At 39.5% G+C, this 144,179-nt stretch overlaps 2 protein-coding genes across 2 annotated transcripts in view; one reads left to right on the plus strand and one right to left on the minus strand.

The window, feature by feature from the left end:
* Positions 1-254: 254 nt before the first annotated feature.
* COG3 (component of oligomeric golgi complex 3) lies at positions 255-89,138 on the plus strand. Its single transcript, XM_028526402.2, has 23 exons — positions 255-586; positions 9,006-9,152; positions 11,545-11,606; positions 12,670-12,835; positions 13,471-13,545; positions 14,681-14,773; positions 15,608-15,733; positions 25,667-25,747; positions 26,940-26,983; positions 27,664-27,790; positions 28,362-28,453; positions 29,708-29,847; positions 31,483-31,643; positions 39,356-39,461; positions 42,328-42,452; positions 44,971-45,060; positions 56,576-56,696; positions 59,067-59,155; positions 59,261-59,395; positions 69,483-69,558; positions 74,501-74,628; positions 77,149-77,247; positions 87,027-89,138. Exons 1-23 carry the CDS (start codon positions 413-415, stop codon positions 87,054-87,056), a joined length of 2,487 nt encoding a protein of 828 aa, XP_028382203.1. The 5' UTR covers positions 255-412; the 3' UTR covers positions 87,057-89,138.
* A 4,616-nt stretch (positions 89,139-93,754) lies between these two features.
* Positions 93,755-144,179, minus strand: part of ERICH6B (glutamate rich 6B) — a 63,866-nt gene continuing 13,441 nt past the window's right edge. Inside the window, exons 2-12 of the mRNA XM_036011097.1 lie at positions 135,370-135,551; positions 121,811-121,899; positions 119,346-119,482; positions 117,035-117,096; positions 115,259-115,313; positions 114,044-114,050; positions 111,974-112,066; positions 103,076-103,161; positions 102,780-102,932; positions 97,260-97,485; positions 93,755-94,718 (exon numbers count right to left, since the gene is read on the minus strand). Of these exons, the coding sequence (XP_035866990.1) occupies positions 94,464-94,718; positions 97,260-97,485; positions 102,780-102,932; positions 103,076-103,161; positions 111,974-112,066; positions 114,044-114,050; positions 115,259-115,313; positions 117,035-117,096; positions 119,346-119,482; positions 121,811-121,899; positions 135,370-135,551 (1,345 nt within the window). The 3' untranslated portion in view covers positions 93,755-94,463. The remainder of the gene's footprint in view (positions 94,719-97,259; positions 97,486-102,779; positions 102,933-103,075; positions 103,162-111,973; positions 112,067-114,043; positions 114,051-115,258; positions 115,314-117,034; positions 117,097-119,345; positions 119,483-121,810; positions 121,900-135,369; positions 135,552-144,179) is intronic.

The following is a 144,179-nucleotide window of genomic DNA, read 5'->3' on the forward strand; positions in this document are numbered from 1 at the left end:
TAGCCAGCTGTAAATCCTAGGCTGTAAATCCGGAAGCTCAAGAAAACCCCTGCCGGCCGCGTATGTTAGTACAATTGTCGTAAACAGCACGTAACGACAAAGTTATCGATGTTGAGGAAGAGACTTCCGGTAGGGGCATTTCTATTTCCGTCAGGGTCTGCGTAGCCTACCTATACGTCTACGTCTCAACGGGAAGTATTTGTACCCTTTTAACGCCACGTCATTCCTGACTTCAGCCCCGCCCACTCGCTGTGAACGCGTTTCCGTTTCCGGCTATTCCGTCTCCGGTCGTCCAGCCCCGTTGCCGCTGCCGGTGCTTTGCTGGAACCCTTGGCACTCCGGGAAGTGGCCCGGGCCTGTCTTTCGGGGTCGCACCATCCCTTTGCTGTTAAGGGCGGCGAGGGTGGCGACTATGGCGGAGGCGGCGCTGCTGCTGCTGCCCGAAGCAGCGACGGAGCGGGACTCTCGGGAGAGGCTAGCTCTCTGGGATCGGAGACCGGACACCACGGCGCCGCTCACCGACAGGCAGGTGGAGTCTGTGCTGGAACTGAAGGCGGCGGCGGAGAACCTTCCGGTGCCGCTCGAGGTGAGGTGATGCTCGGGAAGTGACTGGGGCGTTCACCTGTGGCGTGCGGGCGACCCTTGGCCTCATAGACTCCTGTTTAGGGATTCTCTTCACCTGTCCTTCATGCAGTGGCTGTTAGGGTAGGAGAGGCCCCATCACTTCACCTTCTCTGGCTGCCAGGCCTCTGCCGGCGACTGCTGACTCTCCCTTCCCGCGCGGGGACGACCTGCTAGGGCGTCCAGTGGCTGGGCTGGTGTCTACTTTGCGGCTTGGGACTGTTGTCCCTGGAGTTTTACCCTGGGCTTATTGCTCCGGGTGTTGCCGATGTCAGCTGAGGCACAGTACTGCTGTTATTCTAAGGCAGCCTCCTGTTGGTATTCGTTTATCACTTTAATGAATAACCCAGCATACTTTTCCCACGGGGGGAAATCAAAACTTGATCCCGAGTGACAGTTTCATCTCACGTTGAACAGGGAGCTCTCCCATCAAATGCAGGTTGTGGGAGATCGACTTATTTGACCGATTGCAAAGCAATGAAAATGAATTGTTTTTGAAAGCTGGGTCAGTACATTATTGGATAAGGCTGGTTTTTGGTTTTAGTGTCAGCGGTTTTAATCCTAATTATCATTGGGACATTATTCATATTACTACTTGTGTGATTGAATTTAACTAGTTATAATAGCAAGAAATACATTTTATGAATTGTCAGCCTTTTTCTAGTTGTGAGACCAGGTTTAGTAGGACTATTTTATTGGGGATGATAGTTATTTTTGATGTTGGAAGCATTTTTTTAAACTTTAAACAAATTGTTATAACATAAACGTTGTCACATAATTGAATATTTCTCTACTCTGTACAGTTATTCTTGCTGTCCTCAGAAAGCTGCTTGTTAACTTTTACTGGGTGATGGCAAGCACTAAAATCCTGATTTTAACAGGATAGTGGTAAAACTGCCTCATGATTTAAGTTGAAAGCACTACATTGGTACATGGCTCTTGCACTTAGTTATCAGGAATGTACAAAAATCTTTTAAAAATGCAAAAGAATTATGTGTAGGCATAGATAATGACAGCAGTAAACTATTATATGTTGTCAATGGAAACCAGTGACTGATGGTTATAGTGTTTTTCTTACATATCAGCCAGCCTTTTCTTCACTCATTTCCTTCAAGTGACTTCTCTGAAGTTATAGGTGAGGAGCACTACATTGAGCATCCTTTCACAGTTATCATTAAAAATGATGAACACTCTTCTAGGATTAGAACATGCCACATCCCTACCAAGGGCTTGTGGTGAGCATCGGCAATTTCAAGAGCAAGTACAATGGACTGAACACTGGCAATTTTATTTTTATTCAGTAGAACATAGGCATCTTGGAATTCATATTTTTGGCCTTGTGCTGTTTTAATAAAATATGGAGAAATGTAACCTCGATCAAACTTCATGCCTTCAATAATTTCTACCGTATTTTGCTGTGTATAATGCTTTTTTGCCCAGATTTTTGAGGCAAAAATAAGGATGCACATTATACATGGGCAGTGCTAAAACATGGGTACACATTATACATGGGAGTGCATTATATATGGCAAAATACAGTAATTATCTTTTAGTATTTTTCCATTCTTTATTGTGATGATCCCCTTTCTTCCAACATTTTCCATTGCACCAGAAATGACGTTGCTAATTTCTTTGTCTCCATATGCAGAAATCATAGCGACCTGAGCAATTTCTTCAGGGGTTGTCACAAGTTCAGGAAGCTTCTTAGGTTCAGCAATTACAGCATCAACAGCTAACATTGCTCCCCTCTCAATTTTCACTAGATTAGCACCTTTGCTAATCTTTTCAGAGCCTTCCTTGACAGTAGAGTGTGCCAATATAGGAGCAGCAGTGGTGCCATCCCCAGCCTCTTTATTTGTATTTTTGGCAACATCTTGAACCAGTTTATTGCTAATGTTTTTTAATTTATCTTTTAAGTCAGTGGACTTTGCAACAGTCACACCATCTTTTGTTACTTTGGGACTTCCCTAACTCTTCACTAATCACTGTTCTTGTCCTGGCCAGTGTGGCTTAGGTGGTTGGAGTGTCATCTCGTAACTGAAAGGTTGTAGGTTCGATTCCTGCTTAGGGCACACACCTAGGTTGTGGGTTTGATACCCAGACTGGGAGTGTAAATCCCAGGTCCAGGAGTGTACAGGAAACAGCCGGTTGGTGCTTCTCTCTGGCATTGATGTTTCTCTTTCCTCTTTCTAAAAAGCAGTAAAAAAGTGTCCTCGAGTTAGGATTAAAAATAAAATCACTCTTTTTTCCCTGTGCCTCCATAGTAATGGCTACAGCATCAGCTAAAAGGTTTACACCTTGAAACATTAAGGCATGAGCATCTGTACCCAGTTTTAGATCTTTGGCATAAGGCAGAGTGTGGTGATAAGCCAGTGCCCAAATCTGGCAAAAGACTTCGGGTAAATGAAGCATTTCTGTAGCACATCAGCAGAGCAGGGCATGTGAGTGGTGAGTCAGGCTGTTTGTGGCAAGTAAGGATTCAGGAATTCTTTTTACATGATTTGGAATTGTGTACAAAGGCAGATTAAATCTAGAGACTTAAACATTTTTTTCCTGCCCTCAAACTTTGGAGGTTAAGAACTTTGATTTGAAAGTTCCTTCACTTTTACTGTTTCTTGCTTTGCCATAAAAGAGAGGTGTTCTTTCTTGGGTTTTAACTCTAGCATGCTCTGCTGTAAGTGGGTTTGGAATAAATGAGGAAGTAAGTGGAAGTTTCTTTGGCTTGGCTATTAAAGTCTTTTGTGCTCTAGATAATAGAAGTTGTTTGCTCTATAAATATTCCAATCTTTTTGTAATTTATTTGGCCTGATACTAAAGCAGGATGCCTGGACATCACAGTGGGAGGTGAAGGGGGCAGAGATATTTCACAAGAAATATAACCCAATTTGTTTTATTGTCATGGGTGATAAACTATTATTTCTTATTCTCAGTGAACTTAAAGGAAAAGGTTTGGAGTGCAGTAAATAGAATCTTCATTTTTACCCTATTCTTTCACATTTATACAATACCTATCATTAGCCTCATGCAGTCATTGAACATACTTAATGTGCCTACTCTGAACTAGGAGTTGAGGATAGAAAGATAAGTAAGTCAAGATCCTTAGCTTCATGGAGCTGATATAATTATGATGACCATGAACATGTAAAAAAAAGAAGGAAGGCAAGTTCAGGTGGTGATCTATGGTATATGGAAAAAAACCCAAAACCCCGCATGGTATGACACAAAGGGATGAGGTGTGCCCTTGGATAAGTAGGGAAGGCCTTTCCAAGAAAGTAATAGTCTGAGGTGAGAACTCATGATAGAAAACAAGAAGACAGCCATGCAAAAACTAGAGAAAAAACATTTAAGCCGGAGGAAAAAGCAGTGCAGTCATGGGTAGGGGATGAGCTTGACAAGTTCAAGCATGCACTGAAGGTCTCTGGAACATGCAGACTTGGTAATAGATTTCTGTGAGAATGAAATAACCTGCTGTTTACCCAACCTGGACTCTTTCAGGGGAAAGTTCTCATTGCTCTTCATCTCTCTGTAGCCTTCATTTCTCTTTACTAAAGCATTTATATGTCTGGTGGGAAGACTTTGAAATTGAATTTTCTCTTTTTCCCGTTACCAGGCTTGTAACAGTGGTGCTGAAAAGAACGCCTCAATTTTTATTTTGTCCAAGCAGTATATCTCTAAAAGATTTTCTGCAGTGTTTCACAATTTTCACAAGTAAATTATATCCCAGACAGCTGAAACTGGGCAAGTTAGTTATATAGCAAGAGTCCAGGTAATGCTTAGCAAATACCATAAAGCCTTTAACTTTTTTAGAAAATAGCTTTCTCTTTTATGAAAGAGAACTAGTGTTATCTTGGGAAGGAGTTATATGTTTTTATTTGGTGTTAGATAAGGGAATTTGCAGTAGAATATTTACAGTAGAATATTAGGTAGGCTGGTTTCTTGTAGTCAGGGAACTTTTTTAGTGGTGAAAGGCCAGACATTTTCTTTCTGCTGGACTTAGTAATTCTTTTTTTTTTTTTTCATTTTTAAAGATTTTATTTATTAAGTTTTTTAGAGAGAGGGAAAGGGAGGGAGAAAGAGAGAAACATCAATGCATGGTTGCCCCTCATGCGCTCCCAACTGGGGACCCGGCCCCCAGCCTAGGCATGTGCCTTGACTGTGAATCGAACCAGTGACCCTTTGGTTCACAGGCCCGTGCTCAATTCACTGAGCTACACCAGCCAGGTGGACTTAGTAATTCTTGATAAAATGCTAAAATAATTTGCTCTGTTACAGTTGTTTTTCTAAAGGGTATGTGACCTTACACATGATGTTTAACTTTTCTGAACCTGTTTTATTCTTTATAAAATGAGAATCATAATAGTTCTTATCTTATGGGGAGCTGTGATAATGAAATGAAATCATGTATGTAAAATGCACATGCCAAGTTACTTGATAGTATTTTTCATGTACCTTTTCCCCTCCAGATGTTTAACATCTTCAATCTATTGAGAATAGATTAGAATCTTACCACACTGAGCTGGTATAGGTGTCACTCAGACCAAAGGTAAGAAGAAGAGGTTAGGTTCCTTGAGGAAGGTTCTAAGACTCAATCTATATCTCTTCATGCTTTGCTACAGAAAAAGTAACATCAGGTTTCATTTAGGGAATAAATTGATTAGATTGTTTATAAAAGTGATTTTCTCCAACCCAGAGCTGTTCAAGAAATAAAGTTTGGGAGAGAAAAGTGTATTGGCTTGTTTTTTCTGTACCTGTTCAGCTGGTCAGGCAAGGCTTGATAGATTATTGTAATTACTATTTTATATGTTAGTGCCCCTATTTGCATAAACTATATAGTAGCATTCTAGGATTGCTGATCAGAAGTCTAGATCTGTGCTTTTCTCTCGATGGTGGTAAATGTCTGTCTACTCCATCTGGAAGCCAGGCCACTGTGAGTCAGATGCATTCAGTCCTTTCCACTTCAGGAGTGAATGAGAGGTCTGAACAGGAAAGTTTGTGACCCCCCCCCCCCACTTCTGATTTGCCATTCTATTCCAGGTGCTTTGAGAGAAGAAGACAGCTTAGTAAAGGTGCCTACATGGGAGATTTTCTCATATGCTTTTATTTCTTAGAAGTGGCTGCAGTGTGGCTTCTCTCTTGCGGGGTTTGAGAGAAAATGTTTTGTGTTAGAACAAGGGAACAGGACGGGAAGCCTCCTCCTGCTTCTGGTATTTGGAAATCCTTCTGACTGAAAAGTGGCTAGTATTTGTGCAAATAGAATGCTTTTTCATACATAGAAAGTATTATATTTACTCACAGCAGCTAGATTACAGATTATATCTTGAGTATTTATAGTACCTTCTCAGGTATCCAGAGTTTTCATATGATCTTACTTTTAAAGTACATTAGAAGGTGAGATTTTTTTGTTTCAAATGACAGACTAAGCACATGTGTATGACATCCCTGGATCCATTTGATATGACAGTAATAAATGTGTTACACACCAAAAACAAAGATAGTTTCAGTGACCCTGCAGTTTTGGTAAATTTATGGAAGTCAGGAATCATGTGCTATTACTTAAAAAAATCAATCTAAAGAGTTGTATTTCTAAACTAGTGATGGTGTATTTTGCATTTAGTTTATTTTTGCTTTAAAGAGAAAATATTGTCTTCCAGTGAGATTTCTGTATCTAGAAAAATAGACAGGAAGGCAGTTTCTTAAGACCTGATCATAAAAGACCTTGGATCAATATTTTAATATTACTGGAACTTAAATAAATGTCATGCCCTCAGGGCTGAAAATGAATTGAACCAAAACAATTAGGCTCTTTTACAACCTCCCAGCATCCACACTCTCTTTCTTTTAAGTCTAAAAATAGCTTGTCTGTTTGACTACTGGTTAAGTTAACCCCTGGAATATCTTTAGGAGCAGTGGAGAACTAGAAAGTATTGTAGATCTGATGGCATCAAAGTCGAGGTCTTGTAGGTGGGGCTCTTCTGAAACTGATGGGAAACTCTGAAATTCTTTCTATTTAATTCTGATTTCAAAATTTGAGCAAGAAGGTGTGGGTGAAGTGTGCTAGCAGTGGAAGTGGTAGAAGGAATTAATGTTTACTGGTACTTCTTGGTTTGATTTGTTTTCTGTTTGTTGGTATTAATAAGGTCAGGCTTTTGTGTTATATAATGGGGAGGGCAAGCTACTTTCAACAACACACAGGTTTTTTCCTTTGTCTTGGTGCTAGTTCACAGGAGGTTCAATTAAGAAAATGTGTATAGATTAGCACAGATTCACCACCAGTGATAGAAAGGTAACTCAAAAGCCATATGTAACTAATACTGGGATATCAGTATCATGTTTACATTTCAAGACTAGCATTTAATATAGAGACGGTCTAGTTATAAATGTTAGTATTGCGTTTATTAACTTCAAACTCTTGAGGACTTCTGGCAAGATGGAGGAATAGGTGGACGCACCGTACCTCCTTGCACAACCAAGAACAGAACCACAATAATTTACAACAATGATTTGCAGTCATAATATCAGAACTGTCAGAGGATTTATCTAAATGGAAGTCAGACAGCCAAGAAGTTGAAGTAGACCCGTACATCCAGACTGGTAGGGGACTACGAGCCGAGCGAGCGGGCGCGGGGCTGGCGCGGGTCGCAGGCGCTCGTAGGTCGGGGGAAATTTGGTGCAAAATCGGCGCGACAGCAATCCGGGACGCAAGAGCGCAGCGGTGTAGCGGTGATACCTGAGTATGCAAGCAGCGATTGGGGACCAGGGCAGAGCTCACGGCCCAGAAGCCCAGGGAAGTGTCTGACTCCAGGAGAACGGAAGGGTCGCCATTGATCCCTCCTGTCCCCGCTCCCGCCCCTGCCCCCACATATAACGTCACAAGCTAGCGACTGGGGCGCCCAGCCCCGGTGAACACCTAAGGCTCCGCCCCCCACCGTAACAGGAGCGACCAGACCGGAGAAAAAATAAATAAATAAGTAAAATAATAGGAGAGACAGGGAAAGACATAAGATATGTTCCCAGCAGAACAGATCAGTCCCCCAGGACTCATCCTTTTGAGTGACCAAGAAATAGCCAATCTATCAGATGCACAGTTCAAAACACTGGTGATCAGGAAGCTCACGGAACTGGTGGATTTTGGATCCAAATTACATGAAAAAATGCAGATTACCATAAAAGGGATGCAGGAAGACACACGGAGGAGAGCCAATTGTGAAAGGAAGGAATCTGAGTCTCAAAACAACACAGTGGACCAGAAGAAAGATAGAATCAACCAAGCAGGAAAGCATGATGATATAAGAATTCAAAAAATCGAAGAAAAGCTTAAGACCATCGAGGACACCTTTAAACGTTCCAACATCCGAATTATAGGGGTACCAGAAGGGGAGGACCAACAAGTGGAAAAGTTATTTGAACAAATAATAAAGGAGAACTTCCCCAAACTGGCAAAGGGAACAGTCTTCCAAGAAATCCAAGGAGCGCAGAGAGCCCCAAAGAAGTTGGACCCAAGAAGAAACACACCAAGGCACATCATAATTACATTAGCCAAGGTAAAAACGAAGGAGAGAATCCTAGAAGCAGCAAGAGATAAGGGGACAGTAACCTACAAAGGAGTTCCCATCACACTGTCAGCTGATTTCTCCAAAGAGACCTTACAGGCAAGAAGGGGCTGGAAAGAAATATTCCAAGTCATGAAAGACAAGGACCTACAACCCAGATTGCTCTATCCAGCAAAGCTCTCATTTAGAATGGAAGAGAAGATAAAGTGCTTTTCAGATAAGGTCAAATTAAAGGAGTTCATCATCACCAAGCCCTTACTTTATGAAATGCTTAAAGGGACTTACCTAAGAAAAGAAGATAAAGAAAAGACATGTATAGTAAAAGGACAGCAAACTCACCATTATTAACAACCACACCTAAAGCAAAACCAAAAGAAACTAAGTAAACAACTAGAATAGGAACAGAACCACAGAAATAGAGGGCACAAGGGGGGGCTAGCAGTAGGGGTGGGAGGAGGAGAGAGGGGGAAAAGGTATAGAGAATAAGTAGCATAGAATGTAGGTTGAAAATAGATAGGGGGAGGGCAAGAATAGTATGGGAAATGTAGAAGCTAAAGAACTCATAAGTATGACATATGGACATGGACTAAAGGGGGGGAAGGTGGGTGGGAGAGGGGCACAGGGTGGAGGGGAGTGAAGGGGGAAATGGGACAACTGTAATAGCATAATCAATAAAATATATTTTAAAAAAACGTCAAACTCTTTAATAGAAAACATTCATTTTTCTCTTTCAAAACAACTGAGATGTAATTTCAGTCTTGAGTTGAGAGTTTTCAAGTTATTTAAATAATAACTTGAAAAGTTATTAACTCTTTGTGGCTGTCTTTTTTCAAGCTCCCAATTGAAGACTTGTGCAGTTTAACATCCCAGCCCCTGCCCATTTCACAGACTTCAATAGTACCTGAATCTACAGAAGATATTCTCTTGAATGGCTTCATTTCATTAGGAATGCAAGAAGGAAAAATTGAAACTGCACAGCAGGTGAGTGGCAATATTGTTTTTAAGGATGTTTGATTATTTTAAATGTCTCTAGACTGAGCTAATAAAAAAGGTCCTAATTAAAAGTCCTGAACATTTGAAACTATACAGTGTGGGGCAAAAATAGGTTTATAGTTTTTCATATGGGAAGTAATACAGTAATTAATAAATAATAATATAAGAATAAACTGTTCTGTGTACTCACAAATGTAAACCTGCTTTTGCCCTACCCTGTAGCTAACATCTAATCTTTTTAGACCATTCTTGATTTTGTATCAGTTGTGGCTATTAAGTATTTTAGATGAACCTATTGCCCAATTATATTTGTAATGGACATAAAAATATGGTATTTCAAGTTTGGATGCTGATAGATTATTATATTTATTAAGGTTACAATATTTTATATTTTTGACTTTCTCCAGTGTATGTCTATGTCTATGTTATGTCCCTGCCAGCGTGCCTGTGTGTGTGCATGTGCATGTACAGAGACATATACACGTACCCCTCTCTGCCTATTGCTAGGTAATTTCTTTTTCAGAAACCTAAATATTCTCTTTAGATAACCTGTGTAGCTATTTTGAAGAAGAACATGTGTAATCTTTTCTTGGCTTTTGCTTATTACTGATTATAAACCTAAATAACAGTAGTTTCTTCTGCCACTTCCTCTGCTCTTCTTTCTGTACTGTGAAGAATCAAAGCTGAGGCATTTACTGAGTAAAGTGTAAAGCAGATGTTCTGACTTGCATATATAGTAAGTTGAGAAGCAGCATGGCAGAGTGATTAAGAGCTCCAGCTGTGGAGTTAGGCCCTGGATCAGAAAGTCACCTATATCACTTAGCCTCTTTGTGAGCTTAGGAAAATTATCTTTTCAGGTCTTTAGTTTTCTTATGAATAAAACAATGATAATTATATAACTATGTCATAGGCTTTTTGTGAGCCTAATTAAATAAGATAATACCTGTAAATGCATTTTGTGGCAGACACACAATCATTGTTTGGCAAATGATAGCTAAGGTACTGTACTTGTTAAACTTAGTATCTTGAGAGAATAAAGTGTACTTTGACTTAAATCCCACTTGAGAGTTATAGGAGACAATCTTGTACCCGGTCTGTGAACTTATTGGGCTATTTAATAAATGTTTTGGATTAAATTTGCACATCTCTCTTTAAAGAGAGTAGAAAATCTCTAATTTAGAAAAATCTAAATATTGAGTTAAATTTCTATATGATAAAATATAATCACTTTAGGTGTACAGTTTGATGAGTTTTGACAAGTGTGTATACCTGTGAAACTACCACTGTGATCAAGATACAAAACATTTCCATTAGTTCAAAAAGTACCTGCATGCTTAAGGTCAGCCTACCCCATGTCTTTTTTTAAAAAACATTAAAAAAACTTTATTTTCTCTTTTATTAATTCCAGAGAAAGGGGAAGGGAAGGAGAAAGAGAGGGAGAGAAACATCGATGTGAGAGAGAAACATTGATTGGTTGCCCCCTGCATGTGCCCTGAATGGGCACTGAGTCTATAACCTGGGCCCTGACTAGGAATTGAACCTGCGACCTTTCTGTTTACAAGATGACATCCAGCCAACTGAGGCACTCCAGCCAGGGCCCTATCTCTTTTTAAGAATAGATATTTTCATAATATAGGGCCAGAATTCAAACTAAGTTTAGCTGATACAGAAGTCCATGTTCTTAAACCAATCTGTTATATTACTTATGAGCTTATATTCTCACAATTCCTGCTAGATCAGTGGTGTCAGACTCATTTTCACCAGGGGCCACATCAGCCTCGACGTTGCCTTTAAAGGGCTGAATGTAATTGCAACTCCTTAACAGTTAAGGAGTAGTTACATTTATACAGTCCTAAAATTATTTCAGCCCTTTGAAGGCAATCACAAGGCTGATGTGGCCCCCAGTGAAAATGAGTTTGACACCCTGTGCTAGATAATATTAATAATTACTCAAAGCCTTAAGTTACCTACTCAGATTTGGCAAACTATCAAATAGGCTCTAGCCTCTCAGGGAGAAACATTTCTTATATATTTAATGCACTTTTTAAATTAACTCTGAAAATGGCCTATTTTTATTTTTTATTTTATTTTTATTTTTGTTAGATTGTATTCAACAACAGGTGTCTCCACTTTTCCCCCGCCACCCTCCCCCACCCCACCCACCCCTACTTTACCCCTCAATCCTACCTATCCTTTACTTTTTCTAGCATGTAGACATTGACCATGCAATTAAATTTTCTCCTGGTTTAAAACTAATTATTATTGTCTGAGCCCCAAACAAGGATTAGTGTTACCCTTTTAACTTGCTGTTTAGCATATAGCAACTTTTCATTTTATCTGTTTTAGTTTTGTTGACAATATAATAATCTTTATTTTCTAGTTTTTCTCATGGTTTGCAAAGCTTCAAACTCAGATGAATCAGGATGAAGAAACTAAATATAGGTATGTGGCTCTTGGATTTGTTGGCTATCCTAATTGTTAGGTCACAGTCACCTGAAGCATTTTGTAATCTGTGTCTCCAAATAAACAAAATTAAGGTATAAAGAAAACCTCAACAGCCATATTTTCTTTAAAATTAGCTAGGGAGAAGATTTGGGTTAACTGGTACTAGAAGTTGTATAATTAAAAAAAGTTATAATTAATAAGTTAGGGGGGCAGACATTGGTTTTTCCATAACTCTAGAAAGGTTTGGGTTCAAGTGGAAATTTTATAGGACCTCTAAGAGGTGTTTGTTGCCTTTCTTTAGGAGAGACCCAAGAGACTTTAGGGATGGCCACCTAGATTATAGGGTGTAACTATGTTGTTCTGTTTGTGTATATTGATACCATGGGAGAAATAATGGTTTACAGTTTCTGGATGATTTGGGGACTATGGCTTGAGCATTTGCATTCATTGAACATTTATTAAATGACTATAATTGCTATGTGTTGTGTTAGGCTGTTTGATGTATGATTCTGTTTAATCTTTATAGTAGCTCTGTGAGGAATGGTAATATTCCCATTTTACAAATGAGCAAACTGAGGCCTAGAACTATTAAGTAGCTTGCCTAGTGTCATGGAGACGGGCAGAGCTGGGATTTAAAGGTAAAATCTTTATACCTTAAGCTTTTCTAATTCCGAGTCCAAAATTATTCCCATGACATCACTATCTCTTCACGGTGAAAGTGACCTGAAGGATTTATCAACTTGATAACGTGGGATGGTCCTGGTTTCCCACTGTTTGAAAGTTGAACTGGTGATTTGTTGTCTTCCATGTAAGAAGCCAGTTTATGACTTCAAGGCTGATTCCTTTTGTTGTTCCTCTTAGTTTCAGTAATTTTCCTTAATTATTGAAATAGTTTGCAACTTAGCTTTTGGTACATATCTGAATGTGATGAACTATGGTGAATAAGTCTGACTTTCCTCCTGAAATTCAAGCATTTGGGGAAAAAATGATACTTTGTTTATTTTCTGTGCTTATTGGGGGAAAATATTATTGCCAATCCCCTTTTGGTTCTGTTTTCTAGACAGATGAGGGATTACTTGTCTGGGTTTCAGGAGCAGTGTGATGCTATTTTGAATGATGTAAACCGTGCTCTTCAGCATCTGGAATCATTGCAGAAACAGTATCTTTTTGTGTCCAATAAGACAGGAACCCTACACCAAGCCTGTGAACAACTCCTAAAAGAACAGGTAATTTGGAGTAACAGAGAGAGGGTCAGTGATTATATTTATTGTTTTATTTTAAAATAGATGAATATAATTCTAGTTTCCTTAATTTCTCTGACTACATATTAAACACTGCTCTATATGAGGCCCTGTGCTGAGCATGCGAAATATTATGCTGACAGCCTGCTTTCATTCTAAATAAGCTTATGTGAAGAGGGGCACGGGTGAGCTTTCCTGTGTTCTGAACTGCCAGGTGTCAGACAATTTCAGAGTGAAGAGGATATAATAGTTCTGTTCATTCTTTATCATTGATACTTTTGAAATAAGCGTAGTGATTTTAGTAATGGTGGAGTTTAAGAAAAGATGAACTGATATAGGTTGTGCTTAAATAATTAAATATAGGATATTTAAGTTACTCCGTTTATTTCAGAGTTTTCGCTATGTGTGTTCTGTTTTGAAAAAGGCAATCATTTACTTTTTTATAATATTATGTATAACTTACTGTAATAACCATTGCTTGTTTTAGCCCATAATTGCAAAAGTCTTTGAACCTTACTCTGAAATCTTACGTCTAATATATAACAATTCAGTGTAATTTTGAGACTGGAGTGTTTTTGTGTTCTTATAGTAACTGATTTTTCTCTTTTAAAAAATGCAAGTCGGAACTTGTTGATCTGGCCGAAAACATTCAACAAAAGCTATCCTATTTTAATGAATTGGAAACTATTAACACAGTAAGCATCTTTCTTACTTTTTTGTAAAGTTAGTTTTTCACTTTGTGAGTGATGTTTTAACTTAACAGTTTGCTTGCTGACTATCCCTATTTGTGACTGATGGACATACCATTACAAGTTCAGATGTTTTCAAATATGATTTAAGTAATAGTTATGTTTAAATTGTATTATTATTAAAAGTCTCTTTGTTGGTTACCTCTTATAGTGTCTTATTTTTAAGCCATGTAAGAAATATTAAATTTTAAATCTTGCTGTGGTTAAACTATAATAATTTAAAAAAATCTTTAAAACTAATCTCATACTTAGTTTGAGAAAAAGTGTAGTTCTATAATGCACACTTGTATTTCAAAGTAATATCAATAAAGACTGCTGTGTAAATGATATTTCTGGTTCATAAATTAATCATAGCTGTATCCTATTGTTATTAAAATAGCTGTATACATGATGTTGTTAAAATACTAAATTAATCACAATTATAATTTACTAAAGAGATAGGAGTAAAACTAGTAGCTAGTTAACAATGGAATACAAAGGAGAATAGTTCATTGCTAAGCTATTTGTATATCAAGATAAGAAATAATTGGCTGTTTTTACTTGGGTTTTATGTATATTATATTTATACTTCATTAAATATTGTATATTATATTACTTTAAGTTTTAGCATATGTTATATTAAATGTTAAATATCACACATATAATACCTATATTTATACTTATTATTACTTCTGTACTTTATTTTACTTTAATAATATGACTGCTAAACATCATATGACACACTAGTTAATTCTTTAACCTTAGGGAAATAGCCAGGGTTTGAAAGAGAAAATGTATGTATGTTGTAAAGTACTAGTAAATGGGAAGTCTGTGGAGTACAATGGAGTAATATAAAATATTTGTCATGTCATCAAGAGCCCCATTAAAACTGATTAGCAGTAAACTGAATTAAATCAGTATTCTTTTTTAGTTGTCATTTATTGTTACACATGGGCTACATTTGAGGATATTTTGGTCACTCAAAATATGAAGACATTAGTATAACTGTTATGTCCTAAAGGGAAATATGCTAATTTGAATACATAATTATCAAGTTTTACTTATATATTTTTTATGAATTAATATTTATTTTCTCTTAAAGAAATTGAATTCTCCTACATTGTCTGTGAATAGTGAAGGATTTATACCTATGCTGGCCAAGTTAGATGATTGTATAACATATATCTCATCTCATGTAAGTCATGATATTTCTGTATGTTTTTAAGAAATCTGAACATCCCTATTAATTTGCTTCTTAGGTTATAAAGTAATTATTCCTTCTGAAGGGAAAAATATATTTTCTAATATACTTGGAAAACTGGCAAATTCTTAGTTATTGTTGATAGTGATGTAAAAGTTACTTTCAGCTGCTGAGGCAGCCCCTGGAGTCAAATGAGGTCCTGACTGACACAGCTCTATCCCTTCTGAAAGGATGAGCAGTTTTCAGTCTGTTGAATTCCTGTTGTCCTAGATATTATTCCCCAAGGACTTATAGCTGTATTTATATCCCCTACTTGTATTGTTTTCCTAGTTGAATCTGATGTGGTAGCCTTGAAGTCTGTGGAGTACTGAATATATAGTTTGCTAAAAACGGCACTATATATATACATATATCTACTCATTTGAGGACGTGCTTATTGATTTTTAGAGAGAGGGGAAGGGAGGGAGATAAAGAGGGAGAGAAACATCGATTGGTTTTCCTCTCGAATGCACCCCAACTGACACTGAACCCACAACTCAGGCATGTGCCATGACTGAGAATTAAACCTGCAGTCTTTTGGCTTACAGGACGACGCCCCAACCAACTGACCACACCAGCCAGGGCAAACTGCAAATATTTATTTAGCCCTGGCTTTATGCCCAGGCACAGGTGATTTGGCTATGATGAAGACAGTCACAGTATTTGTCTTCATGGAACTTTCAATCTATTTTGTATATAACTTTACATAAAGGACATGTTGGTTTTCAATGAAAGTTTGCTTTGTCAATGTTTGTTTCCTCTTTGTAAATCTTTCCCTTTCTTTTATAGCCGAATTTTAAAGATTATTCTGTATATTTACTGAAGTTTAAGCAATGTCTTTCTAAAGCTTTGCACCTCATGAAGATATACACTGTGAACACACTACAGAACCTCACAAATCAGTTATTAAAAAGGGTGAGTTATCTGCTGAGGTTTTTTTTATTCACTTTTCTATTATAATCTTAGTCTGATAGTATTCCTTAGAAACTCCAAAATTTTTTTTACTTCTTATTAAATAAGAATACACCTTGCAGTTTTATTTATAGTAGGAAAAGTGGTTGTATCTGTCCATTTGAATCTTACCTTCAAAGAATATATAACATTGTGGGAAGTATTCAATGCTAATGATAAATAATAAAATAAAATTCAAAGTATTTGTCCCTAAAGACATTTTCTTACCTTTTTCATGAAAAAATTGGAAGGAAATACATGAAAATAATAAAGGTGGTTCTATCTGAATGGTGGGATTACGTATAAGGTCTGTCTGGAAAAAGTCCAGCCATTGTTGATAAAGTGAGGGCAGTTTGTGCAACATTAATGCAACCTGGCAGCCAAAGAGAGTGGACTGGAATGCACATGTGTGAACAATGATGACCTCACTGTACTAGTCAGTGGGTGTGGTAGGTGCCATTGAGTGAGCATGTGTACTGTGTCACTGTGGCATTCAAAATCACTGAGCAAGTAGAGCCACGAATTAGCATCAAATTTTGTGTAAAGCTTGGCCATTCCTCTGCAGAAACTATTTGGATGATTCAGAATGCTTTTGGGATGATGCAAAGAATGCAGCACAAATGAAAGTGTGGCACAAACACTTCAAAGATGGTTGAGAATCTGTTGAAAGTGATTCGTGCTCTAGAAGGCCTGCAACAAGCAGAACACATGAGAATGTTAATTGTGTTCAGGCTGCAATCAACAAAGATCAGGGACTGACAGTGTGGTAACTAGAAGCTGATCTGGGGATTCCAAAAAATACTGTGTTCAAGATTTTGATAGAGGATCTTGGCATGAAGTGTGTCGTGGTAAAGTATATTCTATGGCTTCCACTACCAGAGTAGAGAGAACATGGTGCTGCAATTGCTAATGACTTGATTCAAACCACTACCAGTGAACCAAATTTCCTTGGGAAGTTCATAACTGGAGATGCATTGTGGGCCCTGACCCTGCTATGGACTACAGCTATGACCCTGAAATGAAGACCCAGTTGTTACAATGGAAGTCGCCTGATTTTCCACACCTGAAGAAGGTGTGGCAAAGTTGCAGCAAGATCAAGACCATGTTAACTTATTTTTGATTGGGAAGGTGTTGTCTATCACGAGTACGCCCCTCCAGGCAAATGATTAACAAGTACTATCTGAGTGTTCTTCATTGGTTGAGAGATGCAATATGATGAAAATGGCAGTAATGGGCAACATGATTGGCAGCTTCATCTCAATGTGCCTGCTCATGCATGACATCTCTTTTAGAGGCTTTTGGTGAGAAATTGAATCACTAAAGTGACTCAGCCCTGCTACAGGCCAAAATTGGTGCCCAGCAACTTTTGGCTTTTCCCAAACCTAAAATCACCTTTGAAACGGAACAGATTTCATACTGTCAGTGAGATTCAGGAAAATAGGATGGGCCAGCTGATGGTGATTGGAAGAACTGTGTGAGGTCCCAAGGTGTTGACTTTGAAGGGGACTGAGGTGTCATTATCCTTTGTACAATGTTTCTTGTATCTTCTTCAATAAATGTCTTTTTTTTAATACATGACTAAACACTTTCTGAACAGACCTTATAATGGATAATTTGAAATCTTTTCTTTACATTTGATGGATAATTAAATTTTCTATGTTTAGCAAATTTATTTTTTAAATTTTATTTTAATCATTGTCCAAGTAGTTTTCTGTACTTTACTCCCAGCCCAGCCCACCCACCCATCTCTCCCTCATTTCCATCCCTCCCCCTCCCATTTCCACCACCCCTAGTTTTTGTCCATGTGTCCTTTATATTTGTTCCCGTAAACCCTTCCCCCTTTCCCCTGAAATTCCCTCCCCTCTCCCCTCTGGTCACTGTCAACCTGTTCTCTATTTCAGTATCTTTCGTTATGTTTTGCTTGTTTGTTTGCTTTGTTGTTTAGGTCCCTGTTAAAGGTGAGATCATATGATATTTGTTTTTCACCGCCTGGCTTATTTCACTTAGCATAATGCTTTCCAGTTGCATCCATGCTGTAGCAAAGGGTAGGAACTCCTTCTTTCTTTCTGCTGCACAAAATTCCATTGTGTAAATGTACCATAGTTTTTTGATCCATTCATTTACTGATGGGCACCTAGGTTGCTTCCAGCACTTGGCTATTATAAATTGTGCTGCCATGAACATTGGGGTGCATAGGTTTTTTTGGATTGGTGTTTCAGGGTTCTTAGGATATAGTCCCAGCAGTGGAATTGCTGGGTCAAAAGGCAGATCCATTTTTAATTTTCTGAGAAAATTCCATTCTTTTTTTCTATTCCATTTTCTTTTCTATTTGTACCAGTCTGCAATCTCACCAACAGTGCACTAGGGTCCCCCTTTCTCCACAACCTCTCCAACACTTGTTTGTTACTTTGCTTATGATGGCCATTCTGACTGGTGTGAAGTGGTATCTCATTGTGGTTTTAATTTGTATTTCTCTGATAGCTAGCAATATTGAGCATCTTTTCATGTGTCTCTGGATCCTCTATGTGTCCTTCTTGGAGAAGTTCTGTTCAAGTCCTTTGCCCATTTTTTAATTGGGTTGCTTGTCTTCTTAAAGTGGAGTCCTGTAAGTTCTTTATATATTTTGGAGATGAAACCCTTGTCTGAGGTATCATTGGCAAATATGTTTTCCCATGCAGTTGGTTCTCTTTTTATTTTGATACTGTTTTCTTTAGCCATGCAGAAGCTTTTTATTTTTATGAGGTCCCATTTGTATATTCTTTCCTTTTTGTCTCTTGCTCAAGGGGACATATCAGTAAAAATGTTGCTGAGTGAAATATCTGAGATTTTTCCTGCTTATGTTCTCTTATAAGACTTTAATGGTGTCACGGCTTATATTTAAATCTTTTATCCACCTTGAATTTATTTTTGTATGTGGTGTAAGTTGGTGCTCGACATTTATTTTTTGCATGTAGCTGTCCAGTTCTCCCAGCACCATTTGTTGAAGAGACTACTGTTACTCCATTTTATGTTGCTGTCCCCTTTGTTGAATATTAATTGACCATAGAGACTTGGGTTTATTTCTGGGGTCTCTGTTCTGTTCCATTGGTCCATGTGCCTGTTTTTATGCCAGTACCAGGCTGTTTTGATTATAGTGGACTTGTAATACAGTTGATATCAGGTATTGTGATCCCTGCTACTTGACTCTTCTTTCTCAAAATTGCAGCAGCTATTCAGGGTTGTTTATGGTTCCATGTAAATTTTTGAAGTGTTTGTTGTTTGTCTGTGAAATATGCCATTGGTACTTTAATAGATTTTGCATTGAATCTGTAAATTGCTTTGGGTAGTATAAACATTTTGATGATGTTAGTTCTTCCAATCCATGAAAACGGTGTATGTTTCCATTTGTTTGTGTCTTCCTTGATTTCTTTCTTCAGTGTTGTGTAGTTTTCTGAATACAGGTCTTTTTACCTCTTTGGTTAGGTTTATTCCTAGGTATTTTATTTTTCTTTTTGCTACATCGAATGTGATTTTTTTCTTGATTTCTGCTTCTGCTGTTTCATTGTTGGTGTACAAAAATGCCTTTGATTTCGGAATATTGACTTTATGTCCCGCTGTTTTACCAAATTCATTTATTAGGTCAAGCAGTTTTTTGGTCGATTCTATAGGATTTTCTGTGTACACTATAATGTCATCTGAAAACAGTGACAGTTTTGTTTCCTCCTTTCCGATTTGTATGCTTTTTATTTCCTTTTTTTGTCTGATCATTGTGGCAAAAACTTCCAATACTATATTGAATAAAAGTGGTGGAAGTGGACAGCCTTGTCTTGTTCCTGATCTTAGTGGAAAAGATTTTAGTTTTTGCCCATTGGGTATGATGTTGGCTATTGGTCTCTCATATATGGCTTTTATTATGTTGAAGAATGCTCCCTCTATTCCCACTTTGCTGAGTGTTTTTATCATGAATGGGTGTTGTACCTTATCAAATTCTTTTTCTGCATCTATTGATATGATCATGTGATTTTTGTCTTTGCTGTTGATTATGTGATATATTAGATTTACTGATTTGCAAATACTGTATCATCCTTGCATCCCTGGGATGAATCCCTCTTGGTCTTGGTATATGATCTTTTTAATGTATTGTTGGATGTGGCTTGCCAATATTTTGTTGAGGATTTTAGCATCTATGTTCACCAGCGATATTGGTCTGAAGTTTTCTTTCTTTGTTGTGTCTTGATCTGGTTTGGGGATCAGGATGATGCTGGCTTCATAAAAAGAGTTTGAGCATCTTCCATCGTTTTGGAATTTTTGGAAAAGTCTGTGAAGGATAGGGGTTAACTCTTCCTTAAATGCTTTATAGAATTCTCCTGTGAAACCATCTGGTCCAGGGCTTTTGTGTGTCAGGAGTTTTCTGATTACTGCTTCCATTTTATCTGCTGTTGATGGTCTGTTCAGGCTTTCTGCTTCTTCATTGAGTTTTGGAAGATTATATTTTTCTAGAAATTTGTCCATTTCACCTAGGTTTTCAAATTTCTTGGCATACAGTTCTTCATAGTCATTTCTTACAATTCTTTGTATTTCTGTGGTATCAGTTGTAATCTTTCTTCATTTCTCATTGTGTTTATTTGGGCCCTCTCTTTTTTTCTTTTTTTTTTAAAGTTTAATCATTGTTGAAGTACAGTTTTTGGCCTTTTACTCCCATTCCAGCCCACCCACCCATCTGTCCCCACCTCCCTCCCATTACCCACCCCCCCTCCCCCCAGTTTTTGTCCATGTGTCCTTCATATTTGTTCCTGTAAACCCTTCCCATGCTACTCTGAAATTCCCTCCCCTCTCCCCTCTGGCCACTGTCAGCCTGTCTTCCATTTCAGTGTCATTGACTATATTTTGCTTGTTTCTTTGTATTGTTGTTTGGGTTCTTGTTAAAGGTGAGATCATATGGTATTTGTCTCTTTTTTTCTTGATGAGCCTGCTTAAAGGCTTGTCTATTTTGTTTATCTTTTCAAAGAACCAGCTCCCGTATTCATCGATCTTTAGAATTGTGCTTTTAGTCTCTATGTCATTTAATTCTGCCCTGATCTTGGTTATTTCCTTCCTTCTACTTGCTCTGGGCTATCTTTGTTCTTGTTCCTCGAGTTCTTGTAGGCATAGGGTTAGGTTGTTTGCTTGAAATGTTTCTATCTTTTTTAAGTAGGCCTGTATCGCTATGAACTTCCCTCTCAGGACTGCCTTGGCTGTGTCCTATAAGTTTGGGGTTGTTGTGAGTTCATTTTCATTCGTTTCCAGAAACTTTTTGATTTCTTCCCTAATTTCAGTTTTGACCCATTCATTGTTTAATAGCATGCTATTTAATCTCCATGATTTTGAGTGTTTTGGTTTTTTTCCTTGGGGTTGGTTTCTAGCTTCAGTCTCTTGTGATGAGAAGATGCTTGGTATGATTTCAATTTTCTTGAATTTGTTGAGGCTTGTTTTGTGTCCTATCACGTGGTCTGTCTTTGAAAATGTTCCATGTGATTTGAAAAGAATGTGTATTTAGCTTCTTTGGGATGGAGGGCTGTATATATATCAGTTAAGTCCATTTGGTCTAGGGCATTGTTCAATGCCACAGTATCTTTGTTGAAACTTTGGAAGATCTGTCCATTTCGATGGTGGGGTGTTAAAATCCCCTACTATAATTGTGTTGCTCTCAATATCTTTCTTGAAGTCCTCCAAGATTTTCTTCATGTATTTAGGTGCTCCTATGTTAAGTGCATATATATTTACAATCTTTATATCTTCTTGGTGGGTTCTTCCCTTGAGTATTATGAAGTGACCTTCTGAGTCTCTCTTTATGGCCCTTTTTTGGAAGTCTATTTTGTCTGATATGAGTATTGTTAGCCTGGCTTTATTTTCCTGTCCGTTTGCTTGGAAAATTTGTTTCCAGCCCTTCGCTTTCAACCTGTGTAGGTCTTTTATCCTGAGGTGGGTTTCTTGCAGGCAGCATATGTGTGGGTCATGCTTTCTTATCCATTCAGCTATTCTATGTCTTTTAATCGGAGCATTTAATCCATTTACGTTTAAGGTTATTATTGGTAGGTACTTATTCATTGCCATTTACATACCTGTGTTCCTCTCTCTCTTTCTCCTTCTTTTCCTTCCTTTTCTGCATCTTTTGCAGAGCTGGTTGTCTTTTGTCTGGGAAGCTTGTTACTTGGCCTTCTATCTTGATTGAGAGCCTTTCTGGGTAAAATAGCCTTGGTTGCAGACCTCTGCTTCTCATTACTTGGAATATTTCTTGCCATTCTCTTCTGGCTTGGAGCGTTTCCATTGAGAAGTTGGCTGCTAGCCTTATCAGGTCTCCCTTGTATGTTACTTCCTATTTCTCCCTTGCTGCTTTTAAGATTCTCTCTTTGTCTTGAAATTTTGCCATTTTAATTATGATGTGTCTTGAGGTGGGCCTCTTTTGGGTTCCTCTTGATTGGGACTCTCTGTGTTTCCTCGATTTGTGTGACTTCTTCTCTCATCAAATTAGGGAAGTTTTCCATTATTACCTTTTCAAATAGGTTTTCTATCCCTTCCTCCTCCTCCCCCTTCTCCCTATTACACGGATATTATTACATTTCATATTGTTTTGCATTTCTCTTAATCCCTCCTCATTCTTTCTGATCCTCTTCTTTTTCTTGGTCTTTCTGGGTGTTTTTTCAACTTTGATCAATTTACTGATCTGATCTTCTATTTTATCGATCCTGCTTTTGATTCCTTCTACTGTGTTCCTCAGTTCAGAAATTGTATTCTTTATTTCTTCTTGGCCCTTGTTGATAGTTTGTATTTTTTTCATGTTGATATAGTTTGCATTGAGTTCATTGTAGTTTCCCTGTAGTGTGTGGTAGTTCATTGTGAGATCATTTAGCTTCCTGATAAGCATTTCTTTGAACTCAATATTGATAGTTGAGTTGCCTCTCTTTCATTTAGCATTCTTTCTGAGGCTTCTATTCCCTTCATTTGGGGATTGTTTCTTTCTCTTCTCATTGTTTGTGAGACTTCTTGTTAGCCTCAGCTTCTTAAATTGATCTGTTCTGGCTCCCTGGGTTTATGGTGTGAAGTTGTGTGGTAGAATACCTGTGGGATTCAGGGCTGCAGTCTCCTTCGGGTATCCTGGTATTCACAGCTTCCACCTACTCTTTTTTTGTCACCAGTTGGAAGGGTAAGGCAAAATGGTTTAAGACAGCAAGAGAGTATTCTATGATATTTACAGTAGCAGCCAGTAGAGAAGAAATAGTAGGTCCTTTGGATCTCCTATAGTGTTAACTGTGTATATTCCACCCAACTAGCCACTTTTTAGAAAGAATGGAAAGAAGAGAAGATTCTTGTTGGGGAGGGGAGGATTGTGAGTTGGATCTAGAAAGCCGTGAGGTTGTGGGAGGTCAGATTCTGAGATAAGATGACAGCAAAGGATAGTAAATAGGTGTAGTGTGTGAGAGAGTAGATTTAACCACTACAGTAATTTCAGTAAACCGTGAAGTGGGCTAAGATTTTGGGTACTGGGGCAGGGGGGTTGTATAGTATTTACAATTGTATGGAATAGCTATTATTTACAGTAATATTAGAACAACAATCATGACAGAATCTGTGAGATATAGGTAAGAAGAATAGGGAGTATAGAACCTTGAATAGTGTACTAATGGAACACAAATGAAAGACAGTAAATAAGCAGTACACTATGAATGAGCTAACAGGGGAAACCTGTTAAATGATACAGTATAATCAGCCAAGCAAGGAAGAGTGTACAGAAAGAAGAGACATACAAAAATACTATTAAAATAAAAGATGTAACAATAATGAGAAAATAATTATAGAAATATGCAATAACTTGCAGTTTCTCTGTAATAGCAAAGTTAAATTTGTCTCACTGTCTCAGCTGTTGGGATGCCCCCTCTTTTGGTCCAGCTCTGGTCTTTTCACAATTCTGTTGTTTTTTTTCTTTTTTGTCTCAGTTTTGGGTAGTTAAAAAGAAGAAGAAATAGAAAAGAAGGAAGGAAGAAGAGATAAAATTGGAAAGAAAGGAAGAAGGAATAAAACTAGAAAGAAGGAAAGAGAAGCAAAAGGAATTGAGAGCTAAAAATAATAAAAATTAAAAATAAAAATTACTTAAAAAACAGAATCAAACATGCAAACAAAAAAAGAAAAAAAGCTCCTGTTGGTTTCAAACTGTCTAAACTGGTTTTTATGGCTTGTTGCGTGCAGCAGGCTGAGGGGCGATTGGTATGGCTTTTTGCTCTTCCTGTTCAGCACTCAGTCAGCCTCGTGGGTACTCTCCCCAGGGCTAGCTGTACACTCTCCCCAGAGCCAGTCTGGCGCCTCCCCGCAGGGCCCTGGATGTGGGATCCATGCTGTCCTAAGTGCGCTTTCCCACGGTTCACGGTTGTGGGCTCCAGGGCTCCTGTGCAGCACTGGCTTCTCCTGGGTTCATGATTGTGGGCTCTTGGGCTCTTGCAGAGCACGTGCTTCTCTGAGTTCACAGTTGTGGACTACAGGGCTCCTGTGGTACGTGCGCTCTCACTGGACTTATGGGTGTAGGCTCCAGGTCTTCCACAAAGTACACTCTCCCCAGGTTGCAGGCGCGGGTGCGTGGCCACTTCGTCGCCTGGGCTCCGGCGCACACTCTTCCCAGGGCTATGCGTGGGTGCTCACAGCCCCTGTGTGTCTGCCATTCAGTCCTCCCCTTCAACCAACCAGGCTTCCCTAGGTGCTGCTCAATCCTTGTTTGGCTGGGGAGGGAGTGGTTTACCCAGGTCTGTCCGAAGAGCCCTGTGGGAGACTCAGTGAGCCCTGGGCCTGGAGTTGCAGCCTCCCTGGTCCCTGCGTTGGTCTCTGGGACCTTATTGTCCTGAAGCACTCTCCTTACTGTCTGTTTTTTCAATGTCTGCTACAGTTTTTAATCTCCTGTTTTCATATATGCTGTAGTACTGTTGGCTGTTAGCTATATTCCTCTGTAGATCAGCTAGGTTTTTCTCCTGTGTAGGGAGAAGTGGAATCTGCTCCTCTTACCACACCACCATCTTTCCTCTAGCAAATGGATTTTTAATGAGTACCTCCTAAATTCTTGGCATTGTGCTAGGAATTATATAGTAGTGAAAAAGAGCTAGCAAGGTCTGCCCTGATGGAGCTTATATTCAGGAGAAATCTTAGTAAAGAAGGAACCAAACAAATTACTCATTTGCAGACTAGTAGATGCTAGGTGGGAAATTAGCAGAGTGTTAGATTAGAAAATAAGAGTGGAGCTAGCTCAGATAGTCATTGAGCACATTTCTTTGCTAAGAAGATAAAACCTGAAAGATGATATATTTTATTTTTTAAGCGTATTTTCTGAAGAATATGGGATATCTTTGGTTTTCAGTTCAAAGCCACTGATTCTTGTGTTGCATTTTTACCATTCATATTGCTCTTAGCTGACATAACAGCTAGACTATATAACTTTTCTATTTTGTAAAATTTTTTATAAGTTTAGGCAAATAATACCTAATAAGTACTACTACTGACTGAGTACAGTGCTTTACTGTTGAGCTGCATAATGACTTTATATGTCATCACCATTTAAATGGGTGTTGTGACTATCAGAGAGCTTAAGTTATTTGGTAAATGTCCTATTCTCAGTAAATGACTTGAGTATGAAGCTGAATTCAGGACTGTTTACCACCAAAATTCATGTAATGAAGGGTAAATTTTAATTATAAAGAGAGAAGTGATGATAGTTCATAAGTACACATTATTTGTAGCAATAACAATATTAATCTTTCTTTGAGATTTTTCTCCCTATGCTTTTGGTTGGTGTATAGGCCAAGCAGTAGCTATTTGAAATGGTGTGTATCACATTTTCTAAATACTTAAATATTGTTTGCTAATTATCTTCCTTCCCTATCCTCCCCTATGTTTCTTTAGGATCCTTTATCTGTACCTAATGCAGACAATGCCTTCACACTATTTTATGTGAAATTTCGAGCTGCTGCCCCCAAAGTCAGAGTAAGTCTGTTGACATAAATAGGATATTGCTATGAAATTTATTTAGCCAGCTTTTTGAAGTGCTACTGTGCGTTAGGTCTTTTGCTTATATCAGAAAAATGAATACGAGTGAAAGAAAGGTAGGCATAGTCCTCCCATATTACGTGACATTATCTTAGAGGTGCCTTAAGACCACAGAGCAGGAAACACTTAGCTTTTCCTAAGGTGCTAAGGGAATGTTTCTAGATGAAGGTGATATTTGAGTTTAAACTACTCAGATTTATAGTGGACTTGAGAGGCTTGATTACTTAAAGAAAATACAAATGGTTAATAAATATGAGCTCATATTTAGCTTCAGTGGAGAATACATTCAATTTAAGGTTAGGTAGCATCTTTTTTGTCTGTTAGAAACGGGCAGATTAAGATGCAATAATGCTTTAGAGGTTATATTGAGACAGGAAATACTGCTGACAGAGATGTAAAACAATTTTTCTCAAAAACATTTTAGGAGTATGAATCAGAAGTATGTAAAAATATTTCTCTCTTATGACCCACTGTTGGGGATTCCCAACTGGGAAGTAGGTGACTATTATACCAACTTTACATAATGGAAAGTGCAATCTCGGAGAAGTGAACCAGCTCTCTCCTGGGCTCAAAACAGCTACCAGGAGCTGGCTCTCAAACCCTTCAGTTTTGTTCCAGGCCCAGAGCTCTTAACCACTGAGCTCTTATTCATAAGAAACATCCAAGATGTCTTAACAGTAGAAGAATGGTTGATTTATGGTACATATACCCAAGGGGATATTGTATAGCCATAAATAATATCTATAATGATGATTCATTGAGTATTGTTTACAAGGTGCCCAGGTATTATGATAATGCTTTCTATTTACATTTTCATTTGATACTGAGAATTAATAGTAGGAAAATATTTAGAAATAATGTTAATTTTTCAAAAGCAGATTATAAAGCTGAATGTGTAGTATAATTCCAGTTTTGTTTATGAAGAAAAATATAGTAACTATAGTGTATGTCTACAAAAAACTGAAAGAATATTCATTTTGACTGATTATTTTGTGGTATTTCAAGTGATTTTTGTTTCAACCTTTTTTGTATTTACAGATTTTTCTAATAGCATGTGTTATAATCAGAAGGTACTTAGAAGTATAACTAAAACAGATGGACTTTTAATATGTTTTTCTTTATCCTGCAGACTCTTATTGAACAAATAGAACAGCGATCTGAAAAAATACCTGAGTGAGTACCTAGAAGTTCCTCAGTTTCCATATTACCTTCCTCTTGTAGTACCATTTTTCCCAGTCTGTTATATACCAGATATTTTCTGAGCAGTTACCTTGCATACTATGTAAATCTTTTCATATAGAACATAACTTTGGGAAGCAAGGTTGTGGACCTGATGTAGTAAGTGTACAAGGCATCTCTCAGCTTATTTATCTATTTACTTACGTTTATTGAGATGTAATGACATATAACTTACTAGTTTCAGGTATATAACATAATGATTCAATATAATCACTACTGTAAGTCTATTGTAAATCTATTACCATGCATTGGTACAGACCTGTTTTTTTTTCCTGTGATGAGATCTTACAAGATTTATTCTTGTAGCAACTTTCCAATATGCAATGAATATCATTAATTATAATTGCCATGCTGCATTTCAGCAAGGTAACTGTCTTTCACCATAACAGGATTTTCTTTGCATTTGGGTAGATGTAAGATGACTACTTTTGGAAGATAAATCTTTTGTTAAAGAGTAAAGGTTAAATAAATATTTCTAATATTTAATGTGGGTAAATGAGAGGTGACCATAAATTTTTAGAGGTTTGGCATCCTTTTCTGGGATTTAAGATCAGATTTAATTTACATGTCTGAAATCAAAAGTTTATACTCCCATCTCACTTGATTTTCATCAGATACCAACAACTGCTAAATGATATCCACCAGTGTTATCTTGATCAGCGGCAGCTCCTTTTGGGTCCTAGTATTACTAGTACTGTAACTGAGTTAACGAGCCAGAATAACAGAGATCATTGTGCCTTGGTAAGTTTCTGCTTATTTTGGTTTAATGTTAAAACTTCCTCTGAAATATTTTGATACCCTAGAAGCTATACTGGCTAAATAAGCTTTGGTTCCCATATCAATGAACCTAAAGAATTTTTTTTTCAGTTATGACAAACCTAGTTTAGTGATTAGCATTCATTTGGACAAAATATTCTCATTTTGATCTATTTTTTGAGGTATGAAGAATCACAAATAAATATTGTTCCCTGAATGGTGAAGTTCCAAAGTTTGTGGATTTATCTTAGGTTTTGCTACAGAAGTGCTTTCTTGTTTAGTGTGATTTTAGTTTATACTACAGAAAAATATGTAAAAATTCTTTTTTAAGTACTCCATATTCAACTAGAAAAGTAATTTATTCATTGTCAAAAGTTTAGAAAATCATAAAAAATAAAAATCATCCATATTCACATTTTTCATTCTGTGCTTCAGCAAGTTGTTGTATGAAAATGTATACATAATTTCTTTGCAAATAAAATGTTTGCTTTATATCCTAAATGCTAGAATTGTTGTGTGTCTTTAACTGTAGGTGGTTTCTATTTGTTTCCTGCAGATTCGCAGTGGCTGCGCCTTTATGGTCCATGTATGCCAGGATGAGCACCAACTTTATAATGAATTTTTCACAAAACCAACATCAAAATTAGAGTAGGTAGTACACAGAGTTTAACTGTTTTTAAGATTCAGTTTGCTAATGATCATAATGGCTTATTATATTACTGGAGTATTCTTAAGTTAGCTGGCAGAGTATTTTAATTTTTGTGGGTGTGTGAACAGAATATTGCTGAGTGGGACTACTTATTTATTTTAAGATAAATGTGCAATTTAAAGGCCAACATGCTTTTATAGTGTTTATAAGGTAATTATGGAGACAATATGGTATGATAATAAAAATCCTGTATAGGGAACTAATAAGTCTTGGGATCTAGGTCTTTTTAAGATCTCCACCAATCATATAAATCCTTGTAGTTGAAAAATTCTGTGATTCTAACTAAAGAAAGACATTTAAGAATACAGACACTATTTAATATCCTTTTAAGAATTTTTTCTTAAAGTGTCTTTCAGATCCACTGTTAGTAACTTTTGGCTTCTTCATATTGGCAATTCTAAGACTATGACCCTCATAATGGGGAACAGACAAATGTACTTTATGACTTTAATTGGGTTGATCACTTTGGATGAAATACTGCATGTAGAGGAATACTATTGACAGTGTGAAGAATATAGACAACATAACTTTTCAAATGTTTATGCCAAAATACTTGTATGTCCAGAATACTTTGAATTTTGTTTATCTAAATCTGTAAGTTTTCAAGAATTTTGAACATATCTTTAGTGGGGAAAATATTACCATTTGATTCACAGCGATGTAGAATATAAAAGGATAAATAAGTCTATTGAAATACTTACTATTTTTGAAAGGACATATACAGAGTTATTACTGAAGTAAGAAAAAGTTGTAATGAATTGACATTTGGTTGGGGGCAGCTAATTTGAGTTGATTGCTGATTGTGTATTGATTCTTAGCTTTTAAAACAACACTTTACAGAATTTTAGCCTTTCCCTCCGTATTATGCAGGATCTAGCACAAATAATGCCCCCCTTTTATTACAAACCTTTTATTACAAAATCATAAGCATGTAATTCTGTAACATAATATTATAGTCAAATATACTATATGACATTTTAGGTGAAATGTTCAAATTAAAACTAAATTATTACACCCATATATTACCCTATCATCCACACTGAAGCAGACATTACTTCTGCCAGATCCTGTATAATGTTCCCCATACTATTTTTCCAGTAGATTTTTACTGTGTTTATTGCCTGGAAGAAATCAAAGATGCCTTTTAAACTGAAAAGCTTACTACTGAATTGTGTTTTGTTTCTTTATTTTAGTGAACTTTTGGAGAAACTATGTGTGTCATTGTATGATGTCTTCAGGCCATTGATCATTCATGTTATTCACTTAGAAACTCTTTCGGAACTTTGTGGGATTCTTAAAAATGAGGTGCTTGAAGATCATGTACAGAACAATGGTAAATGATAAGTAGAAGTGATCATTTCAAAGGCCTTTTAAAGTATATTTGTGGCTCAGTGAATTTGAAAAAGATTAGCTCTTTTTACCCCTACCTACCACCTACATAAATTTAATATTTTTGAAGCCTGGGGTGATGCCTTGTCCTTTTTTGAATCAAAGATGTACCTTATTCTAAATACGACTAAATGGACAAATTAAATGGGGAAAGCATTTTAAAAACTGGGAAAAATTAGTAATAAAATATGGTTACTTTTCTTTCTGGCTTCTGAAATATTGAGAGAACAGACTATCAGTTTTGTGTTAGGCATTTCTAGTACACTGTTACCAGAATACATAAAGTAATTGACTATATTGTATGCTCTTGAATAAAAAACAGGAATTATTCAACTTCCATATGTAGTAATGATTCATCTTTTTGACATTAAAAATAAAAACAGTTCTCTGTAACAGTTTTGCTTTATCCATATGATACATTCCTTACTATTTGATTTGATTATCATAAAAATGATTTTTCCAATGATACTTAGGTACCTTTAAAAAAATACCCTTCCAGGTAATCATTTTACTGGCAGAGATTATTTGACTTTCCTTAAGAGATACTGTAGGTTTGTTACTCTTCCAAATGTTACTTATTCTACTGCATTTAGTTCATTCAAAGACATACATTATCTCATTTTTTAAAAAAATTTTTATGTGAGTTTATTTGAGCCAACTGATGACATATGTCAGGAAACAAGATCTTCAATGCTCCAGAAAATAACAGTTTTGCAGTTTCTTTTGTGCATTTGACATTAACAGGGGCATTTTCTCACATTTTAATGTTTCTGAATTAAAGTTGATTTTTAAAATTAATGTGACTATTTATGTGATTTTGTAGTGTCTCCAACTCCCTAGTCCTTGGGTTGCTGTTACTGAATTACTGGTTGTGTCTGAACATTGATGGCATCTTAGAAATGAAGATATTCTATATAAAATCATCTTATTTTTTTCTTTCTTTATTTTTAGACAGAGGGGAAGGGAGGGAGAAAGAGAGGGAGAGAAACATCAATATGTGGTTGCCCCTACTGGGGACCTGGGCAGCAACCCAGGCATGCGCCCTGATTGGGAATTGAACCAGCGACCCTTTGGTTCACAGGCTGGTGCTCAGTCTATTGAGCCACACCAGCCAGGACCATACCTTATTTTTAAATCATTTTTGTTTATGAAAATATTAATAAATCATTTAATATCTATGGGACTCAATTTATTTTTAAAAAGGGGATGACAATCCAATTAATAAATTGACTTGCTGTATCTCAGGGTTGGTTTGAAGCTATATAACTTAAAAAGCACAAAGCACTTTAAAAGTCATGTATTATTATTCATACATACTAATAATATAAATAATTTCACAGAGTCCCAGAAGAAGGTATAAGGGAAATTTATTTTCTAATTTTAAATTTGAGGAAATTAAGAGACATTAAATTATTCTAAGGTCACTGAGTCACACTGAAATAGGGTATGTACAACCACAATCCATGAAACAAAAGTAGTTCATACTATTACTAAACAATTTAATAATATTTTTGCTTTTTTAAAAGAGAGTATTTTTCTAAATCTTAAAGGAATGGATAATTGCACTTTTTTTAATCAGCTGAACAACTAGGGGCATTTGCAGCTGGAGTAAAGCAGATGTTGGAAGATGTACAAGAGCGGCTTGTCTACCGAACCCACATCTACATTCAGACAGACATTACTGGCTACAAACCAGCTCCTGGAGATCTGGCCTATCCTGATAAGTTAGTAATGATGGAGGTGGGTTCTGCTTACTGATCTTGCCCCCACCCCTAACAACTGTTGGATGTTTTGTATTAGATAAAATAGGATTTTTCTTATTAATTCTTATTCAAAATGTACTGTCCAGATAAACTTGCCACAAGATCATAGGACATAAAATATTAAAAAATTGAACAGAAAAAGTTTGTTAGGTTGTCTCTCCTTCAAGTTATATTTTATAAACATTCTATTCAGTTCTCTTCCTTTGTTCAGGAAACAGGCATTCTGAATTTTTAAATTGAATTAGTGCTTCCTGTGATTTCTCTTTTTTCTTTATAAGTGGCATTGATGAAGTTTGATAACATAAGAGCCATTATAATTGATGGTAATATAGTAACCACATCCTTAAAACTATACAGTACTGATGTTCAATTAATAGTTTGAAGACTTAGGTTTACCTCACTGATCTTCTACTCCCTGAGTGCTGGACCAAGTTTAAATAATGCCTAGGATGTTAGTGCTAAAACAGTTTGATCCTAGAATTTTTAAATGGAATTTTCAAATATAAGCAAAAATAGAATATCATAATGAACTACTACATATCATTACCCCAGCTTCAACATGGCCAGTCTTGTTTCACTTAGAACGCTTTTACTTCCCCTCCCCACTATTAGTTATTTTAGAGCAAATTCTAAACATCATTTCATTAGTAAATATTTTAGTAGGTAACTGTATGGTAGGGGCACTTTTATTTTTTTATTTTTTTATTTTTAACACAACCATAATACAATGATCACACCTGAAAACATTACTTATACTTCCCTAATATCATTAATATTCCATTGAATCTCAAGTTTATTCAGATTCACCAGTTAATGTCTTAACACATTTACTTAAATTCTTTTTGTGTTTTTTGCTTAACTATTTGAAAATAATTAAAAGATGTTATGATACTTCACTCCTGAGTACTTCTGTTATTATTCTCCTAAGAATGAAAACATTCTCCACATAATCAGAATGAAGATTTTACATCTAAGGAAATTAACATTTATTCAAGAGTATTATTTATATACTGTCCATATTCAGATTTCTCCCGTTGTCCTTCTAGCTGGACCCCAAAATTAAAAAGGTGGAATCCAGTCAAGGTTACTGTGTCGCATTTGAATTTTGTGTCTCCTTAAATCAAAACGAGACTTTTTCCTCCTCTTTTCCCCTGCAACCCATCCCCCAGTCCTTACCTGGGACATAGACCTTTTTAAAAAAATATATTTTATTGATTATGCTATTACAGTTGTCCCATTTATTCCTCCCCTTTATTCCCCTCCACCCTGTACCCTCTCTCCCACCATCATTTCCCCACCTTAGTTCATGTGCATGGGTCATACATATAAGTTCTTTGGCCTTTACATTTTCCATACTATTCTTAACCTCCCCCTGTCTATTTTGTATCTACCACTTATGCTTCTTATTTTCTGTACCTTTTCCCTCATTCTCCCCCTTCCCGCTGATCACCCTCCATGTAATTTCCATTTCTGTGAATCTCTTTCTGTTCTAGTTGTTTGCTTAGTTTTTTGTTTTTTTTTTTTAGGTTTGGTTGTTGGTAGTTGTGAGTTTATTGTCATTTTACTGTTCGTATTTTTGATCTTCTTTTTCTTAGATAAATCCCTTTAACATTTCATATAAAAAGGGTTTGGTGATAATCAACTCCTTTAACTTGATCTTATCTGTGAAGCACTTTACCTGCCCTCCCATTCTAAATGATAGCTTTGCTGGACAGAGTAATCATGGATGTAGGTCCTTGCCTTTCATGACTTGGAATACTTCTTTCCAGCCCCTTCCTGCAAGGTTTCTTTTGAGAAACTAGCTGATTGTCTTATGGGAACTCCTTTTTTAGTAACTGTCTCCTTTTCTCTTGCTGCTTTTAAGACTTGTTCCTTATATCTTTAATCTTGGCTAATGTAATTATGATGTGCCTTGGTGTGTGCTTTCTTGGGTCCAACTTCTTTGGCACTCTCTGAGCTTCCTGGACTTCTGGGAGTTGATTTCCTTTGCCAGATTAGGGAAGTTCTTCTTCATTATGTTTTCAATTTCTTGGTCTTCCTCTTTTCCTTCTGGCTCCCCTATGATTTGGATGTTGGAACATTGTAAGTTGTCCTAGTGGTTCCTAAGCCTCTCCTTGTGTGTTTGAATTCTTTTTTCTTTATTCTGTTCTGGTTGAATGTTTTATTTCTTCCTTCTGGTCGAAACCGTTGACTAGAGTCCTGGATTCCTTCCTTTCACTGTTGATTCCCTGTGCATTTTCTTTTATTTCACTTCTCATAGCTTTGACTTTTTCCTCATTTGCAACCATACTCAACCATTAAGTTGTGAGCATCCTGATTACCAGTGTTTTGAACTGTGCATCTGATAGGTTGGCCATGTCTTCATTGCTTAGTTGTATTTTTTTCTGGAGCTTTGATCTGTTCTTTCATTTGGGCCCCCCCTTTTTTTTTTTCCTGCCTTGGTGCGACTGTTACATAGTAAGGGTCAGAGCCTTAGATATTCACCGGGGTGGGGCAACCCATGTTGATGCCTTATGGCGCTATGTGTGGTGGAGGGGTCTGAGGGAACAGTGCTGCTTGTTTAGCTCTCTGTCAGCTTTCAGTCACTTCTACAGCTACCCACAAGCAAATTGGGCCTTTCTAGTGCTGATTCCTTGGTGGACAGGTTTTTGTACATTGTAGGACCCTGTGGGTCTCTCCAACAAACTCTCCTGTGAGGCTGGGAGTTTCTCTCGCTGCCACAGTCCCCACAGGTCATTTCAGTTAGAGGTTTTGAGGCTTTATTTCCCCGTACTGGAACTGTGGATTGCATGTACTGGAACCCTGGGTTGCATAGTCTTTCTCTCTCCCCAGTTGTTTCTTTTTGGTTTATCTGCATGCAAATGTGGCAACATCTGCTCTGTCAGCTGCTGCTTTATGCACCCTGGTTCTCCAGCCGCCACCTTGAGGCAAGTACTCTCCATCCTGGCTTCTCGTTTCCGCCCCTCCTACAGGTCTGGATGAATGTTTCTTCTTTAACTTCTTGGTTGTTGGACTTCCATACAGTTCGATTTTTGGCAGTTCTGGTTATATTTTGTTTTTGAATTTGTTGTCCTTTTGGTTGTGTGAGGAGGCAAGGTATATCTACCTACGCCCCCAACTTCACTGGAAATTCTCCACATAGACTTTTTTGAAGAAAAAATAAAAAAGGTGGAATCTAGTCAAGGTTATTATGTTACATTTGAATATTATGTCTCCTTAAATCAAAACTAGAATTTTTCCTCTTTTCCCCTGCCTCCCCACTGTCCCCCCCCCCCCCCCCCCCCCCCCCCAGCCACTTGGGACGTAAGACATTTTTGAAGAGATGAAACCAGTTTTATTGTAGAATGTTGTACATTCAGAATCTGTTTTCCTCATGTTGAGATTCAGGTTAAACACTTCTTGGCTTTCTGGTAAGAATACTACATAGTTGATGTTGTGTACTTCTAACTTCATTGTATGAGAGGTACATAATGTCAGGTTATTCCAGTATTGGTTAAGGTAGGGGCTATTAACTCTTTATTATAAAAGTTCATTCCTTCCTTTGTAGTTAGTAAGAAATGATGTTGAGATTATATGAGTTCCCCAACATCTTTTCACCCAATGGTGTTTGCAATTATTAACAATTCTTGACTGAACGAGTTAGGGTGTCCAACCTGCGGGTCACAGGCTGTGTGAGGCCCTGGATGGCTGTGAATGTGGCCCAGCACAAAATTGTAAAATTACTTAAAACATGAGATTTTTAAGTTGTTTTTTTTTTGTGATTACATGTGGCAATGTGTGTGTCCCAGACAACTCTTCTTCCAGTGTGGCACAGAGATGCCAAAAGGTTGGATACCCCGATACTACTTTGAGGGTAGCAAATGGTTATTTTCATACCTGCCATTTCCTCTACATTTATTAGTTAGCCTTCTGCTCTTAAGACTTATTTTCTCTTCCTCTTTTTCCTACTTCTGTCTCTGTATAGTTGTGGACTTTTAAAAAGTCATTATAATTCATTGTCATAATTACTCTTTTTGATGCTTAAAATTGTCCCAAGTTTGATGAGTGGAATCCCCTTTAGATTGGTTTCTTTGTCCTTTCAACATGTTGCTCTAATCTTTGAGTACTTCTTTCTTTTTTCTTAGCAGCTTTATAGAAGTACAGTTTATAATTCACTCATTTAGAGTTTATAATTAAGTTGTTGTTAATAGGTTCACAGATACATGCAACCATCACCATTTTTAGACCATTTTCATCATCTCAGAAAGAAATCTTGTAACCTTTAGCTATCGTGTTCCTACACCAGCCCTAGGCAAACACATTTCTCTCCATAGATTGTCCTGTTCTGGATATTTCTTATGAATGGAATCATATACTAAGTGGTCTTTTATGACATCTTTCATTTAGCATGATGTTTTCATGGTTTGTCCATGTTGTAGCATGTATTAGTATTTCATTCCTTTTTATGGCTGGATAATATTCCGTTGTATGGATATGTTACATTTTGTTTATTTCTTTGTCCATCAATGGACAGTTGGGTTGGCTGTTATAAAAAATACTACTGTAAACATTGATGTACACTTTTTTGTGTGGGTGTCTTTTTTTATTTCTCTGTATATATACATAGGAATAGAATTGCTGGGTCATATAGTAACTTTGTGTATCATCATTTGCCAAGCTGTTTTCCAAAGTGGCCCTACTCTGTACAATCAGGTAACTCAACTATAGATCTGAAGATTTTATATAAGAGCTAATCTCTTGAGACTAGAGATTTTGCCCATGTAAGGGTGCCATTTGCATGGCATGCGGAGAAGTATAGAGTAAGGCGGATACAGGTTCAAATTCTAGCTCTGTCAGTCAATATCTGTTACTTAGCTTCTCTGAATGTTTCATTATTTGTAAAATAGGCATAACAGTACTGACCATGGAGGGTTGTAAGAGTAGAGATAATGGCTAGAAAACACTTAACTTAGTAGTCATACAGCAGACAGTGGCTGTTATTGTTTAGTCTTTGAAATATTTAGAAACATAACATTTGACTGAAAGTCATTAAGTAAAATATAACCTTATAGTTAAAATTTTTAATTTTTAATTTTAATGTATTTCAGCTTGATTGAGATATAATTATCATTAACATTATATAACTTTAAGGTGTACAATGTAATTATTTGTTATATGTATACATTGTGAAATATTTACCACAATAAGGTTAGTTAACATATCCATCACTGCACATAGTAACAGTATTTTTTGTGTGTGTTGCTGAGGACTTTAAAAATCTACTGTCTTAGCAACTTCCGAATATAAAGTACAGTATTGTTAATTATAGTCACAATACTCTACATTGGATCCCCAGAACTTATTTATTACTTCAAATTTATATCCTTTGACTACCTTTCCTCATTTTCCCCATCTACACCCCCCTCTCACAGAGCAACCACCTATCTGTTCTCTGTTTCTATGATTTTGAGTTACTCTTTTTTAAAAATAAGACATTTGCCTTGTTAGTAAAGGTGACTTTTGATGGTCTGCTTTCCTGTATTAAAATTTAATATGAAGGGTGTTGTTTTTGCAGGTTCACTTAACCTATAAGAAGGTAACTATTTCTTAAACAATTAAAATACATTACCTGATCCAGCCCTGATTGGCATGGCTCAATATGTTGGGCATCATCCTGCAAGGGAAAGGTCACCAGTTTGATTCCCAGTCAGGGCATATGCCTGGGTTGCAGGCCAGGTCCCCAGTTGGGGGTGTGCAAGAGGCAGCCAATCAGTGTTTTTCTCACAGAAGGGAAGGAAGTGTTTCCGTTTCTTTCACCTTCCCTTCCTCTCACTCTAAAAATAAATGTCTTTAAAAAACCAAATTACTTGGTCCAGTTTGTTTGAATAATAACTTTGCTATGTCATCACGTGTTTTTAACATTTTAAAAAAATGTAACCTAAGTTTTGCCATGTTCATAAACTATCCTTGCTTAATTATTATTGGTTTATAGCGGGAGTGCTGCTATACTTAAATTTGTCAGTGAGAAATACATTAAAGTCTATTTCTTCCTAAGTGTAGCCCCTATTTATCAACATACTTTTTGTCACCAAGTTGTAATAGTCACAGTTGTTAAGTTATCATTCTGTTATTATCCTGTTTCTGTTTAGACAGCTTCTCCTAGATGGCACACATCTTGACTCTCTCTTCTTTTTTAAAAATACATTTTATTTTTTGAACAGTTTTAGATTTACAGAAAAATTGAGAAGATACTACATTTCAGAAGAGTTCAGGTATACCCATACCCATTCTGATATGTTAATTAATATCTTATATTAATATGCCTTTGACACAGTTAATGAGCCAGTAATAATACACTGGTCTTAACTAAAGTCCATAGTTTATTCAGATTTCCTTAGTTTTTATTTAATGACTTTCTCTGTTCCAGTATCCCATTTATACTGTTACATTTATTTTTCATATATTCTTAGGATCCTCTGGGTTGTGACAGTTTTTCAGACTTTCCTTGTTTTTGATATTTTTAACAGTTTAGAGGAAAACTTCTAGATTGTTTTATAGCTGCCTCTCTGTTGGAATTTGTCTGATGTTTTTCTCATGATCAGACTGCTGTCATGAGTTTTTTTAAGAGGATAGCTGTAGAGGTAAATTACCATTTTCAACACATCATAGCAAGGGTAAATACTGTCAGCATGACTTAGCACCGTTTATGTTGACCTTGATCACCTAGCTGAGGCAGTGTTGTCTGGCTCTACTGGGAAGTTGCTCTTTTTCCTCCTCTTCTATATTCTCCTGTTTAGAAGGAAGCTCTGTGTTCAGGCCCTACTTAAGGAGTGGGGAGTTATGCTCTACTTCCTTGAGGGCAGAGTATCTGTATAAATTATTTGGAATTTTCCTGCAAAGGAGATTTGTATTTATTCACTCATTCTCTTGATATCAGCATGAACTCATGGAGATTTATATTTGGGATTATAGTTCACAGTTCCTTTATTTTGTTGTTCAAGTAGTTACACCTTTGGTCATTGGGAGCTCTTTGACTTGGTTCTTATGTTGCTTTGACATATCCCTTCAATGTAGTGTTTCTTTTACTTTCTTTTTTTTTCTTGAGTACTTTCTCACTTTCTTGGTACTGTAAGATGCTCCAGGTTCATCTTTACTTTTTCCTGCCTCAGCTCTAGAATTGGCTATTTCTTCAAGGAATCCTGACTCCTTTTGTATTAGAAACCAAGATCTGGGTGCTTAAGTGTACTCGTTACTATGGGCTGTTGGTGCCTCTGGGACTTCTCAGCTGACGTAGCAAAGAGATACATGTGTACGTACCAGCCCCTTCCTGCTGCTCCAAATCCTCACCAGCATTTTACCTTAACCTGTTTCAGTACCTGCACTGATAAATGTGTGGGGATAGGTATGTTTGTCTTAAAGCTAACAGGCTTGAAATATGGCAGTCTATTTAGTTTATGCCCTTATGTTTTTAGAATGTTTCACTAAACTTTGTCTCTCCTCACTTCTATTTAAATTTATTTTATTTTGGGTAGCTTAGTAGAATATAGACACTCTATAATAATATAACTTTTTCATCTCCATTTGCTGTTTTGGCATAGTTCTCTTTATTAGTCCATCGATTATTATTTTTTAACTTTAAGGGAAAAACACGTTCATATTGCCAAACAGCCGAAAACTACAGTTTAATGTCCTTCTGATTTCTCTATATAGCAAATTGCACAGAGTTTAAAAGATGAACAGAAGAAGGTACCTTCAGAAGCTTCTTTTTCAGATGTTCGGTTAGAAGAAACAAAGTCTAATAATCTGACAAAATCTGGTATGTTAAAATGTTTTAACTTCCAACTTTTATTTATTCTTTAAAAAAAATTATTGAGGACTTATCACAGCCCAGACATGAAAAACAGCTTGTGCTTTTGTGGAGCCCACACTTTAGTCAGGAGAGATTGACAAACCACAGGCATAATTCAGTGGTGACATGTTAAAAGGTATGCAAAAGGCACTCGTGGAAGAGGGGGATCAAAATTATGAAGGGAGGTGAAATTTGAGTAGAAGAAGGTGGATTCAGTGAGAGGTGTGTTGTCTGAAAGCTGTAGAGGTTATGAAGGTGAGTTTGAAAAAGCCAGGTGAAGTAAGGTTAAGATAGAATAGCATGGTGGATGGCATGCAGGATGGGAAGACTGGCTGCTTTGGGGAAATCAAGTTGTTTGGTGTTCTTGGGCATAGGTTGTTTGTATTGTAGTAGGAACAGGTAAAACAGGCTACATTGTGATAGGGTGTTAGGTGTCTCTTGGACTTTGAACTTCTAGTTAATATAATTTAGTGTACCAGGGTAACTACACCATTGGATTTGCATTTTATAAATGTATTGAGTGCCTGGGACTGGGGTTAAAAAAAATAATACAAAGGTTTGGGATAACTTGGACTGGGGTGCATGTTATGCAAGGAATAAACTTGCCCAAGAATAACCCTGGGTACTCATGAGTTACCTAGACAAAAAGCTAGATGGGAAGTATGGCATCCTTTCTCCCCCCACACCCCCCAACTCTAAAGGTAACACTAATGCTCAGCTCTCCATAGGACTGGCTAGGGGTGGGGGCAGTGAAACTCCATGGACTTTTAAAGAGACCTAGCTACACCCAAATCCCCAGGTTTAGGGCATCATCAAGTATTGAGTCAATTCTTTAAACATTTGGTACCCCAAATACAGATTGCCAAGCAGCCTGGGTATTCCCCATCTGACAAAGCCATTTTATTATGCTTGCTAGGAAGAGAGACTCATAGGAGGTTGAAGTTTTGTCTTCTGAAATATAATCCATGCCACATCCCAGAGTACATCTTGGTACTAGTATGTATCTTAGTTCTAGTGTATATCTTAGTCCTAGTGTATATCTTAATCCTAGTAAATCTCTTGAAGAGTCGTTGGAGAGACTAAATACATTTCTCCCTTACCAGCCCTTGCCAGGGCCTTGCACACTTTCTCTTTCCTCCCCAAAGCCTATTCTTTAACTGATTGATACCTGGCTTTAGAATAGGGCAATGTTGGCAGAACTATAGAGACTGATTAGGAGATTGTTTCTTTTGAAAGAGAGGTGGTTTGAGCCAAGGTGTGACTGGGGGATGGAGAGAAATGTATAGATGAAGGATATGGTTGAAGTTTGAACCAACAGACTTTAATGACACACTAGGTGGGCGCTGAGAAAGATTAAGGTCCGTGTGGAACTACAGAGAGCACCTGTGTTATATGAATCTAAAGCTGTGTTGTCTAGTATGGTAGCCACCTGCCATTGAGTATGTGAATTGTAGCTAGTCTGAATGTGCCATGATTGTGTAAATACACACCAGATTTCAAAGACTTAATATGAACTAAAGAATGGAAAATATCTTATTAGTAATTTCTACATTGATTACATGTTACAGTGATGATGTTTTGGATATATTTATTGGATTAAATGAAATATATTAAAATTAATTCTATTTGTTTCTTTTTACTTTTTTCCATGTGACATTTTAATGTTACAGCTATAGCTCACATTATATTTCTGTTGGACATTGAGACTCTAGAGCTATAAAGAGGGACTGGTTTAGAGATAAAGATAGACGGGTAGTTGATGCTTTGGGCTTATTATATAAGATCACCCCAGGACAGAGAGTAGAGTCGTGATAGCAGGAGTCTGGGGAGTGTGCCTTAGCAGATGCTGATGTTAAGGAGCAAGAGGTAGAGAAGTATGGTGGGTTCACTGAGAATAGCCAGAGAGATCAGAAGTAGTTAAGGGGCTAGGGTATAATTGAAGCCAAGAAAGAGAAGTTGGCAGTGTATTTTGAGTAAACAGGTGAGAAATGTGAAATCACAAAGATACTGTTGTCAGAGAGTAGAATTCTAAGATTTAATAATTAGGAGGTGAGATAGTAATGAGAAAGTCTGTAGAAAGTAGTAAAGTCATTCTGAAAGGAAGTCATAAGGAAATCTGTGGGGTAGGGGTTGAGGGATGGAAGTTAAGTCTTTGGAATTGGGAAGGTCTACGAATGATATATCTTAGAGCAGGGATGTCAAACTCATTTTCACTAGGGGCACATCAGCCTCGAAGTTATCTTCAGAGGGCTGAATGTAGTTTTAGGACTGTATAAATGTAACTACTCCTTAACAGTTAAGTGAGAACTCGGTGCTACTGCTGGGTAGAAACAAGGTGGAGGGCTGGATTTGGCCCGAGGGCTTGGTGTTTGCCACCTGTGGCTTAGAGCATGGAAGGCAGGCTGTCAGACAGACCAGCTTCGATTAATCTTGCTGTTTAACATTGCTTTGTTCGCTTGTCATCTCCCTCCCCCATTGGCTCCCACTTGCTTCCTTGTGACTACATGTAGATCTGCCTCCTTTTTAATAGCAGCATGGTGTTCTGTAATGTGTGTATACTGTTCGTTTATTACATAAAGATTATTGATCACAGTTTGGGAAAAGCAATTAGGTTGAGTATGTGAGAACACACATGAATGCATACATATATACATACTGTGTTATATCTCATCTGTCACGAAGTTTCTTATAGCATTCCTGATTAAAGGTGGGACTAGAGAAAGTGGATGCCTCCAGCACATGGTAGTTAGCAAGAACAGTTTATAGTTGCTATGCAAGCAAGATAAATCAATGTGTGTGTGAAATGTGTTTTCTTTTCCATTTGGATTTTTAGGTTCGATGGAATCTTTGAATCCTAGACCACAGACCACAATTTCTCCAGCAGATCTTCATGGAATGTGGTATCCTACTGTTCGACGAACTCTTGTGTGTCTCTCCAAATTGTACAGATGCATAGATGTACGTATGTAAATTTTATCTTTACTGTAAATTGCTTGCCATTTAATTTGAAATGTTTTTAAATTAAAATTTTATGATCTTGATAAAATATTTTATTTGGTATTAGATAAGAATCAGATGGTTTTTAGATATAGGTATAGTTTTAAGATCAATCTGATTTATGGATTCTTAACCCTAGCATTTTGTGTATCCTTAGAACCCACTAATGGGATCTGGGTAGTCTGTGAACACCTTAATATTTTTGGTAAAATTGTGTATGCATGATTGTATTTGTATCTTTTTGAGGAGAAGGGCCATAGCTTGTATTGATTCTCATCGGGATCTATGACCACAAATAAATTTAAAACTATAGATTAATTCATTTGTCTTAGTTTATAGATGAAGAAAAAGAGATGCAGAAAGTTTAAGTGATATATCCAATGTCACATAGGTATAATATACATTTAGTATTTAAATTTAGTATTAAATTCAATTACTATAATTTAGTTTTATACTCGGTTTAAATTAGCTTCCTTAACAAGTCATATTTACATGTATTTCTAACCATGGACTGATTTTACTTATTTGCTGAAATTAGCATACCCCTTCTCCCCTGCCCCTGCTTTATTTTTTTAGCCCCAACTTATAATGTGCATTTATTTCAGGTAATAGTTACTTTGAACATTCCAGTTTATAATCATCAATCCCTGAAAGATCAGATTTGTCTACATTCGTTTACAGTTACCGGTTTGCTGCTGATCCAAAATAGTTTATAAAATTCAGTGGCATTAATTCACCTTTTAAAAATTAATTTGATTATTATAACCCAAGTAGCATGTAAAGAGAGAAGTGATTAAATACAAGTCATGTAATTAATTGTCTAGATGCCACTGTTTCTTAAGAATATGGGTCAGAGGGGTATGTGTATCCCCTCTCACTATGAGATGCTTTGACTCAGAGTCCTAGGGCCTGAACAAGGTTGCACAGTTGTTTCATTGGCTCAGTAGACAACACACTACTCAGTATCTATTTTAAACTGTATACTTACTGGATTTTGTGCTTGGAGATTTTGAAATTTAACCACAAAGTGCTTTTTGCCCAGTTTTGGGACTTTTTGAGGTGGGGCCACATCACCTCTACAGAGTTAGAGTCAGCCTTTTTGTCCAGCTGATGAGGCCTCTTCCAGAGGGAGTTTTGGACATTGGCATTACTTTCCCCTGGTTCCCCAGCAGGTGTATTGAATGATGGTATTATGCTGGGATTCAGAAACTTCTGCAGTGGAGCCAGGGTTTCAAGAGAAACGTGCAGGGGGCATATTCCACATAGAACCCATTGTCATCAGAGACCCTAGTGAAACCTCTTAGGTTCTTAACATGGATTTTAGCCAAATAGTAGATAGGCTTAAGGATGTCACTGCGCCTGTATTTATTATATGCCCTAGGCCTGTTTATTATTTTTTCACTTAATTTACATTCATGTCTTATCCTTCTCTCTTTAGCCATCAAAGGAGAGGAGAGACAAATCCCGTGAAAACCCCATTAAGGCTGACCAGGAGAAAGAGAGGATCTTAGTCTAAGCTGCCATCTTCAGGCTTCCTAAAGTAGAGTCAGTGACTTAACAAGAGGCAACCCTAGTCTCTTCTTACTACAGTAACCTCATGGAAAACAAGAGAGAGGGAACAAAAAAATAGCATCAAGTAAGGCCAGGGCCCAGGACTGTAGACTAATGACAAATATTTTGCTGAGGCTCATTCTTAACAATTCTATCTTGGGTGGGATGGACACAGGGAGGAAAGCAAGAGGGCTGGCAGGAGTGCCTTCCCAGACCAACATGTGACACCTCTGGGAAGACATAGAAATGACAATTAATTTAAGAATCATACTTAATATACCATTTTAATCACCTGATTTTTTTCACCTAATTATATTTTATAGGTTTTCATCACTTCCTTTAGCATTATTTTATTTCATGCAGCATTCTGTAACTTAGGTTACTAGTATTTTATTTGTCATCCCCTTCATCACTGAACATTTTATTTCCAGTTTTTTGATGTTTTAAATAATATTGGGATTAAGAGCCACATGGATGAATCTTATATACTACTGACTAATCAATCACTTGGGATACATTTTTAGAAGTGGATTTACTGAGGGTTTGTTTTAAAGTTGGCTTTATATATTTAAAAAACAGCTTCCAGCATGAGATCTTATTGGAGTGAGAGCTTTATGAGGTCAGAATTATATCAGCCTTGTCTACCCACCACTGTACTTCTAGCATCTAGCACAGAGTTTGGCATGAGGTAGGTGCTCGGGAAGTATTATTAAAGGGTCCTCGAGTGGTTTGAGAGATGCACATTATGAAACTATGTATTAATATAGAAAGATTTTAGTGGAATAGGAAACTCCAGGAGGAATATTGCTAGTAACATAAATTAATCCAATGGATGAGGGCCAAGCAGTCGGTCCCTGTACTCAACCCATGACCTTTTTTTCCTGTTTGTGAAGTGCTACAGGGTGATGTTTCTCTTTTATTTCACCAGAGGGCAGTGTTCCAAGGATTATCACAAGAAGCCTTATCTGCCTGCATTCAATCGTTACTTGGAGCATCAGAATCTATCAGTAAAAACAAGGTTTGATAAAGTGTTACTTGAAATCTTGTTACCTATAATAATATTGTGGAGTATAGTTATTTATTTATAGGCACAAAAATTTAAAGCCATTTTAGCAGTAGGATTTGTTTGTTTAATGATTGATTTTGAGGCCCTTTGAGAGAAGCTAGGATTTCACTATAGTGCTAAATAAAGACTATACCATGTAAGAGAGCTCCAAGTTTTCTTAAGTACCAGAAATAATAATTAGGTTATAAATTCTATAGGATAAGATTTTCTTGTTATAACCTTAGCAAGGGGGACAGGTATTGGACTGCTATTTCCTTGGAATACCAAAACAGGGATTTCAAGGAAACATAGCAAATTATAATCATCCCTACTATGATGTTTTGTTTTAATTTAATTTAATCTAATTTAATTTAATTTACAATGATTTTAAAAATAGTTGAATGGCCTAGCTTGGAGGAAATAAGCCACTCAATTTGGAGGACTGGCAGTTGTCACCATGGGTTGTATGAGTAGAAGTAGTTACCATGACTTTGTGACTTACAGCTTTTAATCAGGAAGGGATCTGGGGCTGAATACTGCTGCCATGTGCTTATCCCAAGACCCCTGTGATTCTTTTTCTGGAAATACAGCATGGTTGAAAGTGTTGCTGTGCTAACTCTTCACTGAAAATATTTGCCACCAGTGGGGCTGTTTCAAGCCACATTTCTTCGCTCCTTGGAGTGTTCAAACCTTGTTAACCTTTCTGGATTTCCAGCTTTACAAACTTGATTTCTGACTTCAAGGCTTTAAACAAATTAAAACAAACAAACAAAAAACTTTACAAAAGAATTTTGGATCCCGTTGCTTGGAAAATTCCACTTTTGTTTGTGACCACTGTGTCTTCTGTGTAGAATGGAGAGTTGAAATATAATTTTGATATGGGGACTAGAAGAAGATAGAAAGTCAAGTTATAGATAAGCAGATTTAAATTTTAAAAAGTATTTTTTTAAAGCTTTGGTGAGGGAATTGAGAGATTCCATTCTTTTTTTTTTTTTTTTAAGATTTTATTTATTTATTTTTAGAGAGGGAAGGGAGAGAGAAAGAGAGTGAGAGAGAAACATCAATGTGTGGTTGCTGGGGGCCATGGCCTGCAACCCAGGCATGTGCCCTGACTGGGAATCGAACCTGCGATGCTTTGATTGGCAGCCCGCACTTAATCCACTGAACTATGCCAGCCAGGGCTTAAAAAGTATTTTTTGAAAGATTTTATTTACTTATTTTTAGAGAGAGGGGCAGGGAGGGAGAAAGAAAGGGAGAGAAACATATTGCATCTCACAGGCCCCTAACTGGGGACCTGGCCCTCAACTCAGGCATGTAGCCTGACTAGGAATTGAATTGGTAACCTTTTGGTTTGCAGGCTGCCGCTCAATCCATTGAGCCACACCAGCCAGGGCTTAAAAAGTATTTTCAAGTTGAACTTTCCTTGTTTATAGTAGGCAAAATATACATAACTATGTAATGAAAACATAAATTAAAAGATGTAACATTGATGCCCTGGCTGGGTGAGGAAGTTGGTTGGAGCATCAGCCCATACACTAAAACACTGCAGGTTTAATTCCTGATTAGGGCAGATGCCAGGTTATAGGTTTGATCCCTGGTTGGGGCGCATATGGAAGACAACTGATATTTCTCTGTGTCTTTCCCTTCCTTTCTCTCTCAAATCAATAAATATATTCTCGGGTGAGGATTTGAAAAAGAAAAATGTAACTTTGAAAGCTTTTGGGTGACTGAATCATTTTTCCTCCTTTTGCCTACATATTTATTTATTTATTATATTTTTTTGATTATGCTATTATAGTTGTCTCAGTTTTTCCCCCTTTGCCCTCCCCCACCCAGTGCCCCCCCACTCCCTCAGGCAATCCAACACCATTGTTCATGTCCATGGTTCGGGTATAGATTTCTTTGGCTACTCCATTTCCTATACTGTACTTTACATCCCATGGCTGTTCTGTTAACTACCAATTTGTACTTTTTAATCCCCTCATCTGTTCACCCATTCCCCACACCCCTCACCATCTGGCAACTATCAAAAGGCCCTACATATCCATGATTCTGTCTCTCTTTCTTTCTCTCTCTCTCTCTTTCTTCCTCTCTCTCTCTCTCTTTCTTTCTTTCTCTTTCTTTCTCTCTTTCTCTCTCTCTTTCTTTCTCTCTCTCTCCCTCCCTCTCCTTCCCCCTCCCTCCCTCTCTCTCTCTCTCTCTCTCTTTCTCTTTCTTTCTCTCTCTTTCTTTCTTTCTTTCTTTCTCTTCCTCTCTCTCTCTCTCTCTTTCTTTCTTTCTCTCTTTCTTTCTTTTTCTTTCTCTCTTTCTTTCTCTCTTTCTCTCTCTTTTCTTTCTCTCTCTCTACCTCCCTCTCCTTCCCCCTCCCTCCCTCTCTCTCTCTCTCTCTCTCTTTCTCTCTTTCTCTCTTTCTTTCTTTCTTTCTTTCTTTCTTTTTCTTATTTTTAGAGAGAGGGGAAAGGAGGTTAGAAGAGAGGGAGAGAAACATCAATGTGTGATTGCTTCTTGTGCACCCCCTACTGGGGACCTGGCCCGCAACCCAAGCTTGTGCTAGCAACCCTTTGGTTCGCAGGCTGGGGCTCAGTCCACTGAACTGCACCAGCCAGAGCTTGTTCTTCTTTTTTAAAAAAATATTTTGTTGATTATACTATTAACAGTTGTGCTAATTTTTCCACCTTTGCTCCTATCCACCCGGTATCCCCCTTTTCTCTAGCAGTTACCCTCCTTAGTTCATGCCTGTAGGTTGTACATGTAAATTCTTTGGCTTCTCCATTTCCTACACTATTTTTAACTTCCCTGTATTTATTCCTACTAGTTATACTTCCTTTTTTTTTTTTTTCAGTCATGCTTCTTAATTCCTGCACCATTTATCCATTCTTCCTCTTCCCCTACCCAGCTGATAACCCTCCAAGTGATCTCCATATATATGATCTATTCCTGTTCTGGTTGTTTGCTTAATTTGTTTGCTTGTTTTAGATTCAGTTGTTAATAGTTGTGAATTTGTTGCCTTTTTAAAATGTTCATGGTTTTGATCTTTTTCTTTAATAAGTTTATTTACATTTCTTATAATAATGGCTTAATGGTGATGAACTCCTTTAGCTTTGTCTTGTCTGGGAAGCACTTTATTAGCCCTTCCATTCTAAATGATAACTTTGCTGGGTTGAGTAATCTTGGATGTAGGTCCCTACTTTTCATGACTTTGAATATTTCTTTCCAGTCCCTTCTAGCCTACAAAGTTTCTTTTGAGAAATCAGCTGATAGTCATATGGGAACTCCCTGTAGGTAACTAACTTCTTTTGTCTTGCTGCTTTTAAGATTTTCTCTTTATCTTTAACCTTTGGCATTTTAAGTATGATGTGTCTTCCAGTGGGCCCCTTTACATCTATCTTGTTTGGGACTCTGTGCCTCATGGACTTGCATGTCTTACTTCACCAAATTTGGGAAGTTTTCTTTCACTATTTTTTCAAATAGATTTCCAACTTCTTCCTCTTTTTCCTTATGTCACCCTTATGATGTGAGTGTTGGATTGCTTGAAGTTGTCATGGAGACTCTATTCTTTCTTTTGTGGCTTCTTTTTTCTTCTTATTGCTCTGATTGGTTTTTTTTTGCTTCTTTATATTCCACATTATTGATTTGATTTTTGGCTGCATCCACTCTACTGTTGTTTCCCTTTAAATTGCTCTTTATTTCAGTTAGTGTATCCTTTGTTTATGACAGGATATTTTTTATGCTATTGAGGTCCACACTAAGTTCCTTATAACCAATGTTGTGAACTCTGCATCTGATAAATTGCTTATCTCCATTTTGTTTAGCTCTTTTTCTGTAGTTTTGATCCATTCTTTTGTTGGACTGTGTTTCTTTGTGTCCTCATTTTGACAGCCTCCCTGTGTTTGTTTCTATGCAGTAGGTAGAGCTGCTATGACTCCTGTCCTGATAGTGTGGCCTAATGTAGTAGGTGTCCTGTAGGGTCCAGTGGCACAGTCTCACCTATCACCCAAGCTGGGCACTCAAGGTGCCTTGTGTGAACTGAGGACACCCTCTTATAGTTGAGTCTTGATTGCTATTGGCAGGTCAGTGGGAGGGATTTGCCCAGACCAGTCAGCTTCAAGGACTGGCTATGACCACTAACTGCCAACCTCCACCCTTTATGGAGGATCAGCTGTGCAGGGGCAGCATGGTAGTGCTCTGACATGGTCTGTAGCTGTACACTGGTTGCACAGAGTTTGCAGTTTCCAGGATAGTGCTGCCAAGGTCAGTCCTCACCTGTGTTTTGCTTGGGGCCAGCCTACATGAGCTATAAAGTAATCCGAGGTGGCTGCTACTTTTGCTGGACTTGAAAATTCCCAGGTAAAGCCAAGCTGTGAATCTAGATTGTTCTGGGGCCACTTAGTAAGAGCTACTGGGGTTGGGGGCTCACTGAGGCTGGCTGTTTCTTGTTTGAGAGGACTTAGGAAATTGTGAAGCATGAGCCAAGACTGGTCATTCATATGGAAGAGTCATGTTACAGTTCAGGTGGGCCTGCACGTTGGGTGGGACAGAGTCTCGGGGGGTGTCCAAGGCAGGGCAAACAGTGTTAGTGAGGTTGATGGAGTCTCTGATGTGGCACCTGCCTTCTGGTTCTGTGGGTCTTTGGGAGGAGGGTTCAGAAAAGGGGCAATGGTCTGTGTCACCTCTCTGTCTAGGAGGGGAGAAAGCTGTCCCTCAGTTCTCACCTGGATGTTAGACCCTTTAGTTCCTCGATGTATGCCACTGCTGCCTTGCAAGCTGCTACTGCAGTGCTTGAGCCCAGTGGGAGTGAGTCTGTAAGTGTGTGTGGGGTTAAGAAGAACTGCCTGGGACTTCAGGAGTTTTTTCTACTGATTCAATCCGTGCTGGTTTTTGCAGCTAGAAGTTATGGGGTACCTGGTGTGAGCCTGACACTCCTCTGTACTGAGAGATTCCTCCTGTATTTTATCCATCACACACACATGGATTTGGGCCCAGCCTGTTCCACATCTCTGCCCCTCCTATCAGTCTGGATGGATGTGGTTTCTTTAATTCTGCAGTTGTCAGACTTCCATTCAACTTGATTTCTGATGGTTCTGAGTGATGGTTCTTCAGTTGTGATTTTCATATGGTTGTGTGAGGAGGTGAGCTGTGTTCACCTATGCCACCATTTTCACTGGATGTCCCTACACTTTTATTTAACTTTCTAGATTTTCTTCAGTGAGCATGTATTTCTTAGATCATCAGGAGGAAAATAATTGACCTAATTGAAGAACAGTTGATATGCTTATGTCCTGTTGTACCACTGTCTTTTTTTAAAGTAGGAGCGAAGAGCCTTTTGATAATTTAGTCTTTGCCCTCATTACCTCTTTTATCTATGTCTTACATATTTTAAAGGGTTTAAGTGTGTATGAGGAAGCCCTCAATTTGGTCATCATTAGTGACCATTTATTTTCATGGCTGAGTTTATATAGTTTTGACTTTCAGCTTTTTTTTTTTAACCTCAGCCAATGATATGTTTATTGATTTTGGAGAGAGAGAAAGAGAGAAAGAGAAACATCAAATAGTTGCCTCTCATATGGACCCTGACTGGAGATTAAACCCACAACCTTGGTGTGTACCTTGACTAGGGATCAAGCTAATAACCTTTCAGTGTACGGGATGACACTCCGCCTAATTGAACCAGTGTACGTTTCAGCTTTTTTTGAGACAAAGTGATGACATGTCAGGGAGTACTTTTTCAAATGCTGCGCAGAATAATAGGTGTGGTTCCTTTTATGCATTTGAAATTAAGGAGTGTATGTAAGAGAAGCAGGTGTCAATTGGATTACAGGATAGTTAAGATTATTTGGTCTCTTGGGGGTGTTTACATTTTAGATAGAGGGGTCTGAAAAGAGGCATATTAAAGATGTGTTAACCTAGATTCACAGTAACAGTGGGCAGGGCTTTCTTAAGGCAAAGATAAACTTTTTTGTAAAGAAGTTGTATTCCTGGGACATAACTACCCATCATGACCTACCTGGTTAAGAATTTATGATCAGACAACCTTGAGATTACTTTTCATAGAACCCGTTTTTTGTCCTCAGTCCCTTGTTTTGGTCAAATATCAAGCGAGAGGATGCTTTGATGAAAACCTTTTGGTCAGATAGTGTGGCACCAGGAAGGCTATTCCTAGGGGTGCTCAGTATTGACCTTGTCTTGTTGACCACTGGGGATTAGGCAATACCATAATCATGGGACTCAGAGTTGAGGCTGAATTTTCCCCTGAAAAGGAAGGGCAGATAACTGGAAGGCAGTCAGGTCTTCTGGCCTTCATTGTCAATAAAACGCTCTGGATCATTTCTATCCTGTGAATTGTCATGTTTGAGTTTTGTCTAATTGCCGAGTTACATCTATTTTTCTTTATTTGGCATCTATCAATAGTATAACATTTGTAGAAGACATGAAAAGGGTAGTAAAAGGTATCTCATACATGTTCAGTAATCATGAGTAGTTGGACTATATATAGAAACCCAAAGAACAAGAACAACTACTGTTACAACTAATATCATTAATAAGCAAATAATGACAAACAAAATGGATTCAGTGTTCAGTGTCTGTCAGTAGGTACACAGGCCTTGTCAACGTCTTGGGATGTCTACCTCTGATGTCAATAGCTTCTCATCCTCTAAGAGTCTTTGATGGCTGTTGTAGACAGTGGCAAGTGTCAGAGACAAGGGTAGAGGTCCATTTGTGCTTATGTGCCTGATCAGTTTTCCTCCGGTGAGATTGGAGAGTGTCTTTTATTTGATGGTCTTTTCAGAAAAAAATATCTAAAGTCTTTGTCTCCTGGGAGTTTGCTGTGAAAGGAAACAGTTACCAACTTGGCATTTTCTTTAAATGATTCTATCAGACTTTGGCAATAGCGTAAGATACCTTCTTTCAATAATGTCAGCTCATAAGTTCCTTCATCTAAGTTCAGTTTAAATGCACTATGATGCATAAAGGAATGTAAAAACCAAAAAATGAGTTTGCCAGGGAGCCAGGAAAAGAACCAAGCAGCCACTGTGGGCTTCCTGTAGTCCCAACTATTTATATTAGTCATTGTTTACCCTTATAATATACCCTAGAAACTTTTCATCAGTTATTTTACAATGTTTCTTACGCATTTTAACATAAAAAAACCAAATCCTTTGAGGTGTTCCAGGATCCCTTCTGGAATACCACGAAATTATTCCTACATATATTGAGATTTTAACCCTTAAAACCTCAGTTTCTAATGAAAAGTATGAAAAAAGCAATTTGAATTCTTTAGCTTGGTAGAGTTATGAGGACATTTTATAACCTCTGGAAGCATATTTCATAGACATCAATGTCAATTATTAACATGAATTTAATTTTGTAAAACTTAGGTAAAATGTCTGTTTTGCTTAAGTAAGCCAACAAACTAATTTTATTTACTAAGGATTAATCTTTGATCCTGTGAGTTTGAAAAGCATTTGAGTTAGTTTCTATATTTCTGAGAATTCTAAAATAATCCTTATAAGCACTTGCCTTTAAATTAATTTCAACAATACCATCCAGAGGTAGAAAATTATCTCACATTTATAACATACTTATATAGACATACATAGACACAAATAGAGAACAGTTGGATCCAGATTTTGTTTTGGAGAAATTTACAATTTGTAGCTGTCCTTGACAAGTTAAGATCCAAATGACCTTCCCCTTTTTAAAATAGGACAGATATTTTTAATATGTCAAAGTATTGGGTTGCTACCTAAACAACATCATAGGTTGATCCATTTACAGGGGAGCCTCAAAAATAACCAGAATTTATTTATTTTTATTTATTTTATTTTTTTATTATTTTTTAAAGATTTTATTTATCTATTTTTAGAGAGGGAAGGAAGAGAGAGAGAGAGAAACATCAATGTGTGGTTGCTGGGGGTCGTGGCCTGCAACCCAGGCATGTACCCTGACTGGGAATCGAACCTGCGACACTTTGGTTTGCAGCCCGAGCTCAATCCACTGAGCTACACCAGCCAAGGCTCAGAATTTATTTATAAAAAATTGTGTATTTTTACATGTTTAAACTTCAGTCACCTTCAAAGTACTCTCCATTTGATGCAGTACACCTATTGAAACATTTTTTTCCACTGCTCAAAACAGTTTTTGAACTCATTGATTTTGATGCCTTTTAGTGCTTTGGTTGCTTTAGTTTCACCTCTTCCACATTTCTCTTTGAGGACTTTTTTCATCCAGGGAAACAAAAAAGTCTCTCAGGGCTGGATTGGGTGAATAGGGAGGGTGGGGCACCGGGGTCATGCCGTTTTTGGTCAAAAACTGCTGAACACTCAACATAGTGTGGGCAAGTACACTCAGAAATCACCCATCATGCAATGGACAAACATGCTGAGAGTCTTCAAAAAAATTTTACTGAAGCCGGACACATCCTCTCACAACAATGCCAGCTGGTGCACTGTTGTAGGTAGACACATGAGCTTCTAACACTCAGCGAAGGAAGCTTGTAGTACAAGGGACCTGCCCTTCAGTTGATAATTCAGTTTTCTTTGGGTGCCCCCTCGTGTGTAAGTAAATCCTCTTTTTGAAGCTTTGAGAAACCAATTAAATATGCTTTTCATTCTTTGTTCCTTATTTTATAGCTGTTTTTTTTCTAATTGTGTGCACAAAAGTATCACAGGATTCTCATCTTGGTTATCTTAGCATTAACAGGAGGTTGACTGTTATGGGCCTTGGTGGTCTCAGAGACATGGTTTTCCTTGTTAATTTTGAGGTCTGTATTCTAGGAAAAGCCAGTCCTTGTGTACACATTTCCATATGAGCCAAATGCAGTTAATATCCTTGTAGGACTGCTCTATACTCTAGAGCAGTGATTTTCAACCAGTGTGCTGCAAGAATTTTTAAAACATGCAATTCCTGACTATTTAGTCAGAGGTACTGACCTGTCTTTCCTTAGATTGTCAAATAAAAAAAAATGAGAACAGCCAACACAACATTAGCCATCTGGTGTGAATGAATCAAAATTATACCTATTTTTTTGTCTGATTGGCAAAAAATGTATTTTTGTTGTGCTACAGAATTTTAGTAATTAGTTTATGTGTGCCATGAGATAAAAAAGGTTCAAAATCATTGCCTTAGAGGAAATTTTCCTCAGGCAAACTCACATAATTTCTTAGTCACCTAAGCATACCTGAGCAAGGTCCAGAGAAAGCTTACCAGATGCCACCACAACAGGGACTCTATCTTAGGCACAGGCCTCTTTCTCAGTTTCCTCTCAGGTTGAACCCGTTGCAGGGTGTCCTGCCCTTCTCCCCAGGGCTTCCATTGGCATCTCTGGGATAAACAACACAACTGCACCGGATGACTCCCGGTGCCCATCTCCACCACTCCAAATTTGGGGATCTGAACAACCATTGTCACCCTATTGGCTATTCAGGTTAGAGAAGCAAGTGCCCTTTCTCTTTTGGAACTAAAGGGAGTTCAGTCACTCATTTAACCAGGAAAGATTTTGTTCACATACTCAGCAATCCATGAAAAAGCTGAGATTACCCCTGGCTGGTGTGGCTCAGTGGATTAAGTGTTGACCTGTGAACCAAAGGGTTGCGGGTTTGATTCCCAGTCAGGTCACGTGCCTGAGTTGCTGCCCCAGTCCCCAGTAGGAGGCACGTGAGAAGCAACCACACATTGGTGTTTCTCTCCCTCTCTTTCTCCCTACCTTCTCCAATAAACAAACAAACAAACCAAACAAACAAAAATTAAATAGCTGAGATTAAAAGCAGTTACCCTTTTTTTCCCTTCTTTCCCTGGGTTATCTCAACCATTATCCACCTCGAATGGTTTCTAAGAACAGCTCAAATAAAGACATGGCCCACTTCTGGAAGCAAGGAAGCCCAGAATTCTGAGAAACTTACCCACGTTCAGCAACTGCAAAGTGGGGAGCTGGCGGGGCATGATGTACCCAGCACCGGGTCTAGGTCTGCAGGAAATCCTGGGTGGACTTCTTTGAAATCCTGTGGACTACATCAAGTAGATGTTGATGTAAAAATGTCCAAACTTGTAGGGAATTTTTATATGTGTTTATTTTAGCCAAACTGATGACATGTGCTGGGAAATAGATGTCAAATGCTTCCTCAATGTTTAAAAAAGTGACCCATGAAAATAATCACTCAATGTCTTAGAGGCTTTTTTAAGGCAAGAAATAGTTCTTACATATTTAAATTGAGCACCTAGTATATCAGTAAACTGAAATGATACCATTTGCTGAATTACAACAGCTTTAGTAAAGTGAATTGAATCTAAGTTATACTGTTTTGCCTATTGGAGTTGCTGGTTCTTTTAAAAGCAGAGTAAGTATTCAAAATGTGTAGCATTCCCTACTTATCTAATGCTTTGTGATCCAGAGTGCAAAGTTAGTTTCTATCAGCCACTTATATAGTGATTATGTGTTTATTTAGAAGATGCAGAGAGACCAGAGAGGAGTCACTTTGTTTCATAGCTCTTTTATTCTTTTCCTAATGTAGTATAATTTCATTAGAAATATTTTCAAGATGGAAGGAGCAAACAAACAGCTTTGTTCTTATTAATATACAGACTCTTCCAAAATGAGAGTTATGATTATTCACTGTTTGGGTCAGAGCTTTGAGAACTAATCTTAAATTACAAGACTTTTATGGATGGGTCATGAGAGGGAACAAGGAAATACAGACTCTCAGAGGTATAGGTGGCTAGTGTTGGTGGCAGGATGATCCAAAATAGTAAGCCTAAATAATTGCACATTTGGAGATTCCTTTTGTACTTTTATGTGAAGATGAATATTTCAGATATTCTGGATTTTGAAACCACTTTGACCAAATAGCTAAAACTGTGTTACTCAAGAGAAACTACAAAGGCACGAGAAGTCAGAATCATGCTCACATTTTGAATGTCTTTTACTTCCTTCTCTCTGCCTAATGTTAGGCTGCATTCTGTCTTCTGCTTTTGTACCAAGTTAAAGTAGATTTGCCTTCTCTTTCTGTGTTACTTTACAACCTTTTGTCTGATTTACTTTCTTGGATTTACTAAGGTGACAGTGTTAGTAAGAGTTTGAAGCAGGATTTTTCCAGATAATTCTAATCTGGATAATATGGGAAGAGTTCACAACAAAGGGGAGTGTTGGTGCCATAAAGTTATGTTAAGAGTAAAAAAGTTAGTTCAGGCATCATAAACTTAATGTTGATTAATAATGTATGTGTTAGCCCTGGCTGGCATAGCTCAGTGGATTGAGCGCGGACTGGGAACTAAAGTGTCCCGGGTTCGATTCCCAGCCAGGGTACATTCCTGGGTTGCAGGCCATAACCCCCAGCAACCGCACATTGATGTTTCTCTCTCTCTCTCTTTCTCTCTCCCTCCCTTACCTCCCTAAAAATAAATAAAATCTTAAAAAAAAAATAATGTATGTGTTCTATATGTTCATACATATGTTTAATCTTTGATAATATCCATTTTCTGTCTTACCATTTAGACTCAGATTGATGGACAACTTTTCTTAATAAAGCATCTTTTGATTCTTCGTGAACAAATTGCTCCATTTCACACTGAGTTCACCATTAAGGAAATTTCCCTGGACCTCAAGAAAACTAGAGGTACTTTATTGTCCTGGCTGGCACAGTTGGGTGTGTTGGACCTGTCCAAATGTGTCAGCACAGGTTACAGGTTTATTTTATGTTCATCTGCAATTTTTTTTTGCATGCTGTGCCTGCTAAGCATGCTACTTGTTCTTACTAAGCTGAGCTGTCAACATCCTATTATATCTAACTTGCTATATTTTCTTTATGAAAGGAGCTTTATCTGAGCATTTCACTTTGTAATATAGCATCACCTCTCTTAGACTCTGCCACATAGTACCATAACCAGTTAAAAAATGAAAAAATCAGCATACCAACTACTTACAGTGTCAGCTAGCTATGATGGTTTTAAACATTTAGCTTGTCAGTTCATGAAAATTTAGGAAGCCAGCTGGGTAAAAGGGGAAGAGTACTTACAGTCTGAAAAAGTCTGTCTGTGTTCCTGGCTTACCATTTCCTGGCTTACCATTTCCTGGCTCTTGTGTGATCTTGGATGGGTGTTATCAAGATCAGTTAAGAATGAAAATGTATGTTAAAGTGCTTTGTAAGCTTAAGGCGTTTCAGTGAATGTAAGTATTGTTATATTGGTGATTTAGGTGATCATGTAGATAGATAGTGTCTTTGAGTTGGTAATAGATGTAGGATCCTCTTGTGAAAGATACTTCATCTATCCGAATGATATGTCTCTCAAATAATAAGCAGTGATTTGAAAAGATCAAAGTAGTTATTTTCTAAGATACTGACCTTAAGCAGTGAAGAGTATACCACAAATACTCCTCATTTTTCTTAAGTATTTAACAAAATTATCTAAAACTTTATTTTTATTTAATCATTTTCAAGAGAATCAAATTCTAATGACTTAAGCCATTCATTTGTATAATGAATGAAACTATCTCATGTCTTGGGAGAATTGAGAAAATTCATAGTCACTCAAATTACATTTTTTGTATTCTGTGGTTTAGTGAAACTCCAAATAGAGGATTTTCAGGGGGTAGTATGTTGTTTCCTAATGACTGTGCCTATAAAATTAGTAGACTTGATGTAACTTAACCTGAGAGCCAGCATGATCTCATCATGAGTCATATAAAAACACTTTGCTCTTCTTTTCCTAATGCTCTCTTCTTTCCACCACAGAGAATGCATTTTGGTTCTGTTGGAATTTGGATAGTAAGCTTATGTGTTATTCATATACTTAGTGATTTTTTTTTAACAGCAGCCAGATTTCCTGGCTTTTGACCTGAGAGAATGCATAATTTCTTTTAGAGTTCATTCCCATCAGAGGCTTCTCTCTCTTAACCATTCTAGTTGATATTCTTCTTTCTTTTCGTGTGGAATGTGGGACTAGTCAGTCTTACCCTTGAAGAATGCCAGGCGCTGTTAGTCCTTTATTTTAGTGATGGGATAAAGCAGGGCTGATCAACTTTCTTTCATTTTTTAAAAGTTCGTAATTTATTGCTGTTAGGTTCTAGTATAGATCCACTGAAGTGTGAGAAAATGAAATACCTTAAAATTTTGGCAAATATTGGTTTAAAGTATATTTCCCTAAAACATTATCCTCTGTAATCCTACCATATGCTGACTTCATTCTGTATTTAGTAGACACTCTTTCAGGTATCTTGTAGAGAAGAGAACAAAAACAAAGAGCCATTTGCTAAAGCCTTACTCTGAACACTGAATCTGATAGTGGGGTTCTTTTTGAGTAAGATCACAGTCTGGGCAGTAAGTACTCTTGTGGTAAAACCAGGGTTGAAAGCTTTGCATGCTTTGTTTTCTCCAGTCGGGCAAGGCAAATCAAAGTGAAGAAATGGGCTTTTGTGACTATCCATAATAATACTTGCTGTCTTAACTTTTAAGTTCTAACCTCTCATGACTAATGTTATATCTTATTGCATTTGAACATCAATGAGACCTCAATTAATAACTTACATAGATTCTAGTTAGTCTGGAGGTTAAGGGGTAAATATGTCCTTTTGGTGTTTTCTTTCTGGCTGACACATTAGTTTATACACTCTGCTTTAAATGAATAAATTTCTGTGCCAGTTGGGATCTTAACAAAAGAAACTGGGTAAGTATATGAATATTAAAAAACTACTTAGCAAAAAAGTAAAACTATGAAATTTTAAGGTATCAATTATTATTTATCATTTTTTTCTATAAGTGAATAATTACATTTATTAGTCACTTTGCAGTTCTTGCTTTTAGAAAATAATGGGTGCTGTGGCCCTCTTGGCATAGATCTCACTGTCCTCATGGAGATGAGTTGGTGAAATGAAACTGTTCTTGTTTTGCGGTAATAGAAAATTAGTGTATGTTAACGCACTGAAATAGTGACTCAGCTTTTCTGTTGCAACTGTCCATTTTTACTGGATAAGTAATTTTGTTCCACAGATGCAGCATTTAAAATCCTGAACCCTATGACTGTTCCAAGATTTTTTAGGCTGAATAGCAACAATGCCTTGATAGAGTTCTTGTTGGAGGTGAGAAGGAATCCTTTCATTGGTGGTGGGAGGTAAATGATATTCTATACATGTCTGGTAATTGTTATGCATGTAAAAACAGGGAGAAATTGTCATCTTTTTTAGGGTACTCCTGAGATAAGAGAACATTTTCTTGACTCCAAAAAAGATGTGGACCGTCATCTGAAATCGGCCTGTGAGCAGTTCATTCAGCAGCAGACCAAGCAGTTTGTAGAGCAGCTGGAGGAGTTCATAACAAAGGTACAGACCTTGGTGTATATTCGGTAAAGTGATTTTGAATTTTTCTGTAGATTTACTTTTCAGTTAATTACGGTCTTGTGAAAACTCTGGCAGAACCCTGGCCAAGTGGCTCAATTGGTTGGAGCATTGTCACATACAACAAAGTGTTGTGTGCATATGGTAGGCAACTGATTGATGTTTCTCACTCATATGAATGTCTCTCTCTCTCTCATTCTCTCTCAAATTAATACAAACATATCTTCTAGTGAGGATTTAAAAAAAAAGACAAAAACTTGCCCTGACTGTTGTGGCTCAGTGGGTTGGGTGTCATCCTACAAACCTAAAAGGTCACTGGTTTGATTCCTAGTCAGGGCACATGCCTACATTGCGGGCCTGCCCTTCAGCTGGGGGCATTCAAGAGGCAACCATTCGGTGTTTCTCTTGTACACCAATGTTTCTCTCCTTCCATTCTCCTTTATCTAAAAAATTAAGTAAATAAAAATCTTGAAAAAGTAAAAAAACGTAACAACCCTGACAGAAAGAGATAAGCCCAAGCCTTAATGATTTCGTGTAAGAAATCAACTTGTTTCTTCTTTATGGGAGCTTTTTGTTTGGAACTTTTAGGTAAAAATTGCTTGTCGAGCATTTAGTTTTTAAGAGGAGGAATGCTAAAACAGTAAGTAAAGCTAGTTATAGCAGTCCTCTGGTCACCTATGTTCTGTTTGCTCATGTGGTGAGTATTTGCCTATGGTCTGGGACTCACTTTTCTTGGATCAGGACCTGCTGGTCACAGTCCTGCTTATCAGGGCTAATTACTTAAATTGGCGAAGTATCTCTTCCTTTTTGTTTTACATGGTACTGGTATTTCTCCCTTCCATTTGCATGGATAATTAAAAATTGAAGATTTTATATCATTGCATTGGTAATCACCAGATAGATTAGTTTTTACTCATCTATCTCTGCCTCCTAGCTAAAATCTATTAACTAATACTAGCAATAGAAAATACAGATCATGGCCCTGGCTGGTGTGGCTCAGTGGACTGAGCAGCAGCCTGCAAACCAGAGGGTTGCCAGTTCGATTCCCAGTCAGGCCACATGCCTGGGTTTTGGACCAAGTCTCCAGTAGGAGGTGTGTGAGAGGCAACCACACATTGATGTTTCCATTCCTCACTTTCTCCCTCCCTTCCCCACTATCTAAAAATAAATAAGTAAAATCTTTAAAAAAAAACAAGAAAAATACAGATCATGGTTATTTTGACTTTCCTTTTTCAAACTAATCATTAAAAAAAATTTACATGTTGTTAAGGACTTTTCTCATAAGGATGTTTAAAAAGTCTTGAAATTAACTTTAATTTATTAAACCTGTACTGCTTGTCCAGTTTTGTATTAGAATACATTTTCAAAAGATTAGGCATATCACAGACCTTTCTCTCAAATGTACTTATTTAAGTCTTAACTGGGGAGATAAGCAAATTGTTCATTTGTAACTTGTTGCTGGGTCCAACAATACTAAATCCAGAAGCTTGTGATGAAAGTGGGATATACCAGTTTTAAAAATAATAAAATACCATAAAAGCAAGTGCAGAAAGGTTATTGGATTGTATTAATTGTTTAGTGGATCTTAGCCTACTCATGTCAAATATTTGGAGTGTGTTTGTATGTTTTTTTCCTACTACAGAAATTTTAAAAGAGGGTGGTAGAAATGTTTTCTCCCAGATTTTAATTAAAAAAATGGTATAAATATTGATACTTTGTAATTTTTATTACTCAGTTATCATAGTTTTTACTCATGAAAAACCAGCTTGTAGATTATAGTATGCAGAGGGTGGAAGAAAAGTAGATTTACAGTTGTTCATAGGGAAAATAATACAATAATAAATAATAATACAATAATAACCTCTGTGTTTTGTATACTTACAACTATAAGCCTACTTTTGCCCCACTCTGTATTTTTGGGAGAGCATCCACATTAACATTGGTGGGACATATTGTAGAATGCATATTTTGCAGTAACAGAGCAGCAAAGTGAAACTTCCTATAAAAACAAGTCGATAATGAAATCTAGGATTAAAGGGTTTTTCTAGAAAAGCACAGTTTCCTTAAAAATCAAGAGAATGAAAATTTACTGATATAGTTGTCCAAGCTGACCTTAGTATAAGTAGATAAATCTGGTAGAATGGTACAGTTGTGCATTTTGGAACACTGGACACTATGAACATTTTTTAAAAATTAGAGGCATATATAAGAAAGCCTTCTTATATGTAATTAAATAACATGAACATGCTACATGTCTCTAGTGGGCACCTATGTAGAGCTAAGCTGTTCATACATCTCTCTTATTCTCCCCTCACTGTGGGATTGGTGAGGGAAGGGCCTTCCTCTAATCAACATTGAGAAATCAGTTGCCTCATTTTTACGTTTTCAACCCTGGTCCTTCACTACTTCTCATTGAGTTTGCAGTCAATGTATTTAGTAGAGGACTGAGCATCCCTTTTATTTATGGAGCCTAGAGTGAGTCAGAGACAAAGATGTATACTGTGCCCACACATGCACAAGCACATGATGTAATCACTAGAGTTTATAGAGATATATGTGATCATTTAAGACAGGCTCCTCAGAATTTGTGGACCAAACATTTTCATTTTTTCCTGGTGAATGTTACTACCATTCTGAATAGCAGAGACAGAATAAAGGATTTAAAAACTTTAAAATGATTTTTTAAAAGTAAATCTGCAAGTGCAGAATCTTGTGCCTCTTATTATAGATGGCATTTTATAAGGCAAACAGTGCTTATACCTTGATAGATGATTGTAAGAAAAACAGCCCCCGTTGATACAGAAAAAAACAGTATTTCATCTTTCATTTACATGTATGCTTGTAGGTCTCAGTATTTACCATTTGGATGTAAGTCTCATCAACAAAATGTCCTCAGCTTGTTTCTAAGTTTGGACTGATTTGATAAATATAAATGGGTTTGCATAGTAAAACAAACTGTGTGAGTATGTAGAGAACATTCTTAGGTTGTCAGAACTCTTGTTTTGAGCCTAAAGACCCAGGGTTTGATTCTGATCCCCTGTCTCATGTTGTAAATCATCTCGTTTGTTTATTATGACGCTCCTTCTTTGGGTTCTTCTTGTTGAAATGCTTCCTTTTCATTAATTCCCATTACATCCTTGGCACCTGGAGTAAAGTACAACAACTTCATTTCAAAGATTGAGAACCTAAAGTTTTGCAGAGTGACCTAGCATACATGAGATAAACATTTCTACATCTTAATATGAGGTCTGTTAGAAAGTATCCAGCCATGTAATATGAAAAATACAGACATTTATTGAAGATACAAGAAACATTGTACATAGGACAATGACACCTCAGTACCCTTCAAAGTAGGCACTTTGGGACCTCCCACAGTTCTGCCAGCATTTCTTCCACTTTTCAAAAACACTCCGCAAAATCCTTGTTGGATTTGCCATCAGCTGTCCCATCATATTTTCCTGTATCTCATTGTCGGTCTGAAATCTCTTCCATTTCAAGATGATTTTAGTTTTGGGAAAAGCCAGAAGTCACAGAGTGCCAAATCTGGTTCATTGGTAGCAGTTTGAATCAAGTCATTAGCAACTGCACTACGATGTTCCTTTTACTCTGGTAGCAGAAACCACAGAACAGATTTTGCCATGACACATTTCAAGCCAAGATCCTGTTTCAAAATCTTAGACACAGTAGTTTTTGGAATCCCCAGATCAGCTTCTGGTTCTCACACTATCAGTTGGCGATCTTCATTGATTGTGGCCTGCACATGTTCAGTATTCTCAGATGTTCTGCTTGTTGCAGGCCTTCTAGAACATGGATCACTTTCAACAGATTCTTGACCATCTTTGAAGCTTTTGTGTCACACTTTTATTTGTACTTCACTCATTGTGTTGTCCCCGAAAGCCTTCTGAATCATTGAATAGTTTCCGTGGAGGAATGGTCGAGCTTTACCCAAAATTTGATGCAGATTTGTTGCTTTCCTCGCTCAGTTGTTTTTTATCCATGTCTTATTTTTATTCTGAAATGTAAAGCTCTTCTGAATTAAAGTACAGTTGACATACAATATTGTATTAGTTTCAGGTTTAGAACATAATGAGATTTCACATTTATATACCTTACAAAGTGATCACCACAAAAAGTCCACTATCCATCTGTCACCATACGAAGTTATTGTAATACTGATATTATTAATATTCCCTATGTTGTACTTTACATCCTCATGACTTATTTATAAGTTTGCACCTCCTAATCCCCTTAGCCTTTTTGCCCAACCCCCCACTGCCCAACCCTCTGGCAGTTAGCGGTTTTTCTGTATCTATGGGTCAGTTTGTTTTGTTTGTTTATTTTAGTTTCTTAGATTCCACCCCTAAGTGAAATGATACAGTATTTGTCTTTGTCTGACTTAGTTTCACTTAGCATAATACCCTCTAGGTCTATCCATGTTGTTGCAAATGGCAAGATCCTTTCCTTTTTGGCTGTGAAATATTCCAGTGTGTTGTATGCATGTGTACACACACATCCACGTCTTTATCCATTCATCTAGTGATGAGCACCTGGGTTGCTTCAGTAACTTGGCTATTGTAAATAATGCTGCAGTTAACATAGAGGTGCATATATCTTTTTGAATTGTTCCACTTCTGGGGGCTTACCTGAAGAAAACAATTGCTGGGTCCTTCTTTGTCTCTCGTTATATAGCCTTTGTTTTAAAGTCTTTTTGTCTGATGTAAGTATTGCTATCCCAGATTCTCTTTTTTTTTTTTTCATTTCCGTTTGCATGAAATATCTTTTCCATTTATTTGTTTCCAGTCTCTGTGTGTCTTTCAATCTGGAGTCTCATGTAGACAGTATATGTAGGGGTCATTTTTTTTAAAACCATTTAGTCATCCTGTTTTTGCAGTGGAGTACTTAGTCAACTTCAATTGAAGTAATTATTGATAGGTATGTGCTTATTGCCATTTTAATTGTTTTCATACTACATTAAAAGTGGTTGGTCTACTATCTTTACTATGTGTTTGCCTTTACCAGTGACATATTTTTTCATCTTATTTCTAGTTTTGGCCTTTTCCACTTAAAGAATTCCTTTTAACATTTTTTGTAATGCTGGTTTAGTGGTGATGAACTCCTTTAACTGTTGCTTGTCTAAGAAAATCGATCTCTCCTTCAATTCTGAATGATAACCTTGCTGGGTAGAGTATTCTTGGTTGTAATTTTTTTTTTCTTTCATCATGTTGAATATATCATGCCACTCCTCTCTGGCCTGCAAAGTTTCTGTTGAAAAGTCAGCTCATAGTCTTATGGGAATACCCTTGTATGTGACTTGTTGTTTTTCTCTTGCTGCTTTAAGATTCTCTTTTTATCTTTAACTTTCAACAACTTAATTATAATGTGTCTTGGTGTGGGTTTCTTTGGGTTCATCTTGTTTGGGACTCTGTGTTTCTTGGATTTGTATGTCTATTTCCTTTGCCAAGTTAGGAAAGTTTTCAGCCATTATTCCTTCAAATAAGTTTTCTGTCCATTTCTCTCCTCCTTCTGGGACCCCTGTGATTCTAATGTTAGTACGCTTGATGTTGTCCCGTAGGTCCCTTATGCTGTCTTCGTTCTTTTTGATTCTTTTTCTTTCTGATCTTCCAGTTAGGTGACTTCCACTATCCTGTTTTCCTGATTACTGATCCATTCTTCTTTGTCATCTGATTTGCTGTTGATTCCCTGCAGTGATTTTTTCATTTCAACTGTTAAATGTTCTTCAGTTGTGTTATGTCCTTTCTTAGAATTTTTTAGGTCTTTATTCAAGTTGCTGAAGTTCCAACTGAGTTTTATCGTTTGTCTGCACAGTTGAATGAGCATCTTCATGGCCGATACTTTGAACTCTTCATCTAGTAGACAGCTTACCTCAGTTTCATTTAGTTCTTTTTCTGGGTTTTTGTCCTGTTTTTATATTTGGAACATACTCTTTTCTATCTTCATTTTGCCTGTTTGTTTCTGTGTATTCTATTAGGTAGGTAAGCTAAATCTCTTGGTCTTGAAATAGTGGCCTTATTTTCCTGTGGGACCCTTATTTCTCTGTCCCCCTTGTCACCAAAGCCAGGTGGTCTATAGGGTAGATTGGTATAGCCTCCTGTGGCTGGGCCATAACTTCTTCTATGGACACACCAGCAGTCAAAGCTGGTATCTAGCCTTCTAGCTGTGAGGCCTGGCCATAACTGTTGCAGGCTCGCTGGAATGCAGGGCAAGGCTTTGATGTGGCTGGCTGCAAACCCCACCCCCACTATTGCAGACACAGTGCTGTGTGCTGGTGCTGAGTGATGCCGCTCACTGGGTGTGGCAGGGAAGGAGGTGCTTTGGAGGGGTGCTACTGTGAGTAGGTCCTCAGGGAAATGCCAGAGTGGGGCGAACAGTGTTAGGAAGGTTAATGGATGGTGTCAGACCAGCCAGGTTAAAGGAAGGGGGAAAATGGTACCCACCAGCACCTGTGGCACGAGCAAGTTTCAACAGATCTCTGTCCCTCCAGCACACACCATAAAATCAGTAAATGTATCACCTTTATGAATGACCTAGCTGCTTTTCAAACTGGTCCCTCTGTGCCAGAACTCGGAAAGAGAGCAACCTGGGTTTCCTATAGCCCTTTGGCTCTCCCAGATGTATGCCTTGGTGGTTTTCAAAGACAGATGTTATGAGGGCTCCTCTTCCTGGTTCAGGTCCACCAGGTAGGGTTCAGACCCTTTGCTCTTCAGGGATGACCTCTGTGGGTGTGATAACCCCCCCTACTTGTGAGTCACTGCATGAGGAGTAGGGAGTAGGGTAGACACTAACTAGGCTTTGGCTCTGCTCTTCCTACCCTTTTCATTGTGGCTTTTATTTTATATCTGTAGCTGGAGAAAATCTATTTTACTAGTCTTCAGATGGTTCTTGGAGATGGCTGTTCTGTATGTAGTTGCAATTTCGGTGTTGATGAGAGGAAGTGAGCTTTGGATCTTCTTACTTTGCTATCTTGAACTTGAAGCCAGGGACCTTGCTTTTGAATGCCAATTTAGCTCGTCCATGAAAACTTGTTCCGTGGTGTTGGGGCACTGCCCCTGTAAGAAACATGCCTCTGGACAGGATCACCTGAGTCACTGTCCCCACTCCTGTGAGTGCATTTTGCCCTCTTAATCATTTTGGATGCGACAGCTACAGAGTATATATGCTAAAGCAACAGTGTCTGCTACCCCACTGACTAGGACAGTAAAGTCATCATTGTTCACACATGTGTATTCTAGTCCACTCTCCTTGGCTGCCAGGTTATACTGATGTTGCTTAAACCATTCTTGTTATATGAAGAATGGCTGAAATTTTTCTGGACAGACTTTGTATGTCTAGTGTAAACATCCTGATTTGGGGGTAAAATTCATGAAATTTCTTGGGAAAAGTACAGTAAGTTCTAGAAGAACATACATGCTCTTTTGCCTCATTTCCTATTCCTTGGAAAATAATTTTTTCTCTAAGTATTTGGCCCTAGGGAATGTAATATTGTTCTAAGTATTGGGGGTAGAGGTTCATACAAAAACATTTGGGTCAGATTATTTTTTCTCAGACTCACAAACAGTTGGTACTTTTTTAGTGTTCTAGAATTTTATCATATCGAATATTGCTTAAAAGAAACTAAGTAGGACTCAGACTGGTTGTGGGTATTGCAGAAATCAGTTTATGCTAAAAACCCAGATTTGTGTTTAGCAATACTAATTTTTCAAGCAATTTGCTGAAGTATTGCAAGTTTATTCTTAATATTCCTTCTCTAGTGTTTTTAATTTCCTCGGCAAGATTATAAATTAAAATGTTTTTTCTTGGTGTGGTATGTTCAATGGAATTTGACCTATAAACTTAATTTCTGTTCTCAAGGAGTTAATAACCTGATGAGAAATCAGGGTAGAAAATATGTAAGCATTAAGATGTCTACAGCAGTGCCATTGTGAAACAACAGGCCTGTGTTCATCCTGTAGGGTTTTTTTTTTAAAAAGATGGTGCTAGTGGGGGAAAAGTTTTAAAGAAAATATTCTTTGAGGTTTAATGTAAAAATAAGTACATTAACTAGATAGTAAATAGAGATGCCTATACATGTTTGTATTTGTTTTTAATATACAAATGATTTACAAAGTCATTATGAAATTGGTTAAATTCTGGAATAATCAGTGCAATAACAGGCAGCCATTACTGTTAAAAGATAACTGTTGGATACAGAAAAATGTCTAGAATTTATATTTAAATAGGGAAAAAGTTTTCAGAGCACTGTGTTTCTATTTTGTAAGTGTAGACAGATCAGTATGTTTATATATTTATGTTTGAAATTTTGGGGGAGCAGTGCTAAAAACTCAATGACTTGCTTATTACTGTTTCAGTCAGAGGGGTCCAGAGCTCAGCTTTCCTGACTCAAAATGCTGTATTCTTTCTGTTATACCCCTGATCATCTAAGCCCTTCTTAAAAGTTTGTCTCAGGATGACTGCAGATGGTACAGCTCCTATGGAAAACAGTGTGGAGATTCCTTAAAAAACTAAAAATGGGTATACACATGACCCAGCAATTCCACTTGTGGGTATTTATCCAGAGAAAATGAAAACACTAATTTAATTTAAAAAGATATATGCACCCCTATGTTCATTGCAGCATTATTTATAATAGCCAAGATATGGAAGCCACATAGGTGTCCACTGATAGATGAATGGATGAAGAATAAAGATGTGGTATGTATTTATAATGGAATATTACACAGCAGTTTATAAAAGGATGAAATCTTGCCATTTGCGACAACATGGATGGGCTTTTGAGTTTGAGAGAGAATATCTGACCCAAAGGTTTTCTTATGAACCCCTACACCAGCACTAAACACAATCATGTTTCTGTTTTAGCATTATCTGATCTATAATCATATGTAGATTTTTTTTCAGGTAGTCAGTAGCATAGTTTATATGCACATCACCCTACTTCAGCCTTTCCAGAGGTAAGCTCAGGAGACCACAAGTAGCCACTATAAGGCCTTTCCAAGATTATATGGTCATGATGATCTAACAGTCAAATCTGAAATAGCAACCCAAACCAAGACCAAGCTATGCTGTGACTTTTAAAATCACATCTCAAAATGAAAAGTAAAGACATGAAGAAGAATTGAGTAACAGTAGGAAAGGGATGATTTTATATTTAAGCCAGTGTGAGCAAAGGCTTAGAGTGGTCCAGAAATAGGAACTTGGTAGAAATAGAGAGAAGGCTGGAGAGCTCTGAGCTAACATTATATGCTGTCTGTGTCTATCCTCTGCCTAAATATTTGTGCCCTTTATGAGAAATCTAAAGAGTTGGTGCTCACATTTTTCTAATGAGATTATCTAATCTCATGAACATGGCCTGGACCTTGGCACCTCACAGTCTATTTTTAAAAAATGTTTTATGCAGTTTCTGCCCCTCATCCTTCCCAGCTACACCTTAGCCCCACCATAATTTGCCATCTTAAGAACAGTCTTGTCCAAGAAGCTAACTACTTTTTTTGGTTTTGCTTCTCTGTACTGGTGCTGAGGAACCAAAAGAGAGATGAAGAGAGGGTGAGGATCCAACCCTGTACCTGTAACACTGGTTGGTTAAGTGTGCCTTTTGATGCCATTTGAAAATCTTATTTTTTTAAGTAACACTTTCTCTGCCTGATATAATAAAGAAAGGACCCTCTTGGTATATAAAGGAGATTTTGTCCAGCTCTTGACATTTTTCTCACAACATACGATAATCATTTAATATTAACATAACAGTCCACTTAAAAGAGAGGCTTGTTTTGTGTTAACATTTTTCTACATCCTCATTTTTGTCTCAGGTAGAGTTTCGGGTTGAATGTCCCAGGATGTTGTTATGGTTTTTTTCAAGACAATATATACCTTGAAATCACAAAAGAAGTTTTACTAAAATATTTTATAGTTGTAAAGGACTATATGATATGTATTTTCTTTGAGCATTGTATGTTTGATTATCATTATGTTTTAATAGGTTCAAATGGTGGTATGTTTCTTGAGAAAAGTACTGGTTTAATATGTCATCAGTGAAATGAAACTTTATCTCTTCTACTAGGTTTCAGCATTAAAAACAATGGCCAGTCAGGGAGGACCCAAGTACAGTCTCTCTCAGCAGCCTTGGGCACAACCAGGTATTCATATTTTACTACTTGGAATTTCTTTTCTTAGGATATTGATTGATTTCTATTTATATAGTCCTTGCTCTGACAGCTTGGAACTGGTTTCCTACTCTTAACTGTATTTTGGGTTAGTACAAGATGCAGTTTGAAGCTGGCAGGTCTTTATTGGCCAATACTACTTGCATTTCAACAAGCATTTCAAGAAAGGAAGAAAGGAAGCATTTAAAAAATACACACAAACACAGTTAAAATGTGGCTTAGATGGAAACACTTTGAGGCTGCTGGTTTCTGTATACCCGCTTTTCACTGTTACTTTGATACATACTGTATATGAGAGTATTTGTATCATAAGGAGAAAATGCTACTATTTTCAAGTATTATATGAAGGATATTGTACATTATTTGTTTCTCATTTTATGCAAATTATACCCTCTGTTTAATGTTTTAGAGTGTTTGAAAAAGGTTATAAAAATTTTGGTGTCATTTGGGAGTGGGCAGGCAATATTATTGTCTCACTGGCAGATATGCATCAGATGTTCCCAGTCTTACTCTTTCCTAAGTGTATGTTTTTTTGTGTGCTAAAAGGTTTTTATTTAAAATTTTTTTGTTTATTTTTTATTTATTTTTAAAAAATTTTTTTTAAAGATTTTTATTTATTTATTTTCAGAGAGGGAAGGGAGGGAGATAGAGAGAGAGAGAGAGAGAGAGAGAGAGAGAGAGAGAGAGAGAGAGAGAGAGAGAGAGAAACATCAATGTGCGGTTGCTGGGGGTTATGGCCTGCAACCCAGGAATGTACCCTGGCTGGGAATCGAACCTGGGACATTTTGGTTCCAGCCCGCGCTCAATCCACTGAGCTACGCCAGCCAGGGCTGTTTATTTATTTTTAGAGGGGAAGGGAGGGTGAAAGAGAGAGAAACATCAATGTGTGAGAGCTGAATCAGTTGGTTGCATCTTGCATGCCCCCAACTGGAGACCTAGCTTGCAACCCAGGCATGTGCCCCGACTGGGAATTGAACTGGTGACCTTGTGGTTCTCAGGCCAGTGTTCAATCCACTGAGCCACTCCAGCCAGGGCAAAAGTTTTTTTTTTGGTTTTGTTTTGTTTTGTCTTTAGCATTAGACATTAGGCATTTAAAATCATGACTAACTTTGTGGGTTATTTGGGTACATTTTGTGACATTTTAAGTTGCCATTAAACCAGAATAAATAGATTGAACTCAACAAATAGAAATTTTGTTAGATTGGTATTTTTGGCCTCCTGACTCATATTGTGATCGTGATTCTCTGAAACTAAAAAGGGTAAAATGGTGAAAGAATCAGTGTTTTAATTTACTGTGAGTAAGCTCTGTCCCAAGTTGGTAGGGAAGCTTTTTGCTGATAGTTGAGGGAGATCCAAAGGATGATTCTGGCTTAGCATCTATAAAGAATTAACTGTTGACAGGCATGTAATATGGAATTAAGTTTCTAATGTGATTGGTTTTCCGTATAAAAGAATGTTATATCTGTTAGGTATTTATTTTGGGAAAATGAATTGATGCTGTTCTAAAATTTTCAGTTATTATTTAATGCCTTATGTTGATTTGAAGTTGAACTAGAACTAAGAAGTTGAAAGAATTATCAATTGTATTTGAAAGGAAGGCAGGATTTTATTTCAAAAATTTGTCATGTGAACTTCATTGATGTCAATATAGGTTTGCATTGATTGGCTGTATTGGAAGTAACTTTGTGACATGCATGCTTTAGGCTTTGTGTTTACTGTATGAGATTGGAATCTTTGCCACCTTACTAAAGGAGAGAGAGCATACTTGTTGCTATAGTACATTCTGTCAGAATACAGAAAACCAGATTCTTTTACTGACAATGATGGCCTGGTGATGATCACCTGATTTGACCCCTCAAAGTCAGGAGCAGACTTTACGTTCATAATTCAGCATGGTTCCAAAAGAATTCTAATCATTTTTGGATTAATTGGGCCTTGGGCTCAACATTTTAGTCTTATAGAGCTTATTTAGAAATAGAAGCTGATTTTTTTTTGAATGTTACAAAAATGAAACTCTTGGGTGTAATCTTTTTTAAAATAGATAGTAACCAGCAAATAGGCATAGGCATATTTATATTTAATATAGCTAAGTCCGGGGACTTGATGCAGAGTGGGCCTTTGGAAAGATCCTCTTTCACTTAAAATAGAAGCTGCATTTTTTCAAGTGGAACCCTAATAGAACACCCAGTGTTGGGTGTATTGTGCTCGTAAGCATTACTAGAATTGTTGTTAATAAAGATGAAAGGAAACTAACAAAAGGACAGATTGAAATAGGGCTTGCTGTTTTCTTACTTAACTCTTTTTTTTTTTTCCTAACTGAGGAGATCTTGGTGAATAAAATTATGGCACTTCAGTTTACCTACTTGTATTTTCTGCTTAGCTGGTTGGGGCTATGGAGCTGCTTTTTCTTGATCTATAATACAGCAGACCCACAACTTGGCCCTGGCCAGATGTCTCCGTTTTTTGGAGTGTCGTTCCATGCACCAAAAGGTTGCAGGTTTGATTCCTGGTCAGGACACAGACATAGTCTGCAAGTTCAGTCCCTGATCAGGGTGCATCCAGAAGGCAACCAATTGATGTTTCTCTCTCATATCAATGGTTCTCTCTCTTTCCCCCTTTCTCTCTTTCTCTAAAAAATCAATGAACATATCCTTGGGTGAGCACTTTAAAAAAAAGAAGCAGCTCCCACGTAATATCAGAGAGATTTTTGGGCTTTTGAGGTGAGAACATCAAAAACAATTCAGGGACTTGCCTTGGGGCACTGGAAACCCAGGGTTACTGGTTCATGCAGATTTGATCAGGTTTCTGGGGGTCGTTTCATGATAAACTCACAGGAGATTGAGTTAAAATTTGGATGCCATTTTGTTATTTTACTCTGGGAAATATGTCTTTTCAGGAATTAGAGGAGATAGCTGTCCTCTTTACCCACAGGGTGTACAGTACAAGACCCCCAACCCCTGCCCAGTAGATGCCCAAAACCAAGAATGGTACTAAACCCTGTAAATATTATGCTTTTTCCTATACATACATGCACTTATGGCTTCTCTTTGGTATATCTGAATTGCCAGCATCACTGCTCTCGTGCTTTTAGGCCATTATTAGATAAAATAAAGGTTACTTGAACATGAGCATTGAGATACTGCAGTAGTCAAATTGATAATTGGGATGACTACTAAGTGACTAACAAGTGAATGCCATGTGAATACAGTGGACAAAGGAATGGTTCATTTCCTGGCTATGATGGTGAGAGTTTATCACAGAAAATGGTGTGTAATTTAAAAGTTATGAACTATTTATTTCTGGATTCTTTCATTTAATGTTTTTGGACTGAGGTTGACTGGGGGTAACTAAAACTGTGGAAAGGGAAACCTTGGATAAGGGAGAAGTAATGTACTTTTGTTACTGGGCTCCGCACACACCTTTTGGTGATCAAGGGCTCTGAAAACTGTCTTAGTGATCCTTGAAGTGTGTTGATGATAGAACCAGAGCCTATGGAATTAATTGTCTTAAAGGAGCTTTTATGCATTTTATGAAGAATAAGCAATTTCTATATTACTTGTTCTTTCTTCTTGAGAACATTGGCACTTTCTTACCCTGCTTTATACCACATCCCTCCTCAATTAAAAAAAAAAAAGGTTTTTTTAACATGATACAAAGTTTGAATTGCGAAAAAGTATAAAATGAAAAGTAATTCCATTCTCCACTTTCTAACTAGTTCTCTCAAAGGTAACCACTACTAATGGTTTCTCTCCCCAAATTATTTATGTATATGGCAGCATATGTGGACTTAAAACAGGTGGTACAAATAAGATTATACTGAAGTCCTTGCTTTTTAAACTTTATTCTGTGTCTTGTAGTCCTTTCTGTACTAGCCTATCCAGTTGTACCCATTCTGTTTAATAGATGCATAGAATATATTTCTAAAATTACTATTTCACATAGTAATTTTATTAATGATATTTTAATTATTTTCAGTTTTTGTTTTCCATACATTCTTTAATAAACGTCTCTGTACACCCATATTTTGGTATTTTGTGAGTACATCAAGGTAAATTTCTAGCAGTAGAAATGTTAAGTAAAAGAGTATATTTTCGATTTTAGTAGACATTGCCTAATACCCGTCTAAAGAAGTTGAACCAATTTGTACTCCCATCGTCAGTGGGTGAGGTCCCTACACCCCTGTCAAACATGGATATTCACAATCTTAATAATTTTTGCCAGTCTGAAAATATTTTAATACACCTTTTTTTAATTATGAGTGAGGTTGAACATCTTTGAAATTATTTTAATCAGTTTTTGTAGTTTTCTAGGTATTTTCCTTTTAAATACTTAATACAGTTTACTACTACTTTTCATTTTTATCTTTTCAGACACTGTATTTGGGCTACATAATTATTTTGGTTACAATGTTTTGGAATTCTGTTCCCTTTCTGATACAGTATAAGAATGTAACAAATGAATTTTTAGTTCCCATTAAATATGTGTGTATTTTCTGAATGGTCTTGTGAGGCAGAGTGAATCTCTTACTGAGAGCTAGTTTTGCAAATGAATAAATTCGATCATTGTGAAGTATTTATTACTAATGTCTCTCTGCAAATGGCTTTTTAGTTTACCTTAACACTTATCTCCAAATTCCAAAGGCATCAACCACATTAAAGGCCCAGTGAATGTCCTGAAACATGCTGGGGAATTCTTTTTCCTGCCTTAGCTCTAGGGATTAGAATTTTGTATTAGAAGATACTTGTTTACAGAGCTTGTGATTAAACTTGATAAGTAAATAAGAAAAGTGAAATAATTCTCTGGGGAAATAGTCTTTTCTTTTGCTATTTTTCCTCTCCCTTTATTCCCCTCTGAATTAAAATGGAAATGTTTCTTCTCTTTCTTTGTGACACTAATGAGGTTAATTTCTTTCCAGCAAAGGTCAGTGACCTTGTGACAAATGTCTACAAGACAATAAAAGTAAAGCTGCCTCTGACTTTGAGAAGTATGTCATTATACCTATCCAATAAAGATACCGAATTCATCTTGTTTAAACCTGTTAGGGTGAGTGTCATGATAATTTATTTGAATGTTTGCCACTCTCTTCAACTATTCTGACCTTGTCTACCATCTTACTCTTCCTGTGGATATTTAAAAATTATATACCTCTTCCTGTTGCTATATTATTCTAGTGAACTTGGCTAATAATCACTGTGATTCTTGAAAGGCCTACAAAGCTGGCATTTGTCTCATTGTACCTTTTTCCCACCCTCACTTTGTCTTAAATGCCTTTGGCACTAAGTTATCTTATATCTAAAAGTAGAAATTAGTAAATAAATAAATAGTTAGACCTTGCCATTGGATTTGTGGCCTAACACTCAAGACAGTAGCATTTCAGGAATTACGCCCTGTGGAGTATTCCTGGTGAGTAGTAGAAATAAATGGCTTGCAGTAGCCACTAAAGTATTAAATGTCAGAGCAAATTTAGAGCTCATAACTTCCAAGTTTGTGTTGAGCTCACATCCTTACCCAAAGTGTTGGTTGATTTTTTTAAAAGTACATTTTATGTATCTAGAAACTTAATTATCTTTTTTTTTTTTTATTTCAATCATTGTTCAAGTACAGTTTTCTCCCCCTACTCCCGTTCCAGCCCCTCCACCCAACCCTCCCCCCTTCCCTCCATTACCCCCCACCCTTAGTTTTTGTCCATGTGTCCTCCAAATTTGTTCCTGTAATCCCTACCCATTCCCCCCTGAAATTCCCTCTTCTCTCCCCTCTGGCCACTGTCAGACTATCCCCTATTTCAGTGTCTCTGGTTATATTTTGCTAGTTTTTTGTTTTGTTTTGTTTTGTTGTTTAGATTCCTGTTAAAGGTGATATCATGTGGTATTTGTCTTTCACTGCCTGGCTTGTTTCACTTAGCATAATGCTTTCCAGCTCCATCCATGCTGTTGCAAAGGGTATGAGCTCCTTCTTTCCTTCTGCTGTATAGAATTCCATTGTGTAAATGTACCATAGTTTTTTGATCCATTCATTTACTGATGGGCATCTAGGTTGCTTCCAGCACCTAGCTATTGTAAATTGTGCTGCTATGAACATCGGGGTGCAAAGGTTCTTTTGTATTGGTGTTTTAGTGTTCTTAGGATAGAGTCCCAGCAATGGAATTGCCGGGTCAAAAGGCAGATCCATTTTTAGTTTTCTGAGGAAGTTCCAAACTGCTTTCCATAATGGTTGTACCAGTCTGCAGTCCCACCAACAGTGCACTAGGGACCCCGTTTCTCCACAACCTCTCCAACACTTGTTGTTTGTTGCTTTGTTTATGATGGCCATTCTGACTGGTGTGAAGTGGTATCTCATTGTGGTTTTAATCTGCATCTCTCTGATGGCTAGCGATATTGAACATCGCTTCATGTGTCTTTGGATTTTCTGTATGTCCTCCTTGGAGAATTGTCTGTTCAAGTCCTTTGCCCATTTTTTAATTGGGTTACTTGTCTTCTTAGAGTGGAGTCGCGTAAGTTCTTTATATATTTTGGAGATTAAACCCTTGTCTGAGGTATCATTAGCAAATATGTTTTCCCATACAGTTGGTTCTCTTTTTATTTTGATACTGTTTTCCTTAGCTATGCAAAAGCTTTTAATTTTGATGAGGTCCCATTTGTTTATTCTTTCCTTTATGTCCCTTGCTCTAGGAGACAAGTCAGCAAAAAAGTTTCTGCGTGAAATATCTGAGATTTTCCTACCTACGTTCTCTTCTAGGACTTTAATGGTGTCACGCTTTATATTTAAGTCTTTTATCCACCTTGAATCTATTTTTGTATATGGTGTAAGTTGGTGCTCGAGTTTCATTTTTTTGCACGTAGCTGTCCAGTTCTCCCAACACCATTTGTTGAAGAGGCTATTTTTATTCCATTTTATGTTGCTGCTTCCTTTGTCCAATATTAATTGACCGTAGAGGCTTGGGTTTATTTCTGGGCTCTCTGTTCTGTTCCATTGGTCCATGTGCCTGTTTTTATGCCAGTACCAGGCTGTTTTGATTACAGTGGCCTTGTAGTATAGTTTAATGTCAGGTATTGTGATTCCTCCTACTTTACTCTTCTTTCTCAAAATTGCAGCAGCTATTCGGGGTTGTTTATGGTTCCATATAAATTTTTGAAGTGTTTGTTCTATGTCTGTGAAATATGCCATTGGTACTTTAATCGGTATTGCATTGAATGTGCAGATTGCTTTTGGTAGTATGGACATTTTAATGATATTAATTCTTCCAATCCATGAACACGGTATATGTTTCCATTAGAAACTTAATTATCTTTTGTGTGAGAAATGCTGCTGAAGATTCTCTGGGGGGATAGGGCTTGCCATGGTTTGGTTTTTCAGGAAGTGTTATATGAGTCTTGGTTGGGTTGTGCTAGCATGTGAAATATTAAGTGCAAACTATATGTCTTTGGTAATCCTGTGAAAGATACATTTCCTCTACTTGTTTTGTCAGTTATTATTATGATTTACCATTCTTAGTGCTTAATGTTTAAGGTGACTGCATATGTTTTTAGTGGCTCATTTAATATGATTGCCTCTTCTCTTTCTAAGAATAATGTTCAGCAAGTCTTCCAGAAGTTCCATGTTTTGTTAAAGGAAGAGTTCAGTCCTGAAGATATCCACATCATTGCTTGTCCTACCATGGAACAGGTAATCCACAGTCTTAAGATCCTTGTTACTTTTATAACCTCTTATTTTACTTGAGTAATGTATTTGAGTAACTGTTTTTAGTTTTAATTTTAGAAATTGTACAGTATTGTATTCTGATGTTCAAACTTTGTCAAGTTTTTGGTGATGATTTTAGAATTTCCATTTGCTTTTTAATTCTTTCTAATATTGCAGATTGTTGTGTTTAAGATGAATGAACTATTTGAAAGATTCAAATAATGGTGTTTAGGTTGCTGAAAAATGTTGTTTGTAATATGCATGATTTGAGACCCACATTTCAAATGAAAAAAAAAAAGAAAGTTATTTTAGAGATAAGATGGTAGAAGTGTTAGTGTTCTCTCTTCTTCCTAAGTTTAAAAAACTGAATATAGATCAGTTTGTGTTTACTATTATTAATTAATTCAGTTCAATCAGCAAGCTTTTATGAGAACCTATTATGTATTATGAGTAAGTAGGCTGCTGCTATGGGTAATATTTAAGTTTAGTATATGGTCAAAACTAGAGAATCTGGGGAAAAGTGATAAGGTTGATGAGAACCTAATTAGAATGAGTGGAGAGTGGGACAAGAGATGTTTGAGGCAGAGAGTGTGGGTAAGTCTTTTGAGGGATTTTTCTGTGTGTGCAGAGAATAGATGGAGTGTTAACTGGAGGAGAAATGAGTCATGTTTTTATTGAGGTATAATTCATGTGCCATAAAATTAACCGTTGAAAGTGGGTAGTTCATTGGTTTTTAGTATATTCACTAAATTATGCTAGCATCACCAGTGTCTAATTCCAGAATATTTTAATCTCCCCCAAAAGAAATCCCATACCCATTAGCAGATTCTTTATTCTCCACTCTTCTACTTAATCTGCTTTTTGTCTCCATGGATTAGTCTATTCTGAATATTTCGTTATATGGAATCCCATAACACTCGGCCTTTTATGACTGTCTTTTTTCTCATAGCATAATGTTTCCAAAGCTTATCCGTGTTTTTTTTTAGGGCTGTATATATTCATTTTTATGGCTATAGGGATCATATTTTAAACAGATATCTCTGTAGTTCTGGGGTTATGCAATTAATAGACTTTTTAATAAGTCATCTGAAGTAATTCTCTTCTGCGATCATGCTATTAACTATAATATACTTAGGTTTATTTTCAAAATTTAGAACTATATTTACCCATTTTCTGAGATGTCTTTTTTCTCATTACAGTTCTCTCCCTGTAGATACCAATTTTTGTTACTGAATTATAGACAACTTTTTATTTGTGATTGTTATTAGCCTTTTTTAAATTTTTAAAGATAGGCAGAAAATGCATGTTTGTATGTTCATGGGGAAGATCCAAAGAATGGGAAAAATCAATGCTGGAAAAATGTCCTTGAGTACAGAAGGGGGATGGAATCTCAGGAACAGTTGGAGGGTGGAGCCTTTGTTCAGTGTATGGTGGTTCAGTTACGGAAAAGGAGAGAAAGCTGAATGGGGGGGCACACATGTGGGGAGGTAGTAAATATGATGGGAGCTCATGGAAGCTGTCTTCTGTGTCCTTCACATGTGTGAATGAGACTGAAAGGAAGGTCAGCACTGAAGGTGAGGAGTTGCTAATGATATGAGGAGGAAGGCTCAATTGAGTTTAGTGATTACAATCCAAGAGAGATCATTCAACATACTTGTCTAGTTTTTTCTCTAGTCATAGTAGGTTGCATGAATATAAATGGGGAGTAGCAGGGTAGGGCTTACCAAGAACACAGTTTCAAAGCTCTAACTTGACTATTGCCAATGAGATACACATTTTAGTGAATGTGTGTATATGTGCACAGATATATATTTACTTGTAACTTAAAAGGTTTACAGTATGTGCAACAAAGTTGCTTTGTTTTGTGTTTCTGTTCATTGTTGTTTTGAACCACTAATTATTTTCATGATATACCAGTGGGTTGCAACCTACACTTTGAAAAATACTAGTAGATCTGGTCAAGATGGGGGTATAGGTAAGTAAACACAGCTTTCCTTCTCGCACAACCACATCAAAATTACAACTAAAGAACAATCATCACTCAGAACCATCAGAAATCAAGTTGAATGGAAGTCTGACAACTGCAGAATTAAAGAAACCACATCCATCCAGACTGATAGGAGGGGCAGAGATGTGGAACAGGCTGGGCCCAAATCCATGTGTGGTGGATAAAATACAGGAGGAATCTCTCAGTACAGAGGAGTGTCAGGCTCACACCAGGTACCCCATAACTTCTAGCTGCAAAAACCAGCACGGATTGAATCAGTAGAAAAAACTCCTGAAGTCCCAGGCAGTTCTTCTTAACCCCACACACACTTACAGACTCACTCCCACTGGGCTCAAGCACTGCAGTAGCAGCTTGCAAGGCAGCAGTGGCATACATCGAGGAACTAAAGGGTCTAACATCCAGGTGAGAACTGGGGGACAGCTTTCTCCCCTCCTAGACAGAGAGGTGACACAGACCATTGCCCCTTTTCTGAACCCTCCTCCCAAAGACCCACAGAACCAGAAGGCAGGTGCCACATCAGAGACTCCATCAACCTCACTAACACTGTTTGCCCTGCCTTGGACACCCCCCGAGACTCTGTCCCACCCAACGTGCAGGCCCACCTGAACTGTAACATGACTCTTCCATATGAATGACCAGTCTTGGCTCATGCTTCACAATTTCCTAAGTCCTCTCAAACAAGAAACAGCCAGCCTCAGTGAGCCCCCAACCCCAGTAGCTCTTACTAAGTGGCCCCAGGACAATCTAGATTCACAGCTTGGCTTTACCTGGGAATTTTCAAGTCCAGCAAAAGTAGCAGCCACCTCGGATTACTTTATAGCTCATGTAGGCTGGCCCCAAGCAAAACACAGGTGAGGACTGACCTTGGCAGCACTATCCTGGAAACTGCAAACTCTGTGCAACCAGTGTACAGCTACCGACCATGTCAGAGCACCACCATGCTGCCCCTGCACAGCTGATCCTCCATAAAGGGTGGAGGTTGGCAGTTAGTGGTCATAGCCAGTCCTTGAAGCTGACTGGTCTGGGCAAATCCCTCCCACTGACCTGCCAATAGCAATCAAGGCTCAACTATAAGAGGGTGTCCTCAGTTCACACAAAGCACCTTGAGTGCCCAGCTTGGGTGATAGGTGAGACTGTGCCATTGGACCCTACAGGACACCTACTACATTAGGCCACACTATCAGGACAGGTGTCATAGCAACTCTACCTAATACATAGAAACAAACAAAGGGAGACTGCCAAAATGAAGAGACAAGAAACATGGCCCGCAGGGAATAAGAAGCATAATTGGTAAGTACAAAATAGACAGAGGGAGGTTAAGAATAATATAGAAAATGTAGAAGTCAAAGAACTTACATGTATGATTTATGGACCTGAACTAAGTGGGTGGGAGGGGGGTGCAGGGCAGATGGCAATAAATGGGGGTGGGGAAGGGAATAGGACAACTATAATAGCATAATCAATAAAATATATTTAAAAGAAAAAATGGCCCAAATGAAAGAATAGATCAAAACTCCAGAAAATAACGAAACAAAAGGGAGATGAGCAGTCTGTCAGATACAGAGTTGAAAGCACTGGTTATAAGGATGCTCAGGGAACTTAGCAGAAAGCTCAACAGTGTAAAAAAGATCCAGTCAGAAATGAAGGATACATTAATTGAAATAAAGAACAATTTGCAGGAGATATAACAGTAGAGTGGATAAAGCCAAGAATGAAATCAATGAATTAGAACATGAGGAAGCAAAAAACAACCATTCAGAACCACAAGAGAAAAAAAGAATCCAAAAAAAAAAAAAAACCCCCAACAGGGTAGTGTTGGCAGTTTCTGGGACAACTTTAAGCATACCAGCATTCACATAATAGGTGTGCCAGAAGGAAAAGAGAAAGAGCAAGACATTGGAAAACTATTAGAAAAAACAATGAAAGAAAACTTCCCTAATTTGGTGAAGGAAATAGTCATGCAAGTCCAGGAGGCACAGAGTCCCAAACAAGATAGATGCAGAGGGACCCACTCCAGACACATCATACTTAAAATGGCAAAGGTTAAAGATAAAGAGAATCTTAAAAGCAGCAAGAAAAAAGCAGTTAGTTACCTATAGATGAGTTCCCATAAGACTGTCAGCTGACTTCTCAAAGGAAACTTTGCAAGCTAGAAGGAAGGACTTGCAAGAAATATTCAAAATCATGAAAAGCAGAGACCTATATCCAAGATTGCTCTACCCAGCAAAGGTATCACTTAGAATCAAAGGGCAATAAAGAACTCAGACAAGTAAAAACTAAAGGAGTTCATCATCACGAAACCATTATATGAAATGTTAAAGGGACTTATTTAAGAAAAAGATCAAAACTATGAACAATAAAATGACAATAACTACATATTTATCAACAACTGAATGTAAAAACCTAAGCAAACAAGAACAGAGACATAATCATGGAGAGTGTTTTTAATGGGTGAATGGTGGAATGGGCGAAGAGGTGAGAGGATTAAAAAGTACTAATATGTACTTACAGAATAGCCATGAGGATATAAGTACAGTGTAGGAAATAGAGTAGCCAAGGAATTTATACACATGACCCGTGGGCATGAAAAATGTTGTGTGGATTGCCTGAGAGGAGGGGGTACTGGGTAGAGGGGGAAGAGGGGAAAAAATTGGCACAACTGTAATAGTATAATCAGTAAAATATAATAAAAATAAGAAAAATACTAACAGACAACACAATTCTCTCTGTGCTTTGATCATCTTTTAGAACTGTTATATTTTCTAAATAATAGTAATAGCTGGTATTATTCACTGCTGCCAAGTACTCTTCTAAGCATTTGACATGTATCATCTCACTCAATCTTTTTTTTAAGATTTTACTTTATTTATTTTTAGAGAGAGGGGAAGGTAGGGAGAAAGAGAGGGAGAGAAACATCAATGTGCAGTTGCCTCTCGTGTGCCTCCTCCTGGGGACCTGGAGGTCAACCCAGGCATGTGCCCTGACTGGGATTTGGACCAGCGACCTTTTGATTCGTGAGCTGGCACTCGGGCCACTGAGCCACACCAGCCAGGGCTTATCTCACTCAGTCTTCACTTGCCCCTTCTATATTTGTGCCATTTTCCTGATGAAACTTTGGCCTTACTGTGGCCTTGAGAGTTAAGTTACTTTGCCAACAGCTATTTAGTAGGAACCAGAACCTTGTATTTCCACTTCATGGATTTCTCTTCCATTTTAAGTTTTCTTGGAAATGGAGTGTTTGTGACTCATTTTCTTTTTTAAATATTGAATTTATTGGGGTAACACTGGGTAATGAAATTATATAAGTTTCGGGTATGCAGCTCTATAATACATCAACTGTATATTGTATTGTGTGTTTACCATACCAAGTCAAGTTTCCTTTCAATTAACCATTTCCTTAAGACCCAATATATGGCAGTATAGATGAGTCCTGACTTATAAAGGTTTGGCTTTATGGTAGTGTGAAAGTGATATGCATTCAGTAGAAACTATAGTTGGAATTTTTAAAAAATTATATTTTATTGTTATGCTGTTATAAGTGTTTCGTTTTCCCCCCTTAACTCCCCTCCACCCAGCCTCCCACAAACTCCCTCAGTCAATCCCCACACTCTTGTACATGTCCCTTAGTCCTGCATATACCATATTTTGCCACATATAATGCACACTTTGTTGCCTAAATTTTTGAGGGAAAAATAAGGATACACATTATACATGCGTAGTACTAACACTGTATCTATATAAATGTTTTTAATTCTTTTATTTATGCTTATGTGTTAAAAGTATAACTCTAAAAAGCAATTAATTATGTTTATATACAAGACATTACCCCGGAATATGTTAATCAGTTTTGTTTCTAAAAGTAAATAATTAAAAAATTAAAATGAAATATTCTTGAAAGTTTGGGCCAAAAACGTGGGTACTCATTATACACAGCAAAATACGGTATGTTCTTTGGCTACTCTATTCTTTATGCTGTACTTACATCTCTGTGACTATTTTGTAACCAATTTGTACTCTTAATCCCTTCACCTTTTTCACCCAACCTCCCGATCCCCTTCCCATTTGGCAACCATCAAAACTTTGTCTGTATCTATGATTCTGTTACTGTTCTGCTTGTTTGTTTATCAACACTCAAGTGTTAATAGATATGCATTGTCATTTTATTGTTTATAGTTTTGATCTTCTTAAAGAAGACCCTTTAACATTTCATATACTGGTTTGGTGGTGGTGAACTCCTTTAGCTTTTTCTTGTTTGGGAAGCTCTTATCTGTCATTCAATTTTAAATGATAGCTTTGCTGGGTGGAATACTCTTGGTTTGTAAGTCCCTGCTTTACATCACTTTGAATATTTCTTGCCAATCCCTTCTAGCCTACAAAGTTTCTTTTGAGAAGTCAGCTGATAGTCTTATGGAAGCTCCCTTGTAGGTAGCTTACCACTTTTTTCTTCCTGCTTAGAAGATTCTCTCTTTGTCTTTAACCTTTGGCATTTTAATTATGATGTATCTCGGTTTGGGCCTCTTTGGGTCCATCTTGTTTGGGCATCTCTGTGCTTCCTGGACTTGTATGTCTATTTCCTTCACCCAGTTTAGGGATGTTCTGTCATCATTTTTTCAAATAGATTTCCAATTTCTTCCTTTCTTTTTTTCCAGCACCTCCATGATGTGAATGTTGGTATGCTTGAAGTTGTCTCACAGGCTCCTTACAATAGCCTCATTTTTTTTTCTTGGATTATTGTTTCTCTAGCTGTTCTGACTGGTTGTGTTTTGCTTCCCTATATTCCAAATCATTGATTTGATTTTGGCTTCAACACTTCTATTATTGATTTCTTGTAAATTGTTCTATATTTCAATTAATGTATCCTTTATTTCTGACTGGATCTCCTTTACACTGTTGAGGTGCCCACTAAGTTCCTTGAGCATCCTTATAACCATAGTTTTCAACTGTGTATCTGATAGATTGATTGTTTATGTCCCTTTTGTTTAGTTATTTTTCTGGAGTTTTGATCTCTTCTTTCTTTCGGGCCATGTTTCTTTGTCTCCTCATTTTGGCAGCCTCACTGTGTTTGTTTCTATTTATTAGGTAGAGCTGCTATGACTCCCTGTTTTGGTAGCATGGCCTAATAGTAGGTGTCATGTAGTGGCACAGTCTCCCATATCACCCAAACTGGGTGCTCATGGTGTGCTCACTGTGGGATGTGTTCACCTTTCTCTTGTAGTTGAGCCTTGATTGTTGTTGGCACGTCCAAGGTCAGCCATGACCTATATTTTGTCCAGTGTCACATAGCACAATCTACAAAGTGATCTGCGAGTGACTGCTTCTTGTGCTCTATTTGGAGGTGTCCAGGTGAGGCCATGCTGTGAACCAAGGCTGGTTGCTGCTAGTGTGAGGCCTGGGGTAACTTAGAGGTGCAAGATTTGCTGAAGTTAGATGCTGCTTGTTTGAGAGAATTTAGTAAAATCTGAAGCATGAGCCAAGAGAAACCATTTGTATGGAAAAGCCACTGGGAACAGCTTGGGTGGTGTATGAAAATTGGGTGGGGCAAAGTCTCAGGAATCACCAGGGTGGGGCAAACAGTGTAAGCCAGGCTGATGTAGTCTCATATACCCTGCTGGCTTTGTGGCTTTATGTGGGGAGGGCTCAGAAAAGGAACAGTGGTCTCTGACAGCACTTCTGTCTGAGAGAGAGCTGCTTCTCAGTTCTCCCCCTGATGCCAGAAAGTTGACTTCCTTCACATATGTCTTTGGTGCCTTACAAGCTGCTGCCCCTGCACAGTGGCACAGAGGGAGTGAATTGGAGTGAGTCTATGCATGGGTCCTTTAAGAGGATTACTTGGGACTCCAAAAGTTGGTCTTCCACAGCCTCAGTCCTCACTGGTTTTTACAGCTGGTGTTATGAAGACTTATATTCCTGGCATTGGATCCCTGGGCCAGGGGACCTGGTGTGGTGGGGCTGGGACTCCCTGAGATATCCCTCTTGATTTTTATCCCCCATATGTGGTTGTGGGACCAGCCTGTGCTGTGTCTGTGTCCCTCCTGTTGGTCTTGATATGGTTTCTTCCGTAATTTCATAGTTGTTGGACTTCATTCAGCTCAATTTCTGATGGTTGTTCTATAGTTTTAATTTTGATGTGGTGTGAGGAGGCGAGCTGTGTTTACCGACACCGCCATCTTGACCAGGACCCTATACTTGGAATTTTGTATTTCACTCTTTTCCTGGGCTAGAGATACGCGGTATAATACTCTCTCATGATGCTGGTCAGGGTGGTGAGCGACAGGTCCCAGATTACAAGGGGAAACAACTGATATTCTATTCTGTGTTCATTGTATTAGATGATTTTCCCACTGTAAGGTAATGTGAGTGTTCTGAGCATGTTTAAGGTAAATTAGGCTAGCTGTGATGTTTGGTAAATTAGGTGTATCAAATGCATTTTGACTTACAGTATTTTCAACTTACAGTGGGTTTATCAGGACATAACCCCATCATAAGAATCATCTGAACAGATATTTTTGTAACTTAATTTTGTTACAATTTCAAACTTAGAGAAAAATGCAAGCATGGTAATAAGGTACTGGACCCAGTTGTTTGCACCATTTGTTTTATCGTTGTTCCTTTCTCCCTTTCCTCTCCCTCCCTGCCCTTCTTTTAAGTTATTTGAAAGGAAGTTGGGAGACACTTGTGCCCCACTCCTTAGAAATATTTCAGTGTACTTCCTGAGAACAAGGAATTCTTTTAATCTACTCCAGCGCAATTGTCTAAACAGAAAGTGTAACATTGTCACTGTTATCTGATCAACAGTCTATATTGAAATTTCCTCAATTTTCCCAGTAGCGTCCTTTACAGGTAGATACGTTTCCCCAGGCCAGGATCCAGTCCTGGAGCTTGCTAAGTGTCACATCTCTGTAGTTCCTTTTACTCTAGAAGCATCTCTACAGCCTTTTTTGGGGCTTTCTTTACCTTGACAGGCCAGTTATTTTGTAGAATGTCCTCAATTTGGAGTTGTCTTTTTTCTCATCACTAGATCTAGGTTTTGTGTTTTGGCCAGGAAAAACAAAGGTGATTTTGTGTCCCTCTCACTGGAAGTATAAATTGATAAAAGAGGTTATGAGGTGGTTATTTTTATTATCAAAATGGTTTGTACTTTATAGAAGGGCTCACTGTCATCTTTATTTAACTGCAAATCTTGCTAAGGCCTGGGTGACAATTTGTGGTGTGCAGACTGATATTTTCCCCACCCTTGTCACCATGGTGGGTTGCTCTGGTTTTCTGGCCAGCTCTGTGTCACAACTTCTCTATAGAGTGGGCAGGGTGGTCCTGGGTTCAGTAAGAGCGTGTGAGCTGAAATTCACTTGTCATGCCTGTTCTTATGCTTTTAAGAGTCATTTAAAAATTTGAGTGACTTACAACTTTTCTCAAAACACACTGCATAGAAAAAGGTGAAATTGATTATTTAGATGTATTTCTGTCCCTTATCTGTGTTGGTATATAGTTTTTTATAGTATCTTCATTGGAATCCAGATAACGTGAGGGTCTAGATTACATAATGGAGTGTAATAACTAGCCTTCACAGGCCTCCATGAAACTCAGTGCCCAGTGGCAGCTTCGGAAATCAAATCAGCACTGTGGGTCCAGTTTATGCCATGTTTCCTGGTCTCTTAAAAGTCTTAGTCTTTTCCTCTCATTTTGTGTCTGAAGAAAAACAACTTTTCTTATGGTATTCCACAGCAGAACTAACGTAGCTTTTCACGTTGCTTTTCAGGTCAACCTCCTGCTGTCAGTTTGTAAATAACCTGGCCAGGCCAGTCGGGCAGTGCTTGAAAATAGTCTGCAGGAGTGGCTGAAAGGTCATGAGACCTGCAGGACACTTGAGGAATTGTGGGTAGGAATGTCCCTGAGAACCACACAAGAGTGCTACTCATTGCTGACTACAGAATGAAATATAAGGAGAGTGTTTAAAAATTGGTGTTTCGCTTTTAAAACATAAAAATGCCAAGATTAATGTATGAGCAGCAATAACTGCATCATTAAATGGTTTCAAGAAATGTAAGTTTTTAAGAGGTAACTTTGGTGAGCATGCAGCGAGATGGTTCTTAGCAAAAGATGTGCAATGAAAATAAGTTGCAGTAGGTAGAGCAGAGAAGAATTTTATGGAAACACAGTTAATTAGAAAGCTTCTCAAGTAAGGTTTGTTAAAGTATACAACACTGCAACACTTCTAACCACTGAGCAAGCATTCCACAGTGACTGTTTTTTGACTTCCAGAAATGTTATTTCTACACTCAATGTAATGTTTCTCCTATCACTTTGAAGTTTAGTTTGGAGTAGATTGGATGCTTCTGAGAACACATTCTGGTTTCCTGGGAATTCAGGGTGTTATCTTCCTGTGTCTTTAAAAATTTTTTTATTATTGTTTGAATATATTGGGGTGACATTGGTTAATAACAGGTTTTAAGTATACAATTCTATAATATATCTATACACTGCATTGTGTTCTCACCACCCAAAGTCAGGTCCCTTTTTGTCACCATTTATTCCCCTTTTGCCTTCTTCTACTTCCCCCAACCCCTTTTTCCTGTGTTTTTGATGTGAGTGAGTTCCAAGATGCAAGGACCTCATGTAAGGTTCCCAAGGAATACAGATACTATATTCCCAGATATACAGATACAGTATCTATTCCTTGGATTGCTTAGGTATAGAATGTTCAAGAGCAGGAAGCTGCATTCTCTTCACAGGTGGTGTCTTTAGTAAGAATCTTCATGGTGCTGCAGTTGGCATTTGTAATTGAGAAGTACCAGTTAAGGTGTGTTAATCTGGTACATAAAGGAGAGGAGGAAACCTGATGACTAGTGTATCTCCTGTGTGAAGGTCAGGGTTGCCAGCCTTCTGTACACTGCCTTCAGTTTTAGTAGTTCTTTGAAGAGCAAACACTTTCAAGTCCTGTATATTCAGTGGCTATGCTGTGTGCCTGCTACAGTGAGTAAGTTTTACTAACAAAGACAAGGAGGGTGAAGATGGACCACCCCTAAAACCTGCCACACTATATCAAGGCTCACCAAATAAATTATTCACTTCTGTGAGATGTCCTACAAATAGCTATTTCCTTATGGGGTTGGTTTTGCCTTTGACATCATAGAAAATGTAGCTTGGTTTTGGTTCAAAAGGAATTTTGTGAGTTATTCCAACACTAACCTAGAGATGGAACATTGGTGAGTGTTCTGGAATGTAGCCAGCATCCCCTTAAACCAGACCCTGAGTGTGTAGATAGGTTACATGTCTGTCATTTTAAACAGGTCACTTGTTTTCAGCTCACTTTAAATTGGTATTGGATGTTGTTTAATAGAGCTTAATACTCTATTTTGGGAACGTAGAAAGTAAAGAGGGTTTATATTCATTCACTGACATGAAACAAATGAAATAGAAAGATTGGATTTACTTCCACCTAGTATTTAAAATACAAGTTTAATGAAATAAACTGTAAAATACCTATTTTTGTGTATTATATTGTATATTTGATTTTTAAAAAGCCTTTCCAAAGAAATGAGGGCATGATTATTGTACTATAGTATGATTGATTTAATTTGTTGTACGGAGCAGAGTGTGTTCTTAAGAAGAAGTGTTTGACAGCACTTGGTCTTGTGTTGAATCTTTTGTTTCTGAAACACTCAAATACCTTACAAAATGCTGAGTAGGTGATAGTGGTCCAACTTATTTGCTAAATTAATATTTGTTTAAATCTGTACAGTTTCAAGTGTTTACTCATATAAAGAGTGTACATACTTTTAAATAATTTAAGAGCCTTTATATTATTTGGCTAGAAATTGCTGTTTTTAAAAATGTGAATTTTTTAAAAAATAAAGATTTTTGCTTCCTACTTTGTCTTCATATGTCTGTTATGTGTGTGGATTCTTTTTTAAAAAAATTTTAAATGAAATTTTTATTGCTCCAACTTGTAGATTTATATGCAGTTGTAAGAAAGAATACAGAGAGATCCTTTATACCTTTCTTTAGTTTCTTCCAGTGGTAACATCTTGCAGACTGTAACACATTTTGATAATCAGGATATTGACATTGGTGCACTCTACCAATCTTACTCAGATTGCTCCAGTTTTACTTGCACTGTGGATTGTTTAGCAAGATAATTACTGTGGAAAGACACTTCTGAGGTATCTTAATGCCCCACTAGTTGAAAGAATTTAATTTTTTTGTTTGTTTACAAAACTGCCAATTTCCTGAGTACTGTCAGCACAAATAGTTGTGTTGAAATTTAGTGTTAGTGAAGTTGCAATAAAAACACATTTGTATTTTTCCCTCCTGTTTTAACAACTCCATATCTTTCAGTCCTTCTCTGCTATAACCTTGCCAGTGGGAAAGAATAGCCAGCCTTAGTTTGTCACAAGGGGCTGTTCATTAAAGGAACCCAGGGATGTTGATAAGAGAACATTACTCAAAAGGAGGAGCTAACTTCATTGCTTCCTTTCTGGAGCACTCTTCTAATTAGCTTGTCTGTCTGACCCTTCTCAGCACCCAGCCCAGTAGCTGCTGTAAACTTGAGAATAGTGGCACCCACTAAATAGTGATCTGATGAATATATATTTTTCCCTTTAGAAGTAAAAGGTTTTAAAATTTTTTTCTGATTATAAAAAATGTTGACTCTTAGACATTTCTGTAGTATTTGAATTTTAACATAAAATGTGAAAGTTTTTCATAAATGAACCCAGAAAGGTAAACTACTATTAAATGTTTGGCATATAGCTTCTGCATTTTTCTGTGTATATTCTAAAATAATTTATCTTACAAAATCAGACTCTTTCACACATTTTTAATCAAGTGGGTTTTAATATCAGTGTATATACATACACACATAAATGATTTGAAAGTAAGTTGAAGACATTGTGACATTTTATCCTGAAATACTTTTACATATACAAACACTAAGGACATTCTCCTACATAACTTTAATACAACGCTCATACATAAAAATTTCAGTAATATCTAATATGTGGTTAATATTTTAGATTCCTCAATTTAGATACCCCCAAAATGTATCATAGCTTCTTCTATCAAAGCTTAGACATTTTACCTGGTGGTTGTGTCTTTTTAGCCCCTTTTATTTTTTTTTTTAAATGCAGATTTTAACTAGGTCTGCCTTGCCTTGCCTTCCTCTCCTCTCTCTCTTTTTGTCAAGTGAGGACATGCTTATTGATGTTTTAGAAACAGGAAGGGAGGAGAGATGGAGAGAAACATCGATGTGAGAGAGAAACATTGATTGGTTGCCTCTCGGACACTCCCTGACTTTATGGAAACAGCTAAGTAGAAAGCATAAGTTTGATTGCACTGATGGGGAATCAAACCTACAGCCTTTTGTTTACTGGACAATGCTCCAACCAACTGAACCACACTGGCCAGGGCTCTTTAGCCCCTTTAATTTTGACAGCTCTAAGGTTTTTGCTTTTTTTCGTGGCATTGCATTTTATTTAAGTGTAACCTTGTTATAGAATAAACTACAGTCTGGATGTGCTTGAGTTTCCTCATTAAATTCAGAATACCTAACAATAGCAGAATATATTCTTTTCAAGTACATGAAACATTTTCCAAGGTAGACATATACTGGAACATAAAACAAACCCAAACCTGACCTAACAACAGTAGTTCTCAGCAAGGAATGACCTTCCCTTGCCCCCCACTACGGGACAAGGCAACATCTGAAGATATTTTTGGTTGTTATGACTAGTCTATGTGGGGGTATTACTGGCTCCTAGAAGTCAACCAGAACTGCTAAATATCTTACAGTGCACAGGACAGTCTCCCACAACAAATAATTTTCTAGTACAAAACCTGCTGTACATATACTTTAGGGACCCCTAATCCCTAGCAATTTTTATTGCCCTCGTGGCTTACTTGTCTTCATATGACACATGAGATATTTTGCTTATATGTTTTTGTTGTCTTCCCCCAACCCAGACTAAACTGCACGGAGGGGACCTTCGTTTTGTTTGTTGCTGAATACCTAGCGCCTGGAACGGTGCCTGTAATAGGTACTCACCATTTGCTGAATGAATGAAAGAATCCACTCTGTTGCCCAAGTCATGTAGCCTTCCTACTAGGACAGTCATGTACCCTGTCCTAGTGCTATCTAGTCCTACCTATTTCCTGTCCTACATAGTTCTTTATTTCTTCCCCTTCTCTGTGTTTCCAATGCTGTTGTCCGAGTCAAGGCCCTTGTTTTCAATGTTCTTGTTTGGAATTTTGAAATATCTTTACTTGACTGATAGGATACCTTGACTGATATGAAGTTTTTAGTGATGTCTTTTAGTGTCTGTCATGGCAAGTAGGGCACTGCTGCCCACTAGTAAATACTCACAAAGACAGTTTCCTCCATAAGAAGGGGGCTGGGGGTTGTGCAGCTAGAAAAAGATACTCTCCTACATACCTCCAAAGGCCATCATTTTTATGTCTGTCCTAGGTGCTCACTCTCTCTGTGTTCTGCACAGACTCTTGCCTTTCCTTCTGACTCCCAGAATGCCCCACCCCATCTCCATTTTATTCTTCAGCTCTGGCTCAAAGGGAACTCTCAGAGAGGCTCTCTGTGACCCCTCTCCTCTCCCCCAGGGGACTCTTCTCCTTCTACTGTGTTCCTTCACAAACCAACACTTTCATTGTTTTGCTGTTGGCTTGCGTCTCAGCCCCAGTCTGTAATCCCCCTGAGTGCAGATCCCCAGTACCACAGATTGTGACCTTATTTGGATTAGGGTTGCTGCAGATGGAATTACTAGTGAAGACAAGGTCATACTGGGGTAGGGTGGGCCCTGATTCATTATGACTCTCATCCATATGACTAGTGAAAATTGGACACAGACATTCAAACACACAGAGAGAATTTCATGTGAAGCCTGGAAGCCAAGGAACCACTAGAAGCTGGGACAGGGGCTGTCCCTGGTACCTTAGAGAGAAGCCCTTGATTTTGGACTTCTAGCTTCCAGACTAAGTTTCTCTTGTTTAAGCTGCTCAGTGTGTGGTCGTTTGTGACAGCAGCCCAAACAAACTGATACAGAGGGTGGGACCTGGATTTGTATAGGTCCTGACCATCTGGTTGGCTACTTGAATCATTTCCTTCGTAGTCTGTGAGGTAGTTCACTCTTCCTTATGAAAATAGTCTCTGAGTCCATGTTATTCTGTCCAGGCTTTGAGAGCAGCAGTTAAAGAGAAGTTGGAATTCTTCCATCTATTAAATGTTGGCAACAAAACATTTTAAAACGGGGCTGACCAAACAAAATGCCTCTGCAAAGCTACCTGTGTACAACCTCTGCATTAATGGAATCAGGTTTTTGGGTTTTGTGAAAGGAGGAAGACCAAGGAGAGGCACTGGCTGATAAGAGTGCACACCCATTCAGCACCTATCTGCGGGCTTGACCAACGCCAGCTCCTTTAACCTTCACCATAATGCATCCTGTTACAGACGAGGAAACTGAGTCATAGAGGGGCTCACTACCTTGCCACAGCTAGCAAACAGTAGTGTCAAGACTAACCCAGCACTGTCTGATTCCAGGGCACACACGCTTTCAGCCTCATGGCCTTCAGTGCTGGGAGAAGCATCTGGCCTGGTTCCAAGACAAGGCTGCTAGTGTGGAAAAATTTGTTTTGTTGCCAAGTGTGACTCGGGAGCCTTTTCTCTAGTGCCTAGTAAGGGAAGAGGCTTCTGTGCATACTGAGCAGAGGTGCAGAGCGAACAAGGCACTGTAATGCTGAGGTCAACCTGTACAGGTACAGTTCTCCAGTGGCCATTTATCCCATTTATCTTCAGTGACTTGGGAAGAAAAGGTGCTTCTCCTAGAAATGAAAATGAACTAAGTTGGGCTGTTTATCAAGTCTAATCTGCACTTTTAGCTGATGATACTACTCATCAACAAGGTGTGAGAGTCAGATAATGGAAGTGACTGTGTAACACCCTGCTGGGCCTTACTGCCCTAGTCCCACCTCAGCTGCTCAGTCTTATGGCCTGGGATGATGTCAAAGCATGGGAGGCAGGCAGTTTGAGGTCAGCAGGAGAGCAGGGCCAGGAAGGTGGGCTTGGGCGTTACTGTTCACAGCAGAGAAGGGCTAATTGCGAGAAGGGGTTTCCTGTCTTGTTTTAGGCTGTGGTTGAGATCACCCTGGGAAATTTGGTGTGTCCAAGGGATTGAAAAGACACACTGCCCAGCTCCTGAGCTCCCCTATTCTAGAAACCACCACCCCTCCCCATGCTCAGGCACCAACTAGGAGCTATGTTTACAAGACAACCCCACCCTCCCTTACCACCCTGCATTGTATCTAATCCGCGAGGCCAATCAGAGACCACTGAGGTGTTTTGAGAGAGATTAGGAGACAAAGTCATGTGAAATGAGGTGTGTAGAAAACATGTCTCCAGGACAAGATGAGAGTGTCACAGATGAGAATGAAAGTCTCCTGGCTTCTGGAGGCCCTTCCATGCTCCAGTCCTTTCTGAGACCCATCGTATCTTACATCCAGATTACACAGTTCCCATTTTGTTTTACCTACTTGAGTCGGTGACTATTACCAGTGACTAAAATGGTTCCAACTCTTGGAGGGGGGTTACTGTGGGTCCTTTTGGGCTTCAGTTGTCTCCTGCTTTGGGGGAACTGCTGCAGGCTGGTGTTGGTTTGCTGTCTAGGTTTCCCTTTTCCCTGATTGCGGGGAAAGGAACGGGTTGTGATGAGGTCAGGGTTAGTGAGAGCTACTATTTCTAGACCCATTTTACAGATAAGGAAACTGAGGCATAAAGCTACTTGCCCAAGGTTCACACAGCAAACACTCAACAGAGCTAGACTTTGAAACAGTCTATGTCCTAAGTCAACCCAAGTACAGGAAGGTCACAAAAAGAACTTCTGCATTCCAGTGACTGGTAGGAGTGAGCAGGACAGGTGTGGACATATATTGCCTACTGAAATATTTTGCTTCTAATGCTGTCAGGTCAGGGCTGAATATTAAGTCTTTCTGTCCCCAGCCACAGATTCTGTCAGAACCTCAAAAGACTTTTCTTTTTCAAACCAGGTTGCTATGTATGACAGGCCCCAAATTATAAAACAACTCTCAAAAGACATAAATGAGACTTTGGGTGTTCTTGGCACTCCTGACGACTTCATCTCCCAGCGACACTCAGCTGGTGCTGGAGGAGCCCTGGGACAGTGTGGTGACTGCCTTAGTCTGGGAGGGAAGATGTTCCCCTCAGACCCATGTTGTCCAGCAGATCCAGGGCAGGAAACAAGGTTGGGACTTCATCAGTTGGCAAGATCTTGGTGCCCTCTAAGAAGTTTTCCAAATCACAGATGGTCAGGAAATTCAGGATCCTGCTCATTTTCCCCAGAAGGATCTGGATTTTGCGAGCCGTTGAACTGAATTCCACCTCCAGGATTGCTTTCTTCTTCATTTCACTCAGCATCTCTGGGAGTATGAACTGCGGGAATTCATGGAAGGCTAGGTAAGGATGCATGCACCAGCACTGTGCTCCCCCCACCCCAGGATTAGGGCCCCCTGGCTGGAATTGAGTCTTATCCAGAAACTTCCCTCTTTAGGGCAAATCTGTGCTCCCAGCCCTGCCACCAGCAACCTTTCTGCTGCTTCCCAAGCACACTCACTGAACCTGTGCTAGTGGGCATACCCCAGCCTGAACCCAGGCCAAAGGGTACCAGCTCCTGAGCCCTGCTGTGACCTGCCTTCCAAAGATTGTGCCCTCCTGGGGGCATTTGACTTCTCCACATGGATTCCCTATCACGCAGGCGCTGCCAGAGCCAGGAGACTGTCTGAAGCATCAGCAGGTGAGCCCTACTTCCACTTGGGCTCCCTTAGAGTGTATCTGTGTTGTGCTGAGATGAGGCAGCACCCAGTGAGGCCACCTCCACTCTAGCTCTGCCTTAGTTTGTAGCTACAGAAGGCTGAGCAAAAGGTGTCCTGGAGTTGGGGGAAATAATAAAGGATCATACCAATATGTTCTATTTCTATGAAGTAGCCAGTTTAAAAAATGCTTTTACATAAAGCATCTCTTATTGAAGCCTTGCAACAATGTTTTCATTTTATAAATGGCAACAGGCTCAGAAAGGGCAAGAGGCCTGCCTGGTATCACACAGGAAGATGAGGGGCTGACATGTTCTCAGGGCACCCTGCTGCCAGGCCTGTGTGGCCCCTGCTGATGAGTCACATTTGTTTCATTTGGGGCCCACCCTCCACTGGCACCAGACTGACCACGTCAGTCATTCATCCCCCTTCTGGGCATCAATTTCCTTTGCTGCCCCTGCTCCTTCCGTGGAATCCCACTGTTTTTTGAAGGCCAGTGGCCCAGGTCATCATGCTGACTCCACTCCAGCTGCCCCCCTCTTAGCTAGTCACCTCTGTGCAGTGGCAAATGGAAGACTTGGTGTAGATTATGAGTATTTGTCATCTCTTTCCTGGATTGGCTGCTCTGGGAAACCCAGGGAAGGTAAGAAGGTTGAGACTTCATTATTTAGCTTGTAAAATAGTAGGCCTTCCCAGGCGAGGGAACCTAGGGTGACCAAGGTCTGGATCTGCTTGGAACTGTCTCAGTTTTAGCTTTCACAGTCTCATGTCCTGGAAAACCTCTCAGTCCTGGGAAAACTGGGTTGGCTGATCACCCTATGCCTACCATATTCCCTCTTCTCATTTCAAATATTCATAGAGCTTAATTTTGCTTGGGTCTGCAGTTTGCCTCTTTCCTCCTTCAACCCACTTCTCTGTCTGGCTCTCTTCCTGAGAGTCATGTCCCTTTGTCTGTCTCCCAGGCAGTCCTACCTTTGGGGGCCTTAAGTGCCTCTCTGGTGGGTCTGTAAACAACCTTCTGTGGAATAGAAGGTTCTGGGAGGGGAGCTGGCCCAGGGACAGGGTCTTAGTGGATCTCAATGGGTGGCTAAGGAGATAGACTGGACTAGGGGTGTGTGGACACAGAGGTTCAGGTCCCAGCAGTTCTGGGCCTTCTGGGGTTTGCCTTATTCCTCTCCTTGAGTCTAGTCCTCAGGAAAGGTCTCAGTAGCCTATCTTCTGCCCTCTCAACAGTGAGCATTCTACGGCCTGGGATCACCATCTGTAGTGGGTTGAATTGTGGCCCCCAAAAGACATGTCCAAGTCCTAATCCCCAGTAACCTGTGACTGTAACCATATTTGGAAATAGACTTTATGCAGATGTAATTAAGAATCTTGTATAAGGACTTAGGGTAGGCCCTACACCCAATCAGTGTCTGGTGTCCTTATAAGGGAAAGGAGAGGGAGATTTGATACACAGAGTCTCAGAGGAGAAGGCCATGTGAAGACAGAGGCAGAGGTTGGAGTGAGGCTTCTGCTGGCTGAGGAATGCCTAGAGCCACCAGAAGCTGGAGAGACAAGGAAGGACTCTCCCTGAGAGCCTTGAGGAGTGTGGTCTTGTTGACACTTTGATTTTAAACTTCTAGCCTGCAGAACTGTGAGAGAATAAATTTCTGTTGTTTTAACCCCATAGTTTGTGATAATTTGTTACAGCAGCCCAAGGAAACTAACAGTCTTTTGTGATGTCTTGCCTGGCCTAGGCAAAGGAACTTGAACTTCCAGGTGGTCATTTGTTTTGAGATGAGCAAGTTTGGGGAGGAGAGAAGAGGACACCAACAGCAGGGTTGGGGACACAGATTTCCCCTTTGTTTCTGGCCCTGCCATTTGACACAGTTGTAGTGAGTGTCAGGCAAGATAACACATGTTACCTTTTTGGGGGGTGAGTGGGATCTGGCTTATGGCTAAGCAATTTGAGGCTGTCAGTTTCCTGAGAGCAAAATGTCATGGTGTTGGGAAGTGAAATGAATGTCTCTGTGTACATGAAGCAGCAGGTTAATGGAGGTGGCCTTGTTTTCTGTGGGTTGGAGTCATGCAGAACATGGCCTAGGGGCTTATGGCTTGGACCAGTCTAAGCAGCAGTGGCCTGCGTGCAGGTGGGCAGAAGTGTGGGGTGCTGAGATCTTACCTTGTACTTGGTGCCCAGGTTTAAGCGAATGTGCTTTGTTTGGTGGATGAAGTGGAAGATGATCTTATCTTGGCTCCTGATTTGTACCTTGATGTACTGGTTGATATTTAAGGAGATAGACTGGAGAGGGGGCGCGTGGACATGGAGGTTCAGATTCCACCAGTTCCAGGCCTTCTGTGGTTTGCCTTTGGCAAAATAGTAGCCCAGGTTTTGGCTCAGGTTCAACCTAGATTAAGAAGTCCCATCAGGTAATCAGAGCACTTGGTTCTGGGATGACTGTCACAGCCTCTCCTGTGACAACACAGGCTCTCTCCCTCGCTCTCTTTCCTTTTCTTGTTTCAACCTTTGCCCACAAACAGGCTACAGGCTCCCACAGGTCTTGGCAGGTTGAAGAAATTCTGCCCAGGAAGGAGGCCCAAGATTAGGTGCAGCTCTTCAGTTCTGCCATGTGGGACTTGTGCCTGGCCCCTCCCTCCCACTCTCTCCTTTCAGTCCAGGGGCCTGTGTGCTTGTCACATTCTCAGGGCTTTGCCATGTTGCTTCCTCGGACCCCCCCACCTTGGTGGCATGGTTGGCTCCTGATTATCCTTCAGGTCTCGGCTCCAGTATCACCTACTCAGAGAGGCCCTGTCCTGACCAGCCTCTCTGGTCCCTATATCACTCTCTATCTTTTCCCCTTGCTAGTTTCCTCCATGTAATTTACTAACACATACAGTTGATTCTTGTTATTTTCAAGTATGTAGTTAGGATCTATAAAAGGCCTTGAATGCTTAGTGAATACTGAACCCATTGTTCCTAGGAGAAATATATAAATATATATATATATATATATATATATATATATATATATATATATATATATATATCTCACATAGATAATCTTAAATGTAAAAGCAAACCCATCCTGGTAGATTCTACCTGGCCCCAGAGCTGCAGTTTCCTGTGCTACAGTGCCCTCCTGTCTCCATCCTCTGGGAGGCAGAGTCACCTTGTTCAGCCTCAGCTGGAAGTGTGTGCATCAGATGCCTCCAATTTTCACCCCCTGCTCATGTTTGTGACTCTATGTGAAACACACACACACACATTTCCCCCAGGAGCAGTGAGTTCAGTGTTCACTAATTCAGTGTTCATGGAAACTTTATAGTACAGAACTATCTTGAGCAATGAGAATCAACTGTACTTGTTTATCGTCTGTTTTTCCTTACTAAAATGTAAGTGTAAAATGTGGTCCTGGAAGGCAAGGGCCATGTGCTATCTGGTTACCTGATGAGTTCCCGCTGCCCAGCACTGTGCCTGGCACCCATGTGAATAGATGCTGGATGAATGAGTGGTGGATGGCCTTCTCCCTGATCCAGCCCAGGCCCTACTCATTCATGAGCCATCCTTTCTTGGCCTTTTAAACCCATCGTATCCCTCTGTCCCTGGCCTCTGCTTTTTGAATCCCACCAGGGCTGTCCCTAGAATCTGCTGTTGGGGGAGCACCTTCTCTTGAGGACTGAATGCAGAGGGAAGAGAGCTGAGACCTGGGTTAATCAGAAGGATGTAGGGTTCAGGGGAGCCTGGATTACTCAGACTACCTGCCAGGTCTCCTCTGGGCTGTCCAGGGCCCTTATAGGTCAGTTCAGAGAGGGAGACCAGCTAAGTGCAGCCTTGTTCACCTCCAACAGGAGAACTCTTAGTCACTTCCAATCTTAGTTTCTCCTATCGTTTTCCATTGTTCATCAAGGAAAGTGCAGAAGTCCTAAGGCCTCACCATCAGGGCCCCACCTGGCCAAGCTCACTTCTCTTTACTTAGACAAGAGGCTGTATGCCTGTGAGGAATTAAAAATGTGGGTGCTGGAGCCAGAGTCTCCAGGTTCAAAGCCTGGATCTGCCACTTGCAATCTGTGTGATCTTGAGCCAGATACTTAACTTTGTTATGCCTCAATTTTCAACTGCCAAATGCAGATAATAATAGTACTATACTCATAGGGTTGTTGTGAGAATTATATGCTTATACGTAGCAATAATTCTGTCAACATTATAATGCTCTTATTATCATTGATGGAGAGGGCAGAGAGGGGAGTTTTCTTTCACCCTGTGGGGGAGCAGATCCTTCAGCTCTAACCCTTTTTGATGGCTCCTGTCAGAGTTTTCTCACTAGGCCTTCCCCACTCCTTGGGGTTAGAGGTCTGCCCCTGTCTGGGGGCACCCAGCTGTGGGCTAAGGTTTCCTCAGGAAAATTGTATCTAGAACACGCAGAAGTATCTGAATCTGGAGGTTCCTCTCAGAGGGTGTAAAGACCTCTTCAAAGGACCCTGAGTTCAGGCAGGTCAGGGGCCCCTCGCTATATGGGCCCTGAAGCCTGGTGGGAGGTCTGGTTTGAGATTCCTCAAGTCCCAAGCCTGGAGGTTGAGGGTGATGCTGAGGTTTAGTTTGTAGACACCCAGCAAACTACAAGTATGCTTTTCCTTGGAAAAGTCTACCTTTCCTCGAGGAGACAGAAAAGGAAAGTCTACCTTTCCCCGAGGAGACAGAAATGAAAAAGGACCCAGGAAATATTTAGTTCTTAAAATATCATGGCTCTAAATCCTTCCCAGTGCCTGGGGTGCAGTGGAGGATCTCTCTGTCAGCATCAGCACTGAGGGTGCAGAGACGGGGCTGGAACCTGGGGAGCAGCTGTGGAAATTTCTAGCAATGATTATAGTCAGTGGACCCTGACTAAGCAGAAGGGTCTTTTCCACAAAATTGTTCTCCCCATGACAGTGGGACTGTGGTTCTAATGATGAATTTCTTCGGGGACCTTTTCCTAGGATCACAGTTTAATTTGGTGCTGCTGCCCCTGGGGAGGGAAAAAGCTTGGCCCATTCTGCCCTATAGTATGGCCTTTTGGGGGTGATGGGTGTGTGGGGGATATACAAGGACAGTTCTCTCATCCAGGTCTCTGTCTAAAGTGCCTGCTGCTTTGCTTTGGGTTAAGCCAAAGTAGAGTATGACCCAGATAAGATGTGGTTGCTTTTGGGGGAGACAGGACACAAAAGTTGAGCACCTGTGTACCACTGAGTGTGGAAGGGCTGCTGAGAGGTGAGCAGTGCACTAGCTGTGTGCAGAAAGGCCTGGACCTGCTGAGGGGAGTGAGGGGTGGTAGCTTTGCCCTTTCTCTACTGCCTGCTCCTCTGGTGCCCAAAAGGAAGGACTAGAAAAATGACAGTGATACTATGGGGGCTGGGCATGCTGTCCTGCTGTGGAGGCAGCTAGGGAGCAAGGAGAGAAAAGCAGGGGCTCACTGTGGGTGGACAGAGGGGCCATGCCACATTGAGGAAGAGTGGAGGACCCTTGGGATCTCCTGGGCCTTGGTTCCATTGGCAGGATGCTGCACAGCCATTTGTAGAGATTTACGGGCTCACTGTGAGCCCAAGTGATCAGCTTTCACTGACAGCTTCCCATTTTCTCCAGCAGAGGAGGAGCTCAGAATCAGAAGGGAAAGCAGTCTCAAGAGTCTCCCACTCTTGAGAACCAATAAATGGTGAGGTGGTTAGCAGTTTCAGAAAAACTTCAAGACAAAACAGCAGGTCTCAAGGAGAGAGATGGGAGATGAGAAGTTTGGGACTCATAGACTCTGAAATGGCTATGAGGCTAGTGCCTGGAAGCAAGGCTATTTTGGGGAAGAAAGATTGAACCACTGGCCACTGCTGTTCCTCAGGGCAGGACCTTGGGTCCATTTTCTCATGAGGTTGGGGCTGACCTGGAGTCCCAGCAACAGTCTGAGAAGTCAGCACAATAGCCATCCACTCCTGACCTGAGGGGAGGACCAGAGGTGGCTCCTATTGATTTTGATGAGAAGATGGAAGTATTTCCTTCAGGGTCCCTGTCTTTTTCTTATGGTCATTCAGGGAGCCATGCCTGGCAGATGGGGCAGTGGTGGGCCATTGCAGCCAGTTCATGGGCCTTGGCTGCTTTCTGAAGCCTTGAAGGCCCAGTGGAGGGCATAATGGCCTGGGTCCCACACCAGCTGACCTGGTGAAGACCTCCAGCCCCATGCCAGCCTGACAGAATCAATCTAGACTGTGTGTGTGTGGGTCAGCCTTTCTCTAATTTTAAGCACCATCCTTCCCCTTGGGTTTTTAAAAAAGATTTTATTTATTTATTTTTAGACAGAGGGAATGGGAGGGAGAAAGAGAGGGAGAGGAACATCAATGGTGTGGTTACCTGTTGTGCCCCCCATTGGGGACCCCATCCACAACCCAGGCATGTGACCTGACCGGGAACTGAACCAGTGACCCTTTGGTTCACAGGCTGGTGCTCCACTGAGCCACACCAGTCAGGGCCCCCTTGGGTTTTGATGGGCTGAGATTCAGGGATAAGATGTGATTTCTCTTATGAACCTTATCTGATAATTTAAAAAAAATGCTTAATTTTAGGCTGAGTCAAAAATGTGTAAAACTTCTTGCCAGTAATTTTATGTATGGTTCAGGGAAAATAACCTATTGGCTTCTCTGAGCCTCAGTTTTCTCATCAAGAAAGTGAAAGTAGATTTCCCCAAGGTCTCTTTTGACTCTAAAAATATGTGTCATTAAGGAGAAGAGGCCCACTTATATGTAGTCAGATGCTATTTGGGATAATTGACTGAGTTTCTTGCCCTTACTACTTGGTCCTTCTTGTATCCAGCACCTTTTCCCACCAGTTTCCAAAAACTTTCAGACATCAGTTTTATATAAAGGGCCCTCTGGAGAGGGCAGACATGTCTGAGAACCAAGTAGTCAGGTAGGAAAAGGCATCAAAAAACCAATAGCAGATAAAATATTCTTAAAAACCAAGACCTGGAGAGTGAAAATCCCCCCTTCTTTAACTTAAAAAGAAAAAAGTTTGTCTTTGACAGTAAGAAAGACAGTATACATTGATGCAAGATAACATGCACTTCCCATCATAGGTCTGTCTGGAACACAAGGGGATCAGGGAGGCCTGGAGAGAGAGAGTACTTACCCCAAAGAGATGGGGAAAAATTCTGAAGTGGCTGAATTACCTTAAATTGGTAAGATAAAGTTTTCCAGCATTACTAGAAATGGGAACTTAAGAACTAAGGTCAGTTAAAATGAAATATTTAGAAGTTATAGTTTTGAATACAATACATGTGCCTCCAGAGCGCTCACCACACCCTCCTCTCTGAGGCCTCCAGGACAGAGGAGAATTATCCTGTTTCTAGGATAGTTCTCGTGAGGTTTGACTCCCAAGAGATGTAGCGGAGATGAAGCCAATAGAAGTGGTTGCATTGAGTCTGTATTTGCTGTTTCACCATGGGGAAAGCATTGGTGGGACAAGGACAGTGCTCCTTGTCTGAGGTCGGGGACCTGTCTTACTGGTCTATCATGATACCCATGTCTACATTCCAATATGTATGAGTCAGATGAATGAATTCACAAATGGAGAGAGAGAGAGAGAGAGAGAGAGAGAGAGAGAGAGAGAGAGAAATATCAAGCCTTAACCATACTGCTTGTGATTCTCCATGGGGAAAAGCTTTTGGAACTCATGGCTCAAGCTTACCAGATTTCTCTGTTTTCATCATAGAAGGTGGCATGGCCAGAGTTATTGATAAGTGCCTGAACACACATTTCTTCACTGTCTTCCAGAATGATATATGTGAACTCACTCTCTTTCGTACTGAGGATAAGCATAGCCAGGTTTCCTGACGGATAACTGGGAGATGGTTAAGGCACAAGCAGTCCCTTGGGATCCCCTTGAAAAAGCACAGCCCTGCCAAGGGTGCAGGCCTTAGTAGAACCCAAACCCCAGCCCTGAATCACAGACTTTTTAGGTGCCATATGTGCTCCAGTGGATACTGTATCTGGCCTGATCCATCAGGAAAGAGAATTTGGAATATCCTCTCATTGGGGTAGAGAATTACTTTTACATCACCTTGAGGTACCTGGAAAGAAAAGACATGGCCATGAAAAATGTGCAGGGGCTGATTGTCCTAATTCAAAGTGTGGGGTTGTCACTAGAGTGCTTGGGACCTACCCACTTACTTTGGATTCCTATCCCACCCATCACTACCTGACCCATCACTACCTCCAGCCTGCTAGAGAATTGGTACAAGAAACCCCACAGGGTGTCAGTTTACTTGTCCATGTGATGAGGAGGCTGAAATGGATCATTCGGCGTGTGTACGTGTGTGCATGTGTGCATGCAGATTTTAAACTACCGTTTCAATCACTCTAGTGGTTATTGGTTATCTTTGTTTCCTAGGGCTTCCATAAGAAAGTGCTATAAAACTGGGAAATTTGAAAATACAGGAATTTATTATCTCATAGTTGTGGAAGCCAGAAGTCCAAAATCAAGATGTCAGCAAGGTTGGTTTCTTCTGGAGGTTCTAAGGTAAAATTTCCTCAGGCCTCTCTCCTAGCTTCTGGTGATGGCTGAAGATCCTTCTTTTCCTTGACTTGTATTGCGCCTTTCCAATCTCTGCCTCCATCTTCTTGTGGGCTTCTCGCCCTATGTCTCTGTGTCTTCAGGTGGCCATTTTCTTGTAAGGACACCAGTCGTATTGGGTTAGGGTCTCACCCTACTCCTGTATGACCTCATCTTAAGAAATTACATATGCAGAAACCAATTTTCCAAGTAAGGTCACATTTGAAGGCACTGGGGGTTAGGATTTAAACAAATCTTTTTTAGAGGAATAGTCAGGATTTTTATTGTTTCTTGAATCTGAGTGAATTACATATTTCTGGGAAATTATACATTTTGTGTAAATTTTCAAATTTATTACTATAAACATTTAAAATATAATGTTTAAAAAAACTCTACTGCTTCTGTAGTTATGTCTTTGTCTTCATTCTTTATATTATTGATATCTTCTCTTTTCTTTTTTTGGATCAGCCTTGCCTGAAGATTTGCCCATTTTACTGGTCTTTTCAGAGAACCAGCTTTGGTTTGTTTATTCTATTATTTCTTTGGTTTCTGTTGTAATCAATTTCTGCTCTTACGATTATGATTTATATACTTCTAGTTTCTGTGGGTTTTCTATTTTACTATAGTTTATTTTTCTAATTCCTTGAATTGAATGTTGAGCTCATTGATTTTCATCCTTCTTTTTCTTAATCTTCCTCCATCTCCTCCTTTTTAATACAAACATTTAGCTATAACATTTCTCTCAAAATACTATTTTAGCTGCTTCCCATGAGTGTAGATGTTTACCTTCCATTCCATTCTAAACATTTTCAAGTTTTCAATATGATTTCTTCTTTGAAACACAAGTTATTTACAAGTGTATTTTTAAATTTACAACATACCAGTTGCTTTTGTTTCCATTACTATTATTACTAGTTAAACTGCATTGGGGTAAGAGACATAGTCTATGTATCAACTCTTCAGTATTTGCTGATTTTCATTTTGTAGCTTAGTGTGTGATCAATTGTAGCTGTTTCACATGTGCTTGAAAAGGATACATGTCCTCCAATTATCTCATGTTCTCATCCTTTGTTGGAACCCAGGATCACCCTGGATTATTGGGATGCAATGTTCGCCTGCTCCTACCTCTCGCTTTCCCATCATATACCCCCACCTCACTCACACTCGTTCACACTCTCATTATGCTGCTTTCTCAGTGTCTCTCTATTTCTGGTATTATTTTCCTTACTGTCTCTCTTACACATGCTGCTCTGCATTTAAAGGAATGCTTTTTTACATTTCACATAAATTTCCTAGGTGTTTGGAGACAGCATTTTAGGTCATATAGGATTTCACATTACTTTAACTGGAAGTCAGACCAGTGATTTTCAAACTATTATTTTAAACAGTTAAAGAGTCCTTTGTTCAAAAGAGCTTGCAACAAAATGCCCATATCTAAGAAAAGAAAAGAAAGAAATGCAGCTGTTTGAGGAGTTGCTGTGGTTTTCTCTTTAGGTTACAACCTTTAATTTTCTTAAATTTATTGATTTTTTTGTTTTTAGAGAGAGAGTAAGGGAGAGAGGTGGGAGGGGGGAGAGAGAGAAACAAACATTGATTTGTTGTTCCATTTATTTATACATTTATTGGTTGATTCTTGTATGTGCCCTAACCAGGGATCGAACCCACAACCTTGGCTTATCAGGATGACATTCTAACCAACTGAACTACCCGGCCAAGGTGGGCACAGCCTTTAAATGCCCAGGAACCTGGGCATCTGGATGAAAACTACTATGGACATGAGAAGATCCTATAAATGACTCCATCCCCACTCCCGGCACTGCACTGAACACTTTAGTACCACAACACAGTGACCCAACAAAATAGGCACTATCATTGTCCTTATTTAAGAGAGGCTTAGTGATGTACACAGAGTTACCAGTGAGAGGAGAGCTAGACTCCTGCAATCTGCCCTCTCCCCAACCTGCAGGCTTGTCAGTGGAGAAACATATTGCCTCTCACTGTTAAGCTCCCAGCTACCTCATGGATTTAGTTTACAAATCACTGCTCTTCTTTTATTTTTAACCTAAAAAAGTGCCTTGTAAGAACATCTGTGGTTGGTTTGTTCCTGATGGCCTGTAGAAAGCTTCTAGACATTGCTCATGGAAGAAGATACTTGTATTTTCAGTCTTATTTTCAAAAGCTGCTTGAAAGCCAGACTTTTCAAGAGGTTTTCTGCTTGTCAAATTCACTTGTTATGTAATGACATATTCCTAATGATGAGAACCCCATGGGCAAAGCAAAAACTCTGACACAGAGGAGAAGTCATCACATTTTTCTCTCACTGGGAAATTACAGTCAGGTGTCACTTAACGACAGACATAGAAATAGCATCTTTTGGTCATTGTGGGAACACCTCAGAGTGCATGTACACAACCCTGGAGGGTACAACCCATTCCTGTGCTGTATGTGCTGTGCTTTTATAGGACTGGCAGCACAGTAGGTTTGTTCACACCAGCTTTACCATACACATATGGCATAATGTGTGTGCATGATGTATAATAAATGGTATATCTAAAAGCCTAAATTTCATTACCATTTGCTTGGGGACAGAGTAAGAGACTAAGATCTAAAAGCTAAGAGAGAAGGGACAACATCTCTGGCCCTCGGTTCTACTAGAGAAAAAACAGTGCCTTACTGGTAGGACCCTGCACTGTGAGACAGCTGCTGTCTGTGAGCTTGCTCTGCTGCCATTTGTCCATCCCTGAACTCTCCCTGGCTGCCATGGAGCTGCTGTCTGTCCATGAACTCTTCCTGCCTGCTGTGGAGCTGCTGTCTCCCGGGCTGGCCAGGTTGGATGCTGCATCAACACCAGTACATGCTTGTAAGCAGTGCTCCTCCTGACTCAGCAGACTACTCAAAATTTATTGCCCATTTGTAAAAACAAAAAACAATCAAATGTCCCACTCCTCATGGATGGTTTGGGTGGTCTGATGTGAATGGTGGGTTAGGAAGGATCCTCTGTTTAGAAATCTTGGTGAGAAACTTCCTCTTGGCTGCAGGCAGAACACTTAAGATTAGTTGGGGGACAGAGGCTGCAGGAGCAACAGCTTCAAGGTGGGACAGGGCAGGGAGTTCACTAGCCTGGTTGGAGAGTGAAACCAAGGAAGGTTTCATTATTGGACTGGAGGTGAGGCCAGGGAGATGAGGAAACAGCAGGCCTTCTCTTAGGCTTCCAACACCCTCTCTATTCATTGTCTGTTACAGTCTGAAGAGTCCCCTGCTTCCCCTTAATTCCTCTGTCTGTAAGAGTTCTGACTGGTCCCACTGACTTTCCTCCTATGTACAGGCCCAAGAAATGAAGTTCCCATTGCTACTCTGAGGCCAGAAGAGTACACTGAACTTCCCATTGCTACTCTGAGGCCAGAAGAGTACACACTTTACTTGACAGTGTCAGTTTCTAGCTCTTACATTTTTGCTGCAAGTGAGGCCATCCTCATCACTTTAAGACATTTGATTGCTTTTCCTCTTAGTGCAAACTATTCTCATTTTTTTTTTTTCTGGACACACAGCAGGAGTACATTTCTCAGGCCTCTTGCGTCTAGGTGGGGCTGTGAGACTCGTTTTGGCTAATGGAATTTAAGCCTGATCTTGGCTTCACTTTTTGTGCATGCAACTAGACACAAAGAACTCCAAGATGGTGATGGATCTGTGATGAAAGAGCCCAGATCCCTCAGAGCCAGCCTCTAGGAGAGCCACTCAGAGAGTTGCAAGACTCAGATGTGATGTGAGTAAGAAACTTGAATCTGGTTGTTAAAGGCACTTAACTTTGGGAAACACATGTTTTGGTAGCTAATGAGCAGTGCCTTGACTAGCATAGGCTCTGTGTCCTGAGACAGTCATGTATGCTTTTCTGGGTCTCACTTTCTTCAACTGTAAAGTGAGGATAATAATAACACATTTATGGTACAGGAATTGTTGGGAAAAGCTACATTTACATTATATGTGGAAGTGCTTTACAACCTGCATGGTGTTACATAAATGTTAGTTTCCATTAGTCTACTTGTGTTCTCCAATTTAATAAATGATAACATGGCATTTATTCAGTTGCTCATGCCAAAATTCTTAGATTCATTCTTTTTTCTTCTTTTTCTCTCACTTCCAATCTACAGGAAGCCCTCTTGATTCTCTTCCCTTCAAAAAATATCACAAATCAAACTGCTTTTGCCACCTCTACTGCTACCACTTAGTAGAGATGCCCATCACCTCTCTCCTGAATTTATTCCTGGCTTTCAGTTGGACTTTCTGACTTTATTCTTTCCCCTTAAACCTATTCTCTGTACAGTAGCCAGAAAGACTCTTTAGAGCGTATGTCAGATGATGTTTGTCCCCTGCTCTAGACTTTCCAATGGGTCCTCCTCATTCTTAGGATAAACTCCAGAGCCTTACAATGGCCCACAAGGCTCTACCTGATCTGGGTACCCAAACTTACTCATTATTGCCCCCTCACTTACAGCTGTCCTTGAGAGAGAGGCCTCAGGGCCTTTGCACTTGTAGCTCTGTTTAGAATGCCCTTCCACCAGGTATCTACACAGCTCATTTCATGCACATGCATGCCTTGGCTCACATGGCACTTCCAAGATTGCCCTATGGGTATTAGAGCAGCTCCTCTCTCAGCTTAATACCTCAAGAGCTCCTTAAGCTGCCTTGCCCCCCATGGCACCTAATAATACCCTGCATAGCACTGAACAGTATTTTTGTATATTTATTCGCTGTCTGCTCAACAGAAACATAAGTTTTCTGGAAACAAGGGTTTTGTTTTCTTTACTTTTGTATCTCCAGCACCTAGACAAGGGCCTGGCATAGTATATTCTGAAAAATATATTTATAGAAGGCATAAAATTTATCACATCTTTCCAGTTCCTACTTTAATGCATCCTTTTTGAGCTACAGACCTGATTATTAACTCACTCTGAATAACTCTAATATTTTGAGACTAATTTTCACTTATAACTTCATGGTATACGTCATAAATATTACCATGTGATTGATTTTTTAAATAGGCTTTATTTTTTAGATCAGGTCACAGAAAAATTGAGCAGAAAGTACAGAGTTTCCCTATACCTCCAGTCCCACCACACAGGCACAATCTCCACCACTCTTACCATTCTGTACCACATGCACATTGTACAGTCAATGAACTGACACTGGTATATTCTTATCACTCAAAATCTGTAGTTTACATGCAGGTTCATTCTTGGTGTTGTACATTCTATGGGTTTAGACAAATGTCTAATGATATGTATTCACTTGTAGTACAGAGTATCATGCAGAGTATTTTTTCTGCCTTAAAAATTCTCTAGGCTCCATTTATTCATTCCTGTCTCCACCCAAGCCCCTGGGAACCACTGATCTTTTTACTGCCTCCATAGTTTTGCCTTTCCCAGAATGTCACACAGTTGATCTTTGAACAACGGATTTGAACTGTGCAGGTCCGCTTATCTGTGTATGAGTAGACCTGTGCAATTCAAACTCACATTGTTCAGGGGTCCACTGAATTTTTGATCTGCAGTTGGGAATCTGTATATATGGAGGGATGACTTAAGTTATACTTGATTTTGGACTGTGATTTTTGGACTGTGATTTTGGTGTTGCCCTTATTCTCCACCTTGTTCAATAATCAACATACTGTGTAGTTGAAATTATATAGTATGTAGTCTTTCATATTGGTTTCCTTAACTTAGTAATGTAAATTTAAGGCTCCTCCATGTCTTTCCATGGTTTGATAACTCATTTCTTTTTAGCACTGAATAATATTCCATTGTATGAATGTATAAAAATTTATTTATCCATTTACTATGCAATTATTTTTTAAAGCTTTTATTGATTTATTTTTAGAGACAGGGGAAGAGAGGGAGAAAGAGAGGGAGAGAAACATCGATGTGTGGTTGCCTCTCATGTGGCCCCCACTGGGGACATGGCCTGCAACCCAGGCATGTGCCCTGGCTGGGAATCAAACAAGCAACTGCTTGGTTGGCAGCCTGTGCTCAATCTATTGAGTCCACCAGCCAGGGGTAATTATTTTTTTAAAATATATTTTATTGATTGTGCTATTACAGTTGTCTGATTTTTTCTCCCCTTTATTTCCATCCACCCTGTACCCCCACTCCCACCAGCATTCCTCCCCACTTAGTTCATGTCTGTGGGTTGTACATATAAGTTCTTTGGCTTCTCCATTTCCTATACTATTCTTAATGTCCCCCTGTCTATTTTGTATGTACCATTTATGTTTCTTATTCTCTGTACCATTTCCCCTATTCTCCCCTGCCCTCTCCCCATGATAACCCTCCATGTGATCTCCATTTCTGAGATTCCATCCCTGTTTCATTGGTTTTCTTAATTTGTTTTTTTTATATTCAGTTGTTGATAGTTGTGAGTTTGTTGTCATTTTATTGTTCATATTTTTGATCATCTTCTCTTTCTTAGATAAGTCCCTTTAACATTTCATATATTAAGGGCTTGGTGATGATGAACTCCTTGAACTTGACCTGATCTGGGAAGCACTTGATCTGCCCTTCCATTCTAAATGAAAGCTTTGCTGGATGGAGTAATCTTGGATGTAGGTTTTTGCCTTTCATGACTTTAAATTTTCTTTCTGGCCCCTTCTTGCCTGAAAGTTTTCTTTTGAGAAATCAGCTGACTGCCTTATGGGAGCTTATTTGTAGGTAACTGTCTCCTTTTGCTGCTTTTAAGATTCTCTCCTTATCTTTAATCTCAGCTAATGTAATTATGATGTGCCTTGGTGTGTGCTTCCATGGGTCCAACTTCTTTAGGACTCTCTGTGCTTCCTGGACTTCCTGGAAGTCTATTTCTTTGCCAGATCGGGGATGTTCTCCATTATTTTTTCAAATAAGTTTTTAACTTCTTGATCTTGCTCTTGCTCTTCCTCTTCTCCTTCTGGCATCCCTATGATTCAGATGTTGGAATGTTTAAAGTTGTCCTGGAAGTTCCTAAGCCTCTTCTCATTTTTTGAATTCTTGTTTCTTCATTCTGTTCTGGTTGAATGTTTATTTCTTTCTTTTGCTCTAAACTGTTAGATCTGAGTCTTGGTTTCCTTACCTTCACTGTTGGTTCCCTGTATATTTTCCTTTAATTCACTTTGCATAGCCTCCACTTCTTCCTCTATTTTGTGACCATACTCAACCTTTTCTGTGAGCATCCTGATTACCAGTGTTTTGAACTCTGCATCTGATAGGTTGTCCTGGTTGCTTAGTTGTTTTTCTGAAGTTTTGATCTGTTCTTTTATTTGGACCATATTTCCTTGTCTAGTTGTCCCTGTTACACTGTAAGGGGCAAAGCCTTAGGTATTCACCAGGGTGGGGTATCCCATCTTGTTTTGGTGTGGTGGGAGAGGTCAGAGAGGGAACCTCTCTGTGGGAGAGGCCAGAGAGGGAACAATGCCCCTTGCTTGGTTCTCAGATGGTTTTCAGTTACTTCTCCTGCTACTCACAAGCCAACTGGGTCCTTCTGATGCTGATTCCTGGATGGGTGCGCTTGTGTACATTCTAGGACCCTGTGGCTCTCTCCAATGAACTCTCCTGTGAGTTTCTCCTGCTGTTGCAACCCCCACAGCCAGATTTTTACAGCCAGAGGTTTTGAGGCTTTATGTCCCCACACTGGAACACTGCATTGCATGATCTGTCTTGCCCCTCCAGTTTTAACTCCAAGTTTATCAACATGGAAATGTGGGACTGCCTGGTCTGCCAGCCACTGCCTTACTAGCCCTGGTCCTTCAGCCTCTAACTTGCTGTGCATCCTCTCTGCCCCAGCTGCCTATATCCACCCGTCCTACCAGCCTGAGTGAATGTTTCTTTAACTTCTTGGTTGTTGGGCTTCCTTACAGTTTGATTTTGTGGCAGTTCTTGTTATTTATTTTTAAATTTGTTGTTGTCCTTCTTTTGGTTGTGTGAGGAGGCAGTGTATCTACCTATGCCTACCTGGCTGGAAATTCTCAAAAGAAACCATGTAATTAATTTTTAATGTAGATTTAAAATTTATTAAGGGAGGGACTTATTTTAATTACATATATTTTCTTTACTCCCCTCCCAACCCCATCCAGTTGCCAAATACAGGCCCTTCAGGGAGAAGAGTCTCAATGAACCTGAGTAAAAGTCCTAGTAAATCTGTAATAACCCACACACTCACATGTGCCTCTCTATATTGAACACATTTTTCTTGTTGGTATTCACATTGTGTAGTGGTTCTGACAGCTCCCTGATGGTGTGTGTGTCCCACCTGAGCCAAAAAAAGAAAGCTTGCACTAAGTAAAAATGCCAATGCACTTCCACACTCACCTTAACATTGCTTTTTGTCCACTCTGTATCTACTTCTAATTTCTTCTTATTATGAACAATACGATGAGATTTTTTGGCTTTTTCTATCTCAGACTCCTTGATTTGTGATGATTGGTTCCATAAACACAATGAGTAAGTATATGTCTCTGTAATCTTGGGATTGAGTAAGTCTTTTGTAGAAAAAAGAAAGAAAACTTACATCTACATCTTTGAAGGCACCAAAGAGAGTTTGGGGGTTTGGTACATGGGCCATGTTTCCCCAAGTAAGGAAGGCTGCTAGGAAAGAACAAGTCCTTGAAGAGAGAAATGTAGAGGTTGATTTTATAGCTCTATTTTTGTATTCATTCATTCAACACATTTATCAGGGGCCTACAGTATGCCAACCCAATGCTAGTTTCCAGATACCATGGTGAAGACCACCCTGCCCAGACTTGGGAATGTGAGAGGTGTCACACCAGCCACATGCCAATAATCAGTTAATTCAGTTAATTGAAAAAATAGGCTATAGTGGGTAGTCACTAAAAAAATAAAACATACTTTAACCATATTATTTGAATTTAAAGCACAAATGTCTATTAACACATCACCTTAAAGGTAGGGCAAGTCTTTCCTTTGTGTGTGGGACTGATGATGGGCTCTGTGATCATTTTGCTCAAATCACATTCATAATTTATTATCTATAATTTTCAGTTTTGGTAATTTCTAAATAGTTTGAGCATAGAATTATAGTTTTAAAAATTTCTACATATTTCCCAATCTTCTATGTATATTTATTGTATATCTAGTTACAAACACTTTTTTTTAGAAAAAGCTATTTTCTTATTGGGTCTTCTTTAAGCATGCAAAGCATCATTTAAATTCTTACAGTATTAGTTTTCTTAGCAACAAGTTTCTTTTTATTTTCATTTTCATCTACTTTTTTTAAAACTGAAAACTGGAACTAAACTAAGGACAACTGAAGGACAATCCCCACTCCAAGTGACCCTGGGTTGATACCTGACAACTGCTGGGAGCAGCAGTGACCAGAACACTAGGGTAGAGCTCCTAGCACTCTATCAGCTGGGAAGCTCTTCACTGGAAGGGGTGGCCCAGGTTCCCTGGCAACTAGGTTAAGAGGAAGTTGGTTAAGAGAGCTTAGTTATCCCTTGGGGTCAATACAGTGTTGCAGGAGGTCATCAAGAAGACATGATGGCCGGTTGACCTGGGAACTGGACCAGTGCAATCAGAGAACCCTCCCTGCTCCTCTCCTTGGAATGTACTCTCTGACCACTGTTCCCACAGCTGGAGCTGTTTTCAAGGCTGCAGCCTTGAGAGGGCAATGTGCTGTGAGACCATCTGGGCAGAATAATGACTGAACGAAGGTAAAGCTTCTATATAAACTTTAAGATTCTCATGGGCAGAGATATGGAGATAAAATTGTCTTAGTACTGCCTAATATAAGCCTTGTAATAAGTTCTCTCACTTATTCAATCTGCCATCTAGCAATCCAAAGTGGCCTGCCTTTTTCTTCAGTCTCCTCGTGCCGTCTCTGTATTGGGACCAGTTTCTAATTTCACCTACAAAGCTCCCAAGTTTTCAAACCAACAAACAGAATGCCAGGAGAGCTCCCCAGAGGGAACTTTACCTGGCTTTGACTTCTGGTAAAAGTTAAGTCTCTAGTATTGGAAGGGGAATTACCAGCATTGGCACTGTATGGTAGCAGGTTAGAGTGGGAATGGGTGAGTGGTGACAGATGACATAGAAGAGGCAGGCAGGGCTAGATCATTCCTTTATTCGCTCACTCAATGAAGAGCTATTGTGCACCTATGTGCCAAGAACTTTCCTAGGATTAGGGATGCCATAGTCCCTGCTGTCCATGTTAGCAGGGGAGACAGATAAAATGTACTGTGCCACCCTGGCCAGTGTAGCTCAATTGGTTTGAGCATTGTCCTGCAAACTGAAGGGTCCCAGGTTTGATACCTGGTCAGGGCCAATGCCTAGCTTGTGGGTTCAGTCCCAGGTTGGGGTGAGTATGAGAAGTAATCAATTGATACTTCTTTCTCATGTTGATGTTTCTCTCTCCACCCCCACCTTTTCCCTTCTTTCTAAAATCAATAAGCATGTCTCCAAGTGAGGATAAAAAAACAACAAAATATGTAATATGCCAGATGGCTAGGCGCTCCAAAGTAAAATTAAGCAGGACAAGAAGGATGGAAAATGATATGAGTGTGTGTGCATGTATGTGTGCACAAGCACAAGCTGGTTTTCATTGGGTTGCCAAGGACCTTATTTCTGAGGTCACGTTTAAGCAGAGGGAGCAGCCACAGGAATATTGGAGTAAAGAGTGCTCTGGGCAGAGGAACAGCAAGTACAAATGCCCTACAGCCAGGGTATTTGGCCCATTCAATGACTAACAAAAAGCCAGTGTGTCTGGAGAGAAGTGAAGGCAATCTAAGCCTCATGAGGAATGTGGGCATTGTCCTGGAGGTAATGGAAGACCAATAAAGGGTTTTTAAAAGATTATACTGAAAACAATGTGAAGAAAAGACTTAGAAGGGAGAAGATGGGAGTCAGGGAGACCAGAGAGATCTCCCAGGGGAGAGATGTGGGTGTCTGGGGTAGCATTCATGAGAATGGAGACAGTGTGGGATGGAGTGTGGAGGGAGAATCAAGCAAGGTCCACAGCACATCTGAATAAATCAAGAGGGCATTACTTAGAGTTCAGAGAGGGAGATCTTTGCTCAGGAAAATGAGAAGAGGGGAGTGGATAGGGCAAGGTCACCTGGAGACCTTTGTAAGAAATTAGCAATTGGGTCTCAGTTTCCCTCTCAAGAGCACTTTCTCCAGTGCTTGTTGACAGAATGGTAATAATGATTGTGCGAGTGCAGAAGCTGAAGTGACCCCAGCTACTGTTCCTGACTATCAGTTAGAAATTAATAGAAAGCACTTCTGAAATGGTAATGATAAAAAAGGACATTTACATACTAATTTTTTCCATCAGAATGCTAAAATCATGAACATTCTGGCTTGTGCTATACATTTGGCTCTGCCTTTATTAGGTAAAACTTTAGGCCACCTTTCTGAGCCTCAGTTTCCTTAGTGGTAAAGTGCTGCATACAGTGACTTGTGGGGGTTCTGTGAAATAATACCTGCACCATGCCTGCCTCCTACTGGTGTCATTCACACAGGAACTTTGAATGTTGATGGTTCATGATTCAAGCTGTGTAATGTTTTCACACTTTCCACCAGACTAGATAGCTCTAACAGGAAAGGCTACATAATTTGAGGGGCCCTGTGTTCAATGACAATGTAGGGGTCCTTGTTCTAAAATTATAAGAAGTTAAGGCAGTGACAGCAGAGCCTTAAACCCAGTGCACGGCCCTTATATGTGTGAGGCCCTGTGTGACTGTAGAGATTGCATATCCCTGAAGCCAGCCTTCTCTTGAAAATCAGTGTTTAGAGATATGGGGCTATGCACCTGTAATGTGGGCTGGATACTGGAAGTCCATGAGTTTGTGTATCAAAGGAGACTGGGAGATTTTTTTGGGACAGGTTGCAACCAGAACATGGAAGGGATGCTTCTTATAAATTAAAAATGTTGCTTTTCTATATAAAAAGTTGAAACATTCTAGGCTTTAGTTGTCCAGAGGAGCTGGGAGTGGGCACGGGTGGTGATAAGGTACCATGGGGAATGTGGCCATTTGCATTATATCAAATTTCAGTCCCCAACTGGAAGTCGTACACTGGGTGTGTGACAATAGAGTATCCTGAAAGGTCTTAATTTCCCAAATGGAGCACAAAATCATGCAAGCCTGCATTTGTTCAAGAACCACTTACTGAGTGCTGATTGTGTGCCTTGCCAAGGTACCAAGGAGCGGAAGACACAGGTATCTGCTGCCCAGAAGACACAGAAGTATAAAGAGAATACAGGTACAGTGAACTAAGTGGTACTAGACATTTCTTATGTTCTTGGCTGCTGAGCATTTAAATCTCCTGCTTTATTTGGGGCTACTCCATTGTGTGAGCCTTGGTGGGAAGAAGGGCCCTCTAACTGTAAAAGCTGAATGAAGGTGGTGATTCCTTCTTCTCCCTGCCTCTTAATTCCACTGAGGACATAAAACCTAGACTTATAAGGCCCGCACTTTGTCTTTTCCTGACACATTGAATATGCCAAGAAGATAAGCCTCGGGTTTGGCCTGAGAGGTTTTGGATAAGAGTTTGGCTCATGCGCACACAATGACTGGGTGATCTCAAGCAAGTCACTTAGCCTCTCTGAGCCTTACTCTCTTTATGCTACTTCACATGGTTATGAAAATTAATTTGAATCAAATAGCATATGTGAAAATGTCTAGCCCATAGCAATTATTTTGTAAGAGTTAGGTCAGGGGCATAAATTGGTATTGGGGCACAGGAGTACTTCCTTTAGAGAAAATCTGAGGCTATGTCCTGGCTTGCAAGAAAAAGACTATGATTGATTAGTTATGTCTGCTATTGTTATCATTGCCATTTTTGTGTTAATTGGATCTAGCAATCTGAGAGATACTCCGTATCATGGTTTTGAGTTTCTGAATTAAGCAGCTTGATAGCTTAGGCCTTTGCCTCAAGCTTTCTATGATGAGACCCAAAAAACTGGCAAGCTCCATGATTGGCAAATCTTAATAGCTGGGCATCAGATGTCTTCAGTATCTGGTAAAGGGGCTATTTCTTTCCCAGACTTTATGTTAATGACTTCTTGGAGTTCCCCAAATCTAGGTTAGAGCTCTTTCTGTGTGGCCTCATAGCATCCCCTTCTCACCCTATCACTTAACCATTCTGTATGCCAAATCCTTGTTTTCTTGTCTATCCTCACTACCCTACCCCCCTGCCCCCCCACCACAAAGCATAGTCCCATTGAGATCCCAGACTGTGTCCACTTATTCCATATTTTGTCCCTGGCAGCTAGGACCTTATTAGACCAGTAGGTGCTCAAGTGAGGGAGTGAGCATTTCTGCCTCCTGTTCAGACATGGCAGGAAGTGAGAGGTAGAGTGAAATGAACACAGGAGAACCAGTCACAGATAGATGATAATAGAGTGGTCCTTACTTTCACGTTTCTTCATAATCCATTGAATTTTTTCCTTGTACTCTTCAAAATTTGTCTTCATCCTAAAAGGAATGTGGATTATCTTTAAAAGCTGACATTAAATTCATGTTTATATGTCATACTACACAGTGTAGACAGTGCTAGAACCTGTTGAATCTTTTTATGGGTGGAAAGTTGAGCTGATAGCTCTTTTGGACCCATCTTTTCTTCCAGTCAGAGCTCAGTAGTAAAGGGACAGCACATGGCATTGACTCAGTGCTTCCCTCCTGGCCTCTAACTGGCCTTCAACCTGGACCCCTGGGCTGACCCCCAAATTTTTAAAAATAAATTTAACAAGGGTCATCTTTGGGGCTAACACAGGGCTAAAAGGTTCAAATGCAAGGCTGGCCTCATGAGTTAAGCTCAGGCAGCTTGACTTTTCTACAGCTTGTGAGTATTCCAGTGAAGGTTACATTTGGAAATAGCTTGGAAAAACAGCATTGTTTGTGAACTGGACAGCCATTTGAAACCCTTTTGCATTTAGTAGGAAATTTTTCAATAATCCCATTCAAGAATGACTCACCACGAAAGTCATGCCAAAGCACAGCTTTTTGAAATAATCAAGCCCTTAAAACCCTCTCATGTCAATACACAAAGCAAGTCATCCTGGCATTTCAATGGCTTGGACTGTTGTTCTTCCAAATTAAGATGGTCTCCAGGGGGAGTTGTGTTTTCTTGTTCTCAGATCAGAACACTTTTGAAAGGGAATGTGCCAGCAGGAGTGAGCTTCCCAGCTTCATTACATCTGAGAAGAAGGCTTTTGACATGACTGGTTTTAAGTTCTCAGTTCAGATTCCTTAAAGAGGGCATAATAATTCAACCTCAAGAATCCCAGAAACAAATATTCTTTGCTGGAAAGGGCTGGATTGGTTCACTTGGCAGAGAGCCAAGGTTTACTATCTGTGCTTTAGAAGCAGTAACAGAACTTGAGAATGAGCTCTTCATGGCCCATTTGTACCAAATGTTATTTGTTTTATTTGCTCACACTTCAAATGGAATAGAAGCAGTTACCTAACTTACCATTACCTGTGAAAGAATGAGGACTGAGCAGTAGGTGTGGTGATACCTGTCCCAGAGGTCAAGAAAGGGTGCCAAATACATGCAAAGGTTAAGACAACTCTTAACTAAGAGTTAAGTCCAGCCAGAGGCACCCAATGCCCTTTGGGGAAGGTTTTTCCTTTTGGTCCTTTGCCCACCTTACACGGTAGCTCCTCAATGGCAAAGACTGTAGGGGTACTGAAAAGATCACCACACAGATCAGCACACAGTAGGTGCTCAGGAAATATTTGTTGAGTGCAACTAGTTTAGAATAAGCCTCAGTAATAGGCTCAAATGGGGAGGAATGGAGCAGGGGAAATAGCATATATGAGGCAGAATAACTTAACTGGGATGTTTTCTGGCATTTGTTTTTGTATCTGTATAAGGATTAGAAAGCCTGGGTATTTGCCTTCCCCTTTCCTAGAGAAACCTCAGTGGTCTGTAGCCCCAGGACACTGCTAAGCCTAAAGCAGAAGTTGCTGGTGGTCATTCTCTCTTCCTGATTTCTGTGAAAGCCTCAACTCATCAGGAGATTATGCAGGAAAACCCATACCCCATAGCTTGTTCCTTGGCACCACAGCCAGAAAGTTTGTGATTAACTCACAGAAGGTCTCAAAATGCACCTTGCTCACCAACGTTTTTGACAGCAGGATGAATATGAATGAGCACATGGTGGATGTACACTTGGGGTTTGGGAACATTTTGTGATTGGGGTCATGCCAACTAGAAAGGCTTGGTGCCAGCCACAGTCTGCAATAACTTTATCATTCTCCCCTCCAAATAGGGCCTCTGGCCGTGACTTCCAGGTCAGTGAAGCTCAAGCCTTTCCCTGTCCAAGAAGCATGAAAAAACATTGGCTTAGCCTAGAATATGGCCAGGAGATTTCTTGGGCAGCTGCCCAGGATCTAGATTCCCCTGCTGGCCGTTCTCTTAAAAGGCCCAGGGTTCTGAGCCCTGTTCCCCAGACTTTTGTTCAAGTTCATGGTCCCTTCAAGACTTTTCTTGCCCTCGATTTCTAACTTCCACTATTGCCTGCCTTTGATCCTATCCTGGATCCCCCATGCTTATGGATTTCCTTGCTCCTCTGCCTGGCTTATGCCTGTTCTTTGTCTCCGGGTGCCTGCCTGGCCCTGGCCTTGCTCTTTTCTCTGGTGGCCCAATTTACATGTTCCTTGTGCTACCTCTGACCTACCTCAACCCACTGACCAATACCTCCATCTCTCCAGTCACTTACAGAATTGCCAGTTTCCTTCTGGTTTCACTCTCCAGATGGCCAGTCAGGGGAATGTAAATATCCTCTTCCAGTTCATTGTGAGCAGCCATTTCTTTGATCATGGTCCTAAACACTGAGTCATACGAGCTCTTAAAAAGCTACGAAAGGATCACAGAATAAGATATCCAGAAAACTGGAATTAACTATTTACTAATTAGCCACTTTTCTGACTCCCACAGGTGCTAGGTGAGATTTCAACATATTATTCAAAAGTCACAAATAGTGGGTACAGTAGGGTGGCTAGCAAGATTTGTTTTAAAGAATATTTCCATTATTATCATACCTTCTTCCCAATTTCTTCAAGATCTTTTTTTTTTTAACTACAGCATACCAAACAATCTTTTGAGAGCATAAAATTGTGCTCTTTTCCCAAATGTGGAGATGGCTATAGAAAGTAAAAATGGCCCTGGCTGGTGTGGCTCAGTGGATTGAGTGCTGGCCTGCAAACCAAAGGGTTGCTAGTTTGATTTCCAGTCAGGACACATACCTGGGTTGCGAGCCAGGTCCCCATTGGGGGCATGTGAGAGGCAAATACACACTGATGTTTCTCTCCTTCTCTTTCTCCCTCCCTTCCCTTCTCTCTGAAAGTAAGTAAATACAATCTTAAAAAAAGATACAGAGCTAAAGATAGTTTTTTAAAAAGAAAGTAAAAATGCTTTCATGCTTTGAGAGCTTAACAGGCTTTCTGAATTCCAGGAATGGCCAACCTCTCAGCGGTTGCTCATTTATTCAGTGTGAAGAATGACTGTCTTCAGGACAGCAGTGCAGCACCTGCATGAATTCTTTCCCTGCTGGTACAGCTTAGTGGCTCTAATTTCCTGTATTGGACCTCTAAGACAACTCTGCCTTTAAAGATTCTTCCCAAGTAATGACATTGCAAGCTGCCTTTTTTATTTTGCAGTTTTGTTCTAGCCCAAGTCCATGATGCTAACCAAGACTGACACATAGGTGGGTCCTCCCAAGAGTTTCTTTTTTTGGATCCCTTTCGATAGAAGATGGAAGTTGGCTTGCTATTGAGGAAACCCATGGATCTGTCATGTTGCCATGCCCACACCTGCAAGTGGAGGTTGTCATTATTGTTGTTCAATATCTGATAATGTACAGCATGGCATTAACTTATTGGTTTTTGATAGCAAGCAGAAGACCAACATATTTAGAGTTGTTTGTGACCTAGGACAGATATAAGAAGAAACTGTGTTTGGTCAGTTTATCAAGGTTGTGGTGAAAGCTGAGGTGTCTCAGGTCTAGCTTGTCTGATTCCCAGCTTCTGCTCTTCTGTCCATTGCTGGTGTTAAATTAATTAAACAAGGAGGTTTTTATCCCAGGGTAGCTCTAAGGCTGTGGTGGCCTACATAAACAAATCAAAATCTAAGTCTGTCAATGCCTCAAGATTACAAAATCAAACTCTAAGGACAACCAATCACAAGCAGCCAGCTTTTGGTTTGATGATTACCAGTTCCAACTGGTTCATGATCAAATAAACTCTTAAAATATTTAATATGCCTCAGTTTATCTTTTAACACTGAAATCAGTGTTTCAGGACAGGTTGAATTAAGGCCTGTGGTGTCTTGTCTCTAAGTTCCTCATTGTTGACAATCCCATTCTTGGATGGAACTACTTCCTATTTGCCTCAGCCAGTGATCTCTCATCATCTCCTTTGGATTCTGTTTTGTTCTGCAGAAAATACAGTGCCTACTGTAGACCACCAGACAACAGATTCACTGCATGGGCTGAGCTGAAGTTCTCACCCTATCTAGGCTGTGCCATCCCACTCAATTAGCCAGTGCATACACCACCTCATGAGGTTGGTCCCATTTGCTTCTCTAGTCTATAAAGTAGAACTGTCCTCATTGTCATAGTAGGTGTATTGAGCACCCTAGGGCCAGAGACTCCTCCTGGGTGAGGAGGATCTTAAAACCAAAAGTTTGCATAGCAGGGTTTGTAATGCATGGGTTTGTAATAGAAATAAAACAAGCAAAAATGAACTAAAAACAGCAAGGGAATTGAATTGTCAGAATAACCAAAGTATAGATTGATAGCTCCTATCCAAATGGGAGGATTTTACATCCTGCTCCCTAGCTTGTATCCCAGTAGTTTCAGGTATTCCCCCGCAAAGGGGCTTCAAAAGTCTTTCAGCTGTAGGTAGCCTGTGGCATTCATTCCATTCGTCTTGTCCTGTTCTGGCCCCACTTGTCCACATCTGCTGCTGATGATTTAGCTTGGAGAAGTACTGTTTCACCTAGCTGTATAGCTGTCTATCACGAGAATGCCAGCATCTGGGACATGGATGCTGCCTGAGTGTCCTAAGCTCCTGATCCTTGGAGGCAGAGTGGTATAAACAGCAAGGGGGATGTATCTATGCATACTTTGTCACCTGAGATGACGAGGCAAGGTGCTTGTGATTGGAGCTTGCCTGCATAGCCTACCTGTCCCAGGACCCCTCCCAACGTGCTGTGCTCATCCAGAAGCTCACACAGCTTCAAGGGAGACGTCTCACTTCTGTCTGTGACCACAACTTAGCCCAATACAGTAAAACCTCAGCTGACAGGCATGCTGAAGGTTTCTGAATAATTCAAGTTTCTAATTAAAACAATTCCTTTAAATTTCAACTCTTGCTGAAAAATCTTTCTAAAAAGGTCCAGTTTGCTATCCTGTCTTAGTAAATCCAATGCAGTTGAATCTAAGCTCAAGAAATCTGTTTTCTTCTTTGGGTGTGGTATTTCAGAATTTGAAAAGCAAATTCTTACTAATATACAGGGTGGGGCAGAGGTAGGTTTACAGTTGTGAGTTTGCAAAACACAAAATTCATTCTTGTATTATTATTTATTCATTGTTGTATCATTTTCCATATGAACAAAAGTAAACCTACTTTTGCCCCACCCTATTATATGTATAGAAGGTAAGTGTGGAAAGTAAGGAATTTAGGGCTAAATATGAACTGAGACCAGAAAATTTCCCAGTTAAAAAAAAAGACAAAAATAAATACCTAGGGTTTTGGGGTTTTTTTTGCCTTTTTGGGGGAAAGTTTGGAAAAATATATCTGCTTTATATTGAGTTCTAGGGACACACGATTTTGGTCTTGTGATTATAATCAGTACCTATAGCCCTAAGAAAGTTTCTTAGCCATAGTAGAGAGGATGCATGATAATTCTTCCACTTGAATCAACATCTGTTGTAAGTCTTAGAGGTCAGACACAAGCAGTTAGAGCCACTAGGATGTACCAGGAAAAGAATTCATGCAGTAAAGATAACACCACACACCATAGATGTGGGGCTTATTCAAACTATTATGACTTCCTGTCTCATTTCTGGTTACTGGATACAGCTGGGGAAAGAATGCCTGCCCAGGGATGGTTCTAGGCCCCTTGAAAGGGTGGTGTTAGCAGAACTACAGGCCTGGGGAAGTGGTTCAATACTATTTGTTGCGATGTTTGCTTACAGAGGTGATTGATTGTGCAAAGTTTCTATGTTGCTAGGCTGCCTCATTCCTGGTGCTTTCCTTAGAGACAGCCAGCTTTTCTTGGGAGTTTTGTTGTCTGTGCTTGTTGGGGTTTCTGGTTGCTGTCTTTTCTAGAACCCAGTCAAGGACATAAGGAACAAAAAGAAAACTCAGGAAACTCACTGTCATGCTGTTCATTAACTCTCCAGGTCCCTACCTGGACTGCCTTCTTCTTTCTGTCTTTCAGAAGTTTCTTATGTTTATTTTGTATATAATGTCTAATGTTTAAAGCTGTACTTAGTTGGAAAAATATGTCTAGTTCATGTTTCCAGAATCTAACTTCATTTTGACATGGGGTTTCACAAAGAACAATTTTCCTTGATATCTAGATGACTTGCATATTTTGTTGTGGTTTCCTTGCCTTCAAAAGCAATCTTGAGGGTGTTTGTTCATATTGCCAGCAGGGCACTCTGAAACTAGGGCCTTGGAGTGCCATATTTGGATTTCTATGACTCTCTTCAATTGAATGTATGTCATTTAAATTTATATTTGTCATAAGAAAAGCTCATTTGGGCTGTGCTAACAACAGAGTGAAACTATGAATCCCATGGCTCATGAGGAAGTTACCAGCTGGTATTGGGCCACCTGCCCCAATTTATGAAGCACAGTGGTCTTGAGGTGGTTTTTTTTTTTTTTTTTTTTTTTTAATTTCCTTTTATTCAATTTATTCGGATGCTCCCTCTCTTGGTAGGATAGAGAATTGCAATTGGCTGGATCTGCCTGTGTCCTCAGGGGTCTTTCTGCCTGGTTAACAAAATTATACAGGTATCAGGTGCACAATTGAGTCTCAAGTTTTTATCCAACTTACATTGTCATTGAAGTCTTCCAGTGTGTCCATGGGCTCATTTAATGTATCATCCCAAAAGTTCCTTTGAGAGACAAACTTCATGGCTTTCAATTTTGGAAGACACAGCAAAGGAAAGGCATATGGAAAAAGAACCAAAACCAAAACAAAAAAGGAAATAGATTTATAGCACTTACTTTTGCCCTTTTAAATAAAAATGCATATATTATCTATAAGACTTTAAGTAAATTCATCAAATTTCCTAATCTTCAACTGGAGGATGTTAATAAAATGGGAAGAAAAGGGTAAGTTTCAGTGGCTGACTGAAGAAAGTGAGTGTGTGTCCTTGGTGGCTGGTAAAGTTTCATCTGAAAAAGTGATATTTGAATGAGTCCTGAAGGAAGCAAGGGGACAAGTGGGTAGATAGTTGGGGAAGAGCATTGATGCCAGGAGGCTAGGAGGTGCAAAGGCCCTGAGGTCAGAGTGAGTAGGAGCGTGATTGATGTATTTGACAAACTGCAGGGGGCACAGTATACCTGGAGAGGGGTGAGCATGAAGGAGGGCAGCAAGAGGGGAGAAGGGGGTGGGGGAGGGCCAACTCACCCAAGACCTTGTAGGCTGTGGGAAGAACTAGATTTATTGTGAAAGAGATTTATTCTTAGTGTGATTTTCTCTTGGAAATGCTGAGAAATATTCCTACATCCTGCCAGTTTTGTCAAAAATTGCCTATTTCTGGAATTACATAGTTTCATAATTGCAAATTAAAGGCAAAGGGTGAATCCCCAAGCTACTGAGGTATAAAAAAGTCTACTGGAGATCATGAATGTCTTTGTTTTCAAGGCCAGCCACAGCCTGGTGACCCTCTGGGTCAGAAAAGGGGCTTAAAGCTTCCACTGTTGAAGGGGTGCAAACTGAGGCGAGGAATTGATCATTACAACTTGGGTCTGATTTCCCTGCTCCTAGGACAGTATGGATCCCAAGGCAGAGCTGCAAGGAAAATCTCTCATACAGTAACTGGGCCCCTGGGGAAACTACAGGGGCCTGTCATCTCAGCTTCAGAGTAACACTAGCCACTTCAAGCTGGGCCACACAGAGAGGCCTGAACATCTACCAGATTGGCATGGGACTGACTTATTTTGTCTGATTTTGTGTCTCTATTATGTCTTTGGGGGTGGAGAAGGGATATTCTTTGTGATTGCCACATGTATTTTTGTAATATTTGTTCTTCTTCCCAATTTTGGTTCAGTAATAAAAACTGACTCCTTTGGGCTCTTGGTGGGATGGAGAATTCCACTCAGCTGGATCTGTATGTATCCACACCAGGCTCAGGGGCCTTTCTGCCAGCAGTCCTCCTACCCAGCTTTGGTTTATTCCTGGTAGAAGCCTGCACCGTCTGCAGTGTACCCCAGGCTATGAATCTCCTCAGCAGTTCTTTCCTGTAGATACCTCAGGCACACACCATCCCATTGTGATACTGACAACTGGCAAAGGCAAGGGTCCCTTTCAACTCAATTCCAAAAACACTGGCCAAGAGAAGTTTTAAAAGTCATTTGGGAAAAACCCAACAAGAATCCATGGGTATTCAAGGAGGCACTCAGGGAGCTCCTTTTGGCTGTCACATTGTCACGGGAGAGGAGACCTGAAGGAGCTGGAGAGACTGAGTGGCAGTGCCTGCAGGTCTCTGAGTATGTGCTGCCTGAGACTGAGAATATGAGTCTGGCTGTGGCCCTGAAAGCTTAACATATCCCTGTCATTTGTAATTGCTCTATTTTAATAGGCTTTATTGAATAATACATAGTTAAATTGAGGGGGGAAAGTAGGTGTTAATCAAGGGAAGAAGGTGACTCAGCAGTCCTGAATACTGTTGAACAGAGTGTTCACAAGTGTCTGGTTCAACATAATACTTAACCTTATTAACATTGATGGGCACCATCCACCTGTCAAGACAAGCACAGTAAATGCACACTAATAGGCATAACTGGGCCTGAATGAGACAGAAAAGCTTTACTCCTAATCAGCTTTGTTAGAGTGAGAGAATTATCTTCTCAGGAAATGGCTCTATGGGAGGATTGGTGAGGTATGGGTGGGGAGTTTCAGGCCTGTAATTAAGGACCTGGGCCACTACCAGCATGCCACACAGCCCTTTTCTACTCTACTCCCCTCACCTTTGTGATGGGGACAATAAGGCTCATCTTCAAGGTGTCTCAGAGGAAGCCATGCTAATGTAGGCAAGTGCCTGGCACACAGGATCCCCTAAAGTGGAGTGTGTCTTCCCCACATCCAATTAAGAACAAATCTTAATTTTTCCCCATCCACTCAATGCCTGTCCTCTAATGTTTTTCTTGACAGAACTGCATTTTCTGGTTTGGGAGAGATATTGAAGCTATGTGTATTTGCTCTGCTGGGCAGATCTCCAGTTACAGATGGTATAAGGGTGAGGAATAGCAGTGACTGATTAACCTGGGGCTAGCTCTGCAATTCAGTGCTCTTTTCACCTCTTTGACCTTTCATGTACTAGATTCCGTGTTATCTCAGATAGTAGTTACTAAGGGCACAGATCTGTAAGCTGTTCTACAATCTTGCTGCTTAACGTGTGGCCTGTGGATCAGCAGAGTAGCTGCTGCTAGTGTTTGTGAGGAATGTTAGATCTCAGACTCCTGAGTCAGAATATGTTAGCAGGTCCCTGGTTCTCTCTCTACACATTAACATCTGAGCAGCACGAGTTCCTAATACCCTCCCTGATTGGAAATGGAATAAAATAAATTCTATTGATAAGTGCCCTTCTGGGAGTGGTAGGGTAGCAGGTGGGATGCATAGTCTAGCAGGGGTGTCAAACTCATTTTCACTGGAGGCCACATCAGCCTCGTGGTTGCCTTCAAAGGGCCGAAATAATTTTAGGACTGTATAAATGTAACTACTGCTTAACTGTTAAGGAGTTGAAATTACATTTGGCCCCCTGAAGACAACTATGAAGCTAATGTGACCCCTGCTGAAAATGAGTTTGACACCCCTGGTTTAGAATTTGAAAGAGTTTGTTTGATACACCATTGTGTATCAGGATCACACCCACCATGCTGAAAGTCCTTGAATTACTAATAGGATGGTCTGGTTAATTGCAGGGCTTTTATTTTGTGAAGTGATGCATGCAAGTTGGGATTCTACTACCATAAGGATTTCTTCTTGTTCTTCTGTCTTGTAAAATTCTAACCCTTCCTTAATAAAAATGTAACAAGTCTTTCAGGGCACCATGTGTAGGGGCTCCAGTTTATTCCCTACCAAGGTGTCATCGGGCGAGCTCTCGGGAGGGGCCCATGCATTCCAGTCGAGCCCTGCTGTCCAGACCTCAGGGGACCCAGCAACCAACTAGACCCTCTTTAAATGTGGGACTCTGTAAAGCAGAGCTTGAGTAGAGAAATGGACTTCTGGCCCTATGCCAAGTCATTCTGTCTTGCTCCAGAGACCCTCTCTCTGCTTCTTGATCTATCTCCCTTTTTCAGGAAAGGACAGGGAAGGATATCCAGGTTCTGGGGCTGTGCGCTCAGCATGTCCATAGGTCCTCTCTAGGACTTGGTACAGCCTGGACCAGCAGGGCACTCACCCATGTGGGGCACCATCCCCAACCCTGGACATTCTGTAGGGAACAGGGATCTTTGGATATATCATGAAATGATATATCATAAAATGGTGAGAAAATGGCTCTCACCATTTTCTTCCTCTTGCAGCACTTCAGTGGTAGCACACATTGAAAAAGAATAGGAAAAATTATTAATAGAATGTGGTGTGGTGAACTAGTCTAGACCTTTGGATCCCTGAAGGAATCAATTTAAAAACATCTTCTAAATGGCTAGGGAGACCAGGGTGGAGATCACATGTTTTGGGATAAGAAACTTCCATGATCTTTAGCAGTTTGAAGCCTGTAGCTAGTGCCCAATAAATATTGATTCTTCTCCCTTTGTTCATTTTTTATCTTGCCCACTAGAACTTAAGTTCTGAGAGTGTATGATGGGTTTGTCTATCTTTATATCCTGCCCAGTATATAGTAGGTGTACAGTAAATGTCAGTACATATACAGTAAATGTCATGGAATGAACAATTATTTTCCCTCCTAACTCCATTGATAAATGTTGTTTCCTCCCTTTTCAAAATTCAATTTTAATTCAGATTTAAAAGCACTTACCCTTTGGCTCAGTTTCTTACCTGATCCCTGAACCTTGACACCAAGCCCTAGAAATAATACCTTGGCCACTGGTCTTAATTAGGCTTCCCTAGTCTAAGATGGTTAAAAGATTTTTATGTTGTCACAACTTATATTTAAGTCTTTCATCCATTTTTTATTCTGGTGTATGGTGTAACTTGGTGGTCTAGTTCCATTTTTTTTTTTTTTTTTGCATATACCCATACAGTTCTCCCAATACCATTTATTGAAGAGACTATATTTACTCCATTGTATGTCATGCTCCCTTTGTCAAATATCAGTTGACCATAGAGACATGGATTTATTTCTGGGCTCTCTGTTCTGTTCCATTGATCTATGTGTCAGTTCTTATGCCAGTACCAGGCTGTTTTGATTACAGTGGACTTGGAGTATAGTTTTATATCAGGTATTGTGATCCTTTCAGCTTTATTCTTCTTTCTCAAGATTGCTGAGGCTATTCAGGGTCTTTTTTTGGTTCCATATAAATTTCTGAAGCATTTGTTCTAGATCAGTGAAATATGCAATTGGTATTTTAATAGGGATTGCATGATACCATAAAAGTCCTAGCAGAAAACATAGGCAGTAAAATTTCAGACATCCCATGTAGCAATATTTTTGCTGATATATCTCCTAAGGCAAGGGAAATAATGGCAAAAATAAACAAACAGGACTACATCAAATTAAAAAGCTTCTGCATGGCTAAAGAAAACACCATCAAAATGAAAAGGGAACTGACCATATGGAAGAACATATTTGCTAGTGATACATCAGACAAGGGTTTAATATCCAAAATATATAAAGAATTCATATGACTCAATACCAGGAAGACAAAAAATCCAATTAAAAAATGAGCAAAGGACCTGAATAGACATTTCTCCAAGGGGGACATACAGATAGGCCATAGACATATGAAAAGATGCTCAACATCACTAGCCATCAGAGAGATGCAAATTAAAACGACAGTGAGATACCACCTCACACCCAACAGAATGGCCATCATTAACAAGTCAACAAACAACAAATGCTGGCAAGGATGTGGAGAAAAGGGAACTCCAATGCACTGTTGGTAGGAATGCAGACTGGTACAGCCACTGTGGAAAACAGTATGGAGTTTCCTCTAAAAAACAAAAATAGAACTGTCTTTTGATCCAGCAATTCCACTGCTGGAAATACACCCTAAGAATCACCAACTTAAAATAACTTATGTGCCCCTATGTTCATAGCAGTACTATTTACAATAGCCAAGTGCTGGAAACAGCTTAAGTGCTCATCAGTTGATAAGTGGATCAAATGTGGTACATTTACACAATGGAATACTACACAGCAGAAAAAAGGAACTCCTACCTTTTGTGATAGCATGGGTGGAACTGGAGAATATTATGCTAAGTGAAATAAGCCAGTCAATGACAGATAAATACCATATCATCTCACTTACTTATAAGAAGAATGTAATGAACAAAATAAACTAATGCGCAAAATAGAACCAAAGACATGGAAGCATGAAACAGGCTGACAGTGGCCAGAGGGGTGAGGTGAGGGGGATAATGAAGGAAAGGAGGGGGAGGGACTAGTCAAAGCACATGATTGAATGATCAATGGATATGGACTATAGTGTGGGGATTGACTGTGGAGCAAGGGTTGGGCTGGGGGGGAAGGGCAAAGGGGGAAAATAGGACAACTGTAATCGAATAACAATAAGTCAAACAAAGAAAAAATAAAATAATCCAAAGAGGGCTCTCTTTGGCTGGTGGCTTGATAATTCTGTGTTTCTTACCTTCTTCTGATGGAATGTAACTTTTGAAAGTCGTTTAAAATCATCATTAAATTCTAAAATTAAAATAATACCTTCTGAACCTGACTTCAAGGTGGATAGTATTGTTGAGCCTTCTTGCTCTGTTTTTAGTTTTAATTTTGAAGGTGCTGTTAAAAGACAGAAAAGGGTGGCTGTTAATTATTTTAACCTTACGCTTTCCAGTGGGTTCATATTGGACATTTAGGGTCTGAGGTTCTTTCTTGGCACCCAAGGCTGATCAATGAAGGGGAAAAACTGGCCAGAGGGGACTGCTGGTATACACTGGAGGCTCCCTCTGCCCATTCTCCTTTTTTCTAGGATTGCAATGAACAAGAGGCCCTCTGCATTCTCCTCTGGTCACCATGGGGCCAATTAGGTCCCCAGGATAGATAGCATGACTGAGGTTGAAGGGGCACCTTGGAGATAATTCTTTCTTCTGTAGGAGGAATATACAACCAGAGAGCCATGTGGCTCCAAGACCGTGATAAATAATGGGGTGTGGCTATCACTGTAGGGAGTGGCTATTTCTGCTGTTTTTGCCCCCTAAGAGATGCATAATGGAGACTGGCTGAAAAACATGGGGTTGTCTAGTATAGATGCACTAAGATATGCAATGGGAGGGTACTGTATTTTTCTGAGAACTTTTGTAAGTTCTTGGTGATGCTTACTTTGTGTCTTCTGAAATTTTATTGTCTTCATTCCTTTTTGCCACTCCCATTCCCACCTCTCCCTCTTCCTAAACATATATGTGTACATGTGTACACATATAAATGTGCACAGGTGTGCATGCACACACATGCACACTCAAGGTTCCATGCTTAATAGCAGAGAGGAGCAGGCCTATGAGGAAAAAGCAAAGGCAAACTGCCCCATCTGCTCATGGGAGTATCAGGCTTTGACTTGGTCTGCCATGCTTGGATGCCTTGGCACTTGTGCCTTGTCATTGACTGCTAGTTCTGCTGTGGCCAAGCCCTCTACAGACAAGAACTGTCCAACTTTTAAGAAAACTCATTTCATTGTGGCATGGCTCTCACTGTTAGGGAGAATTTCTTTTTCTTAATATATTTTCTGGAAGCTAGTGCTATGCTAGTCCTTCAATGCAGATGGAGAGGTCAGGTCTTGGTTTTATATGGCAGGTCACCAGGTATTTGCAGGCAGGCATGCTATCTCAGAGACATGTGTCTTCCATACTTTACATGTCCTTTGCTTCAACAGTTCTTAGTATGGCATAGTCTCCTGGACTGCTGTAACAACACCTTTTCCTCCAAATCCTACCAGTCTGCTTCTAGCCCTCATAGAATGTGGTAGCTCTTGGATGGATCAGTTGTGCCTAGGCTGACCGTCGGTGCAAGCTAGAGTAGGACTAATCCCTCTGTATAGAATCTTTTAATTATATTTACTTATATTAACTTTTCTGGCTCTCATATCAGTCATGCCATTGACTTACTGAGCTTATGGTTGAGTAAAGCATCTACAATAAAGAGGGTTTCCCTACATTGTATCTCTCTATCCTGTTGTTTTTATGGGCCTAAAATCAGCATTTAATTATAAATAGTTCTGGTCCCATGTTTCTGCCTGTCAAGATCTTTTGGAATCTGATTACATTGTTCCCATCACCCAACAGCTTCAGGTCATCTACGAACGCAGATCTTCCTCCTACATCTGTATCTATGGCCTATGATAAAATGTGTTGGACAGAGCCCTGTGGCTCTGCACTGGAACCTGGTTTGACTCTGGTCCTTAAACAGTATCTCTGGGTGACCATTCAACAGTTATCACTCCATCATTTTACATTAGCATCCATCTGATATTTCACTCTCTTTTCCACAGGGACATCAGGAAGGCTTTGGAAATGAAACACATTGTGGAATTTGAGTCTACTGGATTACCACTATTTCCTGATCTAATAACTATCAAAAAAGTGAGCTAAAAGCCAGTATTACTTGCTTTGTTCTTGTTAATCCTATGCTAGCTTCTTGTGGTCATTTTGCTCTCAGTATTTGCCCCAGATTGGTTGTAGACTCATTTTCCCAATTTTTCACAATTTCTCAAAAAGTATAAACATGATCAAGCTATTTTTCTCTCTATATATATTCTGGGTGTATTTTTTCTAGATTAGGACACAACAATGTCCTCTGATCTTTTCACTAACTTTGCTTTCCTCTATTTCTTGCCTAATTTTGTTGTATCCTTTTCAATATGAAGGTCATTTTCCTTTACAATGAAGTAAAAATTAAATAGCAATCGAAGGACGTGACTTTATCTGAGTCACTTCTCAACATTGCACTAAACAGTGACACTATCTGCCTTGCTTTTTGCCCCGCTCATATTTTAAAAGGGCCCCCAAATTATTGTTGTTATTGCTATCATTACTACTACTACTACTTTTGGTAAGAATAAGTTTATCCTGGGCAATCAGCTCTCCTGACACTCTTCTTAAAGTTTGAGCCATTTTCCTACACTTATTGTAGGTAAGATTCTACTTATCTTCTTCTCATCTACTTATAAACTGCGTGCGATTTTTCAAAATCCGAGTCCACTGAGGGAAACTTTGTGTAAATGCCAGTATGTACTTTTAGGAGCTTTCCAACCCTGCTCTCCATCTGGTCAGGTGGCTTAAAGTAAATTATTCCACTAATATCACTTCCTCTCTTTCTATTTATCCTCATCCACATTTTCCTAAACACTGTTCTCTTTCTAGTAAGACTGTTTGTTTGTTTGTTTGTTTGTTTTGGATATAAGATATACTCTTCTCATCACCATATCTGCTCTGAATCAGATGAGGATTCAGCAACAATTTCACAAGTATTTAACAAATATTTATAAGTGCTCACTGTATGCCAGGCACTAAGTCTTGAGGATTTCTGTAAGCATGGATGTAATGCTCTGTGTCAGAACTTTTGGTATACTGTGTTTATGACCCTGATGTGTGCCTGGATAGGTGGACACTGGAGGCCATCAATATCCTTTCTGATCCTCCTTCAGTATGCTTCCTCACATGGGTCACGAGGCATTTCTGGTACCTTTAGCAATCCTTCCATGTTGGATCTGCCACTCTCTGTAGTAAGATTTCAAGGATTTATTTCCTCCACATTTGATTCACAGTCTGATTTGCTGAGGAGGAATTTGCCATGTAAAATGCCATTTCTGGCCCACTTAGGGTTGAACAATCTCATAATAAAAAGATGTTTTAAAATAGGAAACTTGCACCCTATTGTATTCATCCTATACTTGTGGTCTGTGGTTCCCCAACACTCCTGCACCTGAGAATCCTCTGGGGATCTTGCTAAAAATGCAAGCAGGGATCTTGATAAAGGCTGGGGATCTTTACAGGTATCTAGTGGTGGGAATGCACAGTCTTGGCCTCATGGATCAGCAGTGTTGATGACGGCTGTCATCTCTGCTTATTCCTGCTGGCCCTCGGCCCCACACCACCAGCACTTTGGATTGCTTTTGTCCACATTGTCTGTGTTTTTCCAACAAGGAGGTGGGTGGCTTTAGCCATGGGATGCAAGTAGATTCTTTTTTGACATCAGCCACAGAGGGAATCCTTAGTGTTTTGTGCTCCAGCTGCAGAGGAACTGACTGGCTTTCCTTCTTGGCATGGGCCCATCTACATCATCCACAGATCATTTGGCCTGAGTCACTTTCCTTATCTTCTCTTGACATGATTTTGAACTCTTCTAACTTCCTGGAGCTCCATATTTCCTGGTTTCCACTTGCACACTTCCATTTCTTTCTCTTATAACTAATCATTCTCTCAGAGAAGTCTTTTTCTTATATATTCATTCCATTCCATTGGCCAGATCAGTTATGTAGCTATTACTGACAAGTTTTGCTGAATTATTATCAATGCTGTCCAAACAGATAGGTTGTAAAAATCATAGGCAGAAGGAGAAGAACCTCCATGAATTTTAGGGAATTGCTTGCTTTTCCCTGTGTTTCAACCTTTACTGTAAAGATCACCCCTTCACATAACTGCAGGAACCTGGGATGTGTCACTGACCCTGGCTTTAATACGGTCCACACCTTTTGCCCAGGGAACATTTACAGTGGGTGGCTAGACTTTAAATAAACACAGAATATATGTTGGTATTAAGGAACTTAGTACTGCTAAGACAATTGTAAAACATGCCCCTATGGAACAAGTATACAGAGTGCTTTAAACTTAAGTTAGATAGAGACATGACTAGCTCTGTAAATTAAACTTAGAAACCAAAAAGATCATGAATGAACAGGTCAAAACAAACAGTAATTTCCAGAGGGCTTTTTTTATGGAGGTGGGTCCACAGAGGTATGAACAGGCCCTGTGCCCCTCTTCCTACACCACAGCCTTCTCTTATCTTCTTTCTCCTATCCCACATCCCTTCAAGCTTAGCATTGGCACTTTCAAGTGATTACCCACTAAACAACTTCCAGGACGCTGCTTGTGAATATGTAGAGAAATGCTCAGATTTTTGCCAGCTGTCATGCTTACTGACTTTGATATAGTTCCAGTGGTTGGGGCCCAGTCAGAGCTCATGTGCTGACAAAGGTCCAACAAGATCTGATTTGGCCTGTAAAACACTCCTCATGATGTGCTGCCTATGCTACCAACCTCCTAGCTTGTGTGGGCTGCCCTTTGCCTCTCCATTCTCCCACATAGGTACAGACTCCTAATTTCATTTAACCACATCGGAGCTATGAAATTTAGTAGGCATAGATGGGTGCAGGGAGATGAGGTGATGGGAAAATCTAATTTACTGCTGCCTTGATTACAGATGTGAAACAAATCTGTGAACCTGTGATGGATCAATCTCACTAAGGCTGGATTTAAATTATTAATAGTGGTGAGAAATTCAGTGTTTCATCCTTAGGATCCTAAAGTGAGGGGCCTTTGGGCTTATTTGGGTAGAGGATTAAGCTACCCACTGAAACCTTGCCAGACTGTCTCTGAGTCTCCCAGTTGTTACCACAAAAGTTCACACTAGGCTGGTTTTGACCAGTCCTGAGTCAGGGCTGGCTTTGACTGCACTCTGAAACAGAGTCTGGGGTTGTCCAGAGGGGCACCCGCCACTGTCCATGTGATTACCTGGATAAGGCCCATCACCTTAGGGAATGGGTCTGTAATTGGGGAAGGAAATGGCCTGTGTCCATGAGGGAAATAGAGTCTGTGTTCATGAAGAACAAGAACAGGAAGATTAATGAAGAGACAGAAAAAGACTGAAGAAGGTAAATTGTCTCAGTACTTTGCTGATGCTCTTTCTCTGAGGGGAGTCTGGGATGGAGGAAGTTTACAGCAGGACTAGTAGAAAAGTTTTTTTTTTAATAAAATTTTTTTAAAAAGATTTTGTTTATTTATTTTTAGAGAGGGAAGGGAGGGAGAAAGAGAGATAGAGAGAAACATCAATGTGTGGTTGCTGGGGGCCGTGGCCTGCAACCCAGGCATGTGCCCTGACTGGGAATTGAACCTGCGATGCTTTGGTTTGCAGCATTGCAAATTGACCCACGGGATGCAGGGTTGACCCACGCTCAATCCACTGAGTTACGCCAACCAGGGGAAAAAGTTTTAACTTCTTATCCAAAATACAACTTCAAATGGCACAGGAAGCAGTTCATACCCTCATCATGAGAGATAATACTTAAGCCCCGATCTTTTACATACATGGAATGCATTCCTCCCCCATCCCCTAGGGAGCCCAGCTATAGGTGGGCAGCAGGTGCAGTTCCCCTTACCCTTGGTCTCATAGATGTATTCCGTCTGTGTGCCCTGGTCCTGCCAGGACAGAGATTCTCCATCATCCTTCATGAAGGATGTAGAAGGCTTCGTGACATAATGAGACTTGCTGGCAGTTTCAAAGATGGGAGGAGAGATAGTGAAGAAGGTGGTCACCTGAGAGATGCCAGCAGGTGGGCTTCTGTCAGAGGGGAGTACAGGATTCAGTCAACTTCCAAACAAGGGCCAGGTAGGAACCCAGAGCCACGGCCTTCTGGGAAGCTGGGGTGGTTGTAACTGCTCTCCAGCTCCTGCGGACTTCTCCCCATCCCAGATGGTGGTCACCACAAGGCAGAAGGGACCAGATTGTGGATCACAGAAAATAGGCTGTGTGCCATTTTGGGCAGCAGACCCCCATGTTGCCAAATGCTGCTTCACTTAGAGTGGAAGAATCTGTGGGTGCCTTCAGAGGCCAATGGGCCAGGCTTCTATAACTGACTGTCCAATGTTCCAAAACGTTCTCTGTCTTTTCTGGTTCATTGCCCTGATCATTCCAGTTGCCCTTCCTGCCTCATAGTTGCCTCAGACACAGTGGAAAAAAATACCAAGGTAGATGTCACAGTAGATTAACATCAAGCTCTGAGGTCTGTCCCCTCTGGTCTTCCTACTACAAATACTACCATCATTGAGAAAGGTTTCTGCAGGGCCTGATGACAGGGTGTTGGTTGTGGGGTATAGACCCTGCTACCTAGTAGCTCATGATGAAGAGGTACTACCCCAACCCACTGACTCACACTGTGTCTTTCCTTAGGAATCTCTGACTTTTAACTGGGGGCAAGAAACTAATTCAAAGGAATGAGAAGGGTCTTTGGGGTGCTTTGGCCCTGAAGTCATCTCATGTAAACTGGCCCAAGAGTTGTAAGGGAAAATGCCCAACATATGAATGGGTGGAAACTATGGTTGGTAGAAAAACATAGACTTTGATGTCAGAAGACCCAAGCTTAAATCTTGGCTCTTGCATGAATAACTTTGGGTAATTTACTTAACTTCTGTGCCTCAGTTTTTGTACCTTTTTGAAAATCATACTTCTCCATAGGTGAGGACAAAATGAAGGTGGGGGAAATTTGGCTGCTGCTATTCTCATAGGGGAAGTAAGAAGTTTAGTAGCCCTTCCTGAGACAGGTCATCCCCTGCCTGCATCAGGGCTCCTGAATGCAGGAACAGGGAGGGGGTCAGGGGTTGCAGTCTGAAAGTGTGGGTAAAGTGGTCGAGGCAGAGAAGAGGAGCCACTCTTTCAAGCCTGGAGACACCACCAGAAAGCTGTTATCTTTCATTATCTGTGGGTGTTATAGGTAGGTCTTGGGCCACTTCAAGGGCCCTGTGGGTAGGCCTGGGTTTGTGCTAGCCAGCAGGCTGGGGCCAAGCAGCTCTTCTTAGGATGTGCCATTGAAAGGGGCTCTGGAGTCAAGCAGCAAGATGCCTGGGTCCTAGTCACATGACTGTAGGGATCAAGAACTAGTGGACACAGGTGAGCTTTTTAGGCAAGCGTCAGCTCTTACCCTGCTCCATGCCTCAAGGACAGATCAGGAGCCTGCTGTGGACTTTTCCTTCTAGTGAGATAATTCCTGCCCTACCTCACTCACCAGGCACCCACTGGGACCCAAAGAGATAATGCAAATCCTCAGGAAAGGACCTTGAGAAGTAGAAGCTGACAACAGACACAGGGATTATACTTAAGGTGATAGTGGCTCTGGTCATCTCCATCTCTGTGTATATTTACTTAGCACCCTCTATGCCACGACTGCTCCAGCCTGGGATGTTGCAGGGCCTTCTGGGGCATATGTCAGGGCTCTGCTGTGGTCTCAGCACCCACCAACCTGGGCCGACACTAGCTCCCTGCTCCATCTGCAATGGGGAGAGTACAAGGAGGACCCATGGGATCCCAGATCCCAGACAGTTTTGACAGTTCCAGGCCCAGTTCCAGTTTTGACAGTTTCAGCAGCTGCTTCAGAGTGGGGAAGAACCCTGGCATGTGCTTGTGGGACCTTCAGGGCATGCATGTGGAATGGGAAAAGGAGACTTCCTATTTATAAGAGAGCCATGAAACTCTTGACTTGAACACACTCCCCTTTCTCACCCTCTTTCTTAAAAAACACAAGTGTAACACTGCTTTCCTAGAGGTTTGTGGAGGCTTCATTCTCTCAGAAACCTTGTGTCGGGAAAATCCAGGGCCTATCTAAGCACTCCAGGGTCCAGACCTAAAATTTGGGTCCCCAAGCCAGAAGCAAATGGACAGACCCATGTTAGGCCCTAGGACTTCTCAGATCATTGTGTTTTCCTCAGGGCCCTAGAACAGAAAATGCACTCAGCTAAACTATGAAGAAAGGACAGGACGGATGGCTGTGTTTGGAATAAAGCTGACCAGGAATCATGATTCTCATTCTAAGCATGCTAAGGTCTCACGTGGTGGCTCATGGAGCTCAGAACAGAGAATAAAATGGTCCTCAGCACTTACTTAGCATGTCCTGTGTGCTAACCACTGTTCTAAGTGGGCCCCATGAGTTAATACTCATTTAATTCTCACCTCAGTCCCATGAAGCTAAAGCTCTCTGTTACCATATTATAGATAAGAAAATCGAGGTACAGGGATACTAAGTGCTCTCTGTTACCATATTATAGATAAGAAAATTGAGGCCAGGGATACTATGGCATGCAGCTGGCAGGTGGAGGAGCTGAGATTGACAACCAGGTAGTCTGGCTCTGGAGTTCCTCTTCTCAATCACAATCTTTCCAATGGTCACTTCACTGTCAGGCTCCCTCACTGCTACATTGTGTAATACTCTGAGTGTCAGTAGCTGAGCTGTTGGGGGCCTTTGAAAAGCCACCCCCTCTTACACATTGCCTTAATGGGAGGCGGTCCTTTCAGATCCATGTTTCTGTGTCCCTGGAAGTGTGAAGCATGGAATGAGGGGGTCAGCAGAGAACAGGAGTGGGGGTCTGGCCTTGCCAGGTCTAAGGATACCCCTGTGTGGAGCCCTTAGTTCTCAAGTTGTAATCTGTCGCTTCCCAATGCAGCAGAGCTGGGAGTTTATCCCTGCTTCTGACCATAATAACCACTGGCCTTGTGCTTTTATAATATCTAGTGTCAACCCACTTTCCAAGTGGAAAGAAATGATCAATCATCCTTTGGGAAGGGATTGTAGGGGCTGAGACTCAAGGACAAGTACTGTGAATCAGTAGCCACCCCCCAACCCCACATTTAAGGCATTTTTATAATTTATTCCACAGGTATGTTATTGACCATCTAGAGTGTGCCACGCTCTGTGGCAATTTAATGAATACTCACTGAATGATCATTTAGACCTTAGAAATATGCCTGAGCAAAGAGATCGCAACTTCTTTTGGGCATTTATTAATCTCTTTGGTACAAGCACATGGGGCCCTTTGCTCTCTTTTCCCAGTACCTCCTGCCCTTTCATCTCTGTAGTTCTAGGTGCCAGGGCTCTGAGCTTGGGACCTGTCCCTCACTCTGTGAGTGACTGGGTGGCAGAGGGGAGCAGTACTGAGAGGTCCTTTGTATGTGACTTCCAGAAGATGCCACCCTGATTGAACTCCTTCTTCCTCAAGGGACCTGTTCCTTGTACCTCCTTCCCCTCTCCCCACTCCCTGCCTTTGGAAATCTAAAGGCTCCTGAAGCATCATCCATAAGCATAAATTTCCACCGGATTTACCCAACAAGAAAGCTATTACCTTGTATTAAGATTAAGCAGGGTTTGCGATGAATAAGTCATCTTGAATTCTATTGGGAAAAAGAAGAGAAAGAAAAGATTAGAAAAAAAAACCCATCTTTCTTTCTAGTTAAAAAAGTTAAGTATGTAATGCTGGGATTGGGGTGGAAAGGCCCTGATGTATAATTTTCATTTTATTTTTACTGTTCCTTAGAGTTGTCTCTCTAAATGGTTTCCTTTAGAAATTATGGGGTTGAAATTTTATAAAATCAAGAAAACCCAAGAAGATAATTGTTATGCAATCATAATTTTGGAATTTCAAGTTTTCTGTATTAATCTTTCATCACAGGTGCTCTCTGTGTCACAGGATGAAGGATATCTGTGCAGAAGAGGTGACTGAGGTTCAGAGAATATAAACAATTAAAAATTATTTTTTGCCCTGGCTGGTGTAGCTCAGTGGATTGAGTGCGGGCTGGGAACCAAAGTGTCACAGGTTCGATTCCCAGCCAGGGTACATTCTTGGGTTGCAGGCCATAACCCCCAGCAACCGCACATTGATGTTTCTCTCTCTCTCTCTCTCTCCCTCCCTTCCCTCTCTAAAAAATAAATAAATAAAATATTTAAAAAATTATTTTTTATTTTGAAGAACTATTTGTGTCATTTAGTCACCTGTTTGTCTTGAATGATGTGATATCAAGAATTTCATGTACAATTGGGATAAAATATGACATCAATTCTAGTAACAGAGAATGGCACGGTAGTAAAGAAATGAGAATCAGAAAATTTGAACTTGAAATTCGCATATTCAACACTTACACTTAATTTACTCATGTGACAGAGCATTACTGAGGATTATTATTTGGCTATTAAAATGATGTCTCCAAAAATTAAGCAACAAAAGCAAATATTGAAGTCACAATACTAAGCTACAAAAGTAAAATTCAAACTTGTATATATAGTAATGTTTAAAACAAGAAAAACAAAACAACAGAACAAGGATCGCTAGCACCCAATATGAAAACACTAAGAATGGGAAGCACAGATTAAAAATCACTAAAATGTGAACTAGCTTTATTTATATTTTGATGTTGATAGGTTGGATGGTGTTTTCCTACTTTTCTAATTTTCCATTAAAAATGAAAAAGGTAGATTTTATTTCTCTTTATGTCACTCTTCTTAGGATTAAAGTATGCACACAATTTATTAAAAAGCATAAAAAGTGATCAAAGGAGAATGTAAAGGAGAAAAGAAAAAGGAAGTCATCAGAAGAGAAAGAAGAGCTTTTCCTGGCTTTTCTAACTATTTTCCATGACCTTGGGGTAGTCACATACCCTCTCTCTAACTCCAGGTTCCTTGTTTGTGAAGTGGGAGCTAAATAATGGCTGGGAGAATTAAAGGAGACAAAAATTGTAAAATGTACTATATATACCCTATGCCATTGGACTATGCTCCCGACCTTCTTCAGGGCAAGTAACACACAGAAAATGATACTGTTTGTATGGGAGAACAGTGAAGGCTGGAAGCAACTGGTACTGGGGCTCAGCAGCTTCCTCCACCAGTTGGTGATTCAAAGCACGCTGGTTGGGAAGCTCTGTCATAGTCCGTGAAACTTCTTGCTTGACAAGTTGGCTGGCTCTCCCATCCCTTATCAGTATATTTTGTACCTTTCTTCTTAAACACACAATTTCTAGGTTGGAAATGGTCACCAGGAGACTCTCATTTGCAAATAGTATCTGAATTATAGCATTTAGGGGAAACAGCATTTGGAGCTGCTGAAGAGGAGCTATTGAGGGTAGATAAAATCAAATCTAGCAGAAATAGAATTTATCTAGGAAGGTCTAGGGTTCTAAAAAACAAAAGGAGCCTCATTACAGTGTGTGTTCTTGTTCTTTGACATCATGATAGTAATGTAGATCGTGCTTCTTCCTTCAAGCAACTTCCTGCACCTTATGAGGTCAGAAGAGTGTTTTTACACCTTACAATTAATTGTATGGTGTGGAAGAGCTTGCACAGCATTTTCAGATATGTTCTTTTATTTAATTAGCTGTGAAGGAAGGTATTATTACACATAGAGAAACTGAAACTTAGAGAATGTAAATGACATACAGGCCAAGGTCAAAAGCCCTGCCATGTGCTGGATCTTCTGACTCTGACCCCACAGCATTTATACATGTTTTACAAAAACTATTTGTTATATTTTGGGGAGTCATATGTGGTTATTGGTTATTCCGTGGCAATCAATGCTGAATTTATATTCAAATTGCTCATCTAATTTTATTGGATGTCCCCACAAACTATTGGAAAAGAAGAGAAGGGTGGGAGTAGTTAGTCTGTCCCTATCCCAATTTGTCTAGTGCAGTGGGAGTCTCTGAAATTTACCTGACTCTAGATAATTGGGTTGGGGGCACAGATTCCTTGCACACTCTATCAGGAGTGTACAGCCCATAGACAACATGCAGCCCAGGATGGCTATGAATGCAGCCTGACACAGAATTGAAAACTTACTTAAAACCTGTTTTTTTCTCATCAGTTTTTGTTAGTGTTTATGTATTTAATGTGTGGCCCAAGACAACTCTTCTTCCATTGTGAACCAGGGATGCCAAAAGGTTGGACGCTTCTGAGTTCATTGCATTTTCTCTTGTCTTTGTTGTGTCCATTTCACAAAATGGGCAAATGTGGCCAGGGGAGGGGTGTAAACTACCCTTTACAAGGCAATGGTAGGAGAATATAAAATACAAAATAACAACAACAACAACAACAACAATAATAATAATGGCTTATACTTGAAGAGTCTTCAAAGGCTATGTGGCTGGCATAGCTCATGATTATTTATGTTATCTAACTCCTTTAATTTTCACAAACATTTTATAAGGTAGGTCAATTGTTATTACTAACTATAATTAAGAAAACCAAAGCAGAAAGGTTAAGTAACTTGCCCAACCTTCTGTATCTATTCAAACGTGGGCAGTCAAGCTCCTGAGAGAGGAAGAAAACAGCTCTTTGTGACAGGCTTTTATTTCTATCACCAAAATAGACAAACAAATGGTGCTTATGCTCTTCCCCCACACCTGATCCCTTGGCAGACATTGCTAGTTGATGATGGCATTCCTTCCTGCTGAGCCCAAATGGGGTCTCACAATCCATCTTAATATAGTGCTCTACCACTCATCTCTAGTAACTAATCCATCAGCATGAGAGATAGAAGCCTATTTGTCATCTCTAGGGCTCATTTTATAGGCTCCAATGAATTCACAAAGTTGTTTTTTAAAATAAATGTGAGTGTGTGCATGCATGTGTATGCATGTATACATGTCTGACTGAAATGAATAAAATTGAACTAGATTCAATTTGCATTTACTGCTATATGGGTCAGGAAGGCACTCTTTTTATGCACTGAGGCTTAAAACAACAGATAAACAAAGTTATATTTTAAAAAGGAGACTGTTCCATATAAAGAAACTTTGATATAGAGACCCAAGATAGTGGAGGAGTAATTGGAGGCTACACTAACCTCTTCCCAGGAAAATCTGGAATTACAACTAAGTTTTAGAGAAATCATTCTGAATAACCAGCTGAACATGAGCTGGAGAGAAGCCTTATAATCATGGACAGACAGAAGAAATGACTTCACCAGAACGTCCAATGGAGGAGATGCAAAATGGCTGGTTTGGCTCTCATGGGCAGCAGCTGAAATTCTGGAAGGATATTTCAGAAGCTCAGGTGTAACCCCTGAGAAGTGTGGAGTATAAACCCCAAGCTGGGCTCCTGAGCCAGTAGCACCAAAGCCAGAAAGGAACCCAGATAACATCAGCTGTGAAAAGCAGTGGGGTTTCTGTCTGCCAGAGAGAGATGGATGGAAATATAGAGAGCCTCTTAAAAGGCCAACACACAAAATTACATTAGTAGCCACTTACCCTGGGCTCTGGCAGATGGAGGGCAGAGTGGACCAGAGATAATGTGAGGAGAGTCTGTGGTGGTTCTGGGGAGAGAGCTGAGGGAATAGCCACCAGGATGCCTATGCTGAGTCATTCCCCATACTGCAGAAGCTAGTTTTTCTTGGGCAGAGCATTCACCCTCCCCGCCTGGCCCCCGCCCAGCCAAGTGGCATCAGCCTGAAGGGAAACAATAGCCCTGCCCACAGGAAAGATTCCGTACCACACTGTGGAGCTCAAGCTGGACTGCTGAGTAAAGCATAAGGCTCTATCACTGATTAACAACTAAGGTGGATCTCTGAGAGCTCTGAGACTTTAGCTGGTTTTATCTGAGGCCTGGTGCTGGTAAAAACTGGTCTTGGTTTGTAGCCTGGCTCATTGTGCACATAAACATGCCCAGCAGAGGGAGCCACAAGCAGTGGATTGCTAATAGCCCCAAACAGGTTGCCTGGGGCCAGTCACAATCAGCACCTGAAAAAGGTCTGCCTCAGAGTCTTTGTAGGTCTACCTAATATGCAGAAACAAACAAAAAGAGGCAAACAAAGAGTGGAGACAAATACGCAGGCCCCAAATGAAAAAACTAGAGAATTCCCCAGAAGAAGAACTATATAAAGTTGAGGCAAGCAATTTATGAGATAGAGAGTTTAGAGTAATGACTATAAGGATACTCAGCAACATGAAAAAAGACATGGAAACCATAATAAAAGACCAGTCAAAATGAATAATACAATATCTGAAATAAATAATACACTGGAGGGAATAAACAGTAAATTAGATGAAGCAGAGGATCAAATTAGTGATTAGTAAGACAAGGTGGAAAAAAAACACCCAAGCAGAACCACAAAAACAAAAGAGAATAAAAAAAATGAGGATTGCTTAGGAAACATTTTGGACAATATGAAGCACAATGACACCTGTGTTATAGGAATACCAGAAAAAGAAAAGAGTGAATAAGGGATCAAAAACTTATTTGAAGAAATAATGACTGAATCTTACCTAATTTGGTGAAGGAAAAAAGTCACACAAGTCCAGGAAGATCAGAGAGTCCCAAACAAGTTGGACCCAAAGAAGCCAACACCAAGACACATTATAATTAAAGCGTCAAGGCTAAAAGACAAAAAGAGAATCCTAAAAGCTGCAAGAACATGGCAAGTAGTTACAAGAACAAGA

This window comes from Phyllostomus discolor, chromosome 11 (genome assembly GCF_004126475.2).
Source record: "Phyllostomus discolor isolate MPI-MPIP mPhyDis1 chromosome 11, mPhyDis1.pri.v3, whole genome shotgun sequence".
In the NCBI taxonomy this organism is placed as follows: Eukaryota; Metazoa; Chordata; class Mammalia; order Chiroptera; family Phyllostomidae; genus Phyllostomus; species Phyllostomus discolor.

Excerpts from the sequence above, each read along its gene's own strand:
- COG3 (XM_028526402.2), top strand. The coding sequence starts at position 413 with ATGGCGGAGGCGGCGCTGCTGCTGCTGCCCGAAGCAGCGACGGAGCGG. Across the intron at positions 14,774-15,607 it reads TAACATATATCTCATCTCAT|CCGAATTTTAAAGATTATTC; the intron begins GTAAGTCATGAT and ends TTTCTTTTATAG. Across the intron at positions 15,734-25,666 it reads CAAATCAGTTATTAAAAAGG|GATCCTTTATCTGTACCTAA; the intron begins GTGAGTTATCTG and ends ATGTTTCTTTAG.